At 47.8% G+C, this 143,873-nt stretch overlaps 1 protein-coding gene and 1 long non-coding RNA gene across 2 annotated transcripts; one reads left to right on the plus strand and one right to left on the minus strand.

Annotated features, from left to right (window-relative positions):
- Window positions 1-3,649: 3,649 nt before the first annotated feature.
- On the minus strand, window positions 3,650-52,295 carry KY (kyphoscoliosis peptidase). Its single transcript, XM_005669860.4, has 11 exons — window positions 52,067-52,295; window positions 48,941-49,003; window positions 45,066-45,128; window positions 33,419-33,493; window positions 31,390-31,452; window positions 28,172-28,254; window positions 23,345-23,453; window positions 21,916-22,033; window positions 13,337-13,525; window positions 11,785-11,975; window positions 3,650-8,037 (listed from the first exon to the last, which is right to left on the minus strand). Exons 1-11 carry the CDS (start codon window positions 52,200-52,202, stop codon window positions 7,139-7,141), a joined length of 1,989 nt encoding a protein of 662 aa, XP_005669917.2. The 5' UTR covers window positions 52,203-52,295; the 3' UTR covers window positions 3,650-7,138.
- A 68,699-nt stretch (window positions 52,296-120,994) lies between these two features.
- LOC102158612 (uncharacterized) lies at window positions 120,995-122,793 on the plus strand. The gene is made up of 3 exons (XR_306941.4): window positions 120,995-121,281; window positions 121,413-121,501; window positions 122,517-122,793. It is a non-coding gene; the product is annotated as an uncharacterized LOC102158612 (long non-coding RNA).
- The last annotated feature ends 21,080 nt before the right edge of the window (window positions 122,794-143,873 follow it).

Here is a 143,873-nt window from a genome sequence, read left to right on the forward strand (position 1 = left end):
TTGATGTTCTCAAACACGTACTGATCACTTATTCTGAAAGCAAGGTGCTATTTTTATCATGAGATGAGATGACACCCAAGTTCGGAGTGGCTCCTCCTTCCTGGAGCACTATGCCCACCTGCATTTGTGCTCTCCATGTGGGTGGGTTGGGTAGTGACCTCCTGGAGCACAGAGGTTGTCAGGGGGCCTCCAGGGCATCTTTGTATCTATGATGGGTGTTGACTGGTTGTCCATTAGCAGGTGAGGTTGCTGAGAAGCCAGAGCTCACCCATGCACCCATGGTATGAATATTCTGTGTTATTTGATCTTGGCCTGGGTTTGGCTGGCTTTGAGTCAGAATTGGCAAATGCATGGTACACCTCGTCCCTCAATGTGAAGTCTATGACTCCCTAGCTCATCACAACACTATTTCCTACTGAGCCCAATGAGACCTCAGAATCCTTCTTAACCCAGTGTTCCAGGCAGCAAGGACCAAATATCTGGAGAACGTTTTTAAGTTAAGTCCAGGTTTCCTTCTCTTTCTCAAATCCTCGTGACTCAGCTTTGCCACTGGATACACAAGGAATTTGAGGCACATAGTCTCTTTTATGCCTAATCCTGTAGGCGCTTCTCTTTAAAAGATCTGCTTGGGGAGTTCCCGTTGCAGCTCAGCAGTTAACGAATCTGACTAGGAAGCATGAGATGGTGGCTTCAATCTCTGGCCTTGCTCAGTGAGGTAAGGATCCGGTGTTGCCGTGAGCTGTGGTGTAGGCCTCAGACATGGCTCAGATCTGGTATTGCTCTGGCGTAGGCCAGCAGCTACAGCTCCAATTCGCCCCCTAGCCTGGGAACCTCCATATACCGTGGGAGCGGCCCTAGAAAAGGCAAAAAGACTAAATAAATAAATAAGAAATAAATAAAAGATCAGCTTGGGGGACAAGGATGCTCAAAGAACAGGAGTGTTAGCTGGACCATTGTTTTCTGAGAGGTCAACTCTCCTGGAGATAGTCCTGGAGATAGAAAATATTTACGCTTTTTAGGTCTTCTATCAAAGTTTTGCCATCTTGCTGTTCTTTCCTAAAACAACAGATTCTTCTGGGGCTTTAGGAGCTATCCTGTAGGAAGGTTCATTTGTTGGGTTTGTTTGGGTAGGTGTGGGTGGCACTGGCAGAGGCCACCAGCGATATCTGTCTTCCCGAACAGAAGCACCAAGCTTAGATTCTAGAGCCCCTTCCAACAGGGCCCTGGGGCAGGATCCGGGGCAGGAAACATCATTAGATAAAGGAAAGGCTATTCCATAAAACTATTCATGGCCAAAGGGGCCCTGGCCATCCTCTACCACAACCTCCATCTGCAGGGTGACCTTCTGCAGCCACCACCACTGCACCTGTCAGACATCCTCCCCGACTGTGACACTAAGAGTTGTCGTCACACCGTACCCTACGAGTGACATCCGTGACACCAAGCCTTTTCAGAGTCTGGGAAGAGGAGGAGACTATGGGATTCTACCTGCCTTCCTATTAAGGCCAGTTGCTTTGTTTTGTTTTGTTTTTAAAATATTTTTTATTGTGGCAAAATACACATAAAATAAAAATGATCCCTTTAAGCATTTTAAGTGTGTAGTGCTGGGACATTAAGGACGTTCACCTTGTGATGCCACCATCACCTCCATTCCTCTCCAGAACTTCTTCATCATCCCAAACTGAAACTCCATACCCATTAAAAAATAACTTATTTTACTCTCCAGCCAAAACCACTATTCTACTTTCTGTCTCTGAATTTTATTGCTCTAGGAAATATATAAATGGAATCACACAAAATTTGTCTTCTGTGACTGGCTTACTTCAGCCAGCATAATGTCTTCAAGGTTCATCCATGTTTTAGTATGTGTCAGGGTTTCCTCCCTTTTCAAGGTTGAGTAATATTCCATTGTTTGTGTATATAGCATTGTGCTTAGCTGTTTATTTATTGAAGAACGTTGGGTTGCTGTCGCCTTTTGACCTTTGTGAAAAATGCTGCTATGAATGTGGGTGTATACATATCTCTTTGATTCCCTGCACTCAGTTCTTTTGGATATATACCCAGAAGGGGAATTGCTGGATCATCTAGTATTTCTATGGCAAAACCAGTTTCTATTTGAAGACCTACCTTTTCCACCAGTACCTGATGGAATTGTGCCTTCCTGAGATGGCAAACTTCTGGGAGGTTTTCAAAGAAACCTCATCTTTACCTACACAACAGTCCTGGTGTCCATGTAAGAGGAAGTGTGGAGACCCACCGGGCTGGGGGCGGGGCATGATGGCATGGTAGGAAGTAATTACACAATGTCAAGGGGAGACAGCGAGGGCCTGACTTAGTGCAAAGGCTGCAGAATGGAGAGGCCGCAGAGTTGGACAAGTAGGTCAGATATGGAACCCAGAGGGATGGACCTGACCTCCTCACGGGGGTGATGCAGCAGCTGCCTTGACTTTAACTTTGGGATGGAGATGCATTTGCTGGGTTGGGGGCCCAGGAGGAGGTGGAGGTGACCTGGGTGGAGAGAAATGACTTTGGCTTGGTATCTTTCGACTTGGGCATGTGCTTGGGATGTGCAAGGGAGAGCAACCCAGGTGCTGCCTGACTTTTAGTTTTCTTTAATTCTGCTCACAAAATCATAGAACAGCATCCTGTGAGGGGCTGTTGTGTCCCCTCCAGTCCCTCTGCTGGGTTTTCTCTAGCCCCCTTGCCCTCGGGCAAGAGAGAAGCTAGCAGCGCAGTCTGCTGGGGGCTGCAGGGCAGGCTCTTAACACAGCAGGGCCCTTCAGATGTTCCGCCACTGACAATCCCAGGCCTACCGCCTGCCAGCATCTGTTCATGGAGACACAGCATCACAAACTCTCCGGACTGGAAGGGACTTCGGAGGTCATCCACTCCAGCCCCGGGACTGGCATTTTCAGACTGTTCTAGTAATTCGAGAGTTCCTCCTTCTATTATGTGGAGACTGCTTCTTCTGACTTCTTACCATGCTGTTAAAGATATGGGTCATCCAGGGCCCCCTTCATAAGGAGAATCGTGCTGGGGCTCCTGTTTGTGGGTCTGGCAGTGTGGGGCACAGTGAGGCCAGATTTGGGAACATGAATTCTTTTTGTCCTTCACACTACAGCTACGAGAATGGTCTCCATGGTTACGGCAGCTTCTCAGAGGTGTCTAGATTTTCATTTTCTCTATTTCCTTAAATGTCTAATTTATGAATAATCTGTTTAGGTAAGCTGCTGGAAAGTTTCTGCAAGCTTATGAATATCAAGGAATACATATCTGCATATATCCAAAACAACAACAAAAAGTAGGCTGATAGGCATTTGGGGAACATTTTTTTTTCCTCTCCCACTAAAAACAGAAATTAGGATCGACTTTAAAAATTTCAAGTTAAACAAGATTCAATGAAAGAAACACTGCCTTCATGTTCTTCAAAGGCATGTGAGCCAAGGAGGGGCTGGAGCTAACCTAATTATGTTTCCTTTAATGCGAAATAGCTATTTGCCTGACATTCTATTTGCATCTCACCATCACATTCAAATAGCTGGGACATTGATTTTTTTCCTAGCTCTGCCTTTGAACATGAAAGTGTTTTTTTCCTATTTTTCCCCCTCCTTGTGAGAACAGGGATAAGAACGGATCGATAATTACATTGTTGGATAAAAATGAATATAAATTTTATTGAAAAACAACACCAGCAACAATGTGGGAAAAGCATACTCAACAGCCACTGGCCCACACAACTCAATGCACACGTTATGAAAAGTAATCACCTCTTCAGAGTTCCAGCTATGCATCCCAATGAAGAGAAGTGATCGACCTCAGATAAACTGACAGGGAACACAAACGCACACCACCGCTGAACACTCTGCCAACAGCAAAGGACGCGACAATACCATCCCGGTCCCCTGTGCTGTGGGCCATCTCGTGCATTTCAAGAATTAAACTGGTTTGGAGAGAACCCAGTCCTCCCAGTCAGTGCAGCATCAAAGCCCCCAGACCACTGGGAAAAGCTTTCTACCTTTCCAGTCCTTTGAGAAGAAGAGGATTTCACAGACTTTCTTGGCAACTTGTCCCTCCTGCTTAACAACAGGAAATGCTTCTGTACGTCTAGCCTAAATCCTTCATGCTTCAGTTAATCTATTTATTTCCTTCTCATCTCAGCAGGCTGTGAGGAGTGTGTCCTGGTGGGACAGTGTCACATATGGGAAACACACAATGCTCACAATCAGACTGCAAATAGAGTCCAGCTGTGCTGGCTGCGCTTCCGAAACCAGCTGAAAAGAAGTGAATTGCAGTTGTGGTTGTAGCCCATATGCCCCATCCCACTCCCCAACCCTCCCCAACCCTCCCCAACCCTCCTTGTCCTTCTGTGGCCTGAAGGCTGCCATCCTAGGACTTGCAGCAACAGCTCTCTGAGTTCCATCCATTTCACTCCTTCACTAGTGTAGGAATGAGTATGGTCAAAGCTGTCCCATCCACTCCTACGGGATCTCGGGATCTCCGGGCAAAGTACTCCCAAATCCTAATATATTCATGGCTTCTCACAACGCCAGGTGGTTCCCAGCCTCCCCTCAGAACATGTGCGTGGGAACGACCTGCTGCATGTGCACACGAGGAGACGCTGAGAAGCCATGAGAGAAAGCACTCAGGGAATTTTAACATTTCAGCTGCATTTTTCAAATTCTGCTTAAAATCCCCAGAGACAGATTTCAGTTTCACGGGGGTTTGCAGCACCCGCAGTTCTGCAGTCGGACACCAGGGGGCACCCGTGCCACTTCACAAGCCGCTGGGACCCCTCGACCAGGAAACAAAGATGGGGATTTAAATAAAAGACTTCAAAATGCAACCCCGAATTCTACCTTGAGCAGCATGCGTGTAAAAATTCATGAAGATTGGATTTCATTTCATGTATTTTTACTTCAAGTGGAAAGAAACTCAAGTGTTGTTTGACTGTGCCTACAGCTGTCTTTACAAGGTGCGGGGGCGGGGTGGGGGGTAGGCTCCTGGTTAAACGATCAGGGGGCCGCTCCCTACTGCTTTGAGAGGCTGGGCCTCTCCTTCTCCGGACAGCTCCCGTTTTGCTGGGTGGCATCCTTTGCGTGCTCCAGGATGTATAGATCAATTATATTTTGTAAAAGATTCATGTCGCTCTCAGCAGGACTAGCAGCCAGCTCTGGGTCCAGTGAGTGACATGAGTCATAGAAGGCACTTATTATTTTGATGAAACACAGCACATTTCTTTCAGCCCATAAAATCAAAGGAGTGAGAAAAGGCTGTTTTCAGGGTGTTAAAAACTCCCCTTGTTTCCCTGTCGTGGTGCACAGCGGTTCCGCCTCTGCGGCCTTTGTGCATTTTCCAGGCGTGAGTGACACGGTGCTGAATGCCTGGGTGGCAGAGCCTGCCAGAGGACACTGGACACAGGCCAGGGCAGCTCAGCCCCCCATGGTGTACTGCCTTCATGCGCCAGGGCCGCCGGCCTGATGGAGGATGGGCACCCATAACATTGCTCTGAACCGGGTGGGTCCATGCTGGGGGACAGTGGGGGGCGGGGTCTTTGGGGGGGGGACCCCAAGGGGATGATGGACTCAAGTGTTGGGAGCCTGGAACTTGAGACAGGCCTGGGCCTTGGAGGCTGCTGCCACCCACCCTGAGCTCTGGGATGACTAGGGCAGGGCCTCTTGGCTCTCTTTGCAGTCCCATTGTGAAGGGTCAGCATGACACGCTACCTGGTGCTTATTAAGTGTTCCACTTGCTGCATACACAGATGTGAGGAGGAAGGTACAGGGGGCTGAGGATCCTGGGCCGGCTCTGACTGTGGCTGAAGTTGGGGGCATTTAGAGCAGCAGCCTGGGGGGAAAGCTGGGCAGAGCTGGCCCTCAGGGGCCAAGGCACTGACAGGTAGGGGCTGTAGAGCTGGAGAAGCCAGGAGGGCAGGAGGGAGCACCTTCAATGTCTCCATATGTTGAGATGGTGCTGCAGCGGACACGCAAGGCCTCTCAGGGCCTCTCCCCCGCCCCCCCCCCGCCGCCCTCACTGGAGCCAGACGGCCCACTGTTGTCATGGCAACGCTGGCCGGAGGTGCTGCTAAGGGCCAGCTGGGCAGCCAAGCCTTCTCAGGCCTGAGCAGACAAGGGGCTCTGAACATCCCTACAGAGGGAGGGCCCTGGGGGTCTCTTTTGTCTGAGAAGGGATGGAAGGGACAAGCAAAGAAACCACTCCCAGGTAGGTCAAAGTCCTCCCAGGTGTGGCTTTGGTGGTAGGAATCTGGGGGCGGGGGAGTGGGGCCTGGCAGCATTCTCATCACTCCCTCACCTGACCTGTCTTGGTCTTTGTTTAGGGTTATCACCAGGGCTCCCCAAGGGCCCAGTAGCCTCCTAAGGCTCCCTGGGGAAGGTGCAGGGCGGGCCTAAGGCACAGGCTCTGAGAGGGCCTGGAGGAGCCAGTTAGACAGATTGGACCGAATTAATCCCTCTGAGAGCAGAGGCCTAGACCCTTAGACTCAGATGGCAGGAGGGCAAAGTGTTCTTCGTCCTCTGCCTCCCACCCAGGACACCCAAGAGCAGGCACTGGCTGCCTTGGCATCTCCCATAACTTTCCTGTTGCCACATTCCTGGCATATACAGGGGTTGTGGATGGTCTGCTTCCTCTCCCACACCTTCCTTCTCGGGCCCTGGAAGAGCAAGATGCAGCCGCAGGAATGCGGAAGACGGTCAGGTCTGGGGAAAAAGATGATTGTCCAACTCCCGCTCCGGCGTCTGGGAGAAACACAGTGACGCTCCTTGAAAGGGGCTCTAGGATTCAGGATAACGCAGCCTCCCAGAGCACGCCCTCTCCTCTCTCCCCATCACAGGGAAAAGCTTTCAGCCCGGGCAGTGTCCTTGCTTTCCCACCGGCCCTAGAACAACAACAGCATCAGCACGAGAAGGGGGCATCTGGGCAGTGGTGTAGAGTTGACAATACCTTGGATTTACATAGCACCTTTGTCTTCTAAAGGGCCTTTGCCTCTGTCGCCTCAGCCACCAGAACACAAACATCACAGCTTCCGCGGCAGAACAGGGAGACGGAGGCAGAGGCCCAGAAGGGATTCCATGCAGACTCAGTGGTGTGTCCGGGGCTCTGTGTGCTGCCCTGGGCCAGGCTCTCACTGGGTGTCGTTCACCTTGTACTTCAGGATGTAGGAGTAGAAATTGTGGTTGGCGTTCTCCAGCACCATGACGTAGACCTCCTGGCAGCCGGCCGTGCTGCAGCTGCCCTCCCAGTAGCCCTCGCGGTTCAGGGTCAGCGGCCACGTGTCCTGTCCCTTCACCAGAGCTTTGGCGACACCGTGCAGCTTCAGCTTGAACGGGACGTTGCGGTTGGCGGGAAGCACGCCCGATAGGGGCTCCAGCAGCTCATTGTCCTGCCCCCAGTTGCCGAAGCTCTCGGGGAACACGGGCCAGTTCACCTTCGTGTTGGTGCAGCACAGGAGGTAATTGAAGACGAAGATGTAGTTGCCCGGTTCCTGCCTCTTCTTGACGAAGATCTTGAGGGCGAACTTGCCAGCGTGGGGCAGCTGGACTTTCAGCTCCGTGTGTTTCTCCCGGTGCAGCTGGAAGATGTAGCGTCGCTGCGTCTCTTCAGTGATGGGGCCGTCGTCCCCATGCAGCGATGCCAGGACACTGATGCCCTCCTCCACGCCGAAGCTGATGGAGCAGCGCCCATCACTGGTGTAGATGACGGGCTCGGGGTGGGATGGCTTCGTGATGCCCATCTGCTCCGAGAACCAGCTGGGGCCCACGGGCTGGTGCAGCTCAGCGGGCAGCCGGACGTCGATATCTGCATAGTGGCACTTGAGCGTGTACTCCAGCACTGAGCTGTAGATCTCCGAGTTGCCTTTGGCGAAGATCTGCAGCTTGTGGGTGCCCACGGTTGGAGGGTACACGTCCAGCTTCATCCCGTTCTTCCTGAGGCTCAGCAGCCCGTGCTCCTGCTTGCCGTTGAGCATAAACATGAACAGCGTTGGGGCACAGCTCTCGATGGTGACCGTGGCCTTCCCGTTCACTGTGCAGAGAGAGTCCGGGTCAGGTGAGAGGGGTCTGGCCTGGGCTGATGTGCTGGTAAATGTTTAACAGCGGAATCTCTGGGGGGGAAACCCTGACTTACAGCGTCTGCCCCCACCCTCACCCCCCATTTCCGTGGTGTAAATATCTTTACCATGATATTCTTAACACACCAATGTGGCCTCACGGAACACGATAGAAGCTGGTGGCAGCACATGGCTGGAAGGCTTCCCCTACTGCTCTGGGTGGTTCTCTTTGGAAGCTGAAAGCTGGGAGGTCTCAGGAAAAAAAATCTGCCCCCCAGTTGTATGTGCTCACTTGGCCCATTTGATTCACATTGGATGAAAGTTGCATGAAGGCTTAGCCTGGTTCCTGGTCAGGGGAGAGGGCTGAGGGGCAAGGAGGGCCCTGGTTCGAGAGCCACCCTTTGTCTGTCACCTCCAAGTCACAAGACTTGATTTCACATTGATCTCTACAACATCTGGTCCTCACAGTGTCACAGCTGTCATGTCAACTCCTTACCTTAAAAACCACTTGGGGAGTTCCCATCATGGTGCAAGGGAAACAAATCCGCCCAGGAACCACAAGGTTGTGGGTTCGATCCCTGGCCTCACTCAGTGGGTTAAGGATCTGGCATTGCCATGAGCTGTTGTGTAGGTCGCAGACACAGCTTGGATCCTGCATTGCTGTGGCTGTGGTGTAGGCCAGCGGCTACAGCTCTGATTAGACCCCTAGCCTGGGAACCTCCATATGCTGCCGGTGCGGCCCTAAAAAGACAAAAATACCAAAAAACAAAACAAAAACCCCACTTGAAATGGCCTCCCTCCTGTGCTCAAGGGGCAGGGCTGTCTACTTGCATCCCTCTCCCCCACCCCAGGCTTCTTGAATGGAGTCAGTGAGTGCATGGGAGGCTCTTCTGCATCCACACCCCTCCCTGCCTCTCCCCTTGCCCCTTAGTGCTGTCTTCCTTTGTCCCAGTCACTGTGTGGGGGTCAGGGAGTCAGTTCTCCATCTTTGCAGTCCAGGAGCACTCCCCTGCCTGGTCCCCTCTGCCTCACAGGACCCCAGGGAGGGGCAGGGCTTCTCTAAGGGCCTCGCCCTGCCTTTCTCTCAGAAGCCGATCACCTGCTATTTGTCCCAGCCACCCCCGCAGCTCCATTTGTGGATGAACACAAAGGAAGGACCAGACTAGCATCTGATCCATGCTCCCTAGTGAGCTTTCCCCAGTCGGGGGTCCAGTGCCCCTGCTGGGGAGGCAGAAAGCCATGCCTGGTCTCTAGGACAAGGGTCCCGCGACTTCCCACAGAAACAGCCACGAGGTGCCCTGACTCCAGGCTGCTCAGCTCCTGCATTCAGTGTTACCTCCCATGATGGGAGTGACAGTCCCCACGCAGGCAGCGGGCTGTGGGCTGGGGGCACCAGGGGCCTCTCCCCTTGCCTTCTTCATGGCTCCTCTGTCTAGAAGACTTTCCCTGCCTTCTCAGGCACTGCCAACTCCTCACTGGCCATCTTCTCCCAAACCCTTCCCACTGCAGTTCTCCTCCACTCATTCAGCTCTCTGAAATCTGACCTCTGTCCCCACTCGACAGGTGACCAGTGACTTCCTTGGAGGTTCTTGTCCATGCCCTCCTGGAAGTCCTCTCCTCCCCTTGCATCCATCACCGACCTGGCCTGGCTCTCTCTCCACCCCTCTGACTGTCACCTGATCCCTTCCCTTTCTGGCACACTAGTTGTGAGTTTCTTTATGCTTCTGTGCTATTTTCTTTGTCTACACTCCTCCACTGCCATCAGCCACAGTGGGACACCTGTCCCATGGTAACCGCCAAGGGAAAGTGACCAAGAACAGCCTTGGTCACTTGGTATCAGCCTTTCTCAGTTGAATCCCTCCTCTCCCCTCACTTCCTCTTCTAAGACAACTTGTGGGGTGGGGGGTGGGCAGAGCTGTCTCAGCCCTCAACTGCTCATAGCCGCTGTTCTGCTCCATCTTGCACCCTAGCTGATTGTGAGGCTGAGCTGCCTGGAAGCCTCTCTCCTGGCCCTGCATCTCCTTCAGGGAACTTAGTACTGCTGTAACATCTATTCCCCCTGCTGGATGCAGGCGCCATGGGGAAGGGCTTTTTCCTGCCTCCTTTCCTGCCACGTCGCAGGTCTGGCCAGGGCACCTGGCTCAGGGGGCTCTTGGCAAAGGTGAGTCGAATGGCTGGGAAGCCTTGAAATAAACGGTGGGGAGCCTGTGACCGCCTCCCCTCGCCCCTCCCCAACCCTCTCTCACCCTCCCCTCCCTCCTGTCTTAGGCCCACCACAGTTTTCCCTCTCTGCTTTCTTCCTATCTCCACTCTTAACAAAACTCGCTCCAGCAAAGAAACAGTCTTTAAATATGCTTCATGAATATGCAAGCAAATTTTAGCTTTACTATAGATTGAGAAACCTAACGTTTACATTTCTGTCTCTTGAAAAGGCAAACTCCTTGGTAGCGATCTTCTGGTGTGGCCTGGCCCATTCCTCCCATGGCCCCAGGGCCTATGACAGCCAGAAGAGCACGCTGGCCCCTCCCGCCCTGTCTGACATCCCCACAGAAGCCACACTCAGCGATGGCAGCCTCATGCTGTTATTTTAGCAGCGGGAGCTGCCAGGTATTTGCGGTTTTAAAAAGTATTCAGGAGCTCAGCAACCTGGTTAAGGAGACTGCTATGAGGTGGAAGGGACAAATCAGCAGGGACGAATGTGGGGGCCCCTGTGTTCTGGTGCCCCCATGGCCTTGCAGTGTGGGGTGAGGCTCACCCGCAGACCCCCGACCCGCTGTGCTAATGCCGAGTGAGCTCAGGTCTTCCCTCCTGGGAGCACACAGGCCCTTGGGGGAAAGAGACGGGGCCCACAGCCCTTGGCGGAAGTGTGAGGTGCACTGACCTCTCTGGGCTAAGCCCTGCACTATGGTTCTGGGCCTCCTAAGCCCGGCCCCCCACATGCCTCATAGTTCACAAATACACCCAATGGGCTGCCCGTGGCCCCTGTGGGGAGGTGGGGAGCGAACGTCAGTCCAGGCCAGCCCCGAGGATAGCTCAGCTCCAGTCCCTGCACTGCCTAGCCCCAGGGAAGTCACTTGGATGAGGCTGGCCCTGCCTCCAGGACAAAAAGAGGCAAAGCTGTGGGCGGGACCAGCAGGCATCCAGCACAGTAAGAGACAGCTGTGCAAGGCCAGGTGGCACCTACCTCTGGGGGCTTGAGCTCAGGCCTTGGGGGCCTTGCTGTGTCCTTCCTGGAACATGTCTGTCCCTGTATCCTGTGATGCCTGCTCTCCAGCTCCCAACATTCAGCCCAGTGGCTACGTCCTTAAGAAAGCCCCCCAGTGCTCTGTCCTGGGAGAACCCCGCTGCTCCCCCACCGGCTGGTTAGTCCACTGACATGCGGATCCTGGCTCTGCTGGGCCAAACACACTCTGTGCCAGGAGTTGGGAGCTTCTGTTGGGAGGTGAGGCAGCCCTTTCCCTGTGTTTGAGCTGAGAGCGACCCCCCACCAGCCCTGGCTCCCTGACACACTGAGCCACAGACCTCATCACATCCCCGTCTTGGTTTATGCTGGCGTGAGGGGCATTGGTCCTTCTAAATGTGATCCGAGGCCTTGTCCTGTCCTGATGGCCTGATGGCCTGGGCAGCCTCAGTTGCCGTGCACTGGCGCCCCCCACCCCGCAACTCCATGTACAGCTGACACAAGCTGGGTCCTGGCAGGGCAGCCCCCAGGCTCCGGTTACCTGTCTTGATGATGGAGGTCTCCGGGTGGGCACTCAGCATCCCCTTGTTGTAGAATTCGCTCTTGTGATACATGTTATTTTCAAACTGCCTCAGGGATTGAGGAGGTTTGAGCAGTTGCCAGTTCTTGTTGTCTGGGAAATGGTCCTCAATGAACAGAGCGGGATGGGTGAGGAAGTAGAATTCATTGTAGCTGGAGGGGGACAAGCTGGTCAGTAGCCATGTGGGGGGAGCAGGTCCCGGCTGCGCAGGGGGTATGGAGCGGAGAGCTCACAGGGGGTCCTCAGGGCCTTCCTTGGGCTAACACATCCACAGGAGAGGTCCCGCCCGCATGTCAACGGGAAGAGGCACCATCTCCAACCCTACCGTGGGCCCTGCATGTGCTCCCTCAGGGGTTGCTTCCAGAAATAGAAGGCAAGGCAGGATCCGAGGCCACTTTTAAGAGAAGGCCACAGCCCAGGTGGGGCTGTGTCCACGCGGAGAAAGAGCTCTCCCTGCTCTCAAAGCCAAAGAGATTTAAAGGGAGCAAAGCCGTGACCCACAGACCAGGTGCCAGTGGAGTGGCAGGAAGGCAGGGAGGGAAAGCCTGGTGCACGGGCTCTGTCCACACCCAGCGTGAGCAGCTGTGTAGGTGGGAAGCCTGATGTGGCCCCTGGAGCCACCTAGATGCGGCTCTCTGGAGGCCAGTGATGGGGATCAGAAGAACAGGGGACTCCTCTGAGATGGGGGTGCCTTCACTCGGCCCCAAGTGAGCAGTACCCAGAACTGATGTAGCAAAGGAGAGGTGTGACCGGATGTGTCCTGCACATACGTGCATGTGTGTGTGCACTCGTGTCTGCCCTGCGTGCAGGACTGTCAGGATTTAAACTGCATAGATGAGACAATGCTCTCGTTTTTCTGGGTGAAAAGGCATCTGAGCTGCTGATGGACTTTAAGATCCAGCACAAATGTCATGGTTAAGGCCAGAGCCTTGGAGGATGGACATGCTCCAGCCCTCAGTATCCCAGCCACCCTGCCCCACAGTGGCCAGGGTGCCTGCGCATCCCAGCACCCCTTTCCACAAACCAGAGCCCCTTCCTCAGAGGTAAGATACAGCCCCATTAGCCCAGGGACAAGGAGGCAGAGCCCCAGTGTCTGGGAGGCAGCAGGAGAGAATTCTAGCACCTGTGCATGTAACGCACAGTAAAATGGCCAAGGACCTCAGGGGAACCTGCAGATGCTTAGAGAGGCTGCCCTGCCTTTGCGCACACTTGGCCTGTGAATGAACACTATGCTGTTAGAGCTTGGGTGGAGGGGGGAGCTGGGGAGCCAGAGGGGGCTTTAGACAGTGGAGGGTCTAAAGGTCAGGACAAAAAGGTTAGGCCCTTCACTGGCCTGGAACTGGCTCACCCCTGAGCTGGAGGAAGAGTGGGGGCAGCCAGCAGCAGACAGAGGCCCCTTGGCCCTCCTTCCCCTCCCACTGGGCCTTCTCTACCTGCTCCTCATGCAACCTTGCACCTGCCCCATTTCCACGGATCATTTCCTAGGACCCTGTGGAACTGAGCCTGTACTTACAGGAAGGTGAACTTGGAAGTGGCGGAATCCACCAGGCCACTGCCCCAGGTGCTGTCCACCAGGTGCCATCTCCCCTCCAGGTACACGGCATTCCAGGCGTGGTCAAATTCCCCAGAGAAGCTCTGCCCTGGCTGGTAGCCAAAGCCCTTGGAGTAACCAGGCACAGTCATACACTGCACTCCAGCGATCCTGGGGGGCAGGAGGTGGGGTGGACAGAGGCTCTGAGAGGCAGCTCCCACGGGGGTACCCCCCCAAATCCCAGTCTGTCTGTGGCCTCAGGCCTTAGGCATGTCTGCTGTCCCTCAATCCCTCCCTGCCTCTCGCATAGTCACATATATACAGCCTGAGGGCTTTTATCTGCGGACCTGGGGGACTTGGGGACACAGGGCTGGCTGGTCCCACCAGGCAGACTAGCTGCAGCCCCCACTGTCTGCTCCTCCCTCCAACTGTACAAAGCACTTGGGAATGTTTCTCCCCAGAGACTGCCTGAGGGCTCTGCTGTGAGTCTGCAGGAGGATGAAGGTGCGACAGCAAGGACCGCCTGGTGAGCAAGGAAACCAGGGTGACAATGATGTCCTTGAAGATCCAGAGTGACTCTAGATATGTGACTGGGGATCGGGGTCTAGGTGGCAGTGCTGGATCTGAGGATGCAAGAGAAAGCTGAGGCCACTCCGCTCACCACGTCCGGCCCATGGACCCTGTGTGGGGACCCCTGGGGCAGGCCAGCGGGGTCACTGAGACGTGGGGAGGACAGGCCCACTGCCAGGGCCACCATAGTGCATTAAGGGCATTTGCTGACTGACTGCTCTGGCCACGGCTTCAGATTCCCCTGTAGCTGTCATTCCAGCTGGAAATGCTGACCAGTCAGCCCGAGTTTTTATCAAGGTCCCCTTGAGAGTGTGTTCCCCCACCACTCACAACCAAGCTGGCCTGGACAGTGGGGGATGGACGCTGGTCACCTCTGGGGACCACAGAGATCATGGGCAAGCTATAATCTGGGCACTTGTAGCTGAAACCCTGAGGGCCAGACCTAGGCTATGGGCATCACTCTGCAGTCACAGCAAGCATCCTGAGAGTCCTGCCATGGCTACCTGGCCTTCTCCTTTTTTTTTTTTTTTTTCGTTTTAGGTCTGCACTTGCGGCATATGAAGGTTCCCAGGCTAGGGGTCAAGTTGGAGCTACAGCTGCCGGCCTATACCACACCCATAGCCACACCAGATCTGAGCTGCGTCTGTGACCCACACCACAGCTCACCGCAACACCGGATCCTTAACCCCACAACTCGAGGCCAGGGATTGAACCCACAACTTCATGGTTCCTAGTCAGATTCATTTCTGCTGCACCACAAGGGGAACTCCAAGCTGGCCTTCTCCTTCAGCAGCCCTGTCCCTCTGCATGACAGCTGAGGGGTGGGCTGCTCTTCTGACGCAGGGGACACCCCGTGCTAGCCCTTCTGGGTCCTTCTGTGAGTTAGTGCTCCTTTTTCAAGACACTTTCCTTTCAATGTGGAAGGTTAGTGTGATCAACTCCCACACCAGTGAATCCAGGGTGTTCGTGGCAGCCCCTTGGATGGGCCTCAGCACAAGCTGCCAGCTGATCCTGCCTCCCCTCACAGGGGCCCGGGCTGCGCTCCGTGTGTCACTGGGCCTGTTTTGGGGAGGTGGCCCTGGGCAGCCAGGGTCCCTTTGGGAAGCAGGTCTGCAGCCCCAGGTGCTCTAAACAAGAGGCCATGGAGCCTCAGGGTAATGGGGTGAGATGGCCACGCATTCAGGGTAGGAACGGGGAAATTTTCCATATATAACACAAACGTTTAATTACCAATGAGCAGAATATTGGGTTAAATATTCCTTATCTCTATCTACATATCATTTGTTGTGAGAGCTAGGGAGGCAAACCATGGAGCCTCTAACTACCAAATTCTACCCCGCCAAGGGTCTCTGCATGTCCCCATGCAGCTTGAACTCCCCTTTCCTGCTGGGGGCAGGCCTGCTCTGCTGAGGCTCCTTACAGGCTGGAAAGTTTTGCAGCCCCCACCTCAACTTCTGCCTGCCGCTTTGCAAAAGCAGGTGCAGGCCTCCCAGGCTGTCTGAGAAATCCCAGAGAACAGACTGGCTGTGCCCTGTGGGAAGGATTTCAGGAGCACTTGAGGGGGGGCGCAGGGCAGGGAGCAAGTGAAACTAGATCCATATGTTAGGATCTTCCGCTGAAAAAGCCAACAGCGACTCTCACAGGAGGCCCAGGAGAGGTACAGCCCGCACACCTGGAGAGCCCCCTCCTCTTTTAGCTGCAATAGGATGCATGGTCCAGAGCGTTGGTTCTCAGGATGGGTGATCAAGTGAGCTTATAGCCTTAGAGGAAAGAGCCAGCAGAGAGGGGACGGTTATGTGCAAGGCCAGAGGTGGAGGATGGAGGGACGGGGTTGGGGGGCTCTCCCGTAGCAGGCAGGGCTCTGTGCACTCGGAAAGTAGGTTAGGAGAAGGGACGCTGTGAAAAATATTTAGTAAGATAAGAAGTGCCTCTGACACACTGTTATTGACAAGTGCCTATAAACCCCCACCATCAGCATAATGCCTCTGCGTGTGTGCGTGAGAGTGTGTGTGTGTGTACAGAGAACCACAGACAGAGGGGGAGGGCAGAGTCAGAGACAGTGCAGAAGTCATCTGGTCTCTTGGTAATGGGATTATAGGTGATTTTAATTTTCTTTATGCTTCCCTCTATTTTTAAAAAGACTTCAGTAATGACTATGTGTTTGTTACTTTTTGAATTGGAAAAAAATCCATAAATATTACTTGAAAATGACATGCTTCGGTGATTTATTTTCCTTTCTTGCCCAGAATGCTGTTGCACGTGAATTTCTAGGATGATATGGAGGGGATGCAGAGCACTGGAACGACAGAAGAAGCGTTTGGAGAAGGGGCTGCTTTGCAGAAAGCGGGGTGGGGGGGTGGGGGGAGCCAAGGCCCATGCAATGCTCCTCCTTCCCCCAGAGCCTGGAGTCAAGGGAGGAAGGAGGAGGCTCTGAGCACCCATGCGGCCTCCAGGTGCTGCGCTAAGACAGTACTGATGCAGGCACGGCTCTAGCTCTGCCTGAGTGTCCTCCTGGGAGAAGCCTGTCCCCGGGCAGGGGAGGGACTGGAGGTAAGACTGGAGCACCCATTCCAGAAAAAAAGAGTCTGGGTTTTCTTACTTTCCTTCCCCACATGTTATGATTTCGATGTCCTTTTTAAACATCTTCATGTTTATCCTTTTGCTGTTCCTTATGTTTATCGTCACTTTTAAAATAAGTTTGTTTTTTTTTTTTCCTTGTAGATCTGTATACTGGCTTTTGATGGAACATGATGGAGGGTAATGTGAGAAAAAGAATGTATATGTATGTATAACTGGGTCACTTTGCTGCACAGCAGACATTGACAGAACATTGTAAATCAACTACAATAAACAAAACAAAACAAAAACCCCAAAAAGTGCTTAAAAAGGTTATTCAACTTGTAGATAGTTTTAAATAAAGCTAAAAACATGGCTATATTATTATTCACTCAAAAAAAAAAAAAAAACAAAATGAGACTTGAGCACCCAGTGGGGGGGGGGAACTAGGAGTAAGAGCGCAGCCCCAAGGCTGGAAAGGGCTGGAGGACAGGGACGTGAACTGCCAGAGGTTCTCCCAGAGGGCTCGGGGCTGCAGGGGGTGGTGACTGGGCGGAGCAGGAGAGCTGGGCAGCAGGACTCACTCCAGTGTGATCTTGCCAGACTCACCATGGGTAAAACGAAAGGCTACATTAAATGATCTCTAGGGATTGATTCTCCTCTGACAGGCCGAGGAGAAACTGGGAGGGCCGTGGGGAATGCCTGGGGCAGAAGAAAGATGAATAAAACCCCCTCGGCTGTAAGCTTCTGCCATGCCTGACTATGATATGAGGATATTTCATTACCTGGCAGCAATGTGTGAGATGAACTGGACAAAGAAGTCATCATGGAAAGCATTATTGTTAATAGTCCATAACTCTCATGCAGAAGTATGGAATTAGTAATTCCAGCTGCCAATCATCAGTCAGGATAACCCACCACTGTCTCATGTCATCCAAAGGTTGCCGACTGTATACACTCCGTGCAAAGTACTGTACCAGGCACCAGGGAATACTATCACATGTCATATCATTTCAAAATATACTGTGACATAACAAATTCTAATATTCTAAAAAGAAAGCTCACTGGCAACCCTAGATGTGCTGAGAGGTGGTGGGGGACAGATATGTGAACTGTCACTAAAATGCTAGTGATAAGCATAGCCCTCGAGGGAACCCAAAGGAGGAGGAATCTGCTGGAAAGAGCTGGGAGAACACTGGAGAAGGGGTGGAGGACAAGAAACATTTCCACCTCTTAAAGAGCTCTGACCAACCAGCCTAGCGCCTAAAATATCACCCAAGGAGACATATCTAAAAACAGGCTGCAGAATCTTGGGTTTTACTTTTGACAGTTTTGAAAATCTCAGTGCCACTGGTATTATTGAGGAGGTGATCCAGACTGTGACTGTCCTTTTATTTATTTATTTATTTTTGGCCGAGCCCATGGCATGCAGAAGTTCCTAGGCCAGGGATGGAACCCACATGCCCCACAGCAGTAACCTGAGCCACGGCAGTGACAATGCCGGATCCTGAACCTGCTGAGCTACCAGGGAACTCCATGTGACTGACGTTTTATACAGACATGAGTGGCTCCAGGGGCAGCAGGGTGGCTGAGCTGCCTGGGGTGGGACACATCAGCCCCTGACCTTGGCAGACTTTCTACACTGACTGCTTCTCCCAGGATGTCTGAGCCACATGGAAGGCAAGGAGGGTGGGAAGGATGGGAGCTGTAGGAGAGGCAGTGAAGCATGTTCTTTTTTTTTTTTTTTAATAAACATTAATGAAAACATTGTTATTTCTAATCATAAAATCCAGAAGCATGGTTTCATTTAACCTTAGGCTCAATGGTCAGTTTGGGCAAACACATGAATTATAACTTTTAGGGCCTTGCTGTTCCTGAAACACTGGTGCTCACGAAAGTTCATATTATTCCAATGAAGGTAAATTCTAAACTGGCAAAAAACCAAAAAACAAAAAAACACCCTTTGATTTCCACACTGCAGCAGGACAGGCATAACCATGACTTTGGTTTCACAATTTATGTAGTTGATTTCTTGTAAATTTGACAGTGTTTTGATATTTCTGCCATCTGGTCCCCCTTCCCTTTTCTTATACCACCATGGTGAGGTCAGTGACTGTCACCACGGTAATAATTCTCACATCCAAGCCCTGTTTAGAGTCTTTTGAGGTTGACTTCAGGGGCCTCCTCTCTGACAAGTGGGGAATTGGCAGTTCGGAGAGGGAGACTGACTTGCCTGGGGACACATAGCGGGCCAGGGGCCAGAGCAGCACCAGGCCTCATTTGTCCTGACGCACAGCTCAAGAGGCTCTGCACTGCACCAGTCCTTTTATACACCGAGATGTGGTTTAGTCTATAAATATCTGGGGGACCTCCAGAGTGAAGTTAAAGGCTGGTTTGCTATTGTGACATAATTCATCTTCGTAAGCGCTACCCTTTGGTGAATCTGTAAGCGTGGGGGAGTTTACATGCCCCTTTCCGAAGCTGCATACGATGGGGGTAATTCACAGTTATTCAGTAAACCCACCTCTCCCAGCCTCTGGGGCCTCTGGAACCCAGGGATGTTCTGGGATCGTCTGGGACATAGTGCTGAGCAGCGGCACGCCACTGTGACAGCTGGGGATGCGTGGAAAACTGACTGACATCTGATTGGTGACAACCAGACTCTTCAGCATCAAAGCCTCAAACTGGTAATAAGCTCCTGGCTTTCTTGGAAGTCCTTGGAAAACCCGCTGGCTGGTGATGCTAGCGCCGAGATAACAGGGGAGGAATTACAACTGGAGGCTGATGCAGGGGCAGGATTCTGGGGAGTGAGGCTCGGCCCCTGCCAGGGAATGAAGCAGAATTCACAAAGGCTGTGGGGGACCTGAGACCCAAGGAGACACCTTTGTGCTGGACCACGGAAAGTCAGGAAGAAGCTGGACCAGCAGTTACAAGCAATAGCACTCACGAAAAAGGGACAATGGCTACTTGGGAAAGACAAGGAGGAAATGGGCAATGTTGCAAAAATATCTGCATTCCCCTCCAAATTACTTTATTAAATCAGTCTTTAATGAGGCCACCGCAGGGAAGCAGAATGGACGAGCAGAAGTAACGATGGTCATGTGGACACAACTCTTGCTAAGAGGCCACCCTGACAACTAAGCAGAGATAAATCAGCAAGCGTGGACTACACGTCTTTGGTGATTAAGGTATCCGCTAATGAATTCCCCAAACCTTCAGCAGTTATTTTGTAAAGGGAAGGGGAATTAGGAAAGACGCATGGACGAGGTTACTGATCTTTAAAGCCAAAGTTAAAGGAATTCAGAGAAGCGTGAGCTATTGTTAACCATCCCAGGTGATGCGGAGGCTATGTCATGTGGTAATTGCCAGGTTGGAACCTACGTTTAAAGGATGCAAAATGTTGGGCTGTGTTTGAATGGTCAGCAGTAGGCTAGCATATGGTTGATGCTAAGGCTCTGGGCGGGGCCACAAGAGCTGACGGTTCCACTCAAGGCAAATGCCAATTTTCTGAGCCTATGTGAGTCTATGTGGGTCTGTAGGCAAATCCTATAGAGGAAAGACACTCGAATACTGTGAAAAGACAGGGAGGGTTAAAAACAACACCCCTCCCATGCCCACCCCCGTGTTAGGTTAGCAAACTCCAAACTGCATGTTCTAGTTTAGTCCTGCAGTCCTGCCAGTGGGCCAGAGGCCTCAGTATGCAGATGAGAAAACAGGGCCTCTGAGATGCTGCTTTCCAAAAGGAACAAAACCAGTAAGTAGTAAGTTAAACACTGAAAATCAAGGACTGGTAAACTGAGGCCTCAGAAAGTCTTTCTGACTGTAGATCTGGCACTTGCATACCATGCTAAGAAGGCTTCTTAAAAAAGGATATATTCTATCCTTAAAACCCCAGGTGTTTTCAAATTTGCAAATTAGGATGAAAATAATTATATTCTAAAAGACGCTAGGCACAAATAGAGTTGAAAACAGATTGAGGGTTATTTCATTATTTAAAGAGAAAAAGAGGGAGTTCCCTGTTGGCCCAGAGGGTTAAGGACCTGGCGTTGTCACTGCTGTGACTTGGGTCCCTGCTGTGATGTGGGTTCTATCCCTGGCCCCGGAACTCCCACATGCCATGAGTGTGGCCGATAAAATAAAATAAAAAGAGAAGGAGGCCCATTTTGTGCAAGTCTGTTACGAGTATCCTGTCATCACGGGCCTTCGGTGTGTGGGATTCTGAGATGGGTGTTCATAGAAGTGGAAAGGGGGTGGGGCAAAGGCTTATTGAGACACGTGGGACATATAAGACATATAAGAGGAAATGAGCACAGGTAACACCTATCTGATAGACCTGCTCTGGTCCCCTCTGGGGCTCTGGTCTCAGAAGTGGGCCTTGGAGGTTGAGGGATGGGAAGAGCAGAGAGCGAGCAGGAGGGGTGGAGCAGCGCAAGGTCGGGTGCATGTCTGTGCTTGGTGGGAATGATGGGGGGTGGGAGGCTGGCCATCTGGCTGGCATGTCTCCAGGAGCAGGTCGTCCCGTGGCCATTGTACAACACTGACACATCAGGACTGCCCACCCGTGGACCCTTAAGTATTTATTGCCATACTTGCTTGGAAGAATTGCCCCCTGCAGTCCTGGCCGGCTGACCTCTGGGTGCCTGAGAAGCCCCACTCTCAGAAGCCTGCAGGGACAGTGGGTGCAGCCCACCTTCCCCCTGGGAAGGGGCTTTGCAATGGTTCCCAGGGCTGGCTGAGTGCTTCCTGGGAAACACAGCAGACCTCAGAGAAGGGGCACAGGAAGTTGTGGGGGTCCATGGGACACCCCCATCCCGCCACCCCCACCTTGAGGCTGTCTCTAGGTTGCCTAGAACCAGCAGTGAGGGCTCCAACACAAATGCTTTCCTTACCAGCCACCTCCCTGCTCTCCCCAGCCCCAGGGGGCCTGGCCAGGTGCTCAGTCCCAGAGCAAAGGACACGGAGCTCAGAAGCTCCCAGACAGAAGCTGCTTCCTAGTTATTCAGCTTTTCCAACTGACAAATCTTTTTAGGTTGGGGATCTTTTGTTTCCCCCAAGAGCACCCCTGTGCCAGCCCTGAGGACAGCCTTTCACAGGCCTCTTGGCGTCCGCAGCCACTGTTCTCACGTTCCCAGATCTGCCATTCTTCTAACCTTCAGCTGCACAGAGATGGGAGAAGGTGGAAAAAGGGCCTTTTATAACCAAATTATCTCTGTGCCTTCATCTGCCATTATGTTAATGCATCGCGAAGCCCGGCAGATGGTACAAAGTCAATTATGCTGGTGTTAAAAAGGGAGAAATTGACCTTTTCAGGACTCACTTGGATTTGGAGCAGAGTTTGCAAACTCAGGTTTCAGGCCCGGCATGTGGGTGAAGGCGCCGGGCGCTTGGCAGGGGGAGGGGCTGGGTCAGGTGGTCAGCCCAGGCCCCCGCTGTACCTGCACATTCTCTCAAAGAGCCCAGCGTAGCCGTCACAGTTGGTCTTCTGGGTCTGCAGGATGGTGGTGGGTTTGAAGGCCTGGCGGTCCTTCTCCTGGGCGGCCTCAATGTCATACTCTGGGGGCAGAGGAGGAGGCGGTGAGGAAGCAAGTCCCGGGAGTCCACAGGTTGGTGCAGAGGAGACGGGAGTCCACTGCCTGAGACACTGCCCCGCCCTCAGCTGTGCTGCCAGCATCACCTGGGTGGGCCTCCCTCAGGCTTGGGAGAAACCACTCTGAGCTGAAGGGAAGCAGGGCCCAGGCCAGGTGGGATCTGGGAAATGTCCCCTCTTTGTATGATGGTGAGAGAAAGAGCAAGGCATTGGCAGAGAGGGCCACCTGGCTCTTTAGGTCTCTAAGAAAGGGCTGGGGGGTGGGGGGATCAAGGCAGCACTGGGGTGGAGGGCTCTGCCCATGTGTCTATTGAAGCTGCTTGCCAGTCCTGCTACAGCCACGAAGGCCAGGGCCTCACAATGACCTACAGGGGGCGAACTGAGCTACTGTGAAAGCTCATCACAAATAGAGAAGCGTGTGTGTGTGTGCGTGCGCGCGCGCAACAAAGAGGCCTATCAAAGGGTCAGATTCCCATTCCACCCCCTTAAGGCCCAGGCTGAGCTGCTGGGGTTGGGGTGGGAGAAGGTGGCCCCTCAGGCCCTGTGGCCAGATGCCCCACCTGTGTCAGGTGAGTTCATTCTCTAAGCTGCATCCCTAACTGCTGCTCCAGGAGGACAAAGGGAAAGCCCAGTGTCAGCAGGTAGGGGAGCCCTGCTGGTTGCTATGTCACAGGAAAGATGCTAGAAGTCCACCCCACCACTCAGCTCTTCCATCAGCTGTGTGGGGCAGCATCCCACATCACTTTAGCAACCCCCGTGGGCTTGGCTTGAGCTGGTCATACCCCCAGGGCTGTGGTGGGCAGAGAATGGTGGCTGAGGTCACCTGTCTGGGGGCTAGAGGGCAGGGAGAGGGGTGCCCACCCTTCCTGGCTCTGATGCCTTAAGAAACCTGGGGTGTGACCATAACTTTTCAAACAGCTATGGTGCTTCTCCAACCTCCTCCTTCTTGGAGATGACCTGATGCCCTGGGTTCTCATCTCTGGGGAGCAGGTCGACCAGGAAGCCAGGACCAAGGGGAGGCTGCCACTGGGTGAAGGCCTTGGTTCTGGTTGTGGGCAGAGGGCTGTGTGGGATCCCCGTCCACCCACCACGGAGAATGCTAGTGCTCGGTGAGCTTCACCCTCCTTTGTTAGTCTTTGGTTATCCAGCCTGGCTATCTGGGAGCCCCTCTCCTCCACCTTTTGTCCCACTCCGGACACACTGGTGATGGAGTTGAGCCCAGAGATGCTCCTTTGGGAACAGGGTCCTAGAGCCAGTGGCCCCACTGGGAGGCCTACCTATGTGGTGGCAGATCCAGATCCAGATGGCGCGGACCCTCTCCAGGTCACTGTGGGCCTCCTGGAGCAGGTCGCTCACCAGCTCATCCAGGCCGCTCTTGACCATCACCTGGGGGAGGAGGAGTGTGCTACGTCAGGGCCTGGACCAGGGCTGTGGAAGCCCAGTGCCTTGCCACCTGCAGCCACAGCTGCTCTTCCTCCAGCAGAGAAGGAGGAGAGACCTGCAGGGACAAAGGCTGGGCTGAGGGCAACCCTTGATGGCCAACACTGCTGACCAGCTGAACCACTGGCCCTAGAGCCACCACATCTCCTCTCTGTAGATCCTGAAGACAGCCAGGGGGGCATCTGGGCGCTGTAGGAACCCCTAGTCATAGACGATACTACCCAAAGCAATCTACAGATTTAGCACAATCCCTGTAAAAGTCCAGCAGTCTTTTTGCAAAAATGGAAAACCAATCTTCAAATTCATATGGAATTGTAAGGGGCCCAAAATAGCCAAAACAATTTTGAAAAAAGATGAACAAAGTGGGAAGAGACACGTTTCTGGATTTCAAACTTACTTAAAGCTACAGTAATCAAGATAGAGTGGTGCTGACATAAGAATCATATAGGCTAATAGAATAGAACTGAGAGTCTAGAAATAAACTTGTGCATCTATGGCTAAGTGATTTTTGAATAGGATGTCAAGTACATTCAATGGGGAAAGAATAGTCTCTAACAAATGGTGCTGGGCATTCCCGTCATGGCTCAGTGGAAACGAATCCGACTAGCACCCATGAGGACACAGGTTCAAACCCTGGCCTTGCTCAGTGGGTTAAGTATCTGGTGTTGCCATGAGCTGTGGTGTAGGTCACAGATGCAGCTCAGATCTGGTGTTGCTGTGGCTGTGGTGTAGACTGGCAGCTACAGCTCTGATTCGACCCACAGCCTGGGAACCTACATATGCTGTGGGTGAGGCCCTAAAAAGACACACACACACAAAATGGTGCTAATCAACTGGATATCTGTACGTAAAAGAACAAAGCTGGACCCCTACATCATACAATATACAAAAATTAACTCAGAAATAACCAGTGACCTAACTATAAGAACATAAATTATAAACTCTTAGAAGAATGCAGGGGCTAAATCACCATGACCTTGGATTTAGCAATGGATTCTTAGAGATGACATTAAATGAATGGGATATAAAAGAAAAAATAGTTTCATTGGGCTTCATGACAATAAAAAACTTCTGTGCCTCAAAGGACAATACTAAGAAAGTGGAAAGATAACACAGAATGGAAGAAATTATTTGCAAATCATATATGAGAAGGGTTTAATATTCAAAATATAAAGAACCCCTATAATTCAACAATAAAAAGACAACTCAACAAGGACTTGATATACATTTCTCCCAAAATATATAATTGGCCAGTAAGTACATGAAAAGATACTTAACAACATTAGTCACTAGAGAAATGCAAATCAAAACCAGAGTAAGATACCACTTCACATCCACTAGGATGGCAACAGTGAAAAAACAGCCAATTGTAAAAAAAAAAAATTGGCAAAAATGTGAAGACATGAGAACCCCTGTATATTGCTGGCGGGAATGGAAAATGGTGCAGCTGCTGTGGAAAACAGTTTCCCCAAACGTTTCCATATGGCAAGAAAAAAAAATTTCAACATGGAATTACCCTATGACCCAGCAATTCCACTCCTAGTTATATACCCTAAAGAATGAAGATGTCTGTTTATCAATGTTCACAGGGGCAGTATTCACAACAGCCAAAAGGGAGAAACAACACAAGTGTACATTGCAAATGCATGGATAAACAAAATGTGGTATATCCATGCAATGAAGTATCATTCATCCATTAAATAGAGTTCCCATTGTGGCTCAGTGGAAATGAAACTGACTAGCGTCCATGAGGCTGTGGGTTTGATCACTGGTCTCTGCTCATTGGGTTAAGAATCCAGCGTTGCTATGAGCTGTGATGTAGGTCACAGCTGTAGCTCGATTTGACTCCTAGCCTGGGAACCTCTTTATGCCACAGGTGTGGCCCTAGAAGATGAAAAAAAAAAAAAAAAAAAGAAAGTACATGGATGAACCTTGAAAATATGATGCTAAATGAAACATGCCAGACACAAAAAGATACAGCATACAGTTCCCTTTATATGAAATACCTAGAATAGACAAAGTCATAGTGACTGCAAATAAATAAGAGGAGCTAATCCTAGGGGCTGGGAGGAGGGAGAAGGGAAAGTTATTGCTTAATGGGTATGAAGTTCCTAGAAGTAGTTAGTGGTGATGGTTGTACAACGTTGGGAATGTAATTTAAAATGCCACTGAGGAGTTCCCGTCATGGCACAGTGGCTAACGGATCCGACTAAGAAACATGAGGTTGTGGGTTTGATCCCTGGCCTCACTCAGTGTGTTAAGGATCTGGCGTTGCTGTGAGCAGTGGTGTGGGCCGCAGATGTAGCTCAGATCCCGCATTGCTATGGCTGTGGTGTAGGCCGGCGGCTACAGCTCCGATTAGACCTCTAGCCTGGGAACCTCCATATGCTGTAGGAGAGGCCCAAAAAATGTCAAAAAGACAAAAAAAAAAAAAAAGCCACTGAATTGTACACTTAAAAATGATTAATATGGCAAATTTCATATATCTATTTTACCACAATTTTTAAAAAAGGACAAGTTAGGTTTTCTTTTTTCTTTTTCTTTTTGGCCATGCCCATATCATGTGGAAGTTCCTGGGCAAGGGATTTAACCTACTCCACAGCAGTGACAATTCCAGATCCTTAACCCACTGAGCCACCAGGGAACTCCCAAGTTAGGATTTCTGGCAGAGGCCCTCAGGAGGAAACAGGGTTGGTGTTGCTGAAAAGGCAGCCCTGACCCTGCCCACTCTTTCTAGAGAAGCAGGGAGCACCTGGGTGCCTACTTCTGCTATGATTGTCCACTTCTCTGTCACCCCCTGCCCTAGGGTCCTCCTGACCTGCTCTCTAAGGAGAGGACTCATGGACGCTCACACAGAAGCTCCAGGGCCCACCCCTCTGACCTCAGGGAGATTGCGGGCCCCTCCTGGGCCCCTCCTCCACCTCCCCTCACCCAGCTGCTCCAACACCACAGGTCTTGTCCCTCCCTCTTCCAGGGCCTAGAACCATACTCTGGCCTGGTTGACTCCTGACTTAATTCCCAACTTCAGTTCTGTGGTTTCTGGTCTCTTGGTCCCAATTTCACTCCAGCTGTCCATGGCTCTCTGAGAGGCTGCCTGTCCATCCCTTCTGGTGGCCATGACGACAGACCCCCACCCCCACCCCCACCCCCGCCCCCTCAGACTCCCCGATCCCTTCCCTTGCTCTCTCAGGTGACTTGGCCTCAGACTCGACAAGTCTCAGGCAAGCCTTCCTTACCAATGGGACCTCCCTCCTGCTCCACCAGGCTTTCCACTGGCCTTGGGTCGAGACCACCAGCCTTTGCAGAGCCCACTCCTCCTTCCTCAGGCAGTGCCCTCACTGTGCTGCGTCCTCACCTCCTCCTTCCTGTCCTGGCTGCCCCAGTGTCTCGTGGAGCCTGTCCTAACCTCATCTGACTCCTGTTGTGGACTCTGCCTGTCCTCCTTGCAAACTCTAGAATGCTGTCCTTCCTGGTCTTGCCCAGTCTCAGGTGGCTCCAGGCCCTTTGGCCCCCTTTCTGCCTTTCCCAAGATGACACTGACCCTGTGGCTTTAGCTCTTAGCTGAGTCTGACAGCTCCTGATTCCAGGTTTCTGTCCCAAATCGCTCCAGGCTGGATACAGCTCCCGCCTCGGCTACCCAGCTGCCCTGCTGTCATTTGACTGGCTGTCCCCCAGGCACTAGAGCCCACAGCATCCCAAACAGACTCATCATTCCCCGATGAGCTCTTGTTCTCTTGATCCCCGTGCTGAAGACCTGCCCCACCCCCCTCCAGGACTCAGTCCAGAGACAGCGAGCCCCTCCTCCCAACACATGCTGGGGCTGGGGTCCTCCCCCTCTGCCTCAGCTCCTGTCTCAATGTCCCTGCTTCACCCAGGGATGCTTCCTCCTGCCAGGACAGCTGGATGGCCCCCTGCTGGTATCCCTGTCTTGAATCTGACTCTCTTGATCCAAGCTCCTATCATCACTCATCAGTTCAACAAACAAGGTTCCTGAGTACCTGCTTGGTGCCAAGCCCAGGGCAGTTTTTCTAGGACTGCAGATGATCTCTTGCTTACTGGCTCAGGATGGCTTGCTCTGACTTTAGCAATGGGTCCAGCTCCTTGACTGCTCCACGCAGACTCTCTGTGGTGATTCTGCCTGGCTCTCAGGACCCCAGTGTGTCCCCAGTGTTTCGGCTCTTGTAGCTGGCCCTCCCCAGACCCATCCCAGATGTGCCCAGGCCCAGAGGTGTGGGATCTTGGTAGCCTAGGTGCTCCAGGGGTGAGCATGGCTGTGTTCTCGTGGGTGCTGAACAATCTGCATCCATGGTCCTCCTCCATCCTCTCGCGCCCTTCCTCCAGGGGCTAGGGCCTGCATGGCTCAGCAGCAGCAATGCCCAAATGGGCAGGGGAGGGCAGGACAGGGCTGGCGAGAAGAGCCCACCAATGGGGTGGACAGGATGAAAGCATCAGGACTGTGGGTAGGGTGAGGGATGAAATGGCCTCTGTCCTGGGCCTTCTGTCCTCCATGCACATGCTGTTGAAAGGACTTCTGGACTATCTATCCAAGGGACTCAGGATACACTCAGGAAGGGTCTGGGGAGAGGCTTTGCCACCCTGGCTCAGGGAACTCCAATCCACCTTGGGGGGTAGGGGTTTGCAGGCAGAGGGGCTGACTCTCTTACCTGTGAGGCATAGGCGTCCAGTTTCTCAAACTGCCGCAGGTCCAGGGGCATGGATTTCAGGCTGGAGCGATCCCAGGGGTAGGCTGGAAACACAGAGAGGCTGGGTCAGCGGCTGAGTCTGGCTGCCAGGACTGCCCAGCCCAGTCCCTGTCTGAGGAGCCATGACAGCCTGACCTTCAACACGGTTCCCAAGATTGAAACAGTGTCATCAAGAGCCAGATCTCCTAGAAGAGTTGCTGGGTCAAACTGGCTTGGGAAGCGAGGCATCCCCTCTAGGCCTCTGGAAGCCTCATCGGAACAGAAGCAGACCCCACAAGTCAGCAGTAAAGAGAGTGACTGTACCTCCATAAACTCAGCAGCCCCAGGAGGACCAATCCCTTCTCCCACCCCATGGTTTCCTGTGGATTCCTTGCTAGCTTTTCTAGGAATGAGTGCTCTGTGGGGCCCCTCCAGGCAATGCTGCTGGCCCCTGATGCCCTGGCCATGGTGTCCGGTGGGGGACCTGCCACAGCAGGGTGTCCTGTTGTAGGAGGGGGCATGGCGGAGCTGGGCCACCGCGGCCTCCATCTGGTGGGTGCATGTGTCACCCAGATAGGCTTCCTCCTATGGACCACCTGCACCCCAAGAAAGTTCTGGTAACAGGCATTCAAGGTGCTGTGTGTATGGGGCCCGAGAGAGGCTGGGCCTCAGAAGCGCTCCACTCCATCCAGCCTTTCTCAGAGGGAGCCTGGACACAAGCCAGCCCCAGGCAGCTGCTGTGGGGCTAACTGACCAGTGGTCAGGCCAAGCGCTGGAAGGACGGGCAGCAAACCCCTGTCCCAGCCCAGAAAAGAGCCTGGGATCTGGCTGGTTCTTTTTTTTTTTTTTTTTTTTTTTTTTTTTGTCTTTTTGCCATTTCTTGGGCCACTCTTGCAGCATGTGGAGGTTCCCAGGCTAGGGGTCTAATCGGAGCTTCAGCTGCTGGCCTACACCAGAGCCACAGCAATGCGGGATCTGAGCTGCGTCTGCAACCCACACCACGGCTCACGGCAACGCCAGATCCTTAACCCACTGAGCAAGGCCAGGGATCGAACCCGCAACCTCATGGTTCCTAGTCGGATTCATTAACCACTGAGCCACAATGGGAACTCCTTGCTGGCTCTTTCTTATTCAAGGCCCCTGAGCCAGGCTGACCAAAATCAGGCAGGCTGGGTGGGAGGACGGGGGGCGGAGAGAAGGATGGAGCCAAAGAGGCACTGATCCCTTGACCCAAGTGGATCAAGCGTCAACCCGCTGTGTCAGGAGCCTCTGGGGACTGGCTGAGTGAGGGGTGCCAACGGGGCCATAGGAGGTGACAGCAGGCCTGGGAAAGTGGCTGACGGGGCTGCAGAGGCCTGAGGTCTAGTCAGGCTGCCCTCCCCCTCACTGGGAGATGTGAACCCAGGCCCTGACCTCTGTGGGGCACCTGGAAGAGTGGATGAGATGGCAGATCAGGGGGGAAGGTCGGCCTCACGCTGCTCCCGGGAGGGTGTAGGTGGGAGTCCTCCGCAGGCAAGCGCAGAGCAGGGGAGGAAGTGCCTGGTGCAGGGCTGCACCTGCACGGACCCACACGTCCCTCGAGGACTGGGAGTCATGAGTGCTATGGACCCAAGAGAGGTGGCAAGAGGGTGGGGCTGGTGTGTCATCACCAGCTCTGGCCTGAGCTGCTCCACAACCCTCTCTGGGCTTGCACTGGGTACAAGGCCGTGCCAGGTGGTTAGGGAGCTGGTCGGCATCTGGCCACAGAGTAGCGCCCAGCCTCCAGTCAAGTTCAGCCGTCTGGAACAAGTCACATGGATCCTTCTGCATTTCCCCACTGCTGTGGGTCCCTTCCTGTTGGGGTCCAGGCCTTCTTCTTCCTTCAACCCCAGACTGGATTTGGCCACTTCTCCCTGTTAACATCAGGCAGTAGTCTTGGCCGTGGGGGGGGCAGGAGGGGGTTGGTTCCTTTGACCCAAAGCCTCTGACACATCCAGGATCTGAGTCTGTTCCTCTGCTAAGTGGGGGACAGGGCAAGCGCTGGGCAGGCAGGCTGCACACATCCTACTGTGAGGCTATGGCCTCACTCGGCAAGAGAGCATTTTATTTCTTTGTTTTCTGCTCTTCTACAAGGACCAAGACATTCCCTGGACCCCCCCACCCCCAGCCTTCTGTCCTGGACAGTCCTACCCTGAGGCAGCCTTGAAGCCTGGTGCCATCGTGGCTCACATGTCCGGTGCTGCAGCTGGGGTTTCTGGCCTCCCGTCACTCAGGTCACCCCACTGCCTATCCTGGGTGGTCTGGGAGAGGCCCTCGTCTAGCCGGCCCCTCGAAAGGGAGTGGGGACACAGCAGTAGGCCCTGCCAACCTTACTTCCCTCTCGGTGCTCTGTCCCCCACAGACTCTGGCTCCTGCCAGCCTCTGACAAGGGCTGTCATGGTGACCTAAGTGGATGTGAATTGGACTTGCACATTTAACAAGCTTCAGCTCTGCAAATGAGGCCTCCCTGCCCCCATTTCCAAGAAGGATGGCATTTCTAAAATGGGGACTGAAAACCCTATTATTAGTTTTACCCTTTCTGGGTTCCATTTTACAATATCTGAACATTAAGAATACCCATAATGATTTATGCCTCATTAAATTTACTTTCTGAGCAGATGACATAAGATTCGAACATGATTTTGTATAAATACATTTACAATATCAGTGACATTAACTAAATATTCTAAATTTAAGCAAAACAATGGGAAGAAGTACCAAATTGTATGGAACCTTAGATGCCATCTAGTCTCCTGAGGAGGAACCTTAGGCCCCCAGGGAAGGTCAGTGAGGACCAAAAGCAGGATTTGAACCCAGGGGTTGTCTATCAGCCATTCAGGGTTTCTTCTGCTTCCCAACCCTGCTGATTCTCATGCCTCCCACCTTACATATGCTTGGCATTCCATTTAAAGTTAGCAATTCTGAATTCTGTTTTTAATATATTTCCCCTAATGAGCTGCCTTATTATTGGTGGGGTTTATGCTTCAGCTTTGAGACCACATCTGGTGTATGAGCTTTTTACGTCTCCACCTGTGTCCATGGCAGACTTTGCCAAACATGACACTCCTGTCCCCTGAGCCCAGAGGTGGCCCCAGACTCTCAGCACAGTGCTCCAGAGAGCCATTTCCAGATGACTGCAGACTGGCCCAGAGAATGGCCCCCCAAAGGGCCCTGCAACTTACCATGGGCATCTTTCCCTCCAGGCTGCCGGGGTCTTGTGTTTCCATTTTTATCACCTTGTAAACCTATAATGTCCCCAAAGTCAAAATAGAAATGCTTAAGAAGAAATAGAAATGCAAGCACAGACGATTCTATGGGTGGTGGTCCTTGCTTCTGAGCCCTCCTCTTCCCTCTCCGCTCCCAGCACTTTTACTCCCATCCCCACCCACCACTGAATTGCTGCTGGGCTTGCCCTGGACTTTCTGGTGAGGCAGAAGGAGGTCTTGGAGCCAGGCAGGGGACGACAAGAGAGAGAAGGTCAATCTGTGAGCAGAGGGAAAATCTGCTGGGACATTAATACTTGGGACTATTCAGTGGGTCTGCCTGGAGCCCTGTGCACCTGCCCTGCTGCAGCTGCTCTGCCATCTTGGAACACAGCTGGGGATCCTGAGCTCCAGGGACCTCAATGCCAGATGACCCCAGGCCAAGAACTGACCATGGGCAGGTATGAGAGTGAGGAGAAGAGAAGGGGAAGGTTCAAGGACAACCAAATCCAATACATCCAGGACTGTTAAGGCAGAATGGTCCCCAATTGTTATTAGATCCCTAGACAACAGGAGAGAATTTCCTGCTGATTTGAAACCAGGTCAGGAAGATGTGGGTCCCTGATGGAACCAGGAGTAGGGAGGGAGATGCCAAGGAAAGTTGTTCTCTGCCCTTGAAGGCCACTGTGGGCTGTAAATACAACAACAGAAAGTTACAAATGTACATAAGCCATCCTGAGAAATAGCAAGCCTTATCTTTCTTTTCTTCTTTCTTTTTGCTTTTTAGGGCTGCACCCATGGCACATGCACGTTCCCAGGCTAGGGGTCGAACTGGAGCTACAGCTGTCAGCCCACACCACAACAACACAGGATCCCAGCTGCGTCTGTGACCGACACCACAGCTCATGGCAACGCTGGATCCCCCACCCACTGAGCGAGGCCAGGAATCAAACCCACATCCTCATGGATACCAGTTGGATTAGCTTTCACTGCGCCACAATGGGAATGCCTAGCCTTATCTTTCTTACATCCAAATTTGTTTCCATCTACATTCTTTGGTAGAGTGGTGGTGGTTCAAAATAGTAGCCATATTTATTGTGTAGTTACCATGCCTAGTTTGTACTTTTAGTAAACTTTTAACCTCACAACATTCTACAAGGGGCTTTGAATTAGTTTCCTCTTTTTAGAAATGAGGAACTTGAGTTCAAGAGAGGTCAAGCCACTTGCCTGAGGTCACACAGCTGAGATCTGAACCCAGCCAGTTGACTCCCAAGGCCTGCCCTCTACCTGCCTGTCCTCCTAAACTCCTGGCTGCTTGCTTGGGGCTGTAGGACCAGGAGGCCGGAGGAGCTGCCTTGACCCACCGAGTGGACACGGAGTGAACTTCAGCTTTGGCTGTTTCCCCAAGGCCCCTGTTTAGCCACAGGATGGGCAGAGGCGGGGACAGGAGGAGACACCAAGAGCTGGGTCAGGGCCTGTGCACACTGCATGGAAGGAAGCCAAATACAGTGGATAAAAACGCAGGCCTCATTTGGACCTAGGTTCTGACCTGCTTCCAACCTGGGTGACTTAGGCAGTTAGCTCACTTCTCTGGGCCTTTGCTTAGCAAAGAGATGGGGATAATACCAATGTATATTGAAGAGGTTAAAGAGTTACTGAATGTACAGTGCTTAGCACACTGCATACCACTTTTTGGGCAGTCATCAAATGGTGTCTAAAAACACCACCACTCTTGTGATGAAATTCATCTTTAGCTAAATGCATTATACCTCATACCTAATTTTCCAAATACCTAATAGCAGAGACCCAAGAAAAGGGGTTGCTGAGTATGGAGAAAAGAGGGCTCCAGGATGAAGCTGCCATGACTCCACCTGTTCCCAGTAGGCAGACCGGGCCACTCCTCTCCTTACCCCAGAAGGTGCTCAGGCTGGGCTCTGGCCCTTCCAGCTGCCCACAATCCTCCCTGCCAACCCTCCACACACGAGCAGCCCTGTACGTACGTACGTACGTTTAGCCAAGGAGAACTTCTTGAGCAGCTGGGGCATGGCATCTCGAGGGTGGACCTCCACAGTCAGCTGTGTCCCTGCAAAGGAATAGGAGGTGATATGCTCAGCCAGAGGCTGCCAGAAAGGGTGCAGGATCTCAGGACAGATGCTTGAACAAGAAAACACAATTGGTTTTAGAGCTTTCTTTTGAATACGCAAGTAATTCTTATTTTAAAAAACAAACAAACAAAAATGGAGTTCCCATTGTAGCTCAGTGGTAATGAATCTGACTAGTATCCATGAAGACACAGGTTTAATCCTTGGCCTCACTCAGAAGGTTAAATGATCCAGTGTTGCCATGAGCTGCAATGTAGTTTGCAGATGCAGCTCAGATCTTGCCTTGCTGTGGCTGTGGTGTAGGCCAGCAGCTGTAGCTCCAATTCAGCCCCTAGCATGGGAACGTCCATATGCCGCAGGTGCAGTCCCAAAAAGGAAAACAAATAATAAATACATAAATAAATAAATAAGCAGAGAGTTTCCAGATCTGGGCAAGATGGAGTAACATCTAAGTAAACCTTGTCTTTGCCACTGAATGCAATGGGAAGCATTGGAGAGAATGCATGGGCCAACTATTTGAGGACTCTGGAAAGTAAATGATAGAAGGCAAATGGGGCAGGAGATTGGAATTTAAAGCATCATCAAATTGTCAAGAGTTGACCATTCCCCTCCCCCTGTGGTATTAACTAGATTGGGTTCAAAGGAAGGTCTAAACCTAGAAGTGCACAATGGATGCAGAAAAAAAAAAAAAAAGTGCTCTGAGAGAAGCCTTATCTTCTGGTCTATGGAGTGAGAGAGGAAAACTCTAATTAAGAGTCAGGGAGTTTCCGTCGTGGCTCGTGGTTAATGAATCTGACTAGGAACCATGAGGTTGCAAGTTCGATCCCTGGCCTTGCTCAGTGGGTTAAGGATCCGGGGTTGCCATGAGCTGTGGTGTAGTTCACAGACATGGCTTGGATCCGTGTTGCTGTAGCTCTGGTGAAGGTCAGCAGCTACAGCTCTGATTAGACCCCTAGCCTGGGAACCTCCATATGCCATGGGTGCGGCCACAGAAAAGACAAAAAAAAAAAAAAAAAAAAAAAAAAAGAGTCAGAGTGGGGGAAATCCGTTATTTTTTCCACCTTTTTTTCTGTTATCTACTGACTTGGCCCTCAGGCAAATTCTGCTGGTAGCAGTGCAGCAGTGTATGGTGGCCTAGCAGGCACCTAAGTCTTTGAGAAGGGTCCAGTGAAGCTATGATTCCCAAGGGTGTGGGGGAAAATACTCATTGATTTTTTTCTCTCTCTGTTTTCCACCAATTGGTTCCAGATGCCGACACAGTTGTAAGAAGTATCTGAAAGGGCAGGGAAACTAAAGCCCTAGCTTTTGGGCCAGAGCAGTGGGAAGTGGGCTGTCAAGAGGAGGGAGCTCAAGAAAGCACTTCCATAAAGTTATGGATGGACTCCTATGGTCACTTCTGCATGAATGGCTCTCATCCATGTTGTGCATGCTTGGATCTCATCCTACACATCATTCCACAGCCCTTAAGAAGTAAACTATGGGTAGACCAGTGCTAGATTGGCTGCTGGGCGGGGGGGGGGGGTGCATGTGCAGGGCATATCTGTAGAGCACCACAAATGCTACAGTCCCAAATTATTCACTATTGAAAGACCTTGGAAAATGTCAACTTAAAAAGGAAAAGAGAATCAACAGATGTTAACCCCATGATGACACAAATTTTGGAGTTATCAGACAAAGACTTTGAAACAGTCATGATAACCATGCTTTAATAAGTGAAGGCAGTCTTGAAATAAATGGAAAGATACAAAGTATCAATAAAACTTAGAGGATGTAAAGAAGAAACAAAAATTTTAGAATTGAAAAACATAGTAGTTTAAAATATTGTCTGGCTATGCTCAAGAGCAAAATAGATATGACAAAGGAAAGAGTCAGTGAGCTTGAAGATAGATCAATAGAAATTATTCAACAAGAACAACAGAGAGAAACAGTGAACAGGGCCTCAAGAACATGTGGGACAATACCTAAAGATATAACATTCATATCACTGAGATCCCAGAAAGAGAGGGGAAATAGTGTGGGGCAGAATAAATAGTTAAAGAAATAATGACAGAATAATCAACAAAACCAAGAGCTGGTTCTTTGAAAAGATCAGTACAATTGAGAAACCTCTAACCAGAGTGACCAACTGAAAAAGTGATAAAACACAAATCAAGAATTAAGACACCAACATAACAATATCATGAATGAAATGAGGGATGTCACTACAGACCCCATATATATTAAATGAGTAATAACAGAATAGTATAAACAGCTCTGCACAGATAAACTCTTCAATTTAAATGAAATGGAGCAATCCCTTGAAAGCTACAAACTACCAAAACTCACTCAATGATTAGATAACCTGAATTTTCCCATATGTATTTTAAAAACTAAATTCGTAGTTCAATATTTTCCAAAAACACAAAACAACAAGCAAACAAAAGCCAGTCCCAGATGGTTTCACTGGAGAATTCTCACAAAATTTTAAAAATTGACACCAATGGCAATTTTTCACAAGAACCTTCAGAAAACAGAATAGTGGTGAATAATTTATACCTATTGTATAAGACCAGCATTAATCTGATACCAAAACCAGACAAAGACAGCATAAGGAAGGAATACAACAGACCAATATCCCCTAAAACATCAACATCAAAATCCTCAACAAATATTAGAAAATTAAATCCAGCAACACAGTGAAAGAATAACATACCACAACCAAGTGTGGTTTATTTGGAGAGTGGAAGGCTGGTTCAATATTTGAAGGTCAATGAATGTAATCCACCATATTAGAAGACTAAAGAAGAAAACCCATATGATCACACAAACGGATGCAAAAAAAGCATCTGGCAAAATTTAACATCCATCCAATAAAACCTCCCAAGAAAGTAGGAATAGAAGGGAACTTCTTAATCTGAAAAAGGGCATCTACCAAAAACCTAGAGTTAATAGCATATTTAATGGTGAAAAGTAGAATACTTTCCTCCTAGAATTAAGAGCAAGGCATGGATGGCCACTGTTGCTGTTTGTAATAAACACTGTCCCCAAAATCCTACCCAGTGAAATAAAATAAGAGAAAGAAATAAAAGTCAAATAGATCCAAAAAGGAAGAAATTAAACTCTCCTATTCATAAATGACAGGACTGCCTACATGGAAAAATCCAAAATAATCTACAAAATTACTTCCTAGAATGAAAAGGCAAATTTAGGATGGTCACAGAATACAAGGTTAGCACCCCCAAATCAATTATATTTACATTAGCAATAAATGATTAGAAATTGAATTAAAAAATTACTGTTTCCCATAGCTCCAAAAGATGTAATACTTAGGTTTAAATCTAAAGTGCAGTAATTTTATGCTGAAAACTAAAAAAATATGATCAAACAAATTAAACAAGACTTAAATAAGTGAGGAAACATATTGTGCTCATGAACTGGAAGATGAATATTGTCAAGTTGGCCATTCTCCCAAAATTCATCTATACGTTTAATGTAATTTCAGTCAAACTCCTTGGAGGAGTTTTGTAGTTATAGATACAGGCAGAATGATTCTAAAATTTAGATGGAAATATACAGCAACTAGAATAACCAAATTCATTATGAAAAAAAAATGTAGGAGGACTCCAACTGATTTTAAGATGTACCATAAAAGCTATAGTAATCACAAGAGTGTGATTTTGGCAAAGGGATAGATACACAGCCCAACGGAGCATAATAGAGTTAAGAAATAGACTTATGCGAACATGGCAAATAGACTTTTTACAAAAGTTCAAAGACAATCCAATTAAAAAATGGGTAAAAGAACAGGTCTATCACCAAATAAGAGTTTACAGATGTTCAACACTGTCAGTAACAGCAAAATGAAAATATCACACCTATTGGAAGAGCAGTAATAAAAAACAGTGATGATACTATATGCTGAAAAGGTTGTGGAGAAATGGTATCTCTCACATATGCTTGGTGGGATTGTAAAATGATATAGTCACCCTGGAAAATAGTTTGGCAGTTTCTTAGAAAACAAAACATGTACTTCATATATGACTCAACTACACCCTTGGGCTTTTTTTTTTTTTTTTTAATCCCAGAGAAATGAAAATATAGGTTCACACAAAAACATATACACAAATGTTTGTAGAAGCTCTATTGATAATCGCCCCAAACTGGAAATAACCTCAATGTCCTTCGGTGGGTGAACGGATAAATAAACAGCTTGTAGTATAACCATATCCAACACACTCTTAGAAGGGATGGCAGGATGTGACTCCAAAGAGTCTGCACAAGAGAATTTGGGGCGGGGGGGAGGTGTCTGTGTGACAGAGCTGCTCTATATGTTGATTGTGGTGGTTGTGACATGAATCTATGCACGTGTTAAAACTCACAGAACTGCACACCAGCAAATCCAGTTTTATTTTATGTTAGTTTAAATTAAAATAAAATTTAAAAATACCAAACAGAAAAGCCAAAGCAGAATTAAGACAAAACAAAAACCAGAATGATATAGAAAGATGTAAAGTAGAAGCTAACAATGCAAAGCAGGATTATAATAAACATGTTTTTGTAACCTGCTTTCTTCACTTAAGTTTTTATATGTCAGTGAATGTAGTCACGTCATCATTCTAAAAGCCTGCATAGTACCCTATTCTATAGATGGCTTATAATCTCTATAAGCAATTGCTTATAGAGATTATAAGCCATCCTTTTTTGTTGGCTATTTAACTTTTTCCAATTATTTTGCTATTATAAACAATGATATGATGACCAAACCATTCTGATAACATCATTTTAGACCTTTTCAAAATCAGTTCCTTTGAATAATTTTTTTTTTGGCCACACCCATGGCATGTGGAATTTCCACGGACAGAACTTGCATCACTGCAGCAGCTTAGGTCCTTAACTCTGGATCTTTAACTTGCTGCACTGCAGAGAACTCCTTGGATAAATTCTTAAACATGGATATAAGGGTATAGAGATTTTTAAGGCTTTTTTTAGATACTGAAAAACTTTTCTCATGAATGATTTTAAGTTTATGATCTTCCTGACAGTAAAAGAGAATGTCTATTTTGCTCGTCCCTGCTGTGTTTGATGACTTCCTCCCAACAAGAGGTCTTTTATTTCTTCCCCTGCATTTGGGCCGGCCTTATGATGTGGTTTGGCCAGTTGGCATATGGCAGGAGGGATGCTCTACAAGCTCTGAGCTGAGGCCTAAAAAGACTTTGCAGCTTCCACTGCCATTCTTGGGATTCCAGCCATACCTGCCATGTGAGTGAGCCTGGGCTAGCCTCCTAGGGGATGAGAGACCATGTGGAGCAGAGCAGAGCCATCTCAGGTGGGGCCTCCCTAGACCAGCTGCTCTCTAGCCAGCCCTCCATCTGACCACACACATGAACAAGCCCAGCCAAGAAATGCCCAGCCAACCTGTAGACCTGTGAGCTGGTAATTGTTTTAAGCCACTGAGTTTTGAAGTAGTTTGTAATGTAAAAATAGATCACTAATACACTTACTGACATTTGACTGTCATTAATCCTTTAAGTTTTTATCAACAATGATTTAAACAACAAAGACACATTGTTTTTTTGTGTTTAATTTTCAAAGTAACATTTTTTTCATATATTTATTTGCCATTTTAAATTCTTATTTTGTGGATTACCTATTTTCCCATTGATGTGCTATTTTTTTTCCTTACTGATTTTCTAAGAGCTCTTTTTATTAACCCTTTGCCTGCTAAATGTGTCTGCACAAAATAACAATACTGATTTTCTCTCATAGCTCATAAACTTGCTTGGCATGCCGAAGAAGGTCACTCTCAAACAGGTACAAAGGGGGCAAAAGGTACAATGGGGGCTCCCAAGGGATTACTTTGAAGGTGTTAACATTCATTTTGAGTGTAGTTTCTAGCACTTGCACTGTCAGAGAAAATCAGCATGTTACTTGACAATTAAGATAGAAAGCATTTCAGAATTCAAAGCATCATTTGTCTCTGATCAGAGGAGCCAGTACCTTCTTCAGTGGCAGCAAATGCTGCCTGTGTGTCCATCCCTGATGCCCAAGGTGAGGGTCTGTGCTCACCCCTGCCTTTCTTTCTTTTCCTTTCTTTTTCTTTTTTTTCTTTTTAGGGCTGCACCTGCAGCATATGGAAGTTCCCAGGCTAGGGGCTGAATCGGAGCTGCAGCTATCGGCCTATGCCACAGCCACAGCAACAAGGGATCTGAGCCACATCTGAGACCTATGCTACAGCTTGAGGCAATGCCAGGTCCTTAACCCACTGAGTGAGGTGAAGGATTCAACCTACATCCTCACAGAAACTAGTCAGGTTCTTAATCCACTGAGCCACACCAGGAACTTCCATCCCTGCCTTTCCACTTTCTCCCCTTGAAACACTCGAAGTTCTCCCAGTGTGTGCCAAGCTGTGCTTTGCTGCTAGATGCCTTGTGAGGAAAAAGGATTTGAGAAACAGGCCCACTCTCTCCCCTTTTGCAGCTTGCAATGCACAATGCACTGAGAAGTATTTCAGCAAAACAGTCTACTTGATCCAGTACCATTTTGGAAGTTCTGGGGCCAGGGATCAAACCCACACCACAGCAGAGACCCAAGTGTGCAGTAGTGACAATGCTGGGTCCTTAACCCCCTGGTACTACTTTATCAGACAAAATTTGGAAAATGCTGGGCTAGAACAATCTCCAGAAGCTGAAGGAAGCTGCAAAACTCACCCATCTATTGGTCTTGGGCTCAACAACACACCTCTTCCCCAAATTTCTCCTGATGTTCAGGTATTTCCAACCACTCCCAATCCAGCCGTGTCTCTCTGGTTAGAGAACTAGCCAGCTAAAAACCAAAATGCTCTCCAAGCCCTCAGAGGGTGGGTGCTGAGCCTGCCTTACACTCACCGCAGGCCCAGATGGAAGCCCCACGCATCACCATTTCTCTCTTCCTCCTTCCCGAACTGCCTCTTCTCTCTCCCCTCTTGGCCAGGGGCTGACTTCCTCCTGAACCCACTCCTGGCTCTGCTCAAAGGGGGGCTGCTGAGCATCATTCCCCTAGGGAAAACAGCAAAGCTCCCGGCTTCCCTGATGGGCATGGGGCTGTGTTGCCCGCTCTCATTCCCAGATGTGTAAAGCCAGCTGGGAAGGCTTCCTTGCTCCAGGACAGGCCTGGGCAGGCTGGCCCCAGGTGAGCAGGTTCATAGTGCAGCTCCATGCTTCCTAAAAGTGTGAAGTGCTAAGAGTTTGCCAACTACAATGTTCCCTTATCCAATAAAAGTCTTTTTTTTTAATTTTTAATTTTTTAATTTTTTTTTAGGGCCACACCCATGGCATATGGGAAGTTCCCAGGCTAGGGGTCTAATCGGAGCTGTAGCTGCCGGCCACGCCAGAGCCACAGCAACGCAGGATCCGAGCCACATCTGCGATCTATACCACAGCTCAAGCAACACCTGATCCTTAACCCACTGAGCGAGGCCGGGGGATTGAACGCACAACCTCATGGATGCTAGTTGGGTTCATTAATCGCTGAGCCACGATGGGAACTCCCAGGAAAAGTCTTAATTGAAGGGAAACATTAATTTCCTCAATCTCCAATGATAAAGAGTGGAACATCATTTGGAGCAAAATTTAGGGAGATCTAAACCCTGCGTACAGTCAGATACCACTAAACTCATCTGAGTCACAACCAAACCCGAAGGAGGCCCTTCCTGGGACTTGAGGTCACCTGGCTGGCTCTCCCCAGTTCTACCAGTTGTCACCCAAACAGCATTTTCTGAAGCTCCTGCTTTGGCTGTCTTAGTATAAAGCGTATCAGCGATGATTTTCTGCTGAGAAGTGGTTCCTAGACCTTTTTCCCAGATGCTGCCATCTCTCCTTCCCCTTCTCTCCCCTCGCAGACGTGGAGATGCAGCAAGCGAGCCCAAGCGTGTCCATAGGGGGCTGCGCTGGGCTTGCCTTCTACCTGATCAGAAGAGTCCTCCCACCCCACAGCTTCTCTCCAGGTCTCTGTGGGTTTGAAGCAGGCTTTGTCTACAGGTCTAATCTGCTCCAAATACCTAGTGCAGAGAGGGCAAACAGATCTTGTGTTGTTCATTAACTCTGACTGATTGGAAGTGGCTGCCTGGAGTGCTTATCAATTAGCAAAGATTGTCAGGTGTGTGCGGGTGTGTATGAATGTGAATGGGCGTGTGTGAATGTGCGTGCACTTGTGGGTTTACATGTTGGGGGGACCGCTGTGGGATTCACCTCAGATATTTGCCATCAGTGACTCAAGGTGCTCCTTCACTCCCTCTGTAACTGGCTGTCACCTTTAGCAACCCGGAGGTTTGCCTTGGAGTTTTTTCCTGCAGCAGCTAAGAGTCACAAAACCTCTGCTAAAGCCTTTGTAATTAAGACAACAACAAATCCCCAAACAAACAAAAAATAAATATGAAACAGCCCCTGGGTGAGTGTTCAACAGAAGTTTCTCTGTGCTGTGGTTTCTGCCCAGAGTGTGGGAGTCAGCGTTTGCACAGGAAGTGTAACTAGGACTTCCCAGGAACAGCAAGCTGGATGATGACAGGGGACAGGCCAGCTCTGCAGACCCCGCACCGGGTACTGCCAGATGCAGTGGGAAGGCCACTTCAGCAGCTCTAGCTACAGAGTGACAGTGAGTGCACCAGAGCTCAGGGTGTGTGATGAAGGGCGCCTCCTGCAGCCCTGACTGATCCAGGGCTACCCATGCTTCTTTCTGCAGAATGGAGCCCAACCGGGGTGTCCCAGGTCTGGGAACAAGGCAGTTGGACCCTAGCGCATGCACGGCCAAAGGAGGCACAGCGTGTCTGCACGGGGATGAGGGTGGATGACCCTAAAGGAAGAATGGGAGCCTCGACGGACCTCTGACCCCTCAAGAATAACTTTTGGGGCCTGGGGTCACTAGTGCTCCAGTGATCACTCCCTTCTCCTTCAACCCACACACCTATTTCAGAGGAATCTTCCAAAGCCCTCTTCCGCAAAAAGATCCAAAGGTTCCAGTGATCTTTGTGTCACCTGTTGTATAAAATTTGTCACACCCAGTGTCCCTCTGCTGGGAGCTCTTCCCCAGATGCCACATGACTCGCTCCTTCACTGCCTCCCTTACTCAAATGTCACCTTCTCAGGGCAGCCTTTCCTAACCACTCTATTTTAAATTGTCCCCTGTGGTAGCTGCCTGATGGCCCTTGGAGATATCCATGTCCTAATTCCGGGAACCTGTGAATGTTACCTTATACAGCAGAGAGGACGTTGCAGATGTGAGTGAGTGAAGGTTCTCGTGATAGGAGGGTTATCCTGGATTATCGGGGTAGGCCCAGGGGAAATCACCAGGATTCTGAGAAAACAGAGGGAGATTTCCCTCTTTGAACGGAGAGAAGGCAATGTGACAACTGAAGCAGAGACCGGAGTGACGCAGCCACAAATTTGTCAAGTGCCAGCAGCCTCTGGAAGCCAGCAGAGTCATGGAAAAGCTTCTCACCCAGAGCCTCCAAAAGGAACCTGCCTGCCCACTGAGAAACAGATTAGCCCATTGAGATGGGTCTCGGATTTGGGGTCTCGGGAACTGTTAAAGAGAATATATTCTGTTAAGCCACAAGTTTATATAATGTGTTACAGCAGCCATGGGGAATTAATACACACCTCTGTGTACTCCCAGCCTGCTTCCTGCTTTATTTTCTTCCCTGGCCTGATCTGACACCTTGCATTTTTCCTGTTAGGGTCCTCTGTCTCCCTCACTAGGTGTCAGTTTCATGGGGACAGAAGCCTTTGCTGTGTGCTCTTTTTGTGGAATGAATGGGCCAGCATCAGTGTGGACTCTGGCTCAGCCCCAGAGTGGGGCAGCCTCTCTCTCACTGTGGTCCAGGCTCCTGTAAGACCTCTGCACCTGTCCTGACCTACAAAGGACCCGTCCTGCTGGTAGGATGCCAAGACCACCTTCCTGCCTGTGCTCTGGAAGCCTCAGATGCCGGGAAGCTGGCATGTAAGTAGCCCACGAGAGCTGGGGTATGGTGTGCCAGGCGAGGCTCCGGTGATGGGCAAGCCACACCCCAGTCCCCGACCACCACTGTCTCCAGATCTGGCAGGAGCATCCCACTTGAGGACAGCAGCATTCTCAGTCTTAGCTTTCTCCCCCACGAACAGGGAAAACACTAGGATCCCATCAGGGGGTGTGGCCAGAACCAAGCAAGATAAGTGGTCTTGAATCCACTTTCACTTCAGTGAGGTGTCGCTTACTCTTGTTTGGGGTGAGCTGTGTGCTACTAGTCCATTTTGGAAAAAGGAAGGGCCCCGGGCTTGGGGTGTTCAGGTGGGTAGCTGGTCGAGGTGGGCCTGCTCAGTGGGCTCTGGGGTTGGCCCTGGAGCCACTGCCCCAGGAATTCTGCCCTAAAGGGATACTGACCCAGACTGCAAGGAGAGTTGGCCACCTCCTGCTGACAGGCCCTTCCTCACTCCCTGCCAGTGTTTCTCAATGGGGACAGTGGGTTAGCCCGCATTTCAGAGAGCAATTCCTCGAGACGCTCCGAATCTTCCAGGGCTCCTCCTCCGCCCTGGCTGTAATCCTTATAGGTTAGGACATCCGTGCTGAGAGCAACAGTGGTGACATCTCAGGGCCAAGGCTATGAGAGGTCTCAGGCACTAGGCCCTGAATCTACTGAGTGCAGAGCAGAGAAGCAAGGCGGGAGTGAGGGGAGGTTAGTGGGGGGGGGGTCTCCCCCCGGCCTCTCCTCCAACTGCAGCTATGGAGCCATCCTGTCTCTACCCTGTCGTGCTCTCAGGTCCAGTCCACTTCACGGTCAACACGGGCACGCCCTTGCCAGTCTTCCTGGAGCACCCAGAACCCGTAGTGGCAAAGAGAGGATTCTTTTCTTTTTTTTAATGACAGTCAATATTTCCAAAGTGAGGATTCTTAAAGAAAGGCCCTCTCACTCCCCGGGGCTGAGTTAAACTCGCCCCTGGGTGGAAGGCTCCAGAAGGCTCAGTCCCAGAAGGAGGCGCCCCGGGAACCACTGTGACTCAGGAGGAGGGAAGGCGTGAACACGCCCAGCCGGCAGGGGGAGGCAGGTTTCCAGGGTGGCTGCAGACGCAGAGCTGTGTGAGGAGTAGCAGCTGAGACCTTGGTGGTGGTTGGGGTTGGGGGAGAGACTGCCCCAGCTCCGACCCTTGCTGGCCACATGAGCTTGGACAAAAGACAATTATTCTAAGCCTCAGTTTACTCATCAATCAAACAGGACTGTTGTGAAGCTTAATTCACATGCGAATGATCATGTACGTGGCCTGGCAGGATGCCTGGCGTGAGGTTAGCACTCAGCAAACATTAGGTACAGTGATGACAGCCAGGGTGATGATGATGACAGCAGCAGCTTCTGTGGCCCAAGGACTTTATCTCTCTATCCCATGACACATGCCGCCTCTCAGGGTTTCCCATGGGATGCGGGGGAGGGGAAGGTGCTCCTGTACCCACAGGGCAGAGAGGACCCTGCTTCCCACAGTCTACACTCTGTACCTGCCGTCTCTGGTCAGGACAGCAGATCCAGGCACACAGGAGCTGGGGGAGAGGTCACAGGTAGTGGCGACACCTTACCTTGGTTGTCATAGGAAGTGATGACCTGGGTCTGCTGAAGGTGCTGCTTCTCCACCAGGTTTCCTATTTAAGGAAGACAGAGGGACCTGTAGTGACCACTGGGCCCGTGGTGGGGTGGAATTTTCCCAGGGCAGAGCAGAGGGCAGCAGGGGTGGGGGGTGGCGGTGGCTCATCTAAGCCCCACCTGAACATCTGGGAGTCAGCAGAGCTGCACACATGAAACCAGAGCCAAGTCCCTGGGAGTCTGCGTACACATAGCCTCCTGGTTTCAGCAGGTGCAGCAGAGGCTGGGTTTCTTCTTGAGAAGCTGATGATGCCTCCCATGGGCCAAGTGACCACAACTCCTGACTCCGCTGTAGCCAAGCCCAGTCCCCAAAGTGCAGAGGGATGAATTTCTGTGGAGGTTCTACCCCAATCACAAGTGCACAGCTTGGACTTTTTTTGCCGAAGACCCCATGGCCAGGGTGGGTCAGACCTGGGACTTGAACCCAGGTCTCCTGACACCTAGCTCAGCCTCCTGCCTCCCTCTGAGAAGAATGGTGGGGGGTAGCCTGCTTCCTACTCCAGCCTAGGAGATGGAGTGCTTGCAGTCTGGTTTGGTTTCACAAACATTGGCAGGGCACCCACCATGTGAATGCTCTGTCCACACACTAGGGATATATATATATATTTTTTTTTTCTTTCTTTCTCTTTAGGACCCCACCCTTGGCATATGGAGGTTCCCAGGCTAAGGGTCCAATTGGAAATACAGCTGCCAGCCTACACCACAGCCATAGCAACATCAGATCCGAGCTGTGTCTGTGACCTACATTACAGCTCATGGCAATGCCGGATCCTAAACCCACTTAGCAAGGCCAGGGATCAAACCTGCAACCTCATATGGTTCCTAGCTGGATTCGTTTCCACTGCGCCATGACGGGAATTCCACATATTGGGGACATTCATGTCCTCGGGACACAAGAGCCTAGTGGAGTCAGCTCCTGCCATAGGCCCTGGAAGAGGAGCCCCTAGGCTTACCTGCCCCTCTATGGGAAGCATACACCTCTTCCTTTCCAGCTGCTGCAGTGGCCTGGTCTTGCTGAGACTACCCTTGAACCTCTGCTTCAGAGGGATGGGGGCAGGGCTAGGGAAGGGCCACTACCACCTGGCTTGCCATCTGCTCCACTGACCTCCCTGCTGGGCTGCAGAAAGGCTGTGCCTGCTACTGGATGTGACCCCTGGGACCAGTGCCTGGACCTGGTGCAAGGATGCCTCTGGGAGGCTGGTCTGATCTGGTTCCATTCATATGACATTCCTCGTGTACCCAAGCACATCTGACACTCAGCGTTTCCCATGCCTGGGCCCAGGCAGAAACCATCAAGGTGGGTGGATGGGTCATGGAGCTGGGCTGGACTTGCGATCTACCTGGCAGGGTCTTGCCTTGGGAAGCCCGCCTGCTCCAGCCTTCTCCTCTGAGCAGGCCAGTCAGGACCCTTAGCTCCCTGAGCCTGAAACTGGTCAGTCAGCCAAGGGCCAGGACCACTGCCTGTGCCAACCCAGAGTGATGCAGTGTGCTGGGCAGGAGCTCCAGGCCAGCCCTAGGCGAGGGCAGGGAGGCTGCCTCCTGCGGGCACAGCTGGCCGCATCTCTGCTCGGCTGGCTGGTGGAGGAAATAGGATCTGAGAAGGGAATCCTCAAGGAGGATGATTGGCTGGCATAGCTGCTGTGGGATATTTATAGTCAGGGCTGCACAATTAGTTTCCCTGTAGCAGTGAGGCGTTGGTCCCTGTGCTGCTAGGCAGACTTCGGCCAGGACCAAGGAAAGCAGCCAATCACAGCAGGGGAAGCCCGTTGCTGGGCAAGCTGGTGGCTAGGCCTCAACACCTGCTGCTTGGAAAAGTCTGGAGCACTCAGGCTCCCCCCAACCCTGCCAATGCCCCAGCCCAAGGAGTGCACAGGGCAGCAAGAGGGGGGACATGTGTCCTTTTGGACAAACCCCATGTTCAGCCACATTTGTGCACACTCCACCAAGCACAAGCCATCATCTGCTTCCTTCTCAGATGAAAGCCATCCCGTTTCCAGGGCTGGACAGCCTGCTGGTTCCCGGGGCTGTGTGCCTTAAGCACCAGCAAGACAAGTATGTACCTTGGACTTCACCATTAGAAAACAATTTAATTCTAACTTTAATTGCATGTATGCAAGCATGCCACTTGAAAACATTTTAAGAATTTTACTTTGAAGTAAATTTTAAAATACGTATGTTGGTGGAGGGCTGGGACTGTCATCTTTGCCAGGCTCAAGACCTCTGTACAGCCTCTCTCCAACCCCACATTTACCTGAAACTTTCAGTTCTTGGGTGGTTTTGTAAGAGTGATTTTAATCAATCTCTTTATTGGCTGCCACAATGTTCAAAGACCTACTTCATGTCTTTAAGAAGAGTTCTATAAGTCTTGTACTAGCCACCATGTCTTCTCTGTGTTTTGTTATAGTTTTTCCACTAAGCTTCCCCCAAACCAGGAACCCTGAAGATGGTAAAATGAGGATGAATTCGGTATATTTCCATCCTCTCCTGATGTCATAACATGCCTGAGGAGCCATCAGATGAATTTCAGACAACTCAGGCAAAGTAAGAGCAGCCACAAAGGAAGACGCTCTGTCTTTCTCCTCCCACATGGCCCACCAGCCCTCCCACTGGCCAAGCATGCCTGCCTGCATGGGCGGCTAGGTGCTTCAGTGGCTGACAGGTCTCTGGAGGTCTGAGGTTCATTGTAATTCTTAGGAGCCTACTGCACAGCTTCGCTCACTCTGGCATCTCCTTCCACAGAGCTAGAACTGGTGCATCTCCCATGTGGGACCCAAAGGTTGAGAAAGCCATCCCACCTAGGCATGCCCAGCAGCCAGGACTCTGAGGGTGGTTCCCTGGGGAGGAGTGTCTCGAGAATGCTCCGGGGGTGGGGTGGGGGGAACACAGGCAAGCTCTTTACCTCCAGGGGGAACGGGAACCCTTCCTGGCGCAAAGTAAACCACAGCCCTTTACCGAGGGAATGACTGAACGGATTTACTTTTACAAGTTCATCCTCCCTTTTTGTTACTGTCAGGAGGATGGTAGGGCAAAGCTGTTCGTTCTTGTTCAGCTGGAGTCTATTTCCCCATTTGTGGAAGCTTACGTGGGGTGCGTCCTTTCCACTAGCCTTTGATGTCTGACTGAGCCCCTCACCGGGCCCTGATTCTTACTAGAATTCCCACAGGCCCACAGCGCAGTTCCATGGGAGGCTTAGGAATCTCAGGAGGGCACAGAAGAGGGCCTAGTAGAATGGTCCATGCATGGCATTGCCAGAGAAATCCTGGGCCTGCAGGGCAACAGACGCCTGGCACCATAAAGAGGAGGCTTTGGAAACCGATTTCTCTCAGATCTTATTGTATTCTGGGTCCCAGGCCAGGAGCCACAGAACCCTTGACTGGCATCTCCCCAGGCCTGGAGTAATACCACCCAAGGCAGGCTGCTGTCTCCTCTGTTCAGAAATATTTTCAAAAGATGGATGCTCTCATGACCTGAGAAGCCCCATCTCCCATGGGAACACACCCAAACCCACCATCCCAAATGATGCCAAGTTCTTCTTTATAGCTCAGCCAGAGAACAACTGGGTGCTCAGGTTTACAGCACTACCCACCCCAACACCCGAGAGCCTCCAGGAAACTGGGGGACTTGATGCCAAGGAAAATTTTCCAGGGTCACAGCGGCCCCAGAGGCTTGGCTGTCATGAGCAACCACTGTCTGAGTGGTTAGATGTCTAGACTAGTCTTCAAACAAGTGAAACCCAATGCTTCTAGGCATTTTTCAATGTGTGGAATTCCAGCGATAGGAAAGAAAATAACATGAAAATGAGATAATTTACCGTGTAGGTCACTTCCTTCTAATTTCTGCCATCTCCGGATTCCGTTTCCGATGACTTGGAGTCCTGTGAAGTAACAAGGACCAGCATGAGCATCTCCGAGGTGGAGAGATGCAGGCCAAGTGAGTAATGCCTTAGATGCAAACAGATCCGGGCTAACGTGGGGTTGGTGGAACTTAGTGCCTTTGGGATCTGAAGGAGGCTGCCCATGAATGAGATGCACTTGGAAGAATGAGCACAACCCTCTGCATTGGCAACATTAAAAAAACATTATCAGGATCATCCAGGGAGGATTTTCACAGTGGAGATGGCCCTTTGTCACTCCCACATCTCCACCACATAAATAGAGAAGCATCATTGTGAAGATATTTGCCGTTCATTTTGCCTGCCAACTCCTGTATGTGGTGACTCTCCCACTTTTAGAGTCTTGATGTGGGGCAGGGAGTGGACAAAGATGGGAACTGATAGATCCTTACGGAACCAAAAGTGATGGTGGCTTGCTCTCCCAGCCTCCCTTGCAGCTAGAGCAGGGGCCTGTGTGGCCGAAGCATGACCCCTGAGATGTGCCTTCGTCCTGTTCTGTCTAGGGACCTGGTGAAGCAACAGGGAAGGGAATGGAAGCTCTCTCTCTCTTTCTGGCGGCAGCTGGAAGTGGTGGCTGCAAGGTCGAGTTCCTGGCACACAAGTGGCATACGTTCTGGCAGTGCAAGCAACTGCAATAAAATGAAGCTCTTGGCATGGAAGGAGCATCAGGGCTCCTTGGTGGCAGTGGAGGCTTCTTCACCAGATCAGCTCTGCTGTGCAGCTTATGGCCACGTTCCTGGAAGCTCAGCCTTCAGTCTGGTTCTCTAGCCCTTTCCACCACTCTGAGTAGCGCCCCCAACCCCCAGACCTTTCCTGACACGCTACTTTTCTGCAGAGCCCTCCATGGCCAGTGTCTGGGAACCTTCACCGATACCCAGAGGTGGAATGCACACACGTCCCATCGACTTTGGGGGTAACACCTAAGGCATCGAAGCTCTTTCAGACCTGGTGCAGGCAGCTTTAGGCTACCTATTCCACTCCAGGGGAACACATGTGGCCCAAATCCCTGGTGCACATGCTCCTTGCCTCCTTGCCCCTCTCTTTTCTGCCACAAGGACACGGCAGAAAGCCACCCTCTGTCAGTCCTCTGCATGTGACCGTAACCTAGCTTTGCTCTTTTCTGAGGCGATCAGGCCCTCCTCTGCAGAGCTGGGGAAGATCCCCTGCCCAGCAGGGGGCCTGGAGCAGGCAGAAGACAGGAGGCGACACCTGGAAGTGGGTGAGGTGTGTTTTGGATCTTTGTGCCCCAACAGGAGGCTTTGGAATAAGTTAATCTTATTCAGCATTTCCCCTCCTTAGCTGTGTCCCCAGGGTTGGGCCCATGGGCTTGCTGAGCCAGGGTCTCCTGAACATCACTGCTGCCCAGTGGGCCTCAGAGGCCATGGACTCTCCCTCTGCTCCAGTGCAGAACTATCTTATGGTGAATAAGTGACATGGATTTCTCTGCCACCATAGTGTCTGGAAGAAATATCCATCAAGAAAACATCAGCAGAGAGGGCTTAGCAAACAGGGGTCTTCCTTCTCTGAGTTATGGTCATGAGTATGAAGTGCATGGGTCTAAAATCATGTAGGGTTTGTGCTGGATACCTCTTAGAGCAGCCCTGACTCCTGGCATCTCTGGGCCTTCTCTGCGTTCCCCACCCTCTCATTCTAGTGTCACAGCCTCTCAGAGAGATGTGATCAGAGGCAGAGAGGGAGGCGGGGGCTCGAGGGCTGACCTGGAGCTGGACCTCATGGTGTCTCTGGCCTCCTGGACTGCAGTGTGTGTAGTAGGAGCAGCTGTATTTCCATCAAGGAAGGCCAATAGCCTCTGCCAATTTCCTCATTACAAATACCCTCAGCGGGCCATTGCCCCTTCTCCTAGGGGTAGCTCTGAGAACTAAAGACTTGACTAACCTAAACAATTCCTGGGCCCTCAATCCCTCCGGAGACTGGGGTGCCTGTCAACATTTTCGGCTCTCCAGAATCTTTTTCTTTCCGCCACCTGCCTCTCAGCAGGAGTTACAGGGCAGCTGTGGCCTGTGTGGCTGGTGAGGGCAAAGCCATCCTTGGCACCCCTGCTTTAGCTCGGCAGGTGGAAGGTGGATGTTCAGTGTGCACAGGGGCTGTGGGGACAGAAAGGGCAAGGACAGACTTCAAGGAGCGCTGGAGCTGGAAGGGAGGCAGGAGGCAGAAGTCATTTTATCTTGAGGGCTGGCAAGCTACACCCCCAAAGAACCAGGGCACAGTCTGTCTAGTGCCCTCTCACACCCGCCTCCTCAACGGCTCCTGAGGGCTTCCTCAGAGACCCAGGACCTAGTGCTTTCCGGGTGTATGAGGGGCTTATTTAATCTCCATTAGTATCCATCTCTGCACTCTTCATGTTGTGTCCTGATCTCTAGAGAGTACAGAAGCCAGAGTCCTGCTTTCCACAATCACTCTATGAACAATCACTTTATTTTACCAGTCTACGCCTTAACAGAAAGTCTGTAGGACAAGTAGCCAAAGTGGGGAGAGAGCAGATTTCAAGCCTAATCATACCCAAGCTTGTGTGCCTTTTACACCTTGCACGCCTTCTACTGTAGGAGGCTGGGGGAAGGCTCAAGAAAGGGGACACCGAGGTCCACTGTGCAAGGACACCAAGGGAGCACCCCATCTCAAGGTCTGACTCAGCACATGATCCCCCTGGGTCCCCGGTGCCCTGCAATGTGGCCTGTGGGGATCAGGCCTCCGCCACGCAGGACTCAGGCCTGAGGCTCTGGTCTCTTTCCTCCAGGGCATCTTCCAACCTGATTTGCACCCTTCAAAGAGTGACTAGGAGGAAACTGGCTCCCCGGGCTGACAGGAGCACCGCAGGCCTGCACCAGTGAGTCAAGCCGGGCAATCACCGGGCTACGCGTTGCCACGGGACGCCAGAGCTGCTGCGCGGAGGCGCAGGCAGCCTTAGGGAGCAGGTCGACCTCGCTGACCTCGTTCAGGGGCACGTGGGGCGCCCCCCGGCGGGCAGACCCTGGGGCGAGGAGGTCGAGGGACCCGGGGCCCGGGCCCAGGCCGAGCGCGCGTTACCTCCTCTGCGCTGCGGCGGCGCGCCCGGGTCCGTCTGTCGGTCCGAGTGCGCGCCCTGTGCGGCGCGCCGCTTCTCCGAGTGCACGATCAGCAGCATGTCGATGGACACGGAGTTGCTGTCCTTCTTCAGCTCCATGGTGCTGCCCGCTCCGGCTGGCGCGCCGCGGCCGCTCGCGAGGCTGCCTGCGCTGCAAATGGCCCGTGCGCGCCGCTGCCCGGCGCGGGAGATGGCGAGGGCGCGGGAGAGGGCGCTCCCCGCCGCCCTGCCGCGGCTCCGCGTTTTGCTGACTCTGCCAAACTCGCCATTAGGGCCCGCCCGAGGGGGCGCTACCGTAATGAAGCGGCTCTAAGTCACCTTTGTAAGGCAATTCCCCGCCAAGGCCGTCGCGGAAGTGCCTCCCTCCCTGTGCCCCCCGGCTTCCCTCTGAGCGCGCGTCCCGGCCCAGGAGCTGCTCTCCAGCCGGCTGGGCGCTGCCCCATCACGCGATCCCCTGGGCCTTCCTGAGACCGCCAGCAGCAGATCTCCGAAAGCCACAGCAGATACAGAGATCGCACAGTGCTGTCATCAGGAAGAGTCAGTGCAGGAAAAGGGAACCAGCAAGGGGTCTGCAGATTCAATTGCAAGGTGTGGAGAAATTGGCCAAGTTTTGGCCTTGACTCCACACCTTCCCCGGGTGGGATTGGAGATTGACAGCTCCCTCCGTTAGGGGGACATGGGTGGGTGTGGGGGTCAGATCCCCCTCCCCCATTATGGCCCCATCAGAACTTGGAACTTGCCCACTGGGCGCCAGCTTAACAGTCCTCTCTGGCCTGAAGTGAAAGTCTTAACATCTCTGTAACTTCTAGAAGCCTGGCTCCTGCCCCGTGGGGAAGGGGGAGGGGGAGAGGAGGAGGCTGGGGTGCAGGGAGCAGCTTGCCTCCCTGGCGGTCAGGGAGCTGGACCTGAGGGCCCGTCTATTTTTAGCGAGGCCTGGCCTGCCCAGCCAGCAGCAGCAGGGCCTTTGGCTCTGGGACTCGGCAGTGTTTACAGCGCATCTGCTTGGTAGCCCTTGGCATGGTGGGCCCACCCTGCTCGGGCCAGTCCCCTACCTTGAGGTTCTACCATTAAGAAATGACGCGTTTTTCCGAGGCCTTTGCTCTGGGACCCTCCTTGCTGTGAAGTTTAGGGACCCTGCCTTGCAATATGCCCCCCACCACCACTCCGAGCTCCCCAACCCCTTGGGAGCAGATTGTATGACACAGGCCTGAGTTCGACACTTGCTGCCCTTGTGACCTTGGACAAGCCACTTCCCCTGCATTTTCTCAGGGGCATAATCGTCACGGGACTGCTGTAACAGTGCTTGGTACATTGTAAGTGGGCTTCGGGTGGTAAGTTGTCAATCTTACCTCATTCTAAGGGTGAGGGAAGGGGCAGGTGAAGTGACAAGTCAGGGATGGACCTGGGGGTCACACAACTGAACCCTCAGACTCTGAAGTGCTTTCCCTGCTGACTGTGGCTCACAATTTGGTCACCCATAAAAGCTGTCATCTTGTTGCATCACTGCAGCCCCCTTGCCCATTGGGCATCTGATGAAAAGAATGGTCACTGGCTGCCAGTAGTGTTGACTGGAGTCCCAAGAGAATTACCTGAAGGACCAGTAAAAGTGGTGACTCCCAAGGCAGTTTCCTCCTGCACAGAGCCCTGTCTGTCCCTGTTCTGTCTGCATGTGTGCATGTAAACACCAAATGTAAGCCCACTTACAACACACACACACACACCCTGCTAGGGGGCTGGCTAAGCCTTGCTCTCTAGATGACTGGGAAAGAACTATGGCTTCACTATTTGAAGCTGCAAGGGCCATGAGGATTGCCTAGGCGCCTCTCTGGTCCCAGTGTCACCCCAGCCCTGGGGCTGAGTCCTTTGAGAGTGCAGGTCCCAAAAGTTGCTCCTGTGCGGCACCTGAATGGGGCTGAGTGGGGAGGATGGGGAGCTGAAGGCCCCTTGCCAGACATTAGCATTCCCACCCCCCTTACTCCCCTGCTGAGAGTGCCACTCTTAGCAATTCTCTCACCGCTCATCCTGGAGCCCCTCCCTGGGCTGCCTCTGGAGGCAGGGATGATGACCTGAGTGGGGGTGCCAGCCAGAGCTATAGGAAGATGGTTTGGGACTCCCTGCCTCTCTAGGATACCTGAAAACAGATCCTTTGGGTCAAGGCTTCTTTTCCCTTGGACATTTGGGCCGGAGAACTCTGCTGTAGGGGAGCTCTTGTACGCTGTGGTGTATTTACAGCATCCCTGGAATCTAGCTACTACATGCCAGGGGGTGACACCTTCCCAGTTGTGACACCCCAGAGTGTCCCTGCACCTTGATGTATGTTTCTTGGGGGACAAACAAATGCCCTGAGAACACAGCTTTGGAACAAACCCATGAAAATAGGAGCCGAGTCACCTTGATGGCTCCCCCCAGAGTATTTACATCTGCTCCTGGATCCACATGCTGCCCAAAACCTGGAGCCCCTCTGCAGAGGCTCCCACCCATGGCCCTCAGTCCAACAGCTGGCTTCTTGGGGCCTGCAGAGCTGCTCCCTGCCAGGAGCATGGGCAGAAAGATGTCCCCCTCCCCCCTCTGCTCCTCCCATCCCTGGCCTCTGGCGACCCATTCCTCCCATCCTCACTGCCTGTTTTGAACCGAGAGTCAGTCACCGCAGGAAGGTGAGGTGGATGAGGGCATTTGGATGTATCTGGAAAGGGGAAGGGGGGTACGAGTGAAGACTGAGGCTGTGAGCTATCAGCCAGAGGGCCTATCCCTCTGTTTAAACCCTTCCTCCGGTGGTTCCCACCACCAGTGGGACAAAAAACAGATGTTCAAGCCTGTGATTCACACCCTGGTCCAGCCTCCTTCTACAGATCCCTGCTTTCCTCTTTCTCTGCCAACCCCCACACGCTGCAGTCATGGCCACGGCCATGCTCCCCGAGCACTTCTGACTTTTCTGCTTCCAAGCTTTGCTCCACATTCTAGTATCTCCTTCCTGCTGCCATCTTGAACAACATGGGGTTGAAATGTTGCAGGACTTACGTACAGGGAGACAGGACACCAAGGCCTTTTTTTTTTTTTTTTTTTTTTTTTGCCAGGAAGCAGCTTTATTTGTGCCGGCCCTGGCTCAGCGTATTCATATCTAAAGGCCGGCGGGGCGTGGCCTTATATACCCCGTTATGTTTCCCGCTACTTCTAAACTCCTTGTCCCCCTTATAAGGTATTTTATAATTTCTTTCTGTCTGTCTGTCTGTCTGTCTGTCTGTCTTTCTCTCTTTTTAGGGCCACACTCACAACATGTGGAAGTTCCCAGCCTGGGGGTCCAGTCGGAGCTGTAGCCACCAGCCTGTGCCAGGGACACAGCAACGCGGGATCAGAGCCATGTCTGTGACCCACACCACAGCTCACAGCAACACCAGATCCTTAACCCACTGAGCAAGCCCAGAGATAAAACCTGCTTCCTCATGGATGCCAGTCAGGTTCCCTAACCCCTAAGCCGGGACATAGATGTGCCTGTGCTCATGGATACAGGTTATGCTACATTGCTGCAGATCTGTACTGGCAGGCTCAAATGCTGGTGTTGCATGTTGCCTTCCCTTTGTTCTGGGAGGACCCTGCCCCCTCCCCACTACACAAGGACCTCTGTATTCTGACCCAAGTAACTAAACTGCATCTTGTTTTAAGATCTGACAAGGAGTTCCCGTTGTGGCGCAGTGGTTATCGAATCCGACTAGGAACCATGAGGTTGCGGGTTCGGTCCCTGCTCTTGCTCAGTGGGTTGACGATCCGGTGTTGCCGTGAGCTGTGGTGTAGGTTGCAGACGCGGCTCGGATCCCGCGTTGCTGTGGCTCTGGCGTAGGCCGGTGGCTACAGCTCCGATTAGACCCCTAGCCTGGGAACCTCCATGTGCCGCGGGAGCGGCCCAAGAAATAGCAACAACAACAACAAAAAGACAAAAAAAAAAAAAAAAAAAAAATCTGACAAGACAGGAGAGATCTCCATTCTAGGGAAGAAATAATTATTTTAATCACAGAGCTGGAAATTTCAGCACGCCAAAAGACGAATAGCCATCAAAGGGCTATTTTTTGCCTTTATCCTTCATCACATTTAATACCCAGACAGGTCCAACTGTCACACACACTGCTTCCACCCCTTTGCTTGAAAAGGGGATTCATCAGTTGAAGGGTTCTGAGCCCTGCGCTGACTTTGCTATCTTGGTGGTGGTGGGTGGTCAAAAGTGGGGGACTTGCCCTCCCAGAACGGGCTGTACTCTGATTCACATTATTGCTTTTTCTCAGAAATAGCAGTTCCTCAGGGACGACCAATCCTAACTCTTACCTCTCTGGAGATTCCAAGAGGCAAGTTTCCCCTCTCCTCTTAGTGATCTGACAGGCAAGCCAACACAAGAAAGGCTCTCAGCAGGCAACCTGCAAACGCAGCATGCTCTTCTCCATTGGCGCAGTGGGGGAGGGGCACGCAGAGGGTGGGGCAGACCAAGTCCCCATCTCTTAATGTCCTCTCCTCCCCTGAGATGGGCAAGCTGTTACCTGGGGACCAGACAGCCTTCCCAGAAAACTTTTTGACAGCTGTTGGAGTCTTGAGCAGCCTATATTGGCTCCCTTCCACTTCTGAGGCTTAGTTCCTGCTCCCCCTTCTTCCCGGGAGACCTCTTTAGACCTCCCTGGCAAATACAGTCCAGCCATCCTTCAAGGCCTGACACTGGCCCTCACGTCCACCCTTCGTGGTCACCCTAGTTCTGGCGCTCCTAGAGAATACCTCTCTCTGTAACCATCCTAACCGTTAATAGGACCTGGAAGAGTCTCCTGGCTCTGGTCCATGTTCATCAAATTGGGAAAAGCTGGCAATTCCTAGTGGAGCAGTTATGCTAAGAAAATATATGTTTCCAGACTACTTCCCAGCAGGGTGATTGTGGGCAAGGTACTTGACCTCTCCGAGCTTCAGTTTTACTCATCTGTCAGATGGGTGAGGGCGTTACTGAGATGAGATGAAATGAAGTAAAGTGCTTAGGGATGGCTTAGTTAAAGCTGTAGCATAACTGGTCAGACCCCTGGCTGGGTCCTGCTTTAAGCGGGGCGGGGGGGGGGGGGTCCTCATGGATGTGCTTCCACAGTTGAGGAAAGGGACAGAAGAAACTGCAGGCATCCATGATCCCCTCGTGGAGAAGGTGACGCTCACCCTCATGTGTCACCATTCTCTATCACTGTTCAGCCACTGCAGAGACACCCAGCGAGCAGGGTCCGTGGGGCTCCACAGGGAGTCAGTGAAACATCACCGTCCAAACTCATGCTCATTATTGAAAATTTAAGAAATTCAGATACTGTGTAAAGAAGAAAATAAAACCACCCAATTCCATTATCTAGGGAGAACTGCTTTTAAACCTTTTGTTATCTAGCATTTCTTTCAACTACAACATATAAGTATTATAACATATATAATAAATTTATGTGCACGCATACATGTACATATTAATATGTATATATTTATTTAAAAAATAAAATCAGGATCACTCCATATAGACTTTGGTCTTATGATTTTTTTGGGTCTCAACTCATGTAAATGAATAGTTTACTAAAAATATTCAAAACCCTTTTTAAAAGGTTGCTTTATCACCCACTATACCAAGGTGCCATAATCCATTTTTCTATTTTCTTCTTGTTGAACTTTTAGCTTGTTTTGCATTTTTCCACTTTCATAAATAATATGCTGATAAATATCTGTGTGCTTATACCTTTGACCACATTTTCTGATTATCTTTTTAGAGTAGATTCCAGGTAGTGGAATTACTGAGTCAAAGGTTACAACTATTTTAAGGCTTGAGATAGATATAATGTCAAATCACTTTCCAGAGCAATTGTGCTTGTTTACAATCTCACCAGCTGTGTGTGTCCACCTCCCCACAGACTTTCACAAACATCGATACTCCCATTGCCTGAATCTTTGTCATAATATAATCGATACATGGTAAGTTTTTCTAATTTTTATTTTCTAATCACCACTGAGATTGAGCAATATTTTCTACATAAATGTATGTGTCGTGTGTGTGTTTGTGTGTGTGTGTGTGTGTGTGTGTGCGCGTGCGTGTGATATTTAAGGTTTGTATCCTTAGTTCTTTTTCCTACTGGAATGGAATGGCATAAACATTTAAATATTAGTTTGAAAAAAGATTACTCCTCCAAACTACCTAGATCTTTCTTATTCATAGAAAATTCTGTGGTGAGGTCATGTTCATGCTGGGACCATGTGAAGGTCTTTGAGGGCCAGGTCATGGTCTTCCTTATTCCTGAGGTCACTGCCCTCCACCCCCACTGTGTGTTATGCATACAAGAGGTACTCAATACATGTTTGAATTGAATGGGGCAGGATAACTGCTGCCAGCCAGCAGGCACCTCTCCCTTCAGCCTGGAGGGGTACTGGCCCTGCAGAGATTTACGGCATTTGCTTTTCTGTGTTTTTCTGGGATCTTTGGGGGATGGAGGAGAAGGAGGTTAAATGAGGACAAGCTGCTCTAAAGCCACCTCCCCCGCTGCTGATGGAACCATCTGGAGCACGGATTTGGGGGAGAGTTTGGTTCCGACAGTGCTGCTCGGTCCCACGCAGCCGCCCCCACCCCACCCAACCAGGAGCCAGAGCCGTGACATTTCTGTGAAACAGTTTCTGTTCTCCACCTTGCCAGTGTGTCTCTCCCCAATGGCTGGTCAGCCTTTCCCTGTGTCAGTGTTTCTGCCCATGACACCCTCCTTGCCTGTCCCTATTTTTCTCTGTCCGTCGCTCATTACGCCCCCATCTTCTTGCCTATAATGATGCCCACCTGTGGGAAGAACCACGTCCAAGTTCCAGGTAGTTTTGAATTTTGGAGTCTTTATACTCACTGGCATGCTTGGCCTTTTCCCGTGGATGGATATGATGAAAATCAATTTGTCTCTCACCACCACTTCCAAAATATCTCAGGCCATGCCAAGAGAGGTATCCAGTGGCACATGAAAGCCCATGGAGAGATTACCTCTTCAGCTTCACCAAGTGTTTATTGCCGAGCTATCGAAATGCCCCTTGCATATTCCTCGATCCGCCTCTCTCTCTGATGGGAGCAGGGCGTCCTCACACCTACCTGGAGCTCCAGCATTAGTCCACCCGCGGTCACCTACTTCTGTGTCAAGTTCTGCAGTTTTACTTCCATGAACTCACGCTGTGCTCGCTCCAGCCCAGGAGCTGGCTGATGCCTTTATGGCTGATGCCTTTCTGTTTATTAACAAGGAAACAGAGGAGCAAGAAATCCATTCACGTGGTTTCTCCAGCGCGCCGGCACCGCCATCTAGATGGGCCCGGTGCTTGTACCAAACTTCACACACTTGCTATCCTGCCTGTTTTAGTAGAAAGGGCACAGATGTCTTTTCCAGGGGCAGCTGAGACTTGGGCCAGTCACTTGTGGGACCCAGGGCCATGTTCCCAGTAACACGTGCCCCTGGGAAAGAGCCCCCATGCATGCTGGTGTCTGATGGGGTGATGAGGAGGTACCCAGAAAAAGGCTTTGGAGTATCTGAACAAAAACACACAGGAAATCATAACAGACTTCCTAGCATTATTGGAGACCTCTGGGGAGTGTGGGGAAGGGGCTGGTGCCTGTCTGCCCCAAGCAGGACAGACCCGGTGGCCTGGATCCCGGGGGGCACAGGGGAGCCAGTTTGCAGTGTCAGAGCAGATCCAGCCTTGCCTGCCCCTGGAGCAGAGCCTCTAATAGGAGCCATGGGTATTTTTAGTCTCACGTGTGCAGGCACAGGACAAGCGAGCTGGAAGGGAACAGCTAATAAGCCATGGTCCTTATTAAGTTGGGGAGGATGAAATCAGGGGAGGGCGGGGAGCCTGGTGGAACTTTTTGCACATGCCTCATTTTCAGAGAACTCTTTTTCCATAATTCACAGAGAAAGATTGAGGTCAGGGAGATTAGGTGCATCCCCAGTTACAGGAGCCTGAAAGTGGAGCGTGCTTACCTCCTGCCGTCTGCTCGTCCCCTCCTCACAGGCCCACTCTGCCCTCTGGGAGCAGGTTGGATAGAAAGGATGAATGCTCAGCGTTGGGGCTTGGCTCCCAAGTTCCCAAAGTGGGGGGTCTTCAGAAGGACCAGATTAGAAGCCCACTCCCAGTGTGGTCCTCACAGCCTCAGGAAATAGTTGAGTGGCATCCACTAGTTAATCCAATGTCACAGGATATGGAGATGGAGGTTCAGAGAGGGGCAGGCACTTGGGCCAAGCCACACAGTTGTGAAGTGGTGGAGCTGGGATTCAAACTCAGTGTCCTAGATCAAGGTTCACTGTTGTTTTCCAATACATTCCAAGACGGTTTGCCCCAGACGACAGTCAGTGGTGTATGAGACTCATTATCCATTTTATTTAGCCACAGTTTTGTTTTTTTTTTTTCTTCCCTATGCCATCTCTGTGTCAGGAACTCGATCATTGGAATGAGGCAGTCCTGAGGATAGGGTTGCTAACCTCAAGAGCTCAGGACTTAGCGAGGGCAACATAGTGACTCCATGTGGACCCTTGGACTGGAAAATGAAATCAGCAGGCTTCCAGACCCTGGCATCCAGCCTGAGGACAACCCATGTTCGGTGAACACAGTTGATCCCCCTTCCGGATAGAATCTTCTGAGGGTGAGACTGGGGGCAATGGCCAGGGAGGGACACACATGCCCTCGGCCCTTATTCCAGTCCTGTGTTGCTTGGAGTCTAGGGCAGGACTCACTAATTAAGGGCTTGGTAAAGCTGGAATGAAGGCAGTACCCAGCCCCGTTGCTGTCAGCCACTTCCTCCCTCCCCCTCCCCACATCTTTGTAGTTTGAGAGCAGAAGGAGATGGTGAAAACATGGATTTGTGGTGAAAGCAGTAAAGTGAGTTCCTTCCACTTTCCTGCCTCAGTCCAAATCCAATCATGGCACATGGCTCTGTCCATCTGTTTATCCATCCACCAATCCATCCCCTCACTCACTCTTTCATATCTAGTCAACACTCTACCTGTCCACTAGTCACGTGCTCCCTCGCCTGTCTCACCTTTTGTTCTCCCATGCCTCCATCTCCACCTGGACATGACTTCTCAATCCATCTATCAACCCCATCCATCCACCCCTCCTCTCTGGGGTGTCCCCTCCATTCCCTCATTCATTTATTCATCCATCCCCATCCCATTACCTGTTTCCTCCTTCCACCTGGAACCAGGCTTTGCATTGTGTCTGATGCTGTGGGGACTTAGAGATCAATGAATCTCTCTCTTGTCGTTGACCTAGAAGACAGTGTGAAGATCTACTGATGGAGGAAACTGGGTCCTGAGAAGAGCAGCAGAAAGAGTATGGATGCAAAAGAAGAAGAGAGGGAGCTGAAGGAGGATCAGCTAAGGTCTTTAACTCTGCTTTTGGGGGAAGATGAAGGAAAGAAAGATAGAAAGAAAGAAAGAAAGAAAGAAAGAAAGAAAGAAAGAAAGAAAGAAAGAAAGAAAGAAAAAAAGAATGAAAGAAAGAAAAGAATGAAAGAAAGAAAGAGAGAAAAGAATGAAAGAAAGAAAAGACGAAAGAAAGAATGAAAGAAAGAAGGAAAGAGAAAGAAAGGACAAAAGAAAGAAGGAAAGAAAGAAAAAGGAAAGAAGGAAGGAGGGAAGGGGAAAGAGACAGGGGGAGAGATGGGGGAGAAGCAGGGAAGGAGAGGGAGGGACAGAGGGAAGAAGGGATAGAGGAAGGAGGGAAGGAAGGAAGGAAAGAAATGTGTATTGAATATCCACTCCATGCTAGACCCTGTGCTAAGTGTTTTCGCTAGTCTTACTTAATTATCCCAACAACTTTTGAGGGAGTTATCTGCATTTTGGAGATGAGGAACAGGGGCTCAGATGGGGCTCAACATGAATAAAACCTGACCAACAGGGCTGGGTTGAAAACGCTTGCTAACACAGAGCCTCAGAGCTTGAAGCAAATCAGTCCGGGACAATTGAGGAGCATGCTATTTGACAGTTAATTTCTGGACGGTGTTGCCTGAAGTTGCACATGTGGTCAGGAACCACCAAGTCAAATGGCTCACATGGTTCTCAGTGAGAAGGAGGTCATGGGGGCATGCACAGCTGTTGGAGTTTGGTGCCAGATTGTATCTGTTTGACGCAGAATTGGAGCATCCCTTGGTGACTGTGCCAGATCCAAGGTCCTCCTGGAAGATTCCTAGCCCTGGACCCTCTCTGCCAGGATGAAGGCTCAGGCCTGCAAGCAGCCTCAGGCCAGACCACAGCAAGTTCAGGGTCCAGCTTTGCCTTGCTTTTCCTTTTCTAATCCAAGATCTTCTCCTGGGGGTGGGGTCTTGTGAAAATCCAGTACAGCCCCAGGGAGGAGAGCTCAGCTTTACCTCCCACCTGTTAGGGCTTCAGCCAGGTCTCCGTGAGCCCTGGCTCCAGGCCCTCTGACACCCGGGATGTGCAGTTTTCTATGGACACATCATTCCTGGCCCTTTCTGGATCCACACTCAGTTGTCATTGTTTGATGTTGGTATTGTGATGAATCTCTAAGGACCACTGATTGTCCATCTCTGTCCCAAAGCTAGTGTTCCCAAATGGTTAGGTCGGTGGTCCAGGCAACCAGGGGCTCTAGTGGCATCTCAGGGTGAGGGGGCCCTGCCATTCCCCTGGCAGATGCCTTCCAACAGCTGCAGAACTGTGGGATAGGGAGCATGACGGAGGCTGGGTGGGGATGGCAAGTGCTAATTAGAGATTCTAGAATTACACAGAGTTGAGCCCTGCTGCTTCCTACAAACCAGTGGGTCTTCTCTCTGGAGTCAGTCTGTCTGTCTGTTGGGAAACTACTCCCTTGGCCTTGGCCTTGCCTGCCTTGGAGAATTGGTTTGGGTAGCAGGAAGGCAGGTGCCTGGAGATCAGTCCTGGGCCCAGTGGCTCAGCTCTGACATGCTGGGCTGGAAAGGGGCATGTGTGGGAAGAGTGGCCACTCTGGGCCCAGTTCCCTCTGCCGCCCTTCCTCCCCCGCCCTCCTCTCGGCACAGCCGGCCCACCTGCCAGCTCAGCTGTCCTTGCTCACCATGTAATCCCTGCCAGGAAGGGAGGGAACATGAGCTGGGCCTTCTCCCACTGCATCCTGCCATCCTGTCCTCCCTCCAGCCAGGAGGCCCAGGGTTGGGGGGTGCTGCTGGGGACAGGGACGGGCAGAGCACAGGCCCAGCTGCCTCTAGGCTGCTGCAGCAGTGGGGACCTTCTGGATGCACAAAACCTGCAAAACCCAGACCTTCCCTCTAGAGTCCGGCACGCGCAGGGCCTGCTCTGGTCTCTGACACCTGTACACCTGCAGGGCCCATTCAGTCCAGGAGGGCCTCTCTTGCCTCCTCTTCACTTCCCTGGGTCTAGGGTGGGCAGCCCTGCTGGGTGTTTTTATTTTCATGCTCAAAATGCCCCTTCAGACCTAGGGAGCTCTAGTCAGGCATGGCCCATCAAGTCAGAGTCCCAGCCTCCCCATCTGGAACCCAGCGGACAACGTACCTGCTGCCTTGGGTAAGAGACAAGGTGAGGCAGTGCAGAGCCAGCCCAGCACACGCTGGGCGTGGTGGTGCTGGTGTGAAAGCAGTGCAGGCGGGGCCCTGAGCCTGGGGCAAGGCCACTTCCCCCGTGGACAGGGAGGGTCTTTGCACATTGCCTGGGAGGAGCACCTTGCCATGGGACCTCAGGGACCACAGGGAGGGGGTGCACGTACTGTGTTCATGGGGAACTCTGCTGCATGGGCCATGCCATTCATCTGTTTTCCTAGATCAGCTGTTTCCTGCACATGACAGGCAGTTCCATGTATGTGCACATGTGCGATGAGGCGATTTTGGGTCCCCCCACCCCTAGTGCTATGCCACCTAGGAGGAGTCATGTCCCTTTTTTGGGCCTTGGTTACTTCATCTGGACAATGGGTGTGTTGAGTTCTGCCTGACGTGGCTGTTCTGGATGCAGCTGCAGTCCCCCTGCGTGACACACAGAAAGTGAGGGGTATTCTGACCCTGCTCCCTTTCCCCCACTCAGGGCTCAGGTTTTCTCAGTTGCCTTGGCTTCTTCTCCAGAGATGAAGGGGGTGGATATTGGATGGGCAACAGGGGTGTGGGGGCCCTGGCTTCTCACCAGACAGTGATGCTCTGCAGATAGAGGCAGGACAATGCTGGCCTTGGGTCAGCAGTGCAAGGCTAATTTTTACCCCATCCTGCAGGTCTGGGAGAAATCAGGCAGGGGCTTTAGGGCATGCCACCCAGCCTGCCTTCTTCCCCATGTCTCCTGCTAAGGGAGGGGGCCCAGGTAGAAACTTTGACCATGCCTCTGTGAGAGGTTGCAGTGGGCCAGGGTCCATGGGGGACCCCAAGCTTTCCATTCTGCCTCTCGGAAGAGCCTTGGAAAAGCCTCCTGGGTGCAAGTCCCCCACTACCCCAGCACCACCCTGCAGGCCGGGCCTCTGGCTCTGGAGCTGCCATTGCGCAAGCAGATCTGGGAACTTGGCCTCGCACAGGGTTACCCGAGGCAGGCTGGGCCCAGGGCTGGGGTGGTGACAGCGACCTGTTTGTGGCAGGACAGTTTGCACTCCCCAGGTGGTTGCTGAAAAACTGCCACGGAGGGAGGAGCCTCTGTGATGACACGGGCCTCGGGCCAAGGCCTGACAGCCATCTGCTCTGCCACCAGCCTGCAGGCCTCCAGGGGGGAGCGGGCAGGGGAAGAGACAGAGGGAGAGGCAGGGGACAGAGAGGGACAGAGACCAGATCCACAGAGACACAGAGACACTCAGACAGAGACAGCGGGTCAGAGATACAGAGATACAGAGACAAAGAAACACTCAGAGACCGAGGGACAGAGATATGGAGACACAGAGAGACTCAGAGACAGAGGAACAGAAACACAGAGAGACAGAGATATTCAGAGGGAGAGACAGATGTAGAGAGAGACAAAGAGACACTCAGACAGAGACAGAGGGACAGGGAAAGGAAGAAAGAGCCACAGAAAGGCAGAAAGATACATAAGAGGAAAGGTATTCAAAGTGAAAGTGGCAGACCGTGAGAGAAATAGAAGGACAGAGAGACAGCAAGAGAGACAGAGACAAGGGGAGAAAAAGAGGATAGAGCGACAAAGAGACACAGAAACACAAAAAGAGAACAACAGGAACAGAGGAGCCAAGAGAGCGATGGAGGAATGGGAGGGGGGAGGCAGGGAGAAGGGAGTGGAGGACAGAGGCAGGGAGGCACTAGAGGGACGCAGAGAATTAGAGAGACAGAGGAAGAGGGACATGGAGGGTGACAGAGAGAGACAAAGAACTACCTGGAGACAGTTAAGAGAGGGTGAGTGCTGGGCAGCGGGGGGTGGGTGGGGAAGACAGGCAGACACTTCCGGTCAGGCTCCTGGTGGAAGGAGAGCCTTCAGAGGAAGAAGTCACACTTGGCCAGGGCGCCAGGGTCTCGGGTCCTGACAGTGGTTCTCAGGTGTTAGCAGGTAGCACCATCACTGAGATCACTGGGTGGGGGGGCACATTCATGTTCAGGTGCCGGGTCCATCCTGAGTCTGATCCATTGGTCAAAGGCAAGGCTGGAGCCTGCGTTTCCAGCAGGCTCCCCAGGAGAATCAGTTGTGGGGGTCATATGAATCACAGTGGCGAAGCCTGGGTTCAGACCCCTCCCCCTCTCTCCACACTGTGGGGGGTGGGGGGTGGAGGGGGACCTGGGTGGGCAGGGCCAGGGCTGGCAGAGCTCTGAGGGAGCTGTCTCCACAGACCTGGGGGCTTTCAACATCTTTGTTTCATCAGCCAGTGTTCCCCAGAAGGGTTGGGGGTCTGTCTAGCCCCGGATGGACCTGGGAGGCACCTTAGTGATCATAATGCAGCCCTGGCCACTCTGTGGAGTTGAGGAAACTCAGTGGCTGGGACAAAGCATCAGAGATAACATAAAATGTTAATTTATCAAGCTCCATCTATGGCCTAGGTCTATGCTGCAAATTATGTCATTTCATCCTCTTAAGTAGAATAGGGGTCATCACTATCCTACTGGAATCCTATTGGTGACTCCACCTTAGAGATGAAAGAAATGAGCCCAGTGATGACAAGCAACACACCCAAGGTCACACAGCTTGTAAATGGCAGAGCCTGGGCCAGGATGCATGTCTGTCTACCCTGAAGCATGTAACCCATGCTCACTCCCAGCCTCTCTCTATTTCCATTAATGGCTCTATTGCCTCCCAGGCTGGAATCCCAATCAAAGGCTGAGGCCTGTGATGCCAGCTGCACAATAGTTCTCTCATCATCACCACCTTTTGCCCCTGCAATGTCTCTTCCCAAACTCAGCCTTCATATCGCTTGCATATCGACCTAGGCAGTGATCTTCCAGCTCAATGTCCCCCTAAACCTGTTACCTATACCACTGGAAGGAAGGGAGATGATTTTAGGTAGTTGCTCTAGAAAACAGAGTCTGAGGCAAAGTCATGTGCAGACACTTTCTGAGAGGAGGGTGGGTGGATTGCCCTCCCAGGGCAGCAAGCGTGAGGGGGACGGGCTGTGAGCCAGTGAAAAGGAAGGAACACTCAGGAGAGTGTGATACCAGGCTGGCCAGAGTCTCAAGAAACAGAGCTCATTTCCTCAGGCACACAGTTTCCTATCCCCTTCCCTAGAGAATTAATGGAATGTCTTCCCTTGAAACAGTATGTGCATGTGGTTGAAAGGCCAAGGAATTCATCTATCTGCTCCTCCTGGTCTTTTACCTCTTGCTGGTGAAAGCTCACCCCCAAAGACCCTAATTAACTTCCCTGTACTTCCAGGTTGTTATCTGACTCCTCTGGGCAGCTGTGGGACCCCTGCTGGGCGTTGGAACTGTGGCCACCCCCACCGTGGGCGGTGTGACAGAGGCTGTGTCCAGCCCCGGGGTCCTCCCTTCACAGCCCAGGGAGGCACTAGGAACTGGGATCTCCTCTGGGCAGATGTGTAGCAAGTTAGACAACAGAACACCCCAGCGTGGTCAAGGTCATGTTGAATTTAGAAATAGGCGGACCACACTCACAACATTCAAACCAATGCCAAGCGTGTGGGATTTCCACGCAAGCAGTTCTAATGCTAACGACCTGGAGCTGGTGTAGACCCTGCAGGTTAAGGGCTCAGTCCCACAAGGCTGTCCTCTACTTCAGACATCAATCAGAAGGCCTGGGTCCCCAGGTTATGCACACTTCTGTCTGATTTGGCTGCAAACTGGAGGTTCCCATGACCCCTCCCCAGGTTTAATAATTTGTTAGAGGAGTTCCCGTCATGGCGCAGTGGTTAACGAATCCGACTAGGAACCATGAGGTTGTGGGTTCAATCCCTGCCCTTGCTCAGTGGGTTAACGATCCAGCGTTGCCGTGAGCTGTGGTGTAGGTCGCAGACATGGCTCGGATCCTGCGTTGCTGTGGCTCTGGTGCAGGCCAGCAGCTACAGCTCCGATTAGACCCCTAGCCTGGGAACCTCCATATGCCGCGGGAGCAGCCCAAGAAATGGCAAAAAGACAAAAAAAAAAAAAGAAAAAAATTTGTTAGAGAGGCTCACAGAACCCAGGAAAACAGTTCACTTACTGCTGCCAATTTGTTACAAACCATGATGGGTACAGATGAAGAGAAACACAGAGCGAGTTCTGGAAGTGTCCCCAGCCCAGGAGCTTCTATCTCTGTGGAGCTGGGGTGCATCACCCTCCTGGATCCAACCTGGAAGCTCCCCCAATCCCATGCTTTTAGGATGTTTACAGGGGCTTCATCACGCTGCCATGATGGATTGTGAACACATTTTCCAGCTCCTCTCCCCTCTGTGGAGGATGGAGGGTGGGCCTGAAAGTTCTATGCTTCTAATCATGGCTTGGTCTTTCTGGTAACCAGTGCCCTCTGTAGCCCACCCAGAGTGAGTCACCTCACTGGCACACCTATCCTCCTATATACCCAGGACACTAGAAGGAGTCTTTGTTGAGAAGCAGGCTCAAAGATGAAATATTAGCAGATACTGGGGGCAGAGACGAATATATATATTTATATAAATATATTTATTATATTAAATATTAATACATTACTTATTATTACATTAAATATTTATATATTTATTATTTCACAAGTGGACCATATGAAAAGCCTGTGGGTCTGCTTCACAGAAACAACTGCCTTGTGACCTTTCCTTGGAAGGGAACTCCCTGGCTGGCAAACTTCATGCTTCAGCCACTGGGAAGGGCTGGCAGGGAACTGCTCCCCCAGCCTTCTCCAGACCACAGCCTCTGCCTGGACCCTCCTGATGGAAGGGCCAGGGACCTGAAGTTTGGGCTCCAGAGGGCCCATGAAACTACCCTGGCAGGAAGAATATGGGGCCTAAGAAAATGGATATCTCCAGGCGTGCACTTTGTGAACTCTTGGGGAGCTCTGATCTGCTGATTCTGATGTGCCCCTAGGTCATGGAGGTGAGGAAGTCATGAAGCCCACAACCATGGCCTCCCTGTCTGTCCAGCTGTCCACCTCAATGTGAGAGGAAAGTTGAAGACAAAGCCTGTTGGGAGTGAGACAGTTGGGAGGGGAATGGCCAGGAGGCCCTTGGCCCCCAGGATCTGGGCCTTCCCAGAGCTGGGAGTAGAACCAGGAGGTGGCATTATGAGCTCACCACCTCCTTGACCTTCGAGACAAGCCAAGAACACATCCTGAAGCTGCTTTTGGCAAAGTGGGCTTCCCACATCTTCTGAATGCCTTTCTATCTCATCTGAATGGTGTCCAGTTAATGCTCATGAGAAAGTCATTTCAGTTTCTTCTTTTAACTGAACTCAACAGCTCTTCAGGTAGACTGCCATCTTTGTCACATAGATTTCTGCACAGATGGATGCACTTTCTACTTTTCCCTTGGACTGGTTCCTTCTCAATGAGGTACGTCTAATTGCCACATTTCTTTCAAGAAGCCACCACCTCCACTTCTAGCACCACCACCATTATCTCTACCCCCACCGCCATTATCATCTCCACTTCTACTCCTACCACCCCACTATCTCCACCACTCCCACCACCTTCACTGTCACCCTCACCACCAAAAGTATTTATTCTACATCTCAGAGATCCTCAATCTGCAAAACAGTAGCTAATGGAAGAGGGGCGGGCTATAGTCTGAGGAGCACATGGCATGGATTTAGAGCAGCAGCCCTTTCCTTCCTCTTTGTGAGCCTCTTGTGGGGTTCTGGTAAGACACTGTGTTGGCATGATGTCCTGACTTCGTCCTCTACACAGTCCTCCAGCCCTAATGCTTGTGGCCCACATAAGGCAAGAGTCTGGCAGAGGAGTAGTGACTGGGAGCCCAGGCCCTGCTTTCTCTTTAGCTGATTTGCACCGTCTGGCTGTACCAAGCTGTTGACAGCTGCCATCTGATTGGATTAATCAGCCCCTAGGAGTGTAGACAATTAAGTATTTTACATATAACACCAATGCTGCCCAGCCTAACTGCAAACACTTAGTCTGTGTTACTTATTGATGAGGCTGATGGTGATTTCAATCATGATACAGCTCTTTAGCCTTTGTTCCATCATTTCTGGGAAACTAATATGCCTGGATAATTGGATTGAATATCTTAGATAAAAAAATAGAGCCAGTGCATGTTAAAAAGATGGACTTTGGGGACTGGCAAAGAATTTCTTTTCTTTTCTTTCCTTTTTTTTGGCGGGGGGGGGGTGAAGAAGGGGAAAATAGCTTTATTGCTTTGCCAGACAAAGGAGGGTCACAGCAGGTAATGCCTTAAAGACTGTGCGCCCCCACCTTAGGGGAGACTAGGAGGTGGTTTTATAGTTTGGGGAGTGAAAAATAGGGCCAAAGTTAAGGATCAGGGTAGAGGCAAGAGTGCGTTGTTTACAAAGCTGGCGTTCACTGGTCTGGTCATCTTCTTTCCTGAGTCTGGACTCACTGAGGTTCAGGTTCTTCATGTCTCCACACAGAAGGAATTCAGTGAGAGGCAAAGTGATGGGCAAGAAATAGATTTATTAAGATGGCATGCTTGTGCAAAATGCAAGTGGGCAGGCATGGAGGCTCTGCCACAAATAATTTCTGAGCACAAGAAAAAGTTTTCGACTATTAGCAACGAGATAACCCAAATCAAATATGATTTTTGGGACTCTCTAAGCTATGTTAGAAGATAGTTTTGCAAGTTGTTTGCCTCCAATATAAACATGCTCTTCTCAAATCTACACACAGCCGCTCTGCATCTAAAATTTAAATTTGGGTTAAAAAAACCCAGTTCTTATTAGGAAGTATCCGATTGGATAGGAGCACTTGGGGAAATGCTCTGGAAGATCGTAGATGGCCACAGTCTGAGCTTGCGGTGTGAAGAGAACAGTGTGGGGCAGGGGGGAAAGTGAGGCAGTGGTTTAAAACTATAAGGTAGTTCCTTGAAGAGTCAGCCAGGGAAGAGAGACTGTGCTATTGAGATGAGCAGTGAATCCCCCCTTTCATGTTCGGGACTAGTGTGGTTGGCAATGTCATGCTTTTCTCTGGGTAAATGGGCTGCTCACAGCTGACTGGTGGGGCTATAAACTGTCATAATACATTTACAGAGCAATTTGGCAACATGTAATAAAAGCGAAACGCACATGCCCCACAACCCACCTCAGATCACGGAGAGGTTGTTTATTATGGCAGAGTTTGAGAAATTACAAACTAGGAAACGTCCGTGGTCAGGATGGTTGTACAAATCATGGTATCTAACTCCTCGATAGAATCATGGAATTCAATACATCAGTTACAACGAATGAACTAAATCTTCAGGGAACTGTATGGATAAACATCTACAACACAAGACTGAGTGAATAACATAGAGTTGGAATGATATTATACTATGATAGTCAAGCATTCAAAGCAATATGTATTATTCACAGGTATATACATGTGTGACAAAAGTTTAAAGAATGAGTAGAATGTGCTGTTACTTGAGGACAGTGATTCCTCTGTGGAAAGAGAGAATTGGAGAGGGATTCATATAAATCATTAATACATCTGTAATAGTTTACTATCTTTAAAAAAAAATCTGAAGCAAACATAGAAAAATGTTAACCTTTATTCACTCCCAGGGGTGGGCACATGGGTATTTGTTATGTTACAGGTATCAACAGTGCTTTTCTCTCTGTTTGAACTATTTCATAATGAAAATCATAGATGTGAGAAGGAAAAGGAAAAGCAGGAGTCCTGCATCAGTGGAAGTGTTTAAGCAGAGGTTGTACAAGTGTCTGCTGGGTACAGGGAACAAATGCTTCCTGCGTGAGGGGTGTTGGGAGGCTGCAGGAATGCTCTGGACATCAGATAAAAGGGTGTGAGCACGACTTGTGGGATGTCACAAGTCGGGGGTCATCTCCATCACTCTGAGCCAGTTTTCTCATCTAAGAAACAGGGTGCTGTGAGCTGAGGCAGACTATATGTAGATGCAGGTGGGGAGCATGCACAGTGGGCATTATGAACTGGGCTGGCCCAAGGTTTCCTTTGGGAACATCCAGTGATGGACAACTTGACAGGTCAAAAAATATTTAAGGAGTTCCCGTCATGGCTCAGTGGAAATGAATCTGACTAGTGTCCATGAAGACACAGGTTTGATCCCTGACCTCGCTCAGTGGGTTAAGGATCTGGCATTGCCATGAGCTGTGATGTAGGTTGTAGATGTGATTAGGATTTGGCATTGCTGTGGCTGTGGTGTAGGCTGGTGTCTACAGCTCTGATTCGACCCTTAGCCTGGGAACCTCCATATGCCATGGGTGTGGCCCTAAAAAGACGAAAAAAATTGTTTTAAATAGATGTGTAGGGTGGAGTCTTTAAATCATTTTGAAAATGGTGTTCCTTATCTCTTCAAGGACCACAAACCCCACTCTGTTTTTTTAAAAAGGGCTCACAAATTACATCATTGAGAGTCCAAAAATAAACCCATACATCTATGATTAATTGATTTTTGACAAGGATGCCAAGACAATGTAATGAGCAAAGAATAGTCTTCAGCAAACAAGTGGCTGTCTATATGCAAAAGAATGAAGTTGGATACTTGCCTCACACCGTAAATGAAAATTAACTTAAGATATATCATATGTCTAAATGTAAGAACTAAAACTATAAAACCTTTAGGGAGTTCCCTTTGTGGCTCAGTGGTTAAGGAACCTGACTAGGATCCATGAGGATGTGGGTTCAATCCCTGGCCCAGTTCAATGGGTTAAGGATCCAGCATTACCATGAGCTGTGGTGTAGGTCACAGACATGGCTCGGAGCCTGAGTTATTATGCCTGTGGTGTAGGCCAGCAGCTACAGCTCCGATTCAACCCTAGCCTGGGAACTTCCATATGCCACAAGTGTGGCCCTAAAAAGCAAAACAAACAAACAAACAAACAAAACAAAACAAAAAACCCAAACCAAAAAACTCTTAGGAAAAAACATAGGTGTAAATCTTTATGACTTTGGGTTGGGTTTCTTAGATATGACACTTAAAACATGAGCAATGAAAGAAAAAATGGATAAATTGGACTTCCTCAAAAAGAAAAATGTTTATGTTGTCAAAGACATTATCAAGAATGCAACTTTTTTTGCAACTCACAAAATGGGAGAAATATTTTCAAATCATATATTTCATAAGACATTTATATCTGGAATGCATAAAGAATTCTTACAACTCAGTAATAAAAAGGACGACACAGAGTTTCTGCTGCAGTGCAGTGGGTTAATGATCTGGCTTGTCTCTCTGGAGGAACCAGTTTGATCCCTAGCCCAGCACAGTGGATTAAGGATCTGGGGTTGCTGCAGTTGTGGCATAGGTCACAGCTCCAGCTCAGATTCAATCCCTAGCTGGGGAACTTCCAAATGCTGTGGATGTGGCCAAAAAAGAGAGAGAGAAAAAAAAAGGACAACCCAATTAAATAATGGGCCAGAGATTTCAACATACGTTTTCCCAAAAAGATACATGATGATCAGTGAGCATATGGAAAGATGCTCAACATCATTAGTCATTACAGAAATGGAAATCAAACCTACAGTGAGATATGACTCACAACCACTAGGTGGCTATAATAAAAAAGATAGATAAGTGTTGATGAGGATGTGGAGAAATTGGAACCCTCATACATTGCCAGTGGGAATTTTAAATGGTGCAGCTGCAGAGTTCCCTGGTGGCCTAGTGGGTTAAGGATCTAGTATTGTCACTACTGTGGCTCAGGTCACTGCTGTGACATGGGTTTGATCCCTGGCCCCAGGAACTTCTGCATGCCATGGGTATGGCCAGAAAAATAAAAATAAAAACAAAATGGTGTAGCTGCTGTGGAAAAAAATTGGGCAGTTCCTCAAGAAGTTAAACATAGTGTTATCACATGACCCAACAATTTTACTCATAGGTACATATACAAGATAATTAAAATCATATGTTTACATTCCTCAGGAAGGGAGCTTGGCCAAGATGGTGGAGTAGAAAAACTCTGAGTTCACCTCCTATCATGGGCACAACCAAAATTAAAACTGTTTTCAGAATTAACCATTGATGAAAAAGGTATAAAGAAGGAACCACATTGATATGGGTTAGAGGGGCAGAGTCATCTATACACAGAAGAATAATTATAACTGCGCAGATTCTCCTGAGGAGTGAGAGATCCAAACCCTGTATCAGGGCTCCTGCCCAGCCCAGGTGTCCTGCAGTAGGAAGGTGAGCCCCCAGAGCATTTGGTTTTGAAGGCCAGGGAGCTCACTTTTGGGAGTCCCACAGGAATGGGGGGTAATAGAGATGAGACTCTTAAAGGGCATACACAAAATCTCACATGCTCTGGGACCAGGACAGAAGTAGTTATTGAAAGGCCCCCTGAGTCAGACTTACTTGCTGATCTTGTCTCACCTTGGGGACATAGACACAGGCAACCATTATTTTGGGGAGTTCATTCTGTCACATAGACATGTGCTGGCAAACACCATCATGGAGTCCTCCCTCTAGGTTATTAGCCCCAAGACCTAGCCCTGCCCTAGCCCAACAGTCTATAGGTATCAGTGCTGGGATGCTTCAGGTCAGGCAACCAACTGGGCATGGACATAGCTCCATTCACCAGCAGACAGGCTGACTTAAGATCCACTGAGGAGTTCCCACTGTGGCTCAGCAGGTTAAGAACCAGACACAGTGTGGTGAGGATGCAGGTCCAATCACTGCACTCAGTGGGTTAGGGAACCAGTTTTGCTGCAAGCTGTGGCATAGATCACAGATGTTGCTTGGATCCAGCATTGCTGTGGCTGTGGTATAGGCTGGCAGCTGAAGCTCCGATTCAACTCCTAGCCTGGGAACTTCCACCCCTGAGCCCACAGGTGCCCCTGGATACAACCTTACCCACCAGAGGGCCCCGGGCCCATCCCAAACACCAATATGTAGGCACTAGACCCAGGACTCCAAGGGCCCTTCAGCCTGAGACCCCAGGACCCAGCTCCATCCACCAGTGGGTGGACACCAGCTTCAGAATGTCCAGGACCTCAGCCCTGTCCACCAGTGAGCATGCTCTATCCTTGGGACCAGCTTCACCTACCAGTGGGCAGACATAAGCCTCAAGATAACCACAAAGCTGCAGCTGGCAGGCCTGACCTACTCACTAGCAGACAAGACCCTGCCCTAAGACTGGCTGTTCCCTGGCCCTACCCACTAGCAGGCCAACTCAAGCTTTGGAACACAATGGACCCTGCAGCCAACTGTGTCAGGAACTGGTCTTATCCGTAAGTGATCTGACACCAGCTCTGGGACCCCTGGGTCCCCTGGGTCCTGCAACTAGACCCCAGGACCAAGCTCTGTCTGCCTGTCAATAGCCCCGGAACCTGGCTTTACCCACCAGTGGGTTGGCAATAACCCTGTGGTCTCTTTGACCTTGATTCCACCCACCAGTGAATCAGCACTATCCCTGGGGTTCCCTGGGGTTCTTCAGGCAGCCACCTCATGATCCAGCCTCACCTACCAGTAGCCAGCAGCCCCTTCAAAAGGCGGGGCCTGGCAACTATTTGTACCAGAGGCCATCCAAGCCTGCCAGACTGCCCACAGTAATCAGCTTGCCACAACAGAAGTATCCACACAGCCCAACAGGGGGCACCCCTTGAGCATATTGCTGTGGTGACAAGAAAAGTGTATACTATTAGGACACATAGGACATCTCTTACAAAAGGCCACTTCCTCAAGGCTGAGAAATTTAACCAATCTACCAGACACATAAAAATAAAAACAGCAACTTAGGTAAAATGAGGTGACAGAGGAACATATTCCAAGTGAAGGATTAAGATAAAACCCCAGAAGAGGAAGTAAAAGTGGAGATGGGCAATCTACCCAAGAAATAGTTCAGGGTAGTGATTTAAAAGGTAATCAAAGAACTTAAGGAAAGAATGGATGCACAGAGTAAGAAGTTAGATGTTTTAACAAAGAGTTAGAAAATATAAAGAATGATCAAAGATGAAGAATACAATAACTGAAATTAAAACTACACTAGAAGGAATCAACAAGAGATTAAACAATATGGATGAAAGAGTTGGAAGACAGAGTAGTGGAAATCACTGATACTGAACAGAAAAAGAAAAAAAAGAAAAAAGGAAGGAAAAGAAATGAGGATAGTTTAAAAGACCTCTGAGACAGCATTAGGCACACTAAAATTTGAAGAAAGGAACAAAAAAGGCCTAAAAAAAAATCCCTAAAACAATGAACAAAATGGCAATGAGAACATATATATCAGTAATTACTTTAAATGTAAATGAACTAAATGCTCCAATCAAAAGACATAGATTGGCTGAACGGATACAAAAATCAGACCAAATATGTGCTGCCCACAAGAGATTCACTTCAGATCTAAAAATGCACACAGACTGAAAATGGGGGGGAATGGAAAAACGGTATTCTATGCAAATGGAACTCAAAAGAAAGCCAGGCTAACACTATTTATATCAAACAAAGTAGACTTTAAAACAAAGCCTGTTATAAGAGAGGAAGACTGTTACTCAATAATCAAGAGATTTAAGAAGAAACAATTATAAACATATATGCACTCAACATAGGAACACCTAAATACATAAGGCAAATATTAACAGACATAAATGGAGTAATTGGCAGTAACACTCTAATACTGGGGGCTTTAACACTCCACTTATATCAATGGACACATCCAGACAGAAAATCTATAAGGAATTCTGGCCTTAAAGGACACATTAGATCAAATTAACTTAAAAAGCAGCAGAATACACATTCTTTTCAAGTACGTATGGAACATTCTCCAGGACCGATCACATGATAAGCCACAAAACACTTGGTAGGAATGTAAATTGATAGCCACTGTGGGAAACAGCATGGAGGTTTCTCAAAAAACTAAAAATAAACTACCATATGACCCAGAAATTTCACTCCTGGGTGTACATCTGAAAAAAAAGAAAAGAGTAATTTGAAAAGATAGATGCACCCCAATGTTCACAGCAGTACTATTTACAACAGCCATGATATGGAAGCAACCTAAGTGTACATCAACAGATGAATGGATAAAGAAGGTGTGGAATATTACTCAGCCATAAAAAGAATAAAATTTTGCCATTTGCAACCATATGGATAGACTTGGAGGTATTATGCTTAGTGAAATAAGTCAGAGAAGAACAAATACTATATTACATCATTTATATGTGGAATCTAAAAAATAAAGCCAACTAGTGAATATAACAAAAAAGAAACAGACTTACAGATATAGAGAACAAACTAGTAATTACCAGCAGGAATAGAGAAGGGGGAAGGGCATGATAGGGGTAGGGAATTAAGAGGTACAAACTACAGTATATAAAATAAATAGGAGTTCCCATTGTGGCTCAGTGGTTAATGAATCTGACCAGCATCCATGAGGACACAGGTTTGATCCCTGGCCTTGCTCAGTGGGTTAAGGATCTGGCATTGCCATGAGCTATGGTCACAGACACGGCTCAGATCCCACATTGCTGTGGCTGTGGTGTAGGCCAGCAGCTACAGCTCTGATTTGACCCCTAGCCTGGTAACCTCCATATGCCATAGGTACAGCCCTAAAAAAGCAAAATAAATAAATGAATAAATAAATAAATAGGAGTTTCCATCGTGGCTCAGGGGTTAACGAATCCGACTAGGAACCATGAGGTTGCAGGTTCGATCCCTGGCCTTGCTCAGTGGGTTAAAGATCTGGCATTGCTGTGAGCTGTGGTGTAGGTCACAGACGCAGCTCGGATCCTGTGTTGCTGTGGCTCTGGCATAGGCTGGTGGCTACAGCTCTGATTTGACCCCTAGCCTGGGAATCTCCATATGCTGCGGGAGCAGCCCAAGAAATGGCAAAAAGACAAAATAAATAAATAAGTAAATAAATAAATAAAGAGTAGTACTATATATATTAAAAAACTACAAAGATAATTGCACAGCATAGGGAATATAGCCAATATTTTATAATAACCTAAATGTATAATTTTTTAAAATATTGAATCATTATATTGTATATCTGAAACTAATATAACATTGCAGTTAACTATACCTCAATTAAAAAAATTTAAAAAATATGTTCATATAAAAACTTGGATGTTCATAGTAGCATTACTCATAAGAGTCAAAAAGTGGGAACAACTCAAATATCCACCAACTGATGAATGGATAAACAAGCTGTGGTATATCCATTACAATGGAATATTATTTAGGCATTAAAAAATGAAGTACTAATACACACAACATGGGTGAAAAAAACTATAAGTGAAAGAAACCAGACACATCAGTCTGTGTATTTTATCATTTCTCTTATACACAATGACCAGAATGGGCAAACACATGGAAAAGGAGAGAAGACTAGTGGTCTCCAGGGGCAGAGGGTAGGGGAAAAGGTGAAGTGACTGCTAGTGGGGACAGGTTTTTGGTGGAAAGGTGAAGAAAATGTCCTGGAATTAGACAGTGGTGATAGTCATGCAATCTTGTGAATATTGTTACAATAATTTTACAGTGTACTTGTACACTTCTAAAGGGTAAATTTCATAGGTGAATTATATCCCTATTTTTTACAACAAGAGATAAAAAAGGTGATTCTGTTTGAGAATGGGGTGGACAGTGAGGAATCAGGGGCAGGAGCTGGAGGGGAGAAACCAGATCCTGTGATACTGCTTGAATCCCCATATCCGGTTGTGCCAGAAGGCAGACTACCTTGGAATGTTTCAGTTACGTGAGCTGACAAATTCTCTGCTTCTTAGGTCAGGGTAGCTCAGGTTTTCTGTCACTTACCCCCAAGGGTGCCCAGGCTGGCACACATACCCTCTGACCTCCTGGGGGCCAGGTCCCTCAGGCAACACTTTCCCTCTTGTTTCTCCACGTCTTCCTCTACTGGCTTCTGCTTCATGCTTCTTCTATTTAAAAAGTAATTCTACTAGAGTCCTCGTCACACCATTCTCTCGCCCCTATCTCTCAAATCGTCCAAAGGGTGACCCATACTGGCCATTGTTACCTGGCGATATCTTTCCCTTTTCACCCGGGGTCCCTGCCCCACACCCGTGGCTGCTCTACTGCCCTCCTGTGGCCAGTCCCGTACATCCTGCCTTGTCCTGGTCCTAGCTCCTGCCATCTGGGAGGGCTTTGAGCTCTCTGGGTGGCCCTCTGACCTCTGCTTCTTGGCTTCCTGGTGGACCCTGCCTGGTCTATTCACACCTGGGCATGTGCACCTCCCCTGACTCTGGGAAAGGCTTCTGCTTTTCTTCTTCTCCTTCCACATTCTGGCCTCACAGCTCCATTCCTCAAATTGATCCCCTGTGTGCCTCCTTGTCCTCCTCTGACCACCTCCCTTTCAGAAGACCCACCATGGACCTGGTCACCTCTCCCCTTTTTCCAGCAGTCACCCAGTCATGAAGCGTCAGGTCCCCTGCTGAGCATTCCCAGCAGCCCTGCTGTCTCTGCACCCCCATCACTATGGCTCCCAGGCCAGTTGGCTGCCAGGAGACTTTGCCTCTAGTGTTCTCCTCTCCAGTTCCACCTTGATCCACTTGGGGTCAAGTCCAAGCCCTTGGCACTGGCTCCCACAGGCTTCTCAGATGGGATGTGTTTCTTGTCATCTGTTCTTAGACTTTGGCTCTTCCACCCAAGACTGCCATGGTTGCCATGGGGACCACATCACCCCCATCCCTCAGCACGTGGTGCTCTCCTGCCCTCACCCCTTTCCCAAGACATTCTTACTCTTCTTCTATGATTGGACCAGGTAATACCTTCTTAGAGATGTTTTTCTGAGCACCCCATCCCTTCATTCCCCTTAGGCCAGTTCACAGGCTCTTCCTGTTTTCCACAACTTGTTGGGCTTTATTTCTGTGAGACTATTTAGAACATGGTTTAAACATTTTTCACAACTATGCATGCTGTGTACTTCTGGAGGGCAAGGTTTTATGTTCTTGGCACCCAGCAGAGTGCTGGCACCTACCAGATGCTCAGTCAAGACTTGATGAAAGAACAGGACACATCAGAATGGCTATTGCTCCCTGGTTACTGACCACATGCCAGGAAACCCTCTGAGGACTCTTTATACATGAACTCATTTAAACCCCTAACAAACTTACATAGTGGGCACCATAACTGACCCCATTTCACAGATGAGTATACGGAGGCACAAATGAGGCTAGGCAATTTTCCCAAAGTCCTGTAGCTGGGTTCAAGTCCAGTTCTAGGGACTGGACCCTACTCACCACACTGTGTGGCTTCTACAGCCCTGACCTCACCATAGCTGACTTCCACCTGCATCCTGTCTTCTGGGAATGCCAGTGCCCGACCTTCTCCCCAACCTTGCTCAGACCCAGCTCAGGCCCCACCTATACCTCTGCATGTGCAGTGCTTGGCCTACCCTGAGTTCTCTGGCCCAGTAGTGAATGAGCCGTTTATGTGTGCTGTTCATTGGAACAAAGCACTGCCCTTCAGAGCTCATCCTGGGCTCAGCACAAGTTGCCTTGCAGCCTCTCAAAGAGAGCTGGTGACACAGGGGCCTGTCAGACATAAGCCATTAAGAAACACCACATCCATAGCTGTGCCTTTAGAAATGCCATCTTTTTGTGAGAGATGCGTTAGTTTACTTGGAAGGAAAAAAGAGACTTAAGCTTAAATGACTTTCATTTATTTGGTATAGTTTCAGTTCCCCATGTCCTGCCATGTCTTTGCTGTATCTTATTTGATCTCCCTGCTTCTCTGTGTGATGTCAGGACAAGCTGGCCCCGTTTTACTGAAGAGACAACTGAACAACAGCAACCCTAGGTGACACTAAGTCTCCCCAGCTCCCTGGGACCTGGTTTGCTGGCTCTAAGCTCACACTGCTTCTTGATGATTCTAAATACTCTCTGGCCACAAGCCGATCCATAGGACAACTGGCGGAGAGCCAAGGAAGCCCTGCACTTAGGGGTTTCAGCACCGTCCAGGGTCCTATCCCTGGGGATTAGGACTTCATTGTATAAATTTGGGGAAGGAGGCACAGTTTGATTCATAATAATATATTTTAAAAGAGAAAACTGCCTTGGCAAAATAAAAGCACAGGAATTCCTGCTGTTGTACAGTGGGATCCATGGTGTCTCTGCAGCAGCAGGGATGTGAGTTCAATCCCCGGCCCAGCACAGTGGTTTATGGATCCAGCATTGCTGCAGCTGTGGCATAGGTTGCAACTCCCACTTGGATTCAGTCCCTGGCCCGGGAACTCCATATGCCACAGGGTGGTCAAAAAAGAAAAATAAAAAGTACAGAAGCAAGACTTTACGGGAGGTCAGTGCTTTCAGCACATGCTGAAGTCCTAACCCCTCACACCACAAATATGACTAGATGTGGAGATGGAATCTGTAAAGAGGTAGTTGAGCTAAAATGAGGTCATTATGGTGGGCCCCAGTCTAGTGGGATTGGTGTCTTCACAAGAGACATTAGGCATGCACCTGCACAGAGGGAAGGCCACATGACAGAAAGGCAGCCACCTGCAACCCAAAGCAAGAAGGCTCAGGAGAAACCAACCCTGCCTGCACTTTGACATTGGACTTCCAGCCTCCAAAACAGTGAGAAAATAAGTTTCTGTTGTTTATACCCCTGCCCACCTTGCCCAGTCTCTGGTATTTTGTTACAGCAGCCCTAGCGGATTGCCACTCACATACATTTTGCAGCTCTGTTTAATCCTGTGACCATTTATGTTCAGTTTTTCAATAGCCCTAGGTTTTTTTTTTTTTTTTTTGGTCTTTTTTTTAGGGCCGCACCTGCAGCATAGGGTGGTTCCCAGGCTAGGGGTCTAATTGGAGCTGTAGCCACCAGCCTATACCACAGGCACAGCAACACGTGGTCTGAGCTGTGTCTGCAACCTACACCACAGCTCACAGCAATGCCAGATCCTTAACCAATTGAGCGAGGCCAGGGATCAAACCCGTGTCCTCATGGATGCTAGTCAGGTTGGTTAACCATTGAGCCAAGACGGGAATTCCTCAATAGCCCTAGTTTTTGTCAACACTGTTAAGTTAGCCCAAACATTGGCCACTGAGGAACAGGCTCCACAATTCATATCCTAGTCACCCTTTGAGGGACTGTGCACTGTCCCACATACTGATGATGCAAGAGCTCTGGACAATATCCAGCTCAGTCACTCACTCCCCCAGGGGTCTGGGGAAACAAGCTGATTTGACTGAGCTTCAGTTTCCTCATCTGCATGATGAGGCCTAGGACTTAGCTCCTTTCCAATCCCCAGTGCCATCCATTCCTGAGGGGAGATAATAGAAGATTTCTGGCTCAGTGATGCTGTGAGATATTCATGCTTTGGGTTGGGAGGGTCCACTGCCCCCGACCCATCTCTTTCTGTTGCAAATCTTAAGTACAAAAGGCACTTTGGTTCCTTTACGGGACCAGGGCTGGTGGCTTAACAAGGAGGTGGCTGCGAGCACTCTCAAAGAGGCTGGAACTGCCAGCTCACAGGAGGGGTGGCGGGGGTTTTACAAGGACTTCAGCGAGTGCCTTTGAAACTTTCTGCTATCAAGTCTGTTTAAAGCTTACTTCTGAAGCTTGATATCTTTCAACTCGGGTGTCTTCATTCTTCCCTCCTGCCCCAGGGGCTGAGTCCAGAGGAGCTTTGCAGGACAGCGGCACTTGTGAGTGAAGACCCGGGACAGGTGGCACTCGGGAAGGGAGCCTGGGAACACGCAGGGGCGGGCCGTGGAGCTGGACGAGGTTCAAGGATGGGGTGCGCTGGGGGTGGGGGAGGGGTGGGATGTGGACCCTCTGCAGGCCCGGGTCCTGTTAGGGGCCCTCGGGTTTTGAGGGCCGAGCCAGGAAAGCATTTTTTTTTTTGAGGCAGATGCCACTCAAAGGGGGCTGAAGAGGAGGTGGAATTAGCTCTCTGTGGCTGTTCACATGAGAACATGTCACTTTCTTCTGTGGCACCTTGTAAACTGTGAAGTGAGGGACAGTTATCCTGCCCCTTCAGGGATGATTCGAGAACGCGTGGCCAACAGGAGCACTGGCCAAGCACAGACGGGAAGGCCAGAGGCTACTGCAGGTCAGTTAAAGCAGAGCTCTTCATCTCGGGGTACATGGGGCCCCAGGAGGCCTGCCGAGGGGCTTTATGGAGTCTGACTCACATGCAAAAGCCTGGTCACTTTTATAGGGACAAGGTGGTTAGTTTTCATTTGATTCTCAAATATTTCTGATCTTTAGAAGGTTAATAAGCTCTAATTTGGGGTGAAATATGGTGAAGGTTTTTCAGTGGGGGGATGGCCATGATGTTAGGGCAGGAGATGGCAGAATCTGGGGAAAATCATGACTTTTAGAATTTATCCATCCCTGTGGGGGAGTGGGAGTGGATCCATCGGCTGACTCCAAGCACATAATCCAAGAGAAGGAAGGACTCTCAAAACAGCAGCTTTGGACTATATGTTGATGAGGCAGGTATTTGACATATATGATCTCAATCCATTGTCACAGCCTCCCTGGGGAGGGTACAATGGCCCCACTTTATAAGGGAAGAAACTGAGGCTCAGAGAAATTAAAATTTGCCCAAAGTCACTCAGATAGCAAACAAATCCTGCTAGAGTGGCAACTCAGCCCTACTGGCCTCCTCAGCCTGCTTTACTGCATTCCGCAAGCCATCTGGGGAGGGTGTGTGGGGGGGTTATACCTCTCGATCGGCTGGTCCACTTTATTCTAGTTCTGAAGCCAGCCAGCAGCCTTTTGGGGCCTCAGAGTGGGCATCTTCTGGGAGGGAACTCTTTGAGTGATGCCCTCGACTGGGGCTCTGGTCTAAACTAACTCCTATTATGCTCAATAAATGGTCTTTCTGAGTCATCGGTTGGTTTCATTTAAGATCATTTTAGGAGAATTGGTTCCCAAATCCTGTTATTTCCGAGTGCCCACGGGGAATTGAGTTCTGGGGTCAGCTGGTCACTCTGGGTATCTTTTAGCTAAAATAGACATAATTGGGGAATGAATCTGCAGTTGCATCGAGAGCGGTTCATATTAGATACTCAGAAGAGCACATTTACTCTAAGAGTTGCAGATCATCATTAACTAGACATCCTGGGTCCTGAAGGCCAACAGCAAAATCTCCAAAAAGAAGGGATTTGTAGGGGACTCAGGAATGGGCAGGACTAGAAGGAAGGGAGTGGGCTGTGTGTTTCGTCCCTTCTGAATGGCTACTTTTATATCTCTAGGACACCATCATTAATAAATATTTTTTTTCTTCTTCTTTTTTTTTCTTTTTATGGCCATACCTGCAACATATGGAGTTCCCAGGATAGGAGCTGAATCAGAGCTGCAGCTGCTGGCCTACACCACAGCCACGGCAACACTAGATCCGATCCACATCTGTGACCTATGCCACAGCTTGTGGCAGCGCCAGATCTTTAACCCACGGAGCGAGGCCAGGGATCCAACTAGAATCCTCACAGAGACAACACTGGGTCCTTAACCTGCTGAGCCACAATGGGAACTTCAGTACGTATTTACTGATAACTGACACAATGTGAAATATTTTTGAATATTTCATGCTTTAGCTCATTCGCTCACCCAGCCATCTGGCACGGAGGAGTCTATCCAGAAGGACAAGGACAAGAATGAAGATGAGAGTGAACATTTATACAGTGCTTACTGCATGCTGGGCACTATTCCTCACAACCACACTTGGAGGAATGTACCACTATCATTCCCAATTTACAGATGAAGAAACTGAGAGGGCAGGAAGATTAAGTGATGCACTTAGGCTGCTCAAGTAGGCAGGAGTAGGAGGAGGGATGGGAGCTAGTGGGCAGGTGTCTGACTTGGCTTCTGAGGTGACAGATAGTTCCTGAGGGGCTTTGAATTGGGTCCTTAGAGTCTATGAACAAAGAAACTACAGTTCTGTTTTTAAACCTCTGAAGATTGTTAAACTGTTATACTTCTCCTACTTCTGGGTGTGTGGGTTAAAAGGCTGAATGAAATAAACTGGCTACAGCTACAGGCAGGCAGTACTTATTAAAAAGGGCAGGGGGAGTGGAGGTTTTCAGGCACCAGAAACTAGTAGATGACACATCTCCACCATGATTGTGGTTCTGTGTTTTGCTAAAGCAAAGGGACCTTGGTGGTTTTCCCCATCTGAAATTTGGCTAAAATATTCAAAGTCTTATTTGAAAGTTTTGAATCTACACCCTTGAAGAAAATAGTTTAGTGTCTAAATCTGCATGTGAAGGTTGCTAAGACACCACTTATAGAAGCACACAATTTCAGAGCAGGAAAGGACCTGGGAGGTCAGGTCCCATGCCCTGATTTCATGAAGACAGATGGATATGACTTGTTCAAGATCACTCAGCAAGAATTTGATGGACATTAAGGATAACCTAGGTCTTTTTTTGTAAAGTTTAGTTGATTTACAATGTTGTTCCATTTTCTGCTCTCCAGCAAAGTAACATTTGTTCATATCATCCCCTATCGTGTTCTGTCCCAAGAGATTGGACACATTTCTCTGTTCTGTACAGTAGGACCTCCTTACTTATCCATTCTAATGTAACAGTTTGCATCTACTAACCCCAAACTCCCAGTCCATCCCACTCCCTTTCCCCTCCCTCTTGGCAACCACAAGTCTGTTCTTGGTGTCTCTGAGTCTGTTTCTGTTCTGTAGATAGGTTCGTTTCTGCCATTTTTAGATTCCACATTTAAGTGATATCATATGGTATTTATCTTTCTGACTTCACTTAACATGAGAATCTCTAGTTGCATCCATGTTGCTGCAAATGGCATTATTTTGTTCTTTTTTATGACTGAGTAGTATTCCACTGTGTATATGTAGCACATCTTCTTAATCCATTCATCTGTTTTTTTCTTTCTTTTTATTTTTTTATTTTTTTGTCTTTTTAGGGCTGCACTTGTGGCATGTGGAGGTTCCCAGGCTAGGGGCTGAATTGGAGCTGTAGCCACCAGCCCACACCATAGTCACAGCAACATCAGATCCTTAACCCACTTAGTGAGGCCATGGATTGAAGCCGTGTCCTCATGGATACTAGTCAGGTTTGTTAACCGCTGAGCCACAACGGGAACTCCAATTAATCCATTCATCTGTTGATGGACATTTAGGTTATTTCCATGTCTCGGCTCTTGTGAATTGTGCTGTTAAGAACATAGGGGTACACGTATTTTTTGAATTGTAGTTTTGTCTGGATATATGCTCAGGAGTGGGATTGCTGGATCATATTGTAGTTCTATATTTAGTTTTCTGAGAAACCTCCATACTGTTTTCCATAGTGGTTGTACCAAATTATGTTCCCACCAATAGTGTAAGAGGGTTCCCGTCTCTCTATGCTCTCGCCAGCATTTGCTATTTGTACATTTATTAATGACAGCCATTCTTACTGGTGTGAGGTGGTACCTCATTGTAGTTTTGATTTGCATTTCTCTAATAATCAGTGTTATTTGTAGATTTATTAATGACAGCCATTCTGACTGGTGTGAGGTGGTACCTCATTGTAGTTTTGATTTGCATTTCTCTAATAACCAGCATTTATTCTTGTGCCTGCTGGCCATCCATATGTCTTTTTGGAGAAATGTCTATTTAGGTCTTCTGCCCATTTTTCGAATGGGTTGTTTGATTTTTGCTGTTGAGTTGTATAAGTTGTTTGTGTATTTTGGAGATTAAACCCTTGTTAGTTGCATCATTTGCAAATATGTCCTCCCTCTCCATATGTTGTCTTTTCATTTTTTTTTTATGGTTTCCTTTGCTGTGCAAAAGCTTATAGGTTTCATTAGGTCCCATTTGTTTATTTTTGTTTTTACTTCTCTTGCTTTGAGGGTGAGTAGGTCTTTCATATAAGGCCAAGAACTAAATGATAAGAGAGGAGGAAAATCATTCTTTTTTAAGGTTGAGTTGTGTTATCAACCCAAACTCCATCAGTTACAAGTGATAGAAAAACCAGCTTAAGTGGTCAAGCGAAAATAGAGAATATATCCCTTGCTCATGTAAGTGAAAAGTCCTGGACCCTGACTTGAGACATGGGGCTCAAATGATATAATCAAGACACAGTCTGTCTCTCACCCTGCTTTCCTCTATGTTTGCTTCATTTTTAGGCAGGTTCTTCTCACAAGCCCCCCAAAAGGTTCCACTACCTCCAAGATGCAGATAAAGCATCCTGCCTCCCCATTTCCCACCGTCAACAGTCCCATTTCATTGTTTAGACTGGCTGGGTTGGGGTCGCCAGCCCACCATTGAATTACTGTCAGCAGGGAGATGCCATGCTCTCATCAGCAAGTACACTCACCATTAGACCTGGAGTGAGCTGAGACCTACTACAAACCCCACTGCCTCAGGCCACTGTGTTAACAGAGCCAGGAGAAATGGATGCAAGGCAGGCAAAACACCAGATGTGCACTGCAGGATTTCTCAAGAGCAAATTGCTTGAAGACATTTTTCCTTCTCATTTGCCATGGGAAGAGTTAAGAACATCTTTTTGTGAATGGACAGAAAGGTACAAAGAGCTCTCTCATGTATTTCAGGGGCTGGGAGAAGGCCCCTGGCAGATGACACAGCTACTGATAAAAGTTTTAGGTGTAAAATTGCTCAGAGACCCTAGAAGTGTGCCCGTTTCCTGGGAACCTGAGCTCAGTGTGGGCTTGTGACCCTGGGCCGCTGATTGCGTGTCCCCTTAGGACCTCTCCCATGTGACTTTCCCCTGCTCCTACTCTTTTTCCTTGAATTACTGGGGACCCAAGCTGCTCTAGGCTGGTTGTGCAGTTCCAGCTGTAGAGAAATCACTTTCTACTTTAACCATCTTTCTCCCTCTGAGACTGGGGCCCAAGTCAAGCCCTCCTTTTCATCTTTCCTCATGACTCTCTGGTCAAATAATCCATGTGGGGAAGTGTCTTTCTTGCTTAAGCAGAGACTTCTTCATTAAGCCTGTATTTTCTTCCACTCTTTTCTTTCCACTTTTTGCTCATTATCTCAAGAGAGTCCTTCCCTTTTCATTGATTTCTAGACACACCTCCTGCCCCCACAAGGATGCTTTCCTGCTTCAAAGGGTAGAAAAGTCCTTCTAATTCAACAGAGGAACTTGCAATCCTGCAAAACAGGAAGTCCAGAGGCAGGCTCCTGTGGCAGCAGTGAAACCAAGGCTTGGTGTCCCTGACTCCTCTGGCTCTGGGCTCCTCTGTTGCTGCTCTGTTCTCAGCAGACTCACCTGTGCTGGCACAATGTCTGCCAGGGGCCACTGGGACACCTGTTCCGAGTTCATGTTCAGCAAGAGAGGGAGGAAACTTCTCTTCCAGCTACAGGATGAAAGACTCTTCCTTCAGTCCAATTGGACCAACTTAGGTCTTCCCTCCCTCCCTGGCCAATGACAGTCTCCAGAGGCATGCCAGATGCTGACTGAATGCTGGAACACAAGAGACAAGCTTGTCTTGCTGGCTCCACCAAGCAGGACCCTCATCGGAGCTAGAGCTGGTCTGGGAACCTTAATCATGTGTCTTGAGTGGAGGAAAGAAGAAGTCTTGGAGGCAGGTAGACATTATCTTGTGTTTAATTGAACTGTACATGTTTAATGGTTTCTAACATAAATATTTTTTCATAGAAAATATAGTATTGCTGACATCTTATGGTTTAAACAGAACTTTACAGACTTAAAATTATAACCTAAACATCATGTATAAGATTGTTTGTTTGGGAAAAAATGTATAACCTTGAGTCAAACATCTTTTTTTTTTTTTTTTTTTTTTTTTTGTCTTTTTGCTTTCTTCTAGGGCCGCTCCCGCGGCATATGGAGGTTCCCAGGCTAGGGGTCCAATCGGAGCTGTAGCTGCCGGCCTACGCCAGAGCCACAGCAACGCGGGATCCGAGCCACGTCTGCAACCTACGCCACAGCTCACGGCAACGCCAGATCCTTAACCCACTAGCAAGGCCAGGGATCGAACCCACAATCCCATGATTCCTAGTCAGATTTACTAACCACTGAGCCACAACGGGAACTCCAAAACATCTTTTTTATAAATGCATTTATACTGGTTAAAACTCTGTTGGGATGAAGCAATAAGCAAAATAATTATGTCTTTTTTGGGAATTGTGGTCACTCGGACCCGTTCCAGAGCTTTGAGGATGTGCTGTCTGGCCCATGACACCTGTGAGAGGCACATGTACAAGCAAACTCACTGAGGGCTTCTCTCTGGGGATGCTCATCTTGGCCCTCAAATGAGGGTTCTCACTCGTGTTTATCCTTTGCCCTTTGTCCCAGAGTCTGGCCACAGACAGGCAGTCAGTGGCTCTCTGTGAATTGATTAGAGTCTGTGTTTGGAGCAAGTTAGCCTGGGTGTCCATCTCTGGCCCTTTCTGAAGAATGTTCTGGTTGGGGGGCAGAAGAATTTGGATAATAAGAAGCTGTAGATGATGCTGCCCCCAGCTTAGCTGGTGATTTCCATCCCTTCCGACTGGAACCCCAAGCCTGGGGCTTCCTGCTCTCCAGTCTGTGCACTAGCAGAGTTATAGGGCAAACATGCAGAAGGAGCTGTGAGTACACAGGGTGGGGGGTGGGAGCACAAGTGGGCCAGACCCCTTTAGATTCTGGCCGAATGGGCTTCCCTGTCCTCATACTTAAAGAGGGGGCACTGTTCTGATAATATATTTGGCTGCCATGTACTGAGGGCTTACTCTGTGCTGGCCTCTGGGCTTCCAGTGTTCCTTCCATTATCTCATCTAATTCCCCCAAACCATAGCAAACAGGTATTACATCCTATTTTACTGAAGAAAAAATGGAGGCTCTGAGAAGTTAATTGACTTGCTCAAGGTCAAGATCCCGGGGCTCAATGCCTGGACTGACTCCGGTGCTATTATGACTCACTTCCCTATGGGCTGGAGAGGGGGGACATGAGAAGAAGCAGGGAAACACCTGGCCCAGGGTCTGCACCCACGGGTGTTCACAAATGGGGCTGGTTGCTGCTGCTGCTGTTGTTGTTACAAAAAGCCACAGTCCTGGACAACCAGTAGCCTGACAGCCGGCCCTGCAGAAGCTTGAGCTGGCCATGGTCTCCCTGAAAACTTGTTTATTGCCCTTGTGGTTGTCTGAAGAAAGAGTTGTCTGTCCTCTCTCAATCTCTCAGGCCCTCGGAAGGTAGGCTCAAGTTACCGAGTACATCCACCTGTTGTTCTGGGCCGGGAGGGGCTGGACAGCTCAGGTGACCCAGCACACATCTGACCTGGGCTGGGGTCAGCAGTGTCCTTGGCAGGCGGAGGGGCTGGCCAGCTGGGAGCCTTCCAGCCTGGGTGGCGGCGGGCTCCCATGGCCAAGGGCTTGATGGGGGTAATGAGGGCGTGGCTCTGAGCCTCAAGCCCTCCCTCATGTCCTCCAGGCCCCCGTGGCCCATCCCAGACAGAGCACAGGCTCCTCCCCGAGATGGCTCCACATCAGCAGCTGCGAGGGCAGCTTCCAGGGCCAGAAAAGGTCAGAAATGCAAGGAAGAGCAGCTACAAAAACTGCCAATGCTGGTGAATGCTTCTTAGGTACCAGGATCCCAGGATCCAGGCTCCGGGCTCTCTCTTCACTGTCTCACGTGAACTTCCAACACGCTGAGTGAGTGAAGCACTGTCACGGGCATCATTTTAGGGCTGGAGAAACTGAAGCTGAGCCAGATGGGGTGACTTGCCTGCCTGCACCCAGCAGGCACAGTATGACTTGCTTGATAACATCTAGTGTGGAAGTTCATTTTCTGAACCATGATGCTGAAGTGCCTTTCCCAAAGCAAGATTGGGGCAAGGCTGTTTTATCTCACATTTGCTCAGTAAATGTTTGCACAATGACAACATTGGGGAAAGTGTCAACCATGAGCCAGACAGCATTCTAGTGCTCTTCTTATCACCAAGCCTCACAAGAGCCCTGTGGAATGCAGCTCAGAGAGGTTGAGAAACTCACCCCAGATCACACAGCTCTCTATGCTTTTAAAGACTGCACTCTGGTCACCCAGAAGAAGTTTTCCAAGTGCACCTGGATACATTTTCTGATACTCTCCATCTTCATCAAATTTCTCAAAAATTTGACCCTTCCCCTCCCCCCCTTTTTTAAAATATCTTTTTAAGGCTGCACCCAGAGTATATGGAAGTTCCCAGGCTAGGGGTCAAATCAGAGCTGCAGCTGCCAGCCTATGCCACAACCACAGCAATGCAGGATCCGAGCCATGTCTGTGACCTACACCACAGCTCAGGGCAATGCTGGATTTTTAACCCACTGAGGATAAAAGCTGTGTCCTCATGGATACCAGACAGATTTGTTTCCACCGAGCCATGGCAGGAACTCCAGCCCTTCCCTTCTTGAAAGCTACTGGCCCTTCTCACCATTTGATGCTGTTCCCTGGAGAGACTCTAACTTTAACTCAGCTGAACCTGTAGCAGGTCCAGAAAGGTGGGCTGTAGCCTGAATGAGTGGGCTGCTTGCCACCTAGGTGCTTGGAGAGCTGGAGATGGCACCATCCTCCTTACTGCTGAAGGAACAAATCCTAACACCCTGATGCCTGCTGGGCTCATTCCAACAGGCAATGTTGGCTCCAATGGGCATCAGGAATGGCACACAATGGGAAGTATACAATTTAAATAGGTGTTGTTGCAGGGTTCCCGCTGTGGCTCAGCAGGTTAAGAACCTGACTAGTATCCATGTGGATGTGGGTTTGATCCCTGGCCTCGCTCAATGGGTTAAGGATCCGGTGTTGCAGAAAGCTGCAGCACAGGTCACAGATGTGGCTCAAATCTGGCATGGCTGTGGCTGTGGTGTAGGCTGAGAGCTGCAGCTCTGATTCAACCCCTAGCCTGGGAATGTCCGTATCTGCAGGTGTGGCCCTTAAATATGGGTTGTTGAGAGTGAAAGAACCCCATACAATCTAACTTAACTTTTTCCAAAAACATTTTATTGAAAAGACATGGGGGTAATATACAGACTCCAAAAGCAATAGAATAATCAGGCCTCAAGAAAGACAAGGATCCAACATACCCTGTGGCAGAAACTGCTGCCTAGGATGGATCAGCCACAACTGTGACTTGCCTTCACTTACTGTGGCTCAAGATTCAAATTCTGACCTGCAAATGCCTATAATCAAAAAAGGCAGGCAGTGACAAGCATTGGCGAAGATGTGGAGCAACTGGAACTCTCCTACATTGCTAGTGAAAACTGTAAAATGTAAAATGTACAGCTACTTTGGAAAACAATTTGATACTTTCTCAAAAAGTTAAATATGCATTTACCTTATGACCCAGAAATTCCACTCCTACGTATTCACCCCATAGAAATGAAAACATAAACCCACACAAAGCCTTGTATACAAATGTTCCTAGCAATGCTGATAGCCCAAAGGTGGAAACAATTAGAATGCCACCAACTGGTAAATGGATAAACAAAATGTGACATACCCATACAATAGAATACAAGTTGGCTATAAAGGAATGAAGTATGGATACATGCTGTGCTGGATGAAACTCAAAACCATGATGTATATGGTACAATTCCACTTACATGAAATGTCCAGAAACAGTAAATCTGCAGACAGAAAGAGCAGTGTTTGCCTTGAGCATGGGATTATCTGCCCATGGGTGCAAGGTTTTGGGGGGTGATGGAAAGCTTTTAAAATTAGATTGTGGTGATGATAGCACCATTCCATATATTTTTTAAAATGTTTTTTTTAATTAAAAACAATTTTTTTCTTTTCTTTTTGGCACCCCTGAGGCATATGAAGTTCCTGGGCCAGGGATCAGATCTAATCATAGTCGTGACCTAAGCTGGAACTGAGAAAACGCAGATATTTCACCCACTATGCTGGGCAGAGGATCGAACCTGGTTACTGAACTGCACTCCTCTGCAGTTGAGGTTGGGCTTATGAAACCCTCCCACAGAATCTGGATCCTCTTGACAAAGGCCTTCTTCTGCCAGGGACTTAGCAACAAGTCTGGAAATGGGTTCTGGCATGGAGACCTTGGGGCTGGCTTCCAGGGACATGCATGGAGCCATGAGCTCATAGAGGTGTGGTTTTGCTCACAAAAACAAAATAGGTGTTTGGTGATTATTGGGCATCTGTTATTTCCAGGCATGCAGACATGAAAGCGCACACAGAAATACCCCTCTGCCCTCATTTATTCAGTTCCCTTTTGGTCTCTCTTTGTGTGTGTGTGTGTGCGCACGCACGTGTGTGCGTGCGTGCGCGCCCTTTCTACTTCACAAAGATGATAATGAGGAAGCCCAAACTAGAAAGAAAGAACAGCTGTGAGCTTGAAACAGTAGACAGAGGAGAGGGTACAGATACCAGCAGACAGCAGGCTGGGAATGGAAGTTACTCTGAGAAGACAACTGAGTCACATCAATGGTGGGGTCCAAGAGCAGAGCTTCACCAACTCTGGGGCATGTGAATAATGTGAAGGATCATATTACTTTTTAATGAACACGTATTAGTAATTTTCTGTAACTCACTAATGAGAATACCAGTGAGATGCTACCAGTTCAAAGAGAAATCCGAAGAAGCGGCATAATTACAAATCAGGAATATGGCAACGAATGAGTAAAGGGAGGTGAATCTGTCCTCAGTAACAATGAGGGAGGGAAGCCAGCTGCCCGACAGAAGTTTTGTGTGTCTCTAGGCAGAAATTACTTTGCATTGCTATTAGTTATCTGTGCTATCTGAAATTGTGAAATACCTCAACGAAAGGCTAGAATCAGGTCAGCAGCAAGAGTGTGCTCTCAACAATTCACAATTTCCCTTGTACAAAATTTTCTATCTAATACTTTGTCTCCCTTTTGGCTTGGAAAGCCAATAGTTATCCCTTAAGATTCCTCTCAGGCATGAAAGGGCCACGCTTTGAAAATTTCCAATGCATCATGTAATACTTTTGTAAAGTAGGGTAAAAATAAATTGCCAGAAAAATAAAATGAAAGAGAGAAGACATACAAAATACAAGCCCAGCTTTTCTTATTATTAGTTTCAATAGACATATTCTATCAAGTTGCCATGGAACTTTCTAGAAGCTTTTCTTGATTTCTGTACTTACCTCAACAGTGACTAGTGGTGAATAGTTGCCAACCTCTTTCCGTGGGGCATGTTGCCCACGGCACTGCACCAGAACATCATTCACACCCATGGCTGCGGGGCCTCCGGACACTGCTGGCTTCTGGCCTCAGAGTCTGTGAGGGTCTGCCTTCATCTTGTTCCCATTTTTCAATTCCACCTTTATTAGTCTAGCCTAGGACAGCACATCTCCAACTCTTCATTCTCAGGACCACCTTACACTCTTCAAAATGAGTGAAGATGCCAAAAATTTTTTTAAACTGTAGGTTATAGCTATTAATATTTGTCATATTAGAAATTAAGACCTTAAAGTTATGTATCCAGTCATTTAAAATAACTGTAATAAATCACTGTATGTTAACATATTTTCAATGAAAATCACTATTTTTTAAACAAAAGTAAATAATGAGAAGAGTGGCATTCTTTTACATTTAGGGAAAAATCTCTTTGGTGCCTGGTTATTTCCTTTAACAGATAGAAAATATTTTCATATTTGCTTTTTCATCCAATCCGTTGCAGTGTCACACATCATATAACCTCTGGAAAACTCCTTTGTACGTCTGTGAGAGAAAGAGTAAAACAGGCAAATGATACATTAGTCTATTGGAAAAATAGCCTGACATCACAGATTCCCTAAGAGGTTTTGAGAGCCTTCAGGCATCCTTGGACAACACCTTAAGGAGCACTGGTCTGGGATCTCTAGTCTAATAAGACCTGGCTCACACGTACATGTGCATATTTAAGGTAACTAGCTTCCTCCATTTGCCTGGGACAGTCCTGGCTTTGACAATGAAAGTCCTATGTGCCAGCAAACTGTGATTGTTGGCCGCAAAACACACAAATACACACACACACACACACACACACACACACACACACACACACACACACTCACTCACTTCTGTTGGAGCCAGGCTGGGCATCTGACTCTGGGCTCTGGGTGAGGGCTCTGCCCCTTTCCCTTCTCCTCCCCCGACTCTTTCTAATCCATTGCCCAGACCCTTCAGTGAACTGGCTGAGACAAAGCAGGTACAGACCTGCTTTGTGGAGACTGCCAGGTGCCCACTCCATGGCCTTTCTCCCCTCCCTCCTTATTATCAGAAATCCCATTTTACTGGGATAGCAATGTGCCCAGAAGGAAAAAAAGAAAATCCCTGCCTGCCTTGCCGATGGGTTGGTCATGCAATATAATTCTGATGTAAAGATGTTCAAGAAAATTGTCAGGTGAGGCTTCTAGAAAAAGGCATTTACAACCTGGTGGATTCATAACACTCATGTTTTGCCCTTACTCTTTTTCATCTTCCTGCCTGGAATTCAGCTGGGATGGCTGGAGCTCCAGAGACAGCTTGCTGATATGAGGACCAGGGCCCCACCTGGAGGTAGCAAGACCAAGAGCCAGAGGGAGATGGAGTCCCTAAATGGATTCATGGAGCTGCTGAAAAAGCCTGGTTAATTATTCCTGGAGTCTTTCTGTAAGCAAAACTAACCAACTAACTAATAGACAATGTAGTTGTGTTTATGTCCCTCTTTTCTGGATTTCTGTTGCCAAACACAATTCTTGAACAATGCAAAGTGTTACTTGTTTTCTTTACTGGATAGAAAATTCTTTACATAAAATAGTAGGAAGAGGAAAAAAAATGGGCCAATTTGTGGCAGGTTTATAGCTGCACTTGGGGCTCAGACATTCCCAGGAAGCAAGAGCCTCTGCAGAGAAACAATTCTTCATCTCCAGGCTGGATTCACTGGCTATCGATCTCTGCCCACAGTCACCAGACTTAGCAGACTCACTGCTAAAGACTGAGGGAAACAGAGTGGGGAGACGCAGGGAGAGGCTCTCTTGCAAGGAGCCACTTTCTGGCGGCTGCTCTCTGCAGATGCTCTGGCCTCACTTGCACAGTCAGCAGCCTGATTTCCAGCGGCCAGATGCTGAGTTCAGAGTCCTCATGCTCCTGGCAGTGGGTTAGAAGCATCCCCCACTGATGGCCATTAGCTGCTATACACTGGCGGCAGGGGATCAGGCTCCGGGAGGACAGCAATGGTCTCCTGCAGGGATGGTGGCAGCCAGACTGTGAACCACGTGGGTAGCCCTCCTCGCCCAGGGCCAAGATGCCAACCTTCTCCATCCATCCGCTGGCTTCTGGGCCTCACTCCAGGAAGCAAATCCTCAGTTCCTGGGCATGCTCATCACATGCTACGAAGGGAAGAGTATTCTCGATGTCATCCCAATGTGGCTGTGGTCCAGGTGGGCTCTGTGCAGAGGGCAGGCAGAGGCAGTCGCTCCATGCACCTGCGGCATCCATACTCCAGCCCTTCTGGGGCAGGAGTGGGCCTGTGAGAACTGCGTGGTTAGCACCCACCCCTCCCTGTCCTTAGGCCAGCTTCTGCTCTGGCTGCAGAGGGCTCTGCTCCCTTGACCTCCCATCCTGCTCAGCCAACACTGCTTTTCTACAGACTCTGCCCCAAGTTAAGTACAGTGTCACGAATCTCTGACCAGAAGCTGTCTCCCTGCTCCTCTTGTTTTTTCCTTCCTTTCATCATCAACGAACATTCCCTGTGCACCTGTTTGTGCCTGGACCTGCGCTGGGTGTGAGGGATACGAGTGGGCAGCTGCCCTCAGCATTCCGTGTGGACAGGCACACAAATCCATTGTGAGGCACCTGCTGCCTCTGAGGTGCTATTTCTCAAAGCACCTTTCTCAAAGGTTCCTTGCGTGTGGTCTCACTGTACTCATCTTTTGTGCTTCCAGGTCTTGTCTCCATTTCTTTCCCTGGGGCTCCCCTGGGGCTTGGTACCCTGAAGTTTGGACAGTGAATAAGTTTTGTCCTTCCTACCATGTATGACAGTTAGTACTTCCCTGTGATGGTTTATCGCAGGCAAAGAAGCAAGCACACACTAGGCATGCGTGCATGGGCATGTAAGGAATCCTATCACGCCCTGGAGTGGAAGGAGGCTGGACCAGAGCGAGGGCTTGCAGGACAACGAGGGGAGGAGGGATAGTGGGGTAGGTTCTTACAAAGATGAGTCAGCCAAGCTCCTGACAAGACAGCACAGGATTTTGAGGTACCAGGACACTCCAGGGGCAGCCGGCCACGACCTGCCTGAGCTGCGGGGGTGGGAAGCAGGAGGTGGGAGAGGCTGTGTGCTCTGTGCTCCAGGTGTCCCTGCAAAGTCAAAAGCCTCTAATGGAAATAACCACCAGGGCATGATTTTTCATGCCTTGATTCCAATCACAGACCTGTCATCCAAGAAGAATATTGAGGGGGAAATTCCATTTCCTTTTAAACCAAATGTTCCCCGAAGAAGCCAAAGGCTTGTGGAAACAGCATTGACTGGAAAGACTTGAGCATACATTGTTCTGGCCTCTCACGTGAGAGGTGGCAACACTCATTGTTTACTGAGGGATGAGTTTATGGAGAGAATGGTCTGGCCCACATGTGGCGGTGACCTTTCTTGCTTCCATGGATCAGACATTCAACTCACAGGAGGAGGCTGGGGTCCATCTGGTCCTTGTGAACAGATGGACGTGGATCCTGGCAGGGGGTGAAGCTGGGCAGGAGGTACTGCACGACAGAGGAGTCCCTGAGGCGAAGAATTACCTCTGTATCCACTGCGCTTAGCACCATTCCTGGTGTTAGGGGTTTCACAAACAGTTGTTTTTTGTTTTTGTCTTTTTAGGGCCACACCCACAGCACATTGAGGTTCCCAGGCTAGGGGTCTAATTGGAGCTGTAGCTACCGGCCTACACCAGAGCCACAGCAATGTGGGATCCGAGCTGCATCTGCAACCTACATCACAGCTCACAGCAACGCCGGATCCTTAACCCACTGAGCAAGGCCAGGGATCGAACCTGCAACCTCATGGTTCCTAGTCGGATTCGTTAACTACTGCACCACGAACGGGAACTCCTTCATGAATAGTTGTTAAAAGGATGGCCAAAGCCCTATCCTTAGAAAGCAGAGGAGTCACTGCCTGGCTTGTGAGGTCCCGGGGGAGGGGCTGCAATGCAGGCTGCAGGGACAGGTTGTGGCCTGGGAGTGAGAGGGATAATGGACAGTGAGGCAACAGCAGAGGTGAAGAAGAGCATGGGCCATCTGAGTTCCAGGTGGTTCCACGAGGGCCTGGCCTGAGGCAAGACAGATTTCTGTGTTCACAGCATAATTTCTGTAGAGGGTTACAGGTATGAGGCATGCAGGTGTCCTTGGCAAAGGCTTTCTTTTTGGCTTCTGGAACACCAGCGTCTCCTGGGTTCCCTCAGACCTGAGCTCCAGCACCTCCTTCTCTGTCTACCATGTTGGTGCCTCTCTTCCTCCTTGTCACATGCTGGAATGGCTCCCGTCTGTCCTCTTCTGTATTTTCACCCTTTCTCTGGGTGCCCCTGTCCCCACCCATGGCTTTAAGCACCATCTCTATACTGAGACCGAATTCTCTGTAACCTGACTGCCCCCCACAGCTGCAGACTTGAACCTCTTGACAATGTCACTGGACAACAAAGAGATGACTCGATAATGACTTGTCCAAAACAAAACATGGTGAAATTTCTCTGTCCTCCATGGTGACGCTTATGCTTTTGCCACTCATTTCCCTGGTCCGTATAGAGCACCAGAACCTGCACATCGAGGCTGGGATAAGGGTGGGGCCAGCACAGTGTTTCAAGGGCCTCCCTTGGAGGGGTCCACCTGCACCTGCCTGGCCCTCAGGGCTGGGACCTCCTTAAATATTGAGCCCCTAGACCTCGCTGGTCTCAGTCTTCTCCACCCCGCCTGAACCAGGTCGCTCCAGCCACATGCCTAGAAATTACATTTGGTTCATCTCATTTCTTCACCGCCTATATTCAGTCCTTCAGGAAGTCATGTGGACTCTGTGTTCAGACTTTGCGGATATGTTGCATTCTCTCCTCTTCCATTCCTGCCATGCCGGCCCTGGGAGTCACCACCTCTCCCCTGGACCACTTAATGGGTTTCCTTGCTTCCATGCTTGCCTTCCTCCAATCTATTCTCAACACAGCTGCCAGAAATTCAATTTTTGCTTTTATAAAAGTAACATACAGACATGGTTTTAAAAGACATGGTTATATAAAGCTTAAACCCAGAAACAGCGGGCTTCTGTCCCATCCCTCCTTTGTCACAATTCACACTTCCCAGAGGTGACCACTTTCAACTCTTTTGGCCGTTTCCTCCATCCTTAGACTGCTGGCTTTTGAGTTTTAGTCTTTGCTTTTTTTTTCTACTGAATTCCAACCATGGAATAAGACTTCTCCCTCTCATTCCCCTGCCCCCCACTCCCATCACACAGACACTTCCAAAAACATCTTTCCAATTTCCTTGTATCACAAGTTGGATTAGATCAGCAGTCCATGTGCAGTTGCTGTTCTTGCAGAGGGAAGGGGTCCGGGGGGGATCTCACTGTCTCTTACACTGATCTTCAACCCCTTCTCTTGTGTTCAGCCTGCCTGCTCCAAGCCTTTGGAGCAGCCTCCCTCCTTGCAGTTCCAGACAGGGTGGCAGGAACCAGCTTGCCTCCTGGCTTTCTCCCTTCAGGCAAGCATCCTTCACCCTTGGCTGGCCTGCCAATGTGGCTGCCCTTGTCCCTCAGCTTTCCGCATTGCATATTCTCAATGTGTCTTGTCCGTGGTCATCTCTCTCTGGCTCTTCTGGTCTTTGTGGGTTAATTCTGCATTTACCTTTTTTTTTTGGCATTTTGTTGGGGGTGGGGAGGACACATGGGTTCAGTCTATCATGTCCAATTGAAGCAAAACAATACATTAGTGCTCAGCATCCAAGGCTCAAATTTTTTTCTTTTCAAAAAATTCTTTTCATTTTTCTTTCTTTCTTTCTTTCTTTTTCTTTCTTTCTTTCTTTCTTTCTTTCTTTCTTTCTTTCTTTCTTTCTTTTTTTCTTTGTTCTTTCTTTTTCTTTCTTGCTCTCTTTATTTCCTTTTAAATTTTATTGAAGTATAGTGATTTACAATTTCTGCTATACAGCAAAATGTATATTCTTATAAGAACATATATATTCTTTTTCATATTCTTTTCCATTATGGTTTATCACAGGATATTGAATGTAGTTCCTTGTGCTATACAGTAGGACCTTGTTGTTTATCCATCTATATATAATAGTTTGCATCTACTAACCCCAAACTCCCCATCTTTCCCTCCCCCACCTCCAGCCCTCTTGGGAACTACACTTCTGTTCTCTGTCTATGAGTCTGTTTCTGTTTTGTAGCAAGGTTAATTTGTGTCATATTTAGATTCCATATATGTGATATCATATGGTATTTGTCTTTCTCTTTCTGACTTACTTCAATTAGTATGACAATCTCTAGGCCCATCCATATTGCTGAAATAGCATTATTTCACTCTTTTTAACAGCTGAGTTATATGCCACTGTGTGTGTGTGCGTGTGTGTGTATACCAGCTCTTCTTTAGCCAGTCATCTGTTGATGAACAGTTAGGTTGTCTCCATGTCTTGGCTATTGTGACTAGTGCCACAATGAAGACAGCAGTGCATGTGTCTTTTAGAATTGGATATTGTCTGGGTATATGCTCAGGCTTGGGATTGCTGGATCATATGACAACTCTATTTTTAGTTTTTTGAGGAAACTCCATAACAGTTTTCCTAGTGGCTGCAAAACTATTTCTTTCTTGAATGATTGAGAGAAATACTATGAATATTAAGATTGTCATGGAATTCCTGCTGGTGGCATAGTGGGTTAAGGATCTGGCATTGCCATTGCTGTGGCGTAGGTCACAGCTGAGACTTGAATTCACTACCTGGCCCAGGAATTTCCATATGTCATGGATGCAGCCAAAAAAAAAAAAAAAAATTGTCGTGATCGATACCAGAGGTCAGCGCCAGGGAGACTTTCTGAGCGTTTGTAAGAACTTTGGATTTTACCCTGAATGAGATGCAGGCTGTGAGCCGAGAGGTGATCTGACGTGGTTGACTTTAAATGTTTAAGAGGCTCACTCTGTGTAGCAAAGAGATTGTAGGGGAGAAAGGAGAAATAGTTTCTTTAAAAACTTTTTTTTTGTCTTTTTAGGGCCACACCTGCAGCATATGGAGGTTCCCAGGCTAAGGGTCAGATTGGAGCTGTAGCCATCAGCCTATGCCAAAGCCACAGCAATGTGGGATTCAAGCCGTGTCTGCAACCTACACCACAGCTCAAGGCAATGCCGGATCCTTAACCTCCTGAGTGAGGCCAGGGATCCATCCTGCATCCTCATGGATGCTAGTCAGGTTCATTAACTGCTGAGCCACAACGGGAACTCCAAATTTTTTTATTTAACTATAGTTGATTTACAATGCTGTGCCAATTTCTGCTGTACAGCAAAGTGACTCAGTCCTACATATATATACTTTCTTTTTAATAGTATGTTTCCATCATGGTGTATCAGAAGCAGACACTTTCAATCACCCAGGAGTGAGATGACAGTGGCTTAGTTGGGGATAGTGGCAGAGGGGTGGTGGGAAGTGTCTCATATTCGACACACACCAAAGGTAAAACCTTTAGAGTTTTCTTCAGGTTTCAAGCAGAGTGTGAGAGAAATAGAAGAGTCGAGAATGACTCCAAGAGTTTTGGCCTGAGCCTTTTGGCTAAGGCTGGGTATAGAGGAATTGAGGTGGGGGATGAGATTATGAAGAGCCAGAAAATTGGTGCCGCAAAAATCAAGCCTAAGGATAGCAGGAAACACACAGAGTGTTCTTCTGTGCAGTTTAAATCCCCAGGGACTTTCCATTCCACACAAAATAAAGCTCTGTGTCAGAACGATTTAAGAACCGACATAATAGGCTTCCTCCTACTCCCCCCACCTCACTTTGTAGCCCTCTTCCCAGCACCCACTGCCCTCCCACCACAGGAGACTTTGGGATGCTTGCGGAGCTGTTCTCTTTACCTGAAATGCTCTTAACCCAGGTTGCCACTTGCTGGCTCCTTCTTATCATTCAGATCTTAGTTTAAATGTCCCCAACTCAGAGAAGCCTCCCCTGATTACCCAAATTACCACTTTATGTTACATCACCCTGGTTTAATTTCCTGTTTTTAATGTCCACTTATTAGAGTGCCTTTGATATATTAGAAGGCTGTAGCTCTGGGAGCAGTAACCTTGCCTGTCTTGTTTACCGCTCTGTTCCCAGGCCGAGACCTGTACCTGGCACACAGTAGAGGTTTCATGTGACTGAATGAATGGATCTCACAGAGTTTTCCCTCTGAAGGGGAGTCTGCCGCCCACTCCCCACCTTTACCCCCAGTTCATTATTTGGTTTTAATGGAAACTAGTTTCATAACTTCTGATCAGCTAGAAACCTCTGGGTTCCCAGGAAAGTTATTGATGGTGCAGAATCTCTGCTAACCTTCTGGGAACCAGTCAGAAGATAGAGTCGGCAGGCTGGGTTGGAGCCTGAAGTCTTCCCTCCTTTGCCCAAGGAAGAGCCAGGAATCTGGAGAATCTTAAGGTTTTTCTTCTTTCTCTCTTCCTCTAGTCACAGCCAAGATAGAAATACCATTATTGAAGGGAAATGAAGAGACCTGATTTGACCCTATAATGGGGATGCTTTTCCAAGAGACTTCTGATTTTACTTACATTCAGGTGAGTAAGGCTGAAAAGGGGGGAAATAAATTTGAATAAGGTCCCTTTTTCCTTAAGGGGGTGGAGAAGAATGTTTTGGGGACTGTTTGTGCCTCATCCTGGCTGCTTTCAGATGACTTGAAAGAGCAAATCTCTACTCTTCTCTTCAAGGTATGCTGACTTCAATTTTTGTTGTCAGCAATCCATCCCATACTTTGCAGCCAGAATGGTCTTTTTCTCAAGTAAATCTTTCTCTGATTTACTTTGGATGTTTTCTATTGATCTTTCTTTGAGTTCACTAATCATTTCTTCAGTTATGTTCACTTTTTTTTAATGCACTACACACAGCCATTTTATTTTATTTTTATTTCTGTTTTTGTATTTTTAGGGCTGTACCCGTGGCATATGTAAGTTCCCAGGCTAGGGGTTGAATCAGAGCTACGTCACAGCCACAGCAATGCTGAATCCAAGCTGTGTCTGTGACCTACACCACAGCTCACGCAACACCAGATCCTTAACCCCCTGAGTGGGGCCAGGGTTCAATCCTGCATCCTCGTGGATACTAGTCATGTTCATTACCACTGAGCCATGATGGGAACTCCTAGACACAGCTATTTTAAAGTCTTCTAATTTATATCTATTATTTAATTTTTCATTTTATCATCAATCACATTTTCTTGTCTCTTTGCATATCCAGTAATTTTCATTACATGTTGGTCATTGAGTAAAACAGAACTATAGAGGCTTTGGGTGATATCTTCAACTAGCAAGGATTCCTTCTTTGCTTTATTTGGTAAGGCTATCATCTCAGTCCAACTAGAGATTGAGCTGGGTTTAAAATGAGTTTCAGTTTTAATAAGACTTAGCTCATCTTTAGTTGCTTGGGCGAAATCTCTCTGGAGTTTTCATTAAGAGCTTTGCCTGCTCTCTGTCTCCTCAGCCCTGAAAGTTCTTCCTCTTTGGAGGCTGCATCACAGGACCAGCAAACGATAGCTCCCAGGCCAAACCTGGCCTGTTGCCTGTCTTTGTGTGACTCCCAAGCTAGGAACTGTTTTTGTAAATGAAAATTTGAAGTCTATTTGATGATAGGGACCACTAACTTTGAATCACTAGTAAGTGAAATATTATCTTGTCCCCCAAAATTCTGTTTTTCTCATAAGTAAAATATTTGTATTACAGAAAAAATCATATTTGATTATTACTACATTTTGAATTTAGTAAAAAATTTGTGGAAATCTGTTTTCTCTTTTATATATAAGTTCCTTTGTAATACCCTCAGTTTGCCCCTTGGCCTGCAAGGCAAGAATATACATACTTACTATTAAAATGAATATGTATAGTTATTTATAATACATGTTAAATAAAATATTTACATAAAAAGTTTGCTGACCTCTAGTGTATCAGTTAGAGTTTGGTCAGAGCAGCAGAACTGGAGTGAATGACTTGGAATAGTTATTATATGAATTAGACCTTATGCAGTTATAGGGACTGATAAGAAAGACCATGCAAGACTGTGGCATCTGTGTCTAGTGGTCAGTAGGCCTGAAGTTGCTATTCACTGACTTAGGCAACCTTGCTGTCTGAATGTTCCCAAACATTGCATATTCTTTGAGGCCTAGGTGCTTTCTCCTCTTGGAGTGTCTTTGTCTGAAGTGTCCTTACTTGACTTCCTACCTAATGAGCATCAATTAATCCTGCCAATTCCTATTCAAATGCTAAATTCTCTGCCAGTTTGAGTGCTCTTTCTCCTGTGCTTCCCTGCTGCCAAGTCCTTCTGTGTAGGTAGCTTTACCATCTTCCTTTCCAGCCCAGGAACTCTTGGAAGAGGGATCAAGCCTTGTTCATGTCTGCACCCCCAGCACCCAGGCCCATGTCTGTAGACATCTACACTTGTAGAATGAGAGGGAAAATGAAAGCAGAAAGAGAAAAGCAAGACAGATAAAAAGAAAGAATTACATAAAGAAAGAAAAGAAAAACAAAAAGGAAAAGGGAGAGAATATTATGGAAACCCAACTAAGAAGTGTGTTCCAGTCGAATCTGAGATCATTGTGATTAAGAGTTCCTCCAACACAATTCTGCCCATGGGAAGACATTTCTAATGGAAGTCTCCCACCTCTGGAGCCAGGGCTAGCTCATGCCTGCTATTTGCAGAAGTCTGTTCCCAGTGCAACTTTATGATGAGCCAATCTGCCATCATGGTCTCTATGTGCTTTATTTGGACTAGCTGGGCAAGCTGGGACTTGCACATAAGCTAGAGACTTCTGCAAATAGTGTGGATCCCAGAATGGAAGGGCCATGGCTTGCTGGGGAGGTGGGGCCTGGCTGGAGTTTCTGAACTCTTTATGGAGGGAGACAGCCCAGGGTCAGCCCAGAAGCACCCCCGAATCAGCTTGGTTCTCCTCTGCCATCCTAGGTCTCATATCTAGTCTCTAAGAATCATGGGTCCCATGCAACATCTCCAGGGTCTGCCTAACTTTTCAGACCCTTATGTATTTAACACTTTAACTGGCACCTATGCAGCTCTGAAAAAGCAAACGAAATCAAACAAAAATAATCTCTCAGAAGCTAGGACTCCCCCATTCCTTTTGGAACTACTGTGGCACCTAAATGTGCAGGGCCTCAGAGCACCCAGGGTTTATTTACAAGATCAATCCACTTTCTCTCTACTTTGGAAATGCCTGACCAGACTCCAACCCTCTTCCTGAGGACCCAAGTGTCTAGAGTAGGTGGCTGCTCATTGTTACCTGGGCCTAACCACTAATGGGCAGCTCAGCCTAGCCACACATGGGTGGTTGTCACTGCCTTGGAGGGTACAAGTTAATGATGTTTACTGAGAGTAACTGAAATTGGAGTTCCTGTCATGGATCAGCAGTAAGGAACCCAGCTAGTATCCATGAGAATAACTGGAATTGATGGCTGTTCCGCCCTCTCCTCACTATGGGCTGGAGCATTGCTGAGGGCCTTTTGAGATGCTGCTGGCGAAGTCACGTCCTTTAGGCACAAGAAGAGGGTGGTCACAAGAGGGCTAGTGGGGGCCCCCTCTTCCACATAGCTCCTCATGGGTTCAAGGTCTTTTACTATCTGGAGTAAGTCTTCCTTCCCTCAAGGGCCAGACCGAAATGCAGATATGTACCCCAGAAAGGAGGGAAAAGTTAACCTAGAGCAAGCACTAGTCCTTGGATGGCAGACAAGGAGCACCTATGCTACCCTTGTCCCTGGAGAACTCAGGGCAGATATCCTGAATCGATCCTGGCACTCTTGCTTGCTGAGCTAAGCTCTGGCCACAGTCCTCCTCAAGAGAACACTGTAGGTTGCGTTACCAATCAATCACAGTTGACGGCAGAAATGAAATCCATTTGTCATCCTTGCATTAATCTTTTATCAGAGATTAATTTGTCTGATTGGTCATGGATTTCCAATGACCACAAAGAGGCCAGGGCCCTGAGGGAATAGGCCGCAGAAAGGGGATTTTCATTATCTTGATGGGTCATTGAGGGAATGGTCAACTCAACAAGTCTGGATATTTCAAGGCTCAGTATGATTGAGTGGTTGTGAATGGCTCCATGAGTGAGACCCCTCCAGGCTTGGAATGGCCCTCCTCTTTTCCCTGTTCTGCAATGTCTAGCTAGTTGAAAAGTTTGTGTGTTCTACCCCTTCACAGCACAAAGTTCTGGCAAATTGCTCCCAGTTTGTACATCTTGTTTGCAGATCATCAGGTTTTATCTCCTATTGCATAGACATCAGTTGCTAAATATTCGTATCTCTTGAAATTTCAGGGCATTGCCCTGAACTGTGGGGGCACCCATGCCCTCCTGCTGCCTTTTGTCCCTAAATGACAAGGTTTAAATGTATTGGAACTTAACTATGGATGGACGACTCAGGTGGGATGGTTGAGGGGACAGCCATACATGTGCATACATGTATGTGCATGTGTGCATATGCTGCGGAGCCGGCCCACCGCAGCCCTCAGCCATATCAGCGTGTGTTTGGAAGAGTAGGTGAGATTATGAAGAATTGAAGAACCTCCTGGGAAGAGGGAGTGAGGCAGAAGTTACGCTCTGGAACAAAACCCCTGTCTTTAGAGGAGCTGTGACTGGGATCTGTCCCCAGTTCAGTGTTGGCTGGACACATATAAGACCCAAGATACAGATGAAAGGAGATTTTTCAGTGGAGACCTTGAAAGAGTTTGTTCACAGGAGCACCAGGCGGCAGAGCTTCCCACAGGAAGGGAGGTGGGGGGAGGGGCATACTCTCCCTTCCAACCTCAGTCTTGAGGCTCCAGATGCCACAGCCCCATTTCTTGCTGTGGTGGTGAAGGTGGTACATGGTGAGGATGGCTGTGCCAGGGCCTGGGGTGCTTGGAGATAGCTCTGGAAAAGTAGGGATGGAAAGAAAGACAATGCCTGGTGCTAAACAGTCAGTCATGGGGCACATTCACAAGTGTGTGGCAGGTCTGAGAGCTTTAGACTTTGGAGCCCACAGAGCTAGAGTTGGCTGTTATTTATTACCTGAGTGGCCTCGGTCGAGCCAGCCTCTCTGATTAAGAGTAGTAAGGTATTCAGCATGTCCCCAGCATTGTTGGATTTTGATTGGTGATTAATTGATCACAGAGAAACACATAATAGATACAACTAGTTGGGGTTGGGAGGTCATTTGAACATGGGCTCTTTTCTGTCTGAATTTATGTTTGTTCCACTCCACTGCCCTGGCTTCAGTTTCTTGATTTTTCACCTTTAACATTATCTTTTTTTTTTTCTTTTTTTTGGTCTTTTTAGGGCTGTACCCTCAGCATATGGAATTTCTCAAGCTAGGGGTTGAATAGGAGCATGAGATGCCAGCATACAGCACAGCCACAGCAACACCATATCTGAGCCTCATCATTGACTTGCACCACAGCTTGCAGCAACATGAGGTCTTTAACCCACTGAGTGAGGCCTGTAATCGAACCCGACTCCTCATGGATACTAATTGGGTTCGTTACCTCTGAGCCATGATGAGAATTCCTAGTATTATCTATTATCTATTGACTTGTTATTTCATGATTAGGATTCATCCCTTTCTCTCTCTCTCACACACACTTTTACTCCTCAATTTTCCCGATCTGTTTATGCTATAAGATTTGATTAAATAAATATTCAGTGCCTGCCATACTATGACTATAAAAATAATTGACAATTAAGCAACTTATTGTTCTATGATTACATTTTCTTTCTTTAACAACGTATTGTTTATCATTTCTGGGAGGGTTGGGAATGGACTAATTGCCTCACTTTTTAGTTGCTTTGACTTCATGCCTCTATCAATTTCCTGATGCTCTTTTCCAGACCAGCTATTGGCTTCACATTTGCTTGGGGATGTCACATCTGGCTTCCTCCACCCTTTCCATTTTCTCTCCAGGCTTTCCACATACATTCAACTATCAGCCTATGACCTCCCTTCACTCTCATCCCAGCAGTTCCCATGTCCTAAATCTCATTTCTTTCTCTTTCTTAGTTTATTCCCTTGCTTGATGAATCACGATCTCCTGTGACTTCCTGAGAAAGGACCCACTGAGTGTGGAGCCACGGCACTGTCACATCCTCTGCATAAGGGATGCTGAGTCCCAGAGCTGGGCTGCACCTGGGGCTGGGAACAAGTGGATGTCACCTGCGGAGAAAACACCTCCCCAAGGTGATGGGAAAGAGGCTTCTGACAATTTGAAATATTGCCAATCTGTGTAAGTCATACTTTTGAAGATTGTGAATAAAATAATTCTCAAAACTGTGCATGCATCAGAATCACCTAGAGGGCTTGTTAGGTATAATTTGTGGCCCTCTCCCCAGAGTTCCTGATTCAGTAGGTTTGGGTGGGCTTGCAAATTTCCATTTCCAAGAAGTTCCTAGGCGACGCCAGTACTGCTCATCTGGGGACCACGGTATGAAGGAAGAGAGCGAGAGCATGAGGGAAAAGCATTTGAGGTTGATGTCTTTTTAAAATTTATCTAATTCAAAATTATAAGTCAGTATCTAGAAAGAATGTTTAAAATAAATGGCAGGAGAGGTGGTAAGAAATAAACTTGGGAGTTTGAATCAGGAGACCATGTTTAATCAAAGTGGAGTGATAAAGGGAGAACAATAATTAGGAAGATGCATGTGAAATTAGAAATAGGAAGGTGAATGTAATGCCCTCCAAGTAGGGAACTCCCCCAACCCAAATGAGGGGCAAAAAGAGGGAAAAAAGACACAAGTGGGTATAGGCAAGAAAACAAAAATTGTTCAAATAAAGAAGGCACAGATGCAGAGTAATTATTATGAATAAGGGAAGCCTAATAATAAATAGCAAAACTATTAGAATATTTGTCAGAATAAATTAAGGAGTTCCCGTTGTGGCTCAGCAGGTTAAGAACCTAAAATACTGTCTGTGAGGATGCGGGTTTGATCCCTGACCTTGCTTAGTGGGTTAAGGATCCAGCATTGCCTCAAGCTGCGGGGTAGGTCACATAGGTGGCTTGGATCCAGTGTTGTTGTGGCTGTGGTGCAGACTGCAGCTGCAGCTCTGATTCCACCCTAGCCCGGGAACTTCTACATGCCTCAGGTGCAGCCTTAAAAAAAAGTATAAATTAAAATGCATGGAATGGGGGATTTTTATATAAGAAAAAGTTATATTGTGATGGAAATGAGCAAATATACATGAGAGGGAAATGTGTATAGAGAGCCCTCATGTGCCCATCACTCCCTGTCCAGCTGTGAGGACGACTATGTCATTCCCCCTCCACGTGAGCCTGAGCTCCTCTGCGGCCCCTCTGGTGTGAACTCAGGGGAGGCAGATGCTGTATAGCATAGGTGAGGGAGTGTTCTGGGCAGCGGTGGGGGATGCGGTGAGAGGTTGGCTGCTCAGGAATTCAGCAGCATCACAGCTCTCAATCCTGAATTTTCTCCCTTATTAATCAGAGCCATCAGTGGTGACTCACACTTGCTCAGCCCCAGAAGTTTCCCCTTCTCCTGGTTTACACGCAGAACAAGGGTGATTCTGGGATTGTCTGCTCCACGTACGCAGACACGGAGCAGAGCTGCCCATGTGCATATTCAGGGTTGGGGCTGATGCCAGGAGAGCTGGGCAGCCAGGAAAGGGGGTTCTCTCTCCCTGGGAGGGGTGGACCTTGGCCACGTAAAGAGGTCCTGGTACAGCATCCTACAGAGAGCCCTATGGGGGAGGGGTGGGAGGACTGCTCACAAAGGATGCTCTGCAAACTTCCTCTTTACAAAAATGTCTATGTCTCCCAATCCTCTGATCACACCAGGGTCCTTTGTTCAAGAGCCCTCCTCCTGTGACTAGATATAATCCCAGCAATTTATCGTCATCTTTATATTTAATTAAATCGCTGTCCCCTATTTAATATTTTCAATTAAGTTCCTAAGCAGATCTTATAGATCTAAGTTTTATATTGTAGGTTCTTTCAAAGGCTTTGTCATGGGAGCTTTTTTTTATTACTATTAATCCCCTATAATAAATAACATCAACTCCAATAATGCTACACTAGATACTTTATCCCAACTTCTGCCTCCTTCCACATTTATTATTGACTCAATTTATGTTCCTTTAAATCGGTTTCAGTCTGGGTGGCAATACTCTCATTTACTGACCGATCAATTCAGATTTGTTTTATAAGATTCCATTAATTACTGTGTCCAATTCCTTTGCAGTGCCTGCAACCCTTCAATCCCTTTGAATTCCCCTCATCTCCCTGGCTGTGTATTTTCATGGCAATGATGTCCTCAGGTAAGGCTGGTGGGCCCGCTTATGTTTTTATTGTCAGATGTCTTCAGCCTTACTCGTGGCAAGGAGCAGGTAGCTGAGTGGCAGGTGGCCTGGTCCCTTCTGATACCCTAGTCCCCTAGGTCTGGCCCCTTCCCTGGTGAATACTCTGAAAAACCTGCAAGGAAGAGGATCTGAGGTTCGGGGGGGATCAGTTTCTGAATGGCGGCTCTCGGGACTCATGTGCCAACTTCTTTTGTGGTAGCAGGGCTTCCCTAGGAACAGGCCAGTGTGTGTCCATGCAGCCCCCAGTCCTGCAGAGTGTTTGGGCGCATAGGAAGGAGCCGCCTTCTCCCACATTCCAGGGGTGTCAAGGACACCTGTGCTCTGGCGAATTGCTTCCTTTTCCTTAATCCGAACCCCTCTCCTGGCACCATCTTCAGAACCATGAGCAACTGACCCCAGTTGCTGCAGCCTCCATCATTCAGAAAGAGTTATTCCATGTTGCTTGACGGCTCAGTCAGTTTACAGCCTTTCAGCCTGTTGCTTCATTATATGGAGAACATGAGGCTGGGTACCCAAATCTTCTCTGAGATACTCAGGTGCCAGAGGAGGGATATGAATGACACATGCTGGGTGTGGGTTAGGTGAGTACCGTTTTCCAAAGGTGCTGTCTGCAGATCTACTCAAGGCAGCCTGCCAGGCTGTGACTTCCCTGCAGGCCATGGGGATTTGGGAAGGCAATGAGATTTAGTTAAAGGCTGGCATATCATCTGGAGAAAAACAGGAGCTGGTGGAATGATTTTCCTCTTCCAGGACTCAAGATTGGACAGTGAAAGGAAAGAGGGTTGGTGGAATATGAAAGTCCAAAGACATGGCCAGTGGTAAATCAGGTAAATACTGGCAGAGTGCTGGGTGAGGCTGGGTGAACTGCTGCTGCGGAAGTTTGGGGCCACTCTGACTGTGGGGACTTAGGGGGTTTCCAGCTTCTGTGGAGCCTACTTACTGGCAGTGACTTCTGTCCCACACCTCCCCACCAAGCAGTGCCATATCCTCACAGTGTCAGCCCTGCTACACACACACACACACACACACACACACACACCTCTTTACTTAGCTTGAGCGACCTTTTTTTCCTTGCAAAACAAAACACTTCTCCTTGAATAAGGGGTGACTTGCTGAAGAGTCCAATCTATAGGAGACATGATGATGCTCTTTTGGAGGCTCCTTCCAATGTATCCTTGGAAAGAGTGTCTTCATAGGGCAAAGACAGAAGACCAAGGCCAGTGGCCAAGAATGAGTATACATCCAGGCCACAAGGTTGGTTTAGGAGGGAAGACAAAAGGGAGTAAGTCTGTTTCCAAAAGAGCCTGCGAAAATCTGTGCAATATGAATTAGGAGGCTTCCTTATGATGAAAGGTATTTTGAGGCAGAAATGAGTGCCTGAGAGTAAGAATGACTGCGGTGGAGAACCGCTGTCCTTAGAAGACAGGTGACCATCCAAGAGTTGACTTCCTTCCTCTGCCCCCTACTGGGCAGGGGTGGTGGGGGTCATTCAGCCTCTGCTTGGATGTCTCTAGAGGTGAAGAGCTCTCTCCTTCCATCCTTCCCAAAGGAGCTTCTTTAATCTGCGGGCAGTTTGTGGAAATCTGCTGGTTTTCCTGACAAACTTCTATACTTTCTTCTTCAGGAGGAAGTACCCAGGCTATTTTTCCTCTGAAGAACCACCCCTTCTCTAGTCCTTGTGGTTTGGGCAGGACCAACCCCTGCTCTCAGCATTAGTGCTTGGCATGTGATCCAAGCCTGGTGAATCATCCCATTTCACACTATGGCCTTAACGATGGGTTCAGAAATGAGCATGTGACTTAAGCCGTTCAATGAAAGTCAGCCCTGAGAGTTCTGCTGCAGCCCCATTCCTTCTCTTGGATGTTAAGTTGATAGGATCTAAGTCTGGTGCTTCTAGTTCCCATTTTGCCACCACTGAAAGAGAGTATGTCCCAACATAGAAAAAACAGTGTGCAGTAGTGGAGTGCCTGAAACCTATTTCTGGACTATTATGTGAAAAATAAAATTTCCTCCCAATTTGTGCTTGGTTTCTGAACACTGAGTGATATAGGAATATTTTAATTGTTAGAATTTTATAACCTTTTAAATTTATGGGAGTGTCTTCCCTAAAATCTTCCTTTATTAATCTTTGTTCTGCCCTCTATATCACTTAGAAAACATCATTTTCTCTTTTAAAATAGCCTTTATTGAAAGATGTTATAACTTGCCTGAATCTTTACTTTTGGAGTTTATTTATTTATTTATTTTGTTTTTAGGGCCGCACCCATGGCATATGGAGGTTCTCAGGCTAGGGGCACAATCAGAGCTACAGCTGCCAGCACACACCACAACCACAGCAACATCAGATCTGGGCCACGTCTTCGATCTACACCAGAGCTCACGGCAACGCCAGATCCTTAACCCACTGAGCGAGACCAGGGATTGAACCCGAAACCTCATGGTTCCTAGTCAGATTTGTTTTCTGCTGCACCACTACAGGAACTCCTACTTCTGGAGTATAAACCTCACCAATCTTTATCTATTTTTCTTATGACAAGATTTCTAATCCCCTCACCATGCAGGTTATCTTTCTCTAGACAAACTCTGGCTTCTAGACCAACTATGGCTTTCTAATGTTTCTTTTATTTATTTATTTATTTTGTTTTTTAGGGGCACATCTGTGGCATATGAACGTTCCTGGGCGAGGGGTCGAACTGGAGCTATAGCTCTGGCCTACAAGGCCGGATCCAAAGCTGCAACTGCAACCTACATCAGAGATTGAGGCAACATCAGATCCTTAACCCGCTGAGCGAGGCCAGGGATCAAATCCACCTCCTCGTGGATACTACTTGGATTCTTAACCTGCTGAGCCACCATGGGAACTCCTTTTAATGTTCCTTTTAAGTGTGGCTCTTACATCTGAACCTGGAATTCCAGAGGTGGTCTGATCAGATCAGAGTACACAAGACTATCCATTCCTTATTAGGATGGACTCCCTAATTCAATAAATTCAGTTTAAGGCTCCATTCAGAGTTTCAGTGGCTGGGGTGAGTTCTTGATACATTGAGGTGATGGTTATAAAGCCCCTGAATGGTTTTTTTTTTTTTTTTAACCACAATTGATGAGAAGCCAGGCCTAATCCACTATTCACTTAACCGCTAATTATGAATTCTGCTGTCACACAAACTATCCTGGCTTTCCTCGTTTACTAGCTGTCTAGCCCTGAGAAAACTATTTAAATGTCTTAGGATTTTGCTCTTCTAGGTGTATTGCAGGCAGATTTTAGAAACACTGAATCATAAGTTCTTTCCCAGACCTATGAGTTAGAACCTGATTTTATTTTAATAAATCCCCAGAGGAACTGCATGCACATTAAAGTAAAAGAAGCACTTTTCTAGGGTAGAGTTTTCTTATTCACCTGTTCAGTCAACTTTTTCTAAAAGAGCTTTATTGTGATGATATTATATATCATATAAGTCACCCATCTCAGTGTTTAATCCTCTGTTTTTTTAGTATATTCACAGGATTGTATAACCATTACCACAACATAATTTTAGACAGATTTTGTCCCCCCTTAATAATAAAAAAAAAACTAAACATATTAACAATAGTTTGCATTCCCCGCCTACTCCCAAGCCCTAGACCTGAGCAATTCCTAACTTTCTTTCTGTACATGTATTTGCTTATTCTGGACATTTCCTATAAATGGAATCACGCAATGTGTGGTCTTTTGTGTCTGGCTTCTTTCACTTAGCATAATGCTTTGAAGCTTGATCAAGTAGCATGTATCAGTACTTCATTCATTTTTTTTGTCTTCATTCATTTTTATTGTCAAATAATATTCCATTGTATGGATGTACCAGCTTTGTGTATCCTTTCATCAACTGATGGACATTTGGGTTGTTCTCACTTTTTAGCTCTCGTGACTAGTGCTGCTGTGAACATCTGTGTAAAAGTGTTTGTGTGGATACAAGTTTTCATTTCACTTGGTCATACGCCTCGTAGTGGAATTGCTGGGCTATATGATGACTCTACATTTTACCTTTTGAGAAACTGCCAAACTGTTTTCCAAAACGTCACTATTATACTTTCTCACCAGCAATGTATGAGAGTTCCACTTTCTTCAATTCCTCACAAATTACCTTTTTTAATGATATTTCTTAGTAGGTAATTCCACACAAATTGCCTTGTTTTATGATGCCTTCTTAGTAGATTTGAAGTAGTTTCTGGTAATATTTTTGAATTGCCTATCTCTAGTGACTAATGATTTTGAGCATCTTTTCATGTAACTGTTGGCCATGTATCTCCTATGGGGAAATGTCTATTCAAATCCTTGCACGTGTTCAAATTGGGCTATTTTTTTATTATTGAGTTCTAAGTATTGTTTATTATAGATACAAATCTCATATCAGATATGATTTGAAAATGGTTTATCCCATTCTGTGTCTTTTTTTAAAGCTTTCTTGATAATGTCTTTAAAAGGACAAAAGTTTTTAATTTTGCTGAAGTTCAACCTGTCTATTTTCTCTTTTGCTGTTCATGCTTTTGGTGTCATATCTCAGAGTCTGTTGCCAAATCTGAAGTCATGAAGATTTACTCTTATGCTTTGCGTTTCATGGTTTTTGTTCATACATTTAAGTCTATGACCCAATTTTCTGTCTGTGGAGTGAGGTAGGGGTCCATCTTCATTCTTTGGTATGTGAGTATTCAGTTGTCCTATCACCATTTGCTAAAGAGAGTCTTCTTTCCCCATTGAGTGGACTTGGCAGCCTCGTTAAAAAATCAATCAATCATAATGCAAGAGTTTATTTCTGGACTCTCAATCCTATTCCATTGATTTATATATCAGTCATTATGCCAGTACTCCAGAATATTGATTACTGTAGCATTGACATAAGTTTTCAAATTGGGAAGAGTGATTCTTTCAACTTTGTTCTTTGTTTTTAAGATTATTTGGACTATTCTGGACTTCTTAAATTTCTACATGAATTTTAGGATCAGCTCTTCAATTTCTGCAGAAACTGGCAGCTGACATTTTAATAGGGATCGCATTGAATCCGTAGATTAATTAGAAGACTATCGACATCTTAACACTATTAAGTCTCCCAAAAAATGAACATGGTATGTCTTCCCATTTATTTAGTTCTTCCTCATTTTCTTTCAACAAGTCTTGTATGTCTTTTGTTAAATTTATACCCAAATATTTATTCTTTTTGATTATATCATATATGGAATTATTTTCTTAATTCCAATTTTAAAGCATTCAATTTTGAATTGCTGGTGTATAAAAATACAGTCAATTTTGGTATGTTGATACTGTATTCTGCCACATTGCTAAACTCATTTATTAGTTCTAACAGTGTTTTAGTGGATTCTTTAACATTTCTATAAATGAGACCATGCATCTGAAAATAGAGTTTTAGTTTTTCCCTTCCAATCTTGATGCCTTTTATTTCTTTCTATGACTTAATTGTCCTGAGTAGAACCTTCTGTACATGTTTTTAAAAAGTCATGAGAATGGGCACACCTATGTTGTTCCTAATCTTAGGGAAAAGTGTTTAGTCTTTCACCATTTAGTATGATGATAGTTGTGGGCTTTTCAGAGATGCTCTTTGGCAGATAGGGGAAGTCCCCTTCTGTTCTTAGCTTGTTGAGCACTTTTATCATGAAATGGTATTGATTTTTGTCAAATGCTTTTTCTGCATTTGTTGACCTGATCTTATGGTTTCTGACTTTTATTCCATCAATATGGTGTATTATATTAATTGATTTTCAGAAGGTAAACCAACTTCGCATTCTTGGGACAATGTATTTTTTCATGGCATGTAATTCTTTTCATATGTTGCTGGTTTAAGTTTGCTAGTATTTTTTTGAGTATTTTTGTATCTTTAATCATGAAAAATTTGTGGATAGTATTGACTCTTCTTTAATATCCAGCTGCATTCATCAGTGAATCTTTCTGGGCCTGTGCTGCTTATCTTTAGTGGAAATTTTTAAATTACTAGGTTGATCTTTTTACTTGCTATAGGCCTATTCAGGTTTTTTATTTCTTCTTGCATCAGTTCTGGTAATTTGTGTCTTTAAATAAATTTGTCTTTTTCACTTACGTTATCTAATTTGTCAGGGTAAAGTTGTTTACAGTGTTCACTTATGATAATTTTTATTTCTGTAAAGCTAGCAGTAAGGTCCTCTCAATCGTTTTTTTTTTCTTTTTCTTTTCTTTTTTGCTTTTTAGGACCGCACCTGCAGCACAGGGAAGTTCCCAGGCTGGGGTACAATCAGAGCTACAGCTGTAGGCTATAGCAATGCAGGATCTGAGCCGTATCTGTGACCTACGCCACAGCTCACGGCAATGCTGGATCCTTAATACACTGAGCAAGGCCAGGGATAGAACTGGCAACCTCATGGTTCCTGGTCAGATACGTTTCCATGTACCATGATGGGTACTCCTCATTCTTGATTTTAATGACTAGTTTTCCCCCTGTTTTTCTTGATCAGTCTAGCTAAAGCTTTGTCAATTTTGCTGATCTTTTTGAAGAACCAATTTGGTTTTGTTGATTCTCTCTATTGTTTTTCTATTCTCTGTTTAATTTCCACATCATTTTTTATTTCCTTCCTTCTGCTTAATTAGGTATAGTTTGTTCTTTTTCTTCTAGGATATAGTTTTTTAAATTAAAAAAAAAAAGCTTATTTTTTGCTCCAAAGCGTTGTTGCAAGGTTTAAATAAAGCAAGTGCCTGGCATGTATTAGGTGTTCAATAAATGTTAGCTCCTTTTTAAATTTATTCATCCTCGTTGTTTGGGGGCCATAAATCCAGCCTGCTAATACCAATTTGAATTTTGCAATTGCCGTCAAAGCATATTAGTCATGCTACTCAGCTGTATGTCACCTGCAAATCTGATAAAACATGGTTCTAATACCTACATCCAAGATGGGGATGAAAACAGTGGAGCAGAGGAGAAGCTAATGGTATGCCACTTCAAACCTCTTCCAGATGGACATCAATCCATTAGTCAATGTTCTTTGGGCACAGTGGTTCAGCAATAAATCTACCCAGCTGTCCACATGGCCCCTGCCAAATGCCCTGCTAAAGCTGTGTTGTCTGCGGCACTCCCCAATTCTCTCCTCTCTGCAGTGGGCTGCTGGTCTTGCCCATCTGTCATCTGTGCTCCTTCCTAGCTGTGGTGGATTGAATTATTGGCTCCAGCCACCCCTCCCTGCATTCACACTCTTGCCATAGCCTTAGGAGTGGAGGACCCTTTATGTCCTGCAATTTGATTTTGGCCAATGGCTTGTGGATGAAAGCCATCATGTGCCAGTTCCAAGCCTAAGTCTTAAGAGGTTTCACGTGTTTCTGCTCTCATCTTGTACCTCTGCCATCACCTTGGGAAGAGCATGCCTAGACCAGTCCTCTAGTTCAAGAGAATGAGAAATGTGTGGAACAAACCTAGGCCCTTCATCCTCCAGTAGGAAGCAGAGCCTCTCCAGCCAACCCACAGATCCATGAGAATAAATGATGGTTGTTTCAAGCCATAGGGCTTTTAGGTGGACAGTTATACAACACTGGCACAATGCACTAAATAAGACCCATTTTAAAGCTGTGCATGTGGTATGTCACCAGCCTAAGGAGGGACAATGGTAGTGCCACCTTAAAGCTGAGTCTCTGCTCTGAGTCTCAGTGGAAAGAATTTTGGGCTGAGGATGGCTCAGGAGTCTAATCTTGGCCCCACCACCATCGGGCAGTTCTCACTTCTCTCAACATACGGGCCTCCCACGAGCAGAGCAGTCCCCAGCCATTTTCCTGTGGTGGGACATCTGGTGGGCCAGGCCATCTGTAAGATGTTTTCCTCCACAAAATCCAGATTTTGATAAAACTCCCAAAGCTTGTTTTGCAAAACTAAGTCACTTCAGTCATTGAAAGGACCACAGCAACTAGCAGTAAGGCAATCAAGGTCCCAGGGGCTGTGGGTGATGTGAAAGTCCAGCAGGCCTACAGGGTACTTAACTGCTTTCTTTTCATTCAGGAAAGCAGGGGAATGAGATTGTTATCATCCACCAGAGGCCAATTCCCCGCAAGTATGTGAAGCTTTGACTTTGGCCCCTCGCTTTCGAGGTTGCTTTCAAGAATCCTGGGAGGGGCCTTTAGAGTGTGTGCATGCAGTTCTAGGTTTTGTAACGTTTGCAAAGCTGAGGGGTTTGAATGGTAATATTCCCACCACTGTCACTGTCTAGTTTCTCTTCTGCTCTGTCAAGATTCTCTTTGCGTCACTGGTGGCTCTGGAGTGGCCAAGGGCTTTTCTGGTATCTGCTAAGGGAGTTTGAGATGGAATGCATTTAGTTTGGGTTTACTGGGATGTACTTCTGTGGTTTGCATCACTCTCAAGGTTAAATCATTGCTGGCCATGCTGGTATAGGAATGGCTTCCAAGAATGTGCCTACTGCCGTTCTACAAACTCTCTCAGCATCATGACATGAATGCACTCGAGGTATTCAGCTCCTAAAATATGTGGGTGACGCAGCACACATAAGGCTTGAAATGTACAGAGGCTACAGCAGGATAATCTTCTGATTACTAGGCCTATAAAATTGTAAGCAATGGGGTCAATTCTCAGCGATGCCCAGTCAAAGCAGAAGTCCACTGATGCAAGAATATACTCAGTTAAAGGTAGAACAGACAATTATAATTATACTATATATCCTTTTTCCTTTTTCAATGAGAATCATGTAAAACAGAATTGATTAGAATTCCTATGTTACAGGCACAGGACTATAGCAGTGTTTCAAACTGTAGTAAATTGCAGCAGCTCGTATGTGAAAGAAGCTTCATTAAAGTTTTCTTAAATTTGACAGCAATCCTGAAAATTCATGTGACATTACCAATAATGAGAGGTGAAGCTATAAGAAACCTGTTTTTTTTTTTTTTTTTTGCCACACCCACACCACATGGCATTTCCTAGGCCAGGGATTAAACCTGTGCCACAGCAGTGAAAACACTGGATCCTTAACCCACTGAGCCACCAGGGAACTCTGAAACTTTTCTAAACTATCAATAGTGTAGACCAAATTTCAACCAGCCAATCTAGGGAAAAGTATGAATTTCTATCTATTCTCTCTAGAGAAAATATTACACAATCATTTTCATACAGAGAGTATGTAGCCAAAAACTATATTAAAAAAGTATTATAGAGATATTATAGAGATACGTCATGCAGTGAAGAATTTTTTAAAATATATTATTTTTCTAGTTTTTGTCTTGTGTGCGTATTGTCATCATTTTATAATTTGTAATTGTCATCACTGATATTTGTCTTTAAATTTGTAATTTTCCATCATCTCTTTTTCCATTCTAAGTAAGTTTTCACTTTCATTTCATTTTTATCTGTAGTTGGTTTTTTTTTTTTTTTTTTTTTTCTTAAAATGCGGCCCCTAAATCACATAGGTTTTGGTCACCAAATCTGTTTCCACCCCTACCTGCCAAGGTCACACCCCAAATGCTGGGTGGGCAGTACCCTCACAGGGGAAGTGCTGGGCCCATTCACAGACTCATGGTGTCACTCGAGAGAGTCCTACTCCCAGCTGTAGGGGCAGGGACCCTTAGCTCCCACTGAAGGGTGACACCAGCCCTGGGTTTTCTAAGAGAACCTGATAATATGAATTTTTATGTGAATTCTTTAAAGTTGACGCATTCGTACTATGCAATCAGCTATTTTTCACACTCTCTTGAGATAACTTCACCTTTCTCTAATTTGCTTCTTCAAAGTAAACAATCTGTAAGCACCAGAGCTTTAGTGTCGCAGCAATAATTTGCCAGGGGCCTTGTGGTGACACTGCAAGTCGGTCAGGACACTACAGCAGGGACCGGGCCTGGGGAATCTCTAGGGTCCTGTTGGCTCTGATGCTCTGGCATCTCCCTCCAGCAGGCTCCCTGCCACCTGGCATCGGTACAGATGAGGAAAGACTGAACTGTGGCCGCCAGGATGCTCTCCCGGGCCCAGGCAGGCCAGGGGGCACAGGAGAGCCAGGGCAGCAGAAGCCACATTGGTAGATCCAGGCTGTGTCCTCTGTGGTCCTGAAGGACAGAAGTCTGTGGAAGGGCAGGGGGATTGCAAGAGTTAATGCGATAATGTCCGTTGATTATTTTAAGCCACATGAAGGAAAAATAAATTATAAATAGCAAGGGCCATAGCAGATTCAAAGGGTAAGTGTATTGATAGCCTTTTCCTCTTCCTAAGATTTCTGATGTTTCAAAACAAGATTATTTCGGGAGCGCATCTATTTTAATTCAAAAGATTCTTCTTTAAACACGTTTCAGTGTGAGAGAGCCTGTCTCCTCCTCTTCTCCCTTCACTTTTTCCACGGAAAGGCAAAGCTCTGGTTTCACACACCTCGTGCCGGCCTCCAGCCTTTAAAAACCTTTCTGGGCACCACCCGGCGACCATGCATGTTAGCAAAGACCTGGCTTTGGGTCGGGCTTGACATTCTAATCCCCACAATCCGCCTTGTTTACCACTTGACAGCAGGCTTCATTTTGAAGGAGGTGCTTTGTTACTTCCAGCTCCCAAAGCGAGAGCAACACAGGTACACACACACACACACACACACACACACACACACACACACACACACACACACACACACACAGAGCAAGAATGTTCCTCAGTCTTAGGGACAAGCTAAGCTGCCACTCGCTCCCTGTTCCTCTAGGGCACCAGGCCAGGAGATGCAAAAGCTTGACCCGAGTGCCAATGCTGGTCCATAAAGGGCATTTCTGCTTTTCTGGCCCAGCCCCGGGATCCCAGCCACAGCGGGTCCGGGCCTTGACAAGCTGGTATGTCTTCCCTCGCACGACATAACTTCCCCAGATCCACAGCCCCAGCCTCCAGAGCCAGATGCTGAAGTCAGGCCGGCGGCTCAGATTCCAGGGGCTCCTGTTGCTGTCACCAGGATTAGCACAGGGACCGGGAGGCCGGAGCACGGGGGTGCGTGGCCTTCTCCTCTTCCAGCCTGGCTGCAGTTCTGTCTTTGCAAGCACTTATTTTTTAAAAACGACTTTTGCTGTCTTGCAGACCTGTGTTCCTCGCACACACGCACTCTCTCTAACCCCTTCCACCCTTCACACCTGTAGTCCTCAGGTTTGGGGCAGCTTCCTTGGACCCTGATTTCTTGAAAATTGGATAAAATGGTTCCAACAGGGGAAATAAAGGTCCTGCCTCCATCTTGAGTTCTACTTGGAATATGAAGCCCCGTCTGCAGAGGCGAGGCGGTGGGATTTCTTGCTTCCAGCCTGGCAAAGAAGCTGCCATTGATCGGGGAGGGAGGGGAATAAACCCATCTTCCCCTCTCAACAAGAACGACTATTTCATGAAGGTGAGTTAAGATTTAACAGTGTTAATGTTGTCGAATTATGAGTTTAAGGTGGGTGATCAGCTAGCAAACACCAGAAATGAGTTGTTTCTGTGCTCAGTAACTGCAAATGGGTGATTTTCCATCTCCTGCAGATCTGGATGACTTTGACGGGGCCTTGGCCATTTATTTGGCCCCAGTGTGGGGCTGTGCTATTTCACCGATCTCCATGGAGTTGATGCAGGTAGGTTGAAGAAGGACAAAGGCCACATTTTACGTAAAGGAAGAGTCACTGAATGTGAAGAAACGACAGAGGGCAGGATTCTAAACTGTTATAAATAAACTCCTTATTGTGAAGTCAATCCGTGTACTTCTTAAATAGAAATACTCATATGGCAGCTTAAAAATTCTTTGGCTATTTATGGGGAAAATGCTGTGATGTCTAGGATTTGCCTAAAATACTCCAGGAAAAAAAAGATGTTTTTAAAATGTCTGTATGTGTGTTGGGGAAAGAAACGTATAAACAGATAAAATTGTCCAAGTGTTTGGAATTGTTGAAGTTGGGTGATGGGGACCTGGGGGTGTGTTGTACTAGTCTCTCTACCGTCTATTGGAACTTTTATGCCATGTAAATCTCCTCTAAACCTCCAAAACATTCCCTGGAGACCATTAGGTAAATTATGAAGCAAGAGACAAGCAGAGAGATTCACAATTTAAAGAGAGAAGACCTAGAAACACATGAAGGCCCAAGTAGATAGATGGACAAAATGTATAACTAAGTACATAACCAGGTGACTGGTTAAAAAAAAAATTCACGTCTAATAAAATTTGAAAACCTGTTCAAACTCCCTAAAACAATTAAAGACATGTGAATGCAAGCAATAGCAGGCCTTTTCTCTTCCCATGCACCGAGCAAAGATTTCAGGCATAGGAGCTCCTCATTTCAGGGAGTGTCAGTACCCGGCCTCCTGTGGCAGCTGCCGAGAGTGCACCCTGGGACAACTTTTTGGAAAGCAAATTAGCAGTGTAACTTCAACAACCTTAAATTTTTTCCTAGCCCTTGAGCCAGTAATTCCACTTCTAGGAATTTTGCCTAAGGAAACAAGTAAAGACTGCACAGTGACTTGTGATTCATGCGTATGGATGACTGTGCTCGCATTATTTAGAGGAGTAAAAACAATTAGAAATGACCCAAACACCCAACAATTATCGACAACTTGGATAATTTTGGATAATTAATTTGTGCATTTACTCAACAGGTATTTACCAAGATGCCTCTACGAGTCACACACAAGGGACACCAAGGTGGACAAGACACAGTCCCTCTCCTCAGGGAGTTGATAAGGCCATGGGAACATAGACAAGTAAACAGGTGATAAAGGCCATTATATAATGGAGTATAGTGCAGATCTTAAAAACACAAGTTGCAAAGGGTGCCTTTGCTTTAAGATAAATGCAGGATAAAAATTGTATATACTGCTCTATGTAAAAATATTTAAATAAAAATATAAATATTGATAAATAATATGCACGACATCAACAGATTTACCTCTGAGCATTGGGATAATGCATGATTATTTGGTCCTTACACTTTTCTCTAATTTGCAAAATTTTCCCTGTCAAAATGCATATTTTTATAATGAGAAAAATAACCTTGGAATTCCTGTCGTGGCTCAGCAGTAACGAACCCAACTAGTATCCATGAGGATGCAAGTTTGATCCCCGGCCTTGCTCAGGGGATTAAGAATCCAGGGTTGCCGTGAGCTGTCGTGTAGGTGGCAGATGTGGCTCAGATCCCATATTGCTGTGGCTGTGGCTGTGGCGTAGGCCGGCAGCTACAGCTCCGATTCGACCCCTAGCCTGGAACTTCCATATGCCTTGGGTGCAGCCCTAAAAATGATGAAAAGAAAAGAAAAGAAAAATAATCTTAAAAAGGTAAGTGAATGCCTATTATATGCCACGTAGATTTCTGGGCACTACACACACACAAAGCACACAAGCATACTACTATACATAGTCTCATTTAATTCACAACTTTCTTTCTTCCCTTCTTTCTTTCTTTCTTTTTTTTTCTTCCTTCCTTTCTTTCTTTCTTTCTTTCTTTCTTTCTTTCTTTCTTTCTTTCTTTCTTTCTTTCTTTCTTTCTTTCTTCCTTCCTTCCTTCCTTCCTTCCTTCCTTCTTTTCTTTCTTTCTTTCTTTCTTTCTTTCTTTCTTTCTTTCTTCCTTCCTTCCTTCCTTCCTTCCTTCCTTCCTTCCTTCTTTTCTTTCTTTCTTTCTTTCTTTCTTTCTTTCTTTCTTTCTTTCTTTCTTTCTTTCTTTCTTTCTTTCTTTCTCTCTTTCTTTCTTTCTCTCTTTTTCTTTCTTCCTGGTCTTTTTATCTTTTCCAGGGCCACACCCATGGCATATGGAGGTTCCAGGCTTGGGGTCTAATCAGAGCTGTAGCCGCAGGCCTATGCCACAGCTATAGCAATGTGGGATCTGAGCTGCATCTTAGACCTACACCACAGCTCACAGCAACGCCAGATCCTTAACCCACTGAGCAAGGCCAGGGATTGAACCTCATGGTTCCTAGTTGGATTCATTAACCACTCAGCCACGACGGGAACTCCTAACTCACAACTTTTAGAGGAAGATTTTATTTTTAATTTTTTAAGATGTTCAACTTTCTATTTTTATTTTTGAATGAGTTGCATACTCTCATAGTTCCAAAATTAAAACAATATAAAATTATATATAAAAAATTCTCATCCCTGCCCTGAACCACTGTGCTTTGTATCACCATCCCACATCTTCACAGCAGATTTAACCACTTTTATAAAGTTCTGTGTATTATTTATATAGAAGTAAATACAATAAACATATTTTTATTCTTCCTTTCTTATACAAAATGTAAAATGCTATACAAACTATTTCCCTCTTGCTTTTCCCACTAAGCTAAAGTCTACCTTTTACAGTTGTGAGAATTAAAGAATCTCCTTACTTTTAATGCCTGCATAGTATTCCACCATGTGGATATATTTAAATCTGACTAGTTAGTCTCTAGTTCTGCTGCAAATGAGGTTTACATTTTTTCCTATTAATCTGACGTGTTTCTAAAAGGCTAAGATCAAGTCCAAATGTAAAATTTGCAATTTTTTTTCTCCTACTACTCTGAATAAGATTTGTTTCAAAGTCATGTGTCCTAGTCCCATTTTATAGATGAGGGATAGAAACCTCAGAGAATCGCAGTGATTAGGCCACAGTCACAAACTAGTAAATAACTCACCTTAGCCTCAAACTCAAGCCTGTCAGGGGCAGAGCCCATGTTTTTTCAGTCAGAACTGGACTGAGAACTAATTATCACAGACATACTAAAAGAATATACAGAGAACTTAGGTTTTATATAAAAGGCCAGTTATTAGTTTATTAAAATTATTAGGCATAGCAGAGGAAACCGTGGAGATCTCTGAATAGCTATGAGCAGGAAAACTCATGGGTAAGGACTGTGGAGGAGATCAAAAGACCCAGGAAAACTTTGCAGTGATTTTGAGGGACATATACCCACTGGAATCAAGAAATTTGTTATTTTTGAAAAGGAAAGTCCTGAGTGGGCAAGTGGTTAGCAGTTCTTTCTTGAGGTCAGGGAGGAGGCAGTGTATGGCCATGATTCTTCAGTATGGGGTTTCCCTGGTAGGTTCCAGCTTCTGAGATAGAAAGTCTGGGTGTGAGTATGTGTGTGGTGGGGCGGGCATTGGAGTTGCCCATGAGGGGCCGGGTGGGTGTCATAGCAGGCTGACTCCATTAGTCTGAAAACCATTGACAATAGTGTCCTCATTCCCTAGAGTAAGTGCTAAGGGGCACCTGGGAGAGTACCAGTAAATAAGAGACGATGAGTCTGGGTGTCCAAATAGAGAGCAGACATTTCTAACTCTTCTCAGTTCCATTCATCAGAGATAGCTCAGGGACTTTCAAGAGCCATCATGCTTTCCTCCACTCCCCAGCATAATGCGTGGGTGTGGGCAACCCTGTGGGGTAGGGTTACCAGTTTATAAAACATAGAACACCTAATTATATCTAAATATCAGATTAAAAGTCTGTAAAATTTTAGTATAAGAACATTCCACATAAAGTTTTCTTTTTCTTTTTTTTTTTGTCTTTTTAAGGCCACTCCCTCAGCATATGGAAGCTCCCGAGCTAAGGGTCAAATTGGAGCTGTAGCTGCTGGCCTACACCACAGCCACAGCAAAAGCAGATCCCAGGCGCGTCTGCAACCTACACCACAGCTCACGGCAACACCAGATCCTTAATCCACTGAACGAGGCCAGGGATCAAACCTGCATCCTCCTGGATCCTAGTCAGATTTGTTTTCACAGCACCATGACGAGAACGTCCACATAAAGTTTTTATTTGCTAAGTCCGATAACCCCACCAGAGGGGCTCAGCTCAGACCCTCCTGCCAGCACCCATTCTTTTTCTGCTGGTATGTTCTAATCTGAGGTAGGAATTTAGTAATTTACTAATCTCAGGGGAGCAGGGGTTGAGAAGATTCTGCCTTCAAGTGACTTCCGTTTTATGGTTCTTGGTAAGTCTGCCTGGTTGTAACAAAACAACATTTCCATGTAAAATAAAAAACAAATGCATTTATGTCTCTACCCATTCATATGTTAAACTATCTCTAAATAATTTTTATATTACAAAAGAATATATATTCATTGTAGGAAAAATTGATATAAATATATATGTGCGTATGTATACATATACATAAGTATGTAACAATAACTTTAATTTCACTTGAATTTGATAGAAGAAAATATCAAAATGTAACTGATAGAATTACTAAACTCCAGAAAAATGTGCTTTTTACAGAAAGATAAATCAGTTCCTAAAAAATTCTAAATAAAAAAAAAGTAAAAGCAGGGTAAATAGAAAAACATAAAATTATTTGATCTAGAATCATGATAAAAATGTACCAAATTAGAATTATCAAATGACATTGAAAGAGATAAACATATTCTGCTTGTATGAGCCACATTAAAGCAAAGGGGCATGAAAAGGCTGAAAAATAAAAGGTTCTAAAATGTGTATTTGCCAAAACAATGCTTGTATAGTTATATTAATATCAGGTTTTTAAAAAAGATGAAGAGGGAAAGCCAAGATATAATGATAAAATCTTTAATTCATTAAGAAGAGATAATCATTACAAACTTGAATGTGCTTAATAATGCAGTCCCAAAACATATAAAGCAAAATTAGACTAACAAGGATAAATTCATAAATACACATCACACTGGGAAATTTTTGACATACCGTTCTCAGCAATTGATAGATCAAGCAGACAGCAAGTCTTTCATGGTATTTGAACAATGTAATTAATGAACTTGATCCAATTCATGTGTATATAGAACCTTGTAGCAAGAAATTGGAGCATATGCATTCTTCTCAAACACACAAAGATCATGTTCAAAAACTAATCAGAAAATAGGCCCTTAATTCCACATCTTTAAATTTCAAAAAAAAATCAGTAACATAAAGGCCACATTATCTGATTCCAATGCAATTAAAGGAGAAAAAATAGATAAAAATAATTTTAAAAGCCCTGTGCAGGAGTTCCCATCATGGTGCATCAGAAACGAATCTGACTAGGAACCATGAGGTTGTGGGTTCAATCCCTGGCCTTGCTCAGTGGGTTAAGGATCTGGCATTGCCGTGAGCTGTGGTGTAGGTTGCAGATACAGCTTGGATCTGGTGTTGCTGTGGCTCTGGCATAGGCCACTGGCAACAGCTCTGATTAAACCCCTAGCCTGGGAACCTCCATATGCTGCAGGTGTAGCCCTGAAAAAGACAAAAAGACAGCAACAACAAAAAAAACCCCATACATTTTGAAATTTAAAAACAAACTCTAAATAACTATAGATCAAAAGAGAAATAAAATGGACATTTAAAATACCTGGAATGGTCTGAAAAATAATGGCAGCTTCCTAAATCTATTTAGTGCTGTATATCGTATCCAAAATCAATTAGGTCAAGAAGAAGAGCAGGAAAATCATCCAAGTCCACACCTTTACATCACTAGAAGACAAAGACTGCCACAAACTTTAAACTAAGTATAAGTTTAGAAAAAAAAACCACCATGTTCCAACAGAGATTCTGCTGCTGCAGGTAGAAGAACAGAGGAAGAGAGGTTTATGAAAATCTGCAAAAATCGAAATAAGGGGAAGAGGGCATAGAAAAAAACACATACAAAATTAATCCCAGAAAAAGAAGGTGTAGCAATAAATGTCAAAATACTGAACACAGGTCTGGGACATAGTAATCACAACATCAGTCAAAGGGCAAATAGCTTGAAAGTGAACAGGACTGGAATTGGCAGCCTCAGGGAGGCATAGTTTTGAGGAGATAATCAAATAAATAGAGATGAATTATGTCCTTTGTGGACTGACAGTGAAGAGAAAGTTGTCAGGGAGAGGGAAAATACTGATTCTGCAGAAATGAAAAAGGAAAAAGTTATGTCAACCCTTTTCATTGCCCTCATCATCACCAATAAAAAAAAAGAAAAACTGCAGAAGAGGGTACTCTTAAACTATGAACTCTGCCCACATGCTCAGGAATAGGAAAAATAAAAAATAAATCAAACCAAATTCATATAAGACTGTAGCTGATCAAAATTCTCCCCGACCAAACACCTTAAAAATGAAAGAAACTGATAACACATGTTCTGGTATGAATTCAATATACTTTTAAAAGCATTTGGAGATTTAAAAAAATTAGAATCATAAATTTAAATGCTAGAGACAAAGATGAATAAGACATAAGAAGAAAGGTCATGAGAGCTGACCAAATTCAGGAAGGAAATTAAAGACAAAGGCAACGTAACTTCAGAAATGAAGAACAAATTACACAACCTAGAACAGATTTACAAGGAGATCCTGCTGAATAGCATTGAGAACTATGTCTAGATACTCATGTTGCAACAGAAGAAAGGGTGGGGGAAAAAACTGTAATTGCAATGTATACATCTAAGGATAACCTGACCCCCTTGCTGTACAGTGGGAAAAAAAAAAAATCAAGTGGCTAAACTAAAAAAAAAAAAAAAAAAAGAAAGAACAAATTACAAGATCTGCAAGGAGGAATATATTGAAGTGGAAATTTGAAAAGGAATACCGAAGAAAGGCAGAAAACAACAAAAATAATGAAAATGAAATAATAAAAGAAGTAAAATGGTTTTGGAAAAGATTGCAATGGAAGATGGGCAAAGAAGATTCAGCCTACAGATAATTGGAGTCCCTGGAAGAAAAGACCAAACACAGGAACAAAACAAATGTTTAAACCTGTGTTCAAGAAATCTTTCCGGAATCGAGAAAAAATTAACTATATTAAAATGGTCCATCATGTTGTCAAGAACTCTGAAGTGTCTTCTATTTTATCCTACTTATAAGCTTCTAAGTTAGCTTTGCCACAGTATTATGGTTGCTAGTAGAAAACATAGGACTCCTAGGTCACAGAGTAAAGATAGTTTATTACTCATAGTGATAGTAGTGCCCAAGGCATTCTCCTTTTAATATTGGTTCCCTCGGCCCTGATATTCAAGGGAGACATGCAGAGAGCTAGATAATATCTTCACATACAGTGTCATAGGAGAGACCCTCTGAACTTAGGAGATCTGAGTCTTTCATAATTGGTGGAAAGCAGCCCTTCTCTTTGCTTTATATTATACTGAACACCAAGTGTGTTTTCTTTCTGTTCTGGAGGACAGAACTATATCTTCCACCTCTAGCTTCTGAGACTGTTTGCTATACAAGCGCCATTGAAAATATATTTCAGAACAAAGGACAATCAGTGTCTCACTAGCAATGTATAAAGAAATATGAGTGACTCCAGGAGAATTGTCTCCCAACAGCTGTACTTTAAACATTGTCCCAGAATGATCAAATCCCAAATATAACACATAAACTACGAGACTTTAGAAGCAAAAAAACATCCTCAGAGCTTTCAGGCAAAACTATGAAGTTACTTAACTGCCCAGGAAAGGCACTGAGGGCTGACCATAATGGGTATGCCACAGAGGGGAGAGGTCGGCATCACCTTCCCAGCACGTTTTGTCCCTTTCACCCTGGTTTTTGGAAGACCTCTGCTGAGGATCTGTGCTGGCTCCTGTCTGGCTGTCACTTATCAGCCATCTCTGTTGGCTGGGGAGGGATGGTGGTGGTGGTAGGTGGGGGCGAGTATAAGTCAAGGGCAGCTCAGTGTTGCTGTGACTGTGGTATAGGCTGGCAGCTGTAGCTCCAATTTCACCCCTAGCCTGGGAACATCCATATACCACAGATACCGCCCTAAAAACAAAACAAAACAAAACAAAACAAAAAAACAAAAAAACACCCCTTAACTGATGAGAGGTGGCTGTGTGCTCCTTCATCTCAGGTTTAGGCATCTCCCTTCTGCCTCCACCCTCCTTCACTCTCCACACCACAGCTCAAGACTTTGGGTCTCTCTAACCTGGAGGACACAGGCCCCCAGTATGGCCTGAAGATTTGCTTTCTTTGTCCTGCATACTGTTTCCTTCCCTCTGTGAAAATATAAAACAGGAGGTTTAATACTCAGTTCTGAGCCTCTGAAGATCTGAGAGTTGGGCCCATGCTCCCTCCCAGCCTTGGGTCACCATGCTTGGGGGCGGGAGGGCTCTGTCCCCTTTGGCTGGGGCATGAGCTCTTCCCTTCCCAGGGTCTCCCCTCATACACCTGCACACAGCCCCTCCTGCTTCCCTCCCTGCTACCTGGCCATGGTGGACACTAGACATGAGGCTCAGATCCAGTGGCCTTGGAAGACTTTCATCTTTTAGGAAAATGTGTTCCAGGTGTTGGTGGCCATCACCATCCACAAATGCTGGTCCTCTGATCATTTTAGGCCTTGGCTTCCTTGCCTGCAAAAAGGGATTATAATCATTTTTTTCTCTTAGTCAAGTTTGACAATTATTTCCTTTATGGTTTCTGACTTTGCTCCATGGTTAGAAAGACTTTATCACCACTTTTTTTTTTTTGTCTTTTCTAGGGCCACACCCATGGCATATGGAAGCTCATAGGCTAGGGGTCGAATTGGAGCTGTAGCCGCCAGCCTGAACCACAGCCACAGCAACGCGGGATCCGAGCCACATCTGCGACCTACACCACAGCTCACGGCAACGCTGGATCCTTGACCCACTGATCTAGGCCTGGGATCAAACCCGCAAATACATGGCTCCTAGTTGGATTCATTTCTGCTGGGCCATGACAGGAACTACTTTTTTTTTTTCTTTTTTTCTTTTTAAGGCTGCACCCATGGCATATGGAAGTTCCCAGGCTAGTGGCTGAATCAGAGCTGCAGCTGCTGATCTACACCACAGCCACGGCAATGGGGATACAAGCCTCATCTGCGACCTACACCACAGCCCTCGGCAACACCAGATCCTGAACTCACTGAGTGAGGCCAAGGATTGAACCTGCATCCTCATGGACACAATACTGGTTTCTCAGCCCACTGAGCCACAAGAGAAACTCCACCAAATGATTTTTTAAAAAGATGTTTACTTATTTTTTCCCAGTTATATCATGGTTTGTGTTTCTATTAAACCCATCTGGATATGTTTTGGTGTGTGATGATGCTTCTTTTTTCTAGCTGTCTCAGGGCAGTTTACTAAATAGCCCATTATTTCCTCTGTTGTTTTGAAACATACACTTAATCATAAACTAAACACTTAGGGATGTTTGTGTCTCTTTCTGGGGCTGTTTGCTTCCTTTAGCCATGCACTTCCTAGGCCCTCAGGGGCTCAGCCTTGCCCCTCTAAGGGGACCCTCAAGGAATCTATGCTTCTGCCCACAGAGGCTCACACTCCACTGCAGGGAACAAGCCAAACACTCCTGGGTGGGGGGGGGGGGACAATGAGCATGAAACCAGTAGAAAGTGCATATGTGCATGTGTGCACACTGTGTGTGTGTGTGTGTGTGTGTGTGTGTGTGTGTGTGTATTCTGAGGAGCTGTGAGTCATTGGGTTGAAGGTGCAGTTTTAACTTGATTCCATGTCCTACTGAACGTAGGTCATGAGGCTTAGGACCAGCTTCAACTTCCATCCTCTCCCTCCTCACCCATGCCAGTCAGTACCAGGCTCTGTTGTCCATCCCGTCAGCTTCCCCCCGACCCCCCCACCCCAGGCCTCCTTCCATTTGCATTCATTTTCTCCTGCATCTCCCCCCTCTCCCTCTCCTCTGGCCCTTCCCCTCCAAAACCCAGTGGCTGGAAGGGTGGGGTACTCACAAGTCCAGAGTGGCAGAAACATGGGGCCGATGGTGGGAGACACCAGGGGATCCAACCAAGAGGTGGATGGGACCAGGATATTGCACATTTGCTCATCAGCCAGCAGGAGCCAGCAGGGGTGAGTGAGCAGAAGGAAGTGATTATTTTAGAAAACCCTTTCTGGTAGCAGTGTGGAAAATGCTGGCCGGGAGGGCCCAGGACTGAAGGCAGAAATCTTGCTATAGGAACCCAGGTGAGAGATGGGGTTGGGCCAGGCCATTAGTCAGAGATAAAGGGGATGCTGGAGCTCTTGGAACCACCTGAGTTAGGATTCTCTCCACACTATGAACACTGGGTACTGCTGGGCTTACTGAGCCCCTGGGAGGACCTGAATCTTCACATCCCACCTGGAGTGTCAGGGGATCCAACAGCAGCTGCTAATGGGATGCTGGCTGTGACAGCCTTTGCTCACTTCCTTTGCTCACTCCTGACACCCAGCTCGAAAGCTGAGCATATCTGCTTTCCCCATTATAGCCCTGCCCTCCCAGACTCTCCCCTCCTCCTGACACACTTTCATCAAAAATGCCAGCCATAGCACAACCTTCTTAGGATCCAATACTTTCTAACAGAAGCCCCTACAATCTACAACCTTTCCTCTCCATAAAAGTGGTGGGGCAGTAGGCGGAGCCTGGAAGGGAGGACCCTCTTGCAGAGCTTTGTGGGGATCACCTGGGGGCCCTCAGGGAGTGTGATGGTCACCCCATTCACCTGGGCTGACTTTCCCTTGGGCTCAGCATCCCAAGGGGAGATAGCCTGTCCACCCTGCAGATTCAGTTGCATACAGCTCGACAGTGGGTTGGGTGTGCGTGGGAGGAAGGTATTTTGCCAGGCAGTCAAAAAAGACCCTAGGGCCTAAGGGGAAAAAAAACCACATTAATATAGACGGGTCTGGCGCATTGTCCAGACTTAGCCTCAGGTCCTGAAGAGAAAGAATGCATCCCAGTATAGCCCCCTGGGGATGCCCTTAGGTTCTTGGGAGGAGGTCAAGCTGCAAGCCCTGTGTCTTTAAGAACTGAGGAGAACCTGCTAGGGAAATTGGTGGTGAATCTGTAGGAATCAGCCCGCTAGGGACCCAGGAAACTCTGCAGGGCCCCTTCTCCTCACCCAGAGCAGAGCATTGGGAAGGAAGGGGGAGTGGTCTGTGGAGGAACCAGAGTGCCAGCCCTCTGGCAGGAGCCTGAGAGGACCCTGAGCAGGGTGGTTGGCATATGCAGCTGGCATCAAAGGATGGAGAGCTCAGAAAGGCAGTGACCATGGTCCAGGTATGGAGAGAAGAGCCGAGGGAGGGAGCCTCCTGGGGCTTCTCTGGTGGGAGCAGTGGAAAGTGGGGAGTCTGGAGCCCCCAGAGAAAATAGCCTGGCATGTGGCCTGGTGAACTAGGGATGCCCCTCCCACAGCAGCAACTGGCTCCGATCTGGATGGGAGAGTGACTCCCGCAGAGCATCCAAATGTGTTTTCAATTTTGTGCGCCTGCCGGCCAAAGTGCCAAACCCCCTCTGGAACCTGGATCCACATTTTAGACAAAGATTATTTGTCCAAGGGCAGAGGGATAAGGATCTTAGCAGAAAGATAGTGCTTATTGATACACTCTTTCATGAGGTTCTGCATGTGGTTTTCAGATGTAAATTATTCTCCATTACTTAGCAGAAATACCAGTCCTCTCACTTATTTTTTAAAAACAGCTTCATTCAAGTATAATTATATACAATAAAATGGCAAAATTTAAAGTGCACAATTTGATAAGTTTTGACATAAACTTTGTATATACCTGTGAGATCATCTCTGCAGTCATGATAGTGAAACCATCATTACCCTAAAACGTTTCCTTGTGCCCTTGGTAATCTCCCCTCCATCCATACCCCCAACACCTGCTTCCCACGGCTGCCGGGAAACTTGCTCCAAGCGTTAAACTGGGGGAGTCACAGGGATGTTCATATCCTGTCTCAGTCCATGTCTTCAGCACCATTTTTGTAGGCTTTGTCTGGGCTTGCAGTAGCTTCAGGTCAGAGGGTAAACCTGGCCGCTGTTACTCCATCTTGACTAGAGAGGAATTCCAACCCCCTCGTATTGGAAGATTCTCTGCCACTTGTTGGCAAAGCAGTACCTTCTCTCCCTGAGCACCGAAGTCTGAGCAGTACCCTGATGGTTGGTCCTGAGTGACCCTTACACGAGGGTGCTTTCGTTCATTCAGTCATTCAACAAACTTTTCTGGGGATGTGCTGTGTGCAGCACTCTCACTTTGGCATTCGGGACACAGGGCAAGCCAAACATTGTCCCGCTCTCCATGAAATCCCTGTCAGGTGGGGGACACGGACAGCTATACAGGCGACCTCAGTTCAGAGCAGTGGGGCTCTGAATGGGGGGATGGAGGAGGGTAGTTACAGGCTGGATGGGGGAGGGTAGTTACAGGCTGGAACAGTTGGTCTTACGTCCCTTACCCATGCCCTGGCCCACCTCTGGTTTGAGGGCCAGGGTAGAAGCTTCCACAGGAGCCAGCCCCACCTCAGGTGTACCCCCCGCCTCTCTGCTTCTCTGCTGCAGGCCGTCCCTGAAGCTTCAGAAACCCACACACCTTCAGACAGGAGCACCTCAGAAATTGTCCAGAAGAAAGAGGGCTTTGTCAGCCCCTAATCGATGGGACTTGGGGGCCATGATAAACGACCCACTTCCTGGGGTGCATTCTGTGTGCTTCTCAGAGATCCCACCAACAGTTACATCAGTGTTTCCTCTGTCCCCACTCGCCCTTCCCAAAACTTCCCTCCCTGTCTCGGGATCACTTCCTAAAATTTCCTGCACCCAAGACCTTGTCTCAGGTTCTGCCATCATGGGGGACTCAAATTCAGCATAACTTGTCTAAGTTAAACATGACAATCCCCTTTCACAGATGAGAAGAGTGAGTTGTGGAGCTTTGGTGGAGGTCAGAGGGCTAGCAAGAGGTGGGGCCAGGGTACAAACACAAGTCACTGGACCCCAACTCTCTTGTTCCTCCCACACACTCTAGATGCCTCCAGAAGCTGATTCTAGAGCAAGGGTCTGAGAGAGCTGCAGGGAGCTTGTTTCACCTTCTCCAGTGGCCCACCAGCCCCGCCGTAGTCAAAGCAAACTCAATAGGAAATGAAATAACCATGAATCTCTGCCGGCATTTGTCTAGGGAGCTTGTGATGACCCAGGGGACAGAACTTAAGTCATAGCCTTGAATCAGGTGCCACATGTGTGCAGGGTGCCGGGGATCCCACGGGCCAATTCATGGCCCTGTCTTCTGGGAGCTCCTAGTCTAGGGAGACTGAGAGCAACGGGCTGACAGCTAAAGGCAGGAGAGGCATTGGCTAGTCACACTGGAGGGGACACCCCAAGGGGGAGTGGCCAGTGTGCTCTGAGGGAAGGAGGGAAGGGTACCCCAGGACAAGAGTCCACGGCAGAGGCCTGGAGCAGCCCCTGTTCAGGGAACTGTTGGCAGGTGGGGGAAGTGGAAGCAACCCGTGTGGGGAGGGGGTTGTGGAAAGAGACGGGCAGAAGGCAGGACTCGGAAGAGAGGCAGGGAGCAGGTCCCGGAGGCTCTGCATGCCAAGCCAAAGAATCTGGGCCTGGCATTGGGAGCCACCGAGGACTTTTAAGTAGGTCAGTGGTTTTCGGCTTTAGCAGGCAGCATAATCACTTGGAGAGCTTGTTAAAACACAACGTGTTGGGCCCCGCACCTCAGTTGCTCATTCGGTAGGTCTGGGATGTGCCCTGAGATTTTGCCTTTTTATCTGGTTCCCAGGGGATGCGGATGCTGGCAGTCTGGGAACCACACTTTGAGAACGACTAACAGAGGGTTCGCTGGGATGGACTGGAGGGGGCAGGTTGGGTGAGTTGGTTAGAAGGCTGTTGGCTATTGCAGTGATTCAGCCGGGAGCTGAAAGGACCCAGCTGGGTGTGTGGGGATGGAGAAAGCAGGATAGGAAAGGAGAAATGTTAACAAAAATCAGCAAGCCTTCTGCAGTTTGGGGAAAGGATAATATAAAAATCCGAGTGGGTCTTATCACCACCTCAAAATCTCCAGACAAGGAGTCGAGGTGTCCAATTGGAGAGGCAGACAGACCCTCCCTTCCCTTTATTCTTTCCACCCCCCCCCCCCCCACTGAAAGAGCAACAGAGACTGTTCAAAGAAAGGGAAAATGCCACATGGAAGATAAAGTGGAATGCTGAAACAAAAGGAGATGCAAGCAGCGGATCGATTGCCAGCAGGAAGCCAGAGACCAGGAGGGCAGGCAGAGAGAGGCAGAGGAGGGGAGGGGAGAGCCAGAGAGACAGACCAGAGCCTCCAGCCCTGGGCCACAGCCAGGGAGGGGCGGGTGCCCTGAGACACTAGTGGGTCAAAGAGCTCTGTGGCAGGTCCAGTCTCCAGTGGTAAATTAAGCCCTTGTTCCCAGCCTCTGCAGGGCACTAGCTTGGCATTGGAGGGTGGGGGCACTTATAAGCAAGGGCTCCTCTTAGGGAAAGAACGCTTTACTATCCCACTTGCTTTACCTGGACTCATCTCCCCAGATCACCATCAGCAGCCCCTGGAGAACACTCCCAAGGTGAGCGTTTCGGGACTCTTCCAGCACAGCATCTTAATCCGAGACCAGATATTAGCCAAGCCTGCGTGATGTGATGGGACCTCCACTGGGGTCTCTGGCCTGTGGTTTCCGCCAAAGCCGGTCCCTCCCTGCTAATAATTATCCCGGCCCCTGGCGTAGTCACCTCCTGGAGAAGCGTCTCCACAGAGCCCATCCTTCCTGCTCCTGACCCTGGGGGCTTCCAGAGCTGGGTTACCCTGCAGCCCAGGTAGATACCCCTGAGCCCAGGGTAGCAAGAGTCCTCTGTCCCCGTCACCGAGCTCTTAAAATTCTTGGAATTTCCTAAGGAAGGAGAATGATAATGAGGTTGAGTTCAATAACCAATGGCCACTGATTTAATCAATCAAGCCTAGGTAATGTAGCCTCCATAAAAACCCAAAAGTGTGGGTCCAGACAGCTTCCAGGCTTGTGACTCAGAGTTCTTCCACATGCCAGCCAGTAAGCCCCAAACTCCAAGTAACCTCACCTTAGGTGTCTCTTCCTCTGGCTTTTGATTAGCATCTTTTTTTAAAACAATGATTAGGAGTTCCCATTGTGACTCAGCAGAAAGGAATCAGACTGTTATCCATGAGGACGCAAGTTTGATCCCTGGCCATATGCTGCAGGTGCAGCCCTGAAAAAAAAAAGAATTTTATTACATTTAAATTGTATAACTATCATCACAACCCAATTTTATAGGATTTCCATCCCCCAACCCTACAACCTGTCTCTTTTGGAAACCATAAGTTTTTCAAAGTCTGTGAGTCAGTATCTGTTCTGCAAAGAAGTCCATTGTATCCTTTTTTTTAAAAAGATTCTAGATATAAGTGATAGCATATGATGTTGGTGTCTTACTGTCTAACTTCACTTAGCATGATAATTTCTAGGTCCATCCATGTTGCTGCAAATGCCATTATTTCTTTCCTTTTTATGGCAAAGTAATATTCCATTGTGTATATGTACCACATCTTCTTTATCCAATCCTCTGTTGATGGACATTTAGGTTGCTTCCATGTCTTGGCTATTGTATACAGTGCTGCAGTGAACACTGCAGTACATGTATTTTTTCAAGTCATGGTTTTCTCTGGATAGATGCCCAGGAGTGGGACTGCTAAATCAAATGGTAGTTCTGGTTTTCTGAGGAATCTCCATACTGTTTTCCACAGTGTTTGTACCAATTTACATTCCCACCAATAGCGTAATAAGGTTCCCTTCTCCAAACGCTCTCCAGTATTTATTGTCTGTAGACTTTCTGATGATGGCCATTCTGTCTGGCTTAAAGTGATACCTCATAGTGGTTTGGATTTGAATTTCTCTACTAGTTAGTGATGTTGAACATCTTTTCATGTGTTTTTGGCCATCTGTATGTCTTCTTTGGAGAATTGTCTTTTTAGATTTTGTGCCATTTTTTGATGGGGTTGTTAGATTTTTGGTATTGAGCTGCAGAAGGTGTTTATAAATTTTGGAGATGAATCCCTTGTCAGTTGCTTCATTTATAAATATTTTCTCACATTCTGTGGGTTGTTTTTCATTTTGTTTAGGGTTTAGGGTTTGTTTAGGGTTTGTTTAGGGTTTGCTGTGCAGAAACTTTTAAGTTTAATTAAGTTCCATTTTGATTTTCTTAAAGTTACGAAGGCTTGATTTGTGGCCCAGAATGTGATCAATCCTAGAGAATGTTCCATGTGCACTTGAGAAGAATTTGTATTCTTTTGCTTTTGAATGGAATGTTTTATAAGTATCTATTAAGTCCATCTGGTCTAATGCATTATTTAGGGCTTGTGTTTCCTTGTTGATTTTCTTTCTGTATGATCTGTCCATTGCTGTATGTGGGGTGTTAAAATCCCCCGCTATTATTGTGTTACTGTCAATTTCTCCTTTTAAGGTTGTTAGCAGTTGTCTTATAAATTGAGGGGATCCTATGCTGGGTGCATATATATCTACAATTGCTATATCTTGTTCTTGGATTGATCCTTTGATCATTATGTGATATCATTCTTTGTCTCATAATATTCTTTATTTTAAGGTCTATTTTATCTGATATGAGTATTGCCACTCCAATTTTCTTTTTATTCCCATTTGTATAGAATATTTTCTTCCATCCTCTCACTTTCAATTTGTTTGTGTCCCTAGAGGTGAAGTGGGTCTCTTGAAGACAGCATATATATGGATCTTGTTTTTTGTATCCATTCAGCCGGTCTATGTCTTTTGGTTGGGGCATTTGGTCCATTTACATTTAAGGTAGTTACTGATATTATGTTCTTACTTCCATTTTATTAACTGTTTTGGATTTGTTTTTATTGGTCTTCCCCCCCCTTCTCTTATTCTCTTCATTTGTGGGTTGATGACTATTTTTATTGTTGTATTTGGATTGTTTTCTCTTATTTGTATGTGTATCTATTGCAGATTTTTGTTTGCATTTATCCTGAAGTTTTGATATAGCAATATATATATATATATATACACACACACACACAAGATTGTTTTATGTTGTTGATCTCTTAATTGCAAGTGCATCTCCAGTGTCCTGCATTTGCACCCTCCTCCTCTCATGATTTCTGATTTTTGGTAGCATATTTGTATGTGAATGTTTGCCTACCTTTATGGTATGTATGCCTTTACTGGTGAGCTTTGTCTTTTGTAATATTTTTGTTAAGAGATGTGGCCTTTACTTTTCCACCTAGAGATGTTCCTTTGGTATTTGTTGTAAAGCTGGCTTAGTGTTGCTGAATTCTCTTAGCTTTTGCTTGTCTGTAAAGCTATTGATTTATGCTTCAAATCTGAATTCAGAGCCTTTCTGGGTAAAGTAATCCTGGTTGGAGGTTTTTTCTTTTCATCACATTAAGTACATCATGCCACTCCCTTCTGGCCTGCAGAATTTCTGCTGAAAAAAATCTGCCAATAACCCTATCAGGGTTCTCTTTTATGTTATTTGTTTATTTTCCCTAGCTGCTTTTAATATTTTCTCCTTTTCAGTTTTTGGTCAGTTTGATTAATATGTGTCCTTGGGTTGATTTTATATAGTACTCTTTGTGTTTCCTGGATTTGAGTGAGTGGTTCCTTTCCCATGTCAGGGAAGTTTCTGGCTATTATCTCAAGTATTTTTTTCTGTCCCTTTCTCTCTCTCTTCTTCTGGCACCCTTATAATATGGACATTGTCCCAGAATTCCCCTAGACTGTCTTCACTTCTTTTTGAATTTTTTCTCTTTTCTGTTCCTCATCACTGATTTTCACTAGTCTGTCTTCCACCTCACTTATTCGTTCTTCTGCCTCCTATAATCTGCTGTTGGTTGCTTCTAATGAATTTTTAAATTTCAGTTATTGTTTTTTGCATCTCTGCTTGCTTAATCCTTAAATCTTGTTAGCTCAATGTTTCATGTAATTTATCAATCTTTGCCTCCTGTTTATTTCCAAGATCTTGAATCATCTTCATGATCATGAGTCTAAGGTCTTTTTCATGGGGGTTGATAATCTCCAGATCACTTAGCTGTTTTTCTGGGGGGTTTTCTTCCTCCCTTATCTGAGTCATAATTCTCTGCCTTTTCATTATGTACAGATTTTTGGTGTGGTCTTCTTTTTGCAGAAAATACAGTTGTAGCCTCTCTTGCTTCTGATCTCTGCTTCCCTAGTGGCTGAAATTGGTACAAGTGCTTGCCATAGGCTTCCTGATGGAGGGACTGATGCCTGTCCTCTGGTAGGTGGAGCTTATTCTTATCCTTCTGGTAGGTGGGGCCTTATCTCTGGGTGAAATTAGAGGCTGTGTGCCTGGGGGTGGTCTTTAGGCAGTCTGTTTGCTGATGGGTGGGGCTGTGATCCCATCTGGATTATTGTTTGGCCTGGGGCTTCTCAGCCCTGATGGGTGGGGCCAGAATTTTCCAAATTAGCGACTTCTAGGAGCACACACTAATGGTTATTCCCAAGACCTTTGCCTCCAGTGTCCTTCCCCCACAAAAAACCACCATCACCCCCTGTTTTCCCAGGAGATCCTCCAAGAACTGCAGTCAGGTCTGCCCCAGTTTTCTATGGAGTCTCTGCTTTCCCCTGGGACTCAGTGCACATGGAAACCTGTGTGTTCCTTTCAAGAGTGGGGTCTCCATTTCCCTCAGTCCCGTGGAACTCCTGCACACAAGCACCACTGGCCTTCAATGCCAAATGCTCTGGAGGTTCCTTCTCCTAATACCAGACTCCCAGTCATGGTTACCTGACGTGGGGCTCAGAACTCTCCCTCCTGTAGGTGTCTCTGTGATACAGTTACTTTCCGGCCTGTGGGCTGCCCACCTGGTGTGTATGGGGTTGCTTATATCATGTAATCACCCCTCCTACCATCTTGATGTGGACTCCTTTTTGTATTCTGGAGTAGGATATCTTTTTTGATAGTTTGCAGTCTATTTGGTTGAAGATCATTCAGCAGCTGTTTGTAATTTTGTTGCTTTTATGAGAGAAGGTGAGCACCAGTCCTTCTACTCTGCCATCTTTGATTTGCATCTTTTGATATCTTTTGGAATAAACTGCTAATCTGGTGAGTCAACTGGTTTCCTGAGTTCTGTGAGCCAGGCTAGCAAATTAATCCAACTCAAGGAGGGATGGTGGCAAGATCTGACTCATAGCTGGTCAGTAAAAAGCACAGATAACAATCGGACTTGTGATTGGCATCTGAAGTGGTGGACAGTATTAAAAAGCTGAGCCCTTAACCTGTGGAAACTGATCCCATCTCTGGGTAGATAGTGTCAGAATTGATTTGAATTGTAGGACACCCTTCTGGTGTCAGAAATTTTCTGGGTAGTGTGAAGAAAAACACTTACATGTTGAAATTGGAGTTAGAATCAGAGGAATTACATAATACATGATCTCTATCTGACTTCTCTTAGCATAATTATTTCAAGGTTCATCCACATGGATCAATACTTCCTTTTAAAAAATACTTCTTTTTTATGACTGAATAGTATTCAGTTATATGGATATAACACATTTCATTTACCCATTCATCTACTGATGGACATCTGGGTTGTTACCACATTTTGGCTACTGTGATCAGTGCTGCTATAAAATATTGTGTACAAAGATTTTCTTGAATACTTGTTTTCAATTATTTTGGGTATGTACCTATGAGTTGGAATGACTTTTATGGGGATGGGTTATATGATAATTTGTTGTTTATTTTATGAGGAACCTTATTTGTAGTTCAGGGGTTTTCCTGCCTCATCTGGACCCATACCTCACAGTTCCCAGGACAGCTTGGTGTGGGTGGAAGATGGCTCCCAGGGTTCAGCTCAGGCAGCTGGACCAATGGATGAATGGTGGTTACATCCCTATGGGGAGTGCAGAGTCGGAGCAGGTCATTGAGAGAACATGACCATGGCTGGTCGACCCAAGAGCTAGACCTGGGCAATCAGAGGATCCTTCCCCACTCCCCTGTCCTAGGGATGTACATTCTGCCCACTATGCCTGCACTTGGGGCTATTTTGAGGATGCAGCCTTGAGAGAGCAATGTGGCATTGAAACCATTTGGCCTGAACCTCCTCAAGGCCTCTACATACAAACTTTGAAGATTTTGGCAGGTGGGTACAGAGATCTATTCCTCTATGCTCCAAGACAGGCCTGGAATGTGAGTTCCCTTGCTTATTAAACCTGCCATCTACTGAACTAGAATGGCTGCCTCTTTCTTCTGTCTCTCCTTGCCCTCCCTATTTGGAGGCCAGTTTCAGATTTCACCTGAGGACTCCTGAGGTTGTGAACCAACACACACATAGGAGTGGGATTTGAGTTCCATTGAGACCTGTTGGATTTGAAGTGCCCACATGGACATACCTGGGGTGTGGTGGGGGGCTAGGTGTGCTCACCTTCATCCTCAGGGAAGGGCCTGGGCTAGAGGTGGAAGCAGGTCTCGCTATATTCATCTTACCTTGCTGAGCACATATCATCTTCCTGGGCCTGGCTCTAAACCCTTTCACTACTGATCATCCCAGCAATACTCTAAATTCTATGAAAACCCTCAGTTTCCCCATAAAGAGAAAAGTGCTGGTCTCTCTCAGCACTTCTATTTCCCAAGGGCACAGGATCACTGATGTTATTGTCACTTGTTTCTCACTGCCGTCCCAGGAGACTGAGATCCTGGGGGCAGGCCTGCTCTTTTCCCTTGGCTCCCCTGGGCCTGGCCCAGGGCCTGCTTGCCCAGTGGGTCCTGAGGGTGATGGACTGTCCAAGTGAGAAGAGAGCTCAGAGTATTGCCTGGAGCACCCTGACAATTAAGAGCAGGTGGAAAAAGAGTGATCAAGAAAAGAGACAAAGGGAATCGATTGCTGGGAGGTGGGAAGGAACCAGAGGGAACCCACAAAGGAGGTATTTTAAGATGAGTCAGTCCCTCCCAAGAACATCTTGCATGTGGACATGTGGGCACAAGTTCCCAGAGCAGAGGCCATATCAGATGTGACCTTCATTGCCACCAGCCATGTGCCCCATGTAAGTGCTCAACACACAGGGCCTGTGAGGACATGATCTACGTCCTCCCATCACAGGGAGGGAAGCCTGAAGAAGGGTGGGTCCTGTCATGCACCCACTAGCCTGGGATTTTCTTTGCCCCCCACGCATGGCTCTGCTCCCCACCCCCCACCTTCCATATCAGTGGGTGGTGGCCAGCTCCTCTCTGGGGCAAATTACTTGAGGGATGGCAGACGATTAGGTACATGGACAGTACATTCCCTTATCTTCCTTGGAAATAATTAATAGCAATCATAAATAGAAGAAAGAATTTCTGCCACCCATCTCCACTGAGCGAGTGGAGCTAGGACAGGGAGAGGTGTAGCCTCATGGGGATAGGACGCAGAGAAGGAAGGCATCTTCTCTGGGGAGAAAACAGTACATGCTCTCATTAATGTCATTAAAATGCCAGGCCAACGAGTGAAAGTCCTAGCCAAGTGTCTGTGGCTGTGGGAGGGACAGAGCCCTTTGAAGCACCGCGTCTCCTCCTGCTGCTGCCTGGGCTGGCTGGTGACCTGCGCTGCCCCCCTACCGCCTGCCCCATGGGCTCTGCCACTGCCCGGGCACGATGATGGCCTGGTGGCCAGCAGCCTGGCAGGGACTCAGCTGCCCGGAAGGCAGGGCCTTTGGGGAATCCAGGCACGAATTGGGCGCCAAGGTCACCGGCATCTGGGGATATGTGTTTCCATCCTTCGTTCTCCATCCTCAGCTGTGGGGTCTGGGTGGGCATGATGACTCAAGCCCGATCCCAAACAGCAGTCCTCCTGTCTGTCTGTGCGTCTGTCAGTGGGTCTCTGGCTGCCTGTCTCTGTGTGGTCTTCCTAAGCTGAGCTCTATGTACCGGCTACCTCTGCTCGTTCCCTTTGCATCTGTCACTGCTCTATTTACAGTTTCTCTTTCTCTATATTTATCCCAGCTCTCTTTCCCCTCATTGTCTCCTTGTGGTCAGTGCCTCCCTCCTCTCAGACTTCTTATTGCCCAGGTCTTCCAGAAAAGCAGCCTGCAGGCTGAAAGGGCATCCCTCTCCAGTCCACCTGCTACAGGTCTTCTGATGTTGGCGGAGGACCCTCACTCCCTGTGGGCCACCGGAGTTGGAGAACTGGCCCAAAGTCAGCAATAGTCACCCAGGCCATGGTCCATGATGTGCACAGGGATCCGGGGAGCCAGGGTTGGCATCATTGTCCTGGATGCCCACACAGCCAGAAGCTCTGTGTTCAGGGATGGATCTCAGACCAGCGTTCTGGGGGCCAGTTGCCTGT

This window comes from Sus scrofa, chromosome 13 (assembly GCF_054392235.1).
Source record: "Sus scrofa isolate SSC_HxYL_T2T_F1_AM1 chromosome 13, Sscrofa_HxYL_maternal_Yorkshire_Landrace_v2.0, whole genome shotgun sequence".
NCBI lineage: Eukaryota > Metazoa > Chordata > Mammalia > Artiodactyla > Suidae > Sus > Sus scrofa.

Coding starts and splice junctions, on each gene's coding strand:
- KY (XM_005669860.4), bottom strand. CDS start 52,202: ATGGAGCTGAAGAAGGACAGCAACTCCGTGTCCATCGACATGCTGCTG. Junction 49,004..52,066: donor GCCGCCGCAGCGCAGAGGAG/GTAACGCGCGCT, acceptor GTTACTTCACAG/GACTCCAAGTCATCGGAAAC. Junction 31,453..33,418: donor GAAGTTCTCCTTGGCTAAAC/GTACGTACGTAC, acceptor GGGACATTATAG/GTTTACAAGGTGATAAAAAT.